This window comes from Coptis chinensis, chromosome 8 (genome assembly GCF_015680905.1).
Source record: "Coptis chinensis isolate HL-2020 chromosome 8, ASM1568090v1, whole genome shotgun sequence".
NCBI classification, from domain to species: domain Eukaryota; kingdom Viridiplantae; phylum Streptophyta; class Magnoliopsida; order Ranunculales; family Ranunculaceae; genus Coptis; species Coptis chinensis.
In genome coordinates, this window is record NC_141463.1 from 80,682,531 (window position 1) to 80,826,709 (window position 144,179).

The 144,179-nt window shown below is 39.0% G+C and overlaps 7 protein-coding genes, 2 long non-coding RNA genes and 2 pseudogenes across 9 annotated transcripts; 5 read left to right on the plus strand and 6 right to left on the minus strand.

The window, feature by feature from the left end:
* Positions 1 to 4,701: 4,701 nt before the first annotated feature.
* LOC147483429 (ubiquitin-activating enzyme E1 1-like) lies at positions 4,702 to 14,118 on the plus strand. The gene is made up of 7 exons (XM_086576132.1): positions 4,702 to 4,971; positions 5,526 to 5,899; positions 8,362 to 8,579; positions 10,519 to 11,313; positions 11,730 to 12,598; positions 12,701 to 13,133; positions 13,362 to 14,118. The coding sequence occupies exons 2-7, from the start codon at positions 5,539 to 5,541 to the stop codon at positions 13,956 to 13,958; spliced, it is 3,273 nt and encodes a 1,090-aa protein (XP_086432258.1). The 5' UTR covers positions 4,702 to 4,971; positions 5,526 to 5,538; the 3' UTR covers positions 13,959 to 14,118.
* Positions 13,384 to 15,921, minus strand: LOC147483430 (protein VAPYRIN-LIKE-like). The gene is made up of 2 exons (XM_086576134.1): positions 15,104 to 15,921; positions 13,384 to 14,941 (listed from the first exon to the last, which is right to left on the minus strand). Exons 1-2 carry the CDS (start codon positions 15,764 to 15,766, stop codon positions 14,513 to 14,515), a joined length of 1,092 nt encoding a protein of 363 aa, XP_086432260.1. The 5' UTR covers positions 15,767 to 15,921; the 3' UTR covers positions 13,384 to 14,512.
* A 17,982-nt stretch (positions 15,922 to 33,903) lies between these two features.
* On the plus strand, positions 33,904 to 45,000 carry LOC147483431 (uncharacterized). The gene is made up of 4 exons (XR_015203903.1): positions 33,904 to 34,699; positions 40,840 to 40,948; positions 41,039 to 41,192; positions 44,706 to 45,000. It is a non-coding gene; the product is annotated as an uncharacterized LOC147483431 (long non-coding RNA).
* On the plus strand, positions 37,263 to 38,373 carry LOC147483432 (PHD finger protein EHD3-like; annotated as a pseudogene).
* On the minus strand, positions 41,474 to 43,458 carry LOC147483433 (protein NODULATION SIGNALING PATHWAY 2-like). Its single transcript, XM_086576133.1, has one exon. The coding sequence runs from the start codon at positions 43,234 to 43,236 to the stop codon at positions 41,635 to 41,637; it is 1,602 nt and encodes a 533-aa protein (XP_086432259.1). The 5' UTR covers positions 43,237 to 43,458; the 3' UTR covers positions 41,474 to 41,634.
* Positions 45,001 to 55,762: 10,762 nt separating the features above from the next.
* Positions 55,763 to 56,560, minus strand: LOC147483434 (uncharacterized). The gene has a single exon (XM_086579553.1). It carries the CDS (start codon positions 56,558 to 56,560, stop codon positions 55,763 to 55,765), a length of 798 nt encoding a protein of 265 aa, XP_086435679.1.
* Positions 56,561 to 106,917: 50,357 nt separating this feature from the next.
* LOC147483435 (uncharacterized) lies at positions 106,918 to 107,304 on the plus strand. Its single transcript, XM_086579554.1, has one exon. The coding sequence runs from the start codon at positions 106,918 to 106,920 to the stop codon at positions 107,302 to 107,304; it is 387 nt and encodes a 128-aa protein (XP_086435680.1).
* A 1,352-nt stretch (positions 107,305 to 108,656) lies between these two features.
* LOC147483436 (uncharacterized) lies at positions 108,657 to 109,544 on the plus strand. The gene has a single exon (XM_086579555.1). It carries the CDS (start codon positions 108,657 to 108,659, stop codon positions 109,542 to 109,544), a length of 888 nt encoding a protein of 295 aa, XP_086435681.1.
* Positions 109,545 to 116,548: 7,004 nt separating this feature from the next.
* LOC147483437 (uncharacterized) lies at positions 116,549 to 118,806 on the minus strand. The gene is made up of 5 exons (XM_086578089.1): positions 118,751 to 118,806; positions 118,557 to 118,661; positions 118,380 to 118,449; positions 117,645 to 117,712; positions 116,549 to 117,541 (listed from the first exon to the last, which is right to left on the minus strand). The coding sequence occupies exons 1-5, from the start codon at positions 118,783 to 118,785 to the stop codon at positions 117,445 to 117,447; spliced, it is 375 nt and encodes a 124-aa protein (XP_086434215.1). The 5' UTR covers positions 118,786 to 118,806; the 3' UTR covers positions 116,549 to 117,444.
* Positions 118,807 to 121,751: 2,945 nt separating this feature from the next.
* On the minus strand, positions 121,752 to 126,670 carry LOC147483438 (uncharacterized). Its single transcript, XR_015205894.1, has 4 exons — positions 126,221 to 126,670; positions 125,929 to 126,146; positions 122,007 to 122,099; positions 121,752 to 121,869 (listed from the first exon to the last, which is right to left on the minus strand). It is a non-coding gene; the product is annotated as an uncharacterized LOC147483438 (long non-coding RNA).
* Positions 123,621 to 124,787, minus strand: LOC147483439 (heat shock 70 kDa protein 1-like; annotated as a pseudogene).
* Positions 126,671 to 144,179: the final 17,509 nt, after the last annotated feature.

The following is a 144,179-nucleotide window of genomic DNA, read 5'->3' on the forward strand; positions in this document are numbered from 1 at the left end:
TCAATTTACAAGCTAAGACAACATTTATGCACGGTTTATTAGGTTTTGACACTTGTTAGTTGATGTCTTTTTAGTCATACCCATTTTTAATTTTCAAACAATGTTAAATGGGCGCGGAAAAAATGGGAAAGGAGAGTAAAATGGGTCACCTGCCTTTCATATGTTGTTTTGAGCTGTTGTGGCATACCAAATAGTGATATGACGCCACAGTAGCAAAAAAAAATTACATGTCAACATTTTTTTATCAGAATTTAGCTCATGGTCGTTACCTGAAAGAAAACCCATTATAAAAAGTACTGCAAAACAAAAAAAAAAAAAAAAAAAAAGTATCTAAATTGCAAAAAAATGTAAAATCGTTGTACATTATAAATGTAAAGTGTACTTAACTACTACGTGGAAATAATAACCAAAAAATGAAAAAACAAAATGAAACAAGTTTAAGAAAATAAATCGATTAAAATAATAAAACATGTACTCATCTTCCCATATATCCTCTCCCATGTATGCAACCACAGTCATATTTGATGATCTACCAAAAATATAATTGTTGGCCGAAACCCTAAAAGTTTACTGAAATCTTGAAATGGGGTTTGTGAAGTTGTTCTTCAAGATTCCATAAATAACCTATACTTAAAACTTCTCCTTCAAAACTATTCATTTTTTAAACAGATTTTCACGTTAAGAAGTTCTCCAAACGAAACCAGTTTTCTAAAATTATATTTTTCATAATGAATGGGGTTTCATACTTTTTTTGGTGAAAAACGAGGTTTCATACTCAATCTCTCCCACAACACAATTTCATTCTCACGAAAAATTTAAGAGAATGTCGAAAATTGAGAAGCATAGTATTATGAAAAATTGAGAAGCATGACTAGATGTAATCAACGAACTCACACAAACAACCAAATTAATCTCCATAATTGGATTTTTTTTTGCAAAACAATAGCAAGCCAAATAATGCAACTCCCCATCAGATCGAATCAAGTTATCTTTTGCGTCACAGGAGAAATACATATTAAAACACCTTAATCCCAATTTAGGCCATTTGCCACATAACTCTTATGTAACACCATCAATAGAAAAATTCGACCCAATATGAATAGAAAAAAGTGCCGCCATTGTAGCAAAAAAAAACTCCAATCACAGTATGATCCATATAAAACTACAAAAATAATTAGACAAAATCACAAATAAAAAACACAAAAAGTGATTCATATCAAACACTCGTATGAACAATCAATGTTCATACCAAACAAGGATATAAACAATCAGTGTTCATACCACGTTAATAATATAATCTTCAAAAACATAGCAAAAAGCAAATCAAAATACTAATGTTCAATTAAGAATGAACATAACAAACAAAACATTGAAATCTAAATCTTAGATATGATTTAACTAGTGAACAAACAAAATTAAAAACTAAAATTAAATTAACGTTTTTAAACAAAATAAAAAGCATAACAACATGAAAAAAAAAATCATTATATGATATGATTTCAAATTGGTATAATGATTGAATATGCTTTTTTAGAAGGCTTGATTGAAAGTTCCATTTGAGATTTTAGTAAATCATTCGATCTTCGAGAGCGATTGAAAGCTTCAGTTGAGAAATATAGCAATCCAGAGCGCGCAATGTGACGTGGTGATTTTCTAACTTTGAAAATTAGTTTCGTTTATATACAAAACGGGGAAAGGTAAAAGTGGGATTTACAAAATAGAAAAATAGTCGGGCCAACTTATTTTGTCCTTAAGGGTTATTAAAATCAGGGAGTGACTTAATGACAAGACTGTCGAAAAAGTAATTCTCAATGACACATTTTTTTTCCCGTAACTCACAAGGACTGGGTAGATGAAAGGTCAAATATACCCTTGACGCGAAATAAACAATGGATCGGGTAGATGAAATGTTAAGTATACCCCTAACGCGAAATAATTAACGGCTCGACCCAGACAAAACGACCAGGTGTATTTAATATGATCATTGAATGGTCATAGTCCTTGGGTATAAACATTGATTGGGTATGAACACGAACATTCAATGCCCATACATAAACATTCAAACACATAAAAGTAAAGAATGACAAAGAGTATGAAAAGTAGCACATTGTGCATTCATGACAATCAAAAGAACAAGATATCAAAGATTTGCTTCCGAACTTCCCCATTAACAATTTCCCAAAATAAAAATGATATTGCTTTTACTGCTACACATCCAATGCAGAACCAAAATTCCAAAAAAAAACTATTACATCATTTTCAACATAACAAGCACTTATAGGAAGCCATGGAAAAAGTAGAAAACTTGCAGGCACTGATACGTATAAAATGAAAGTAAAAACATCTTGGAGCACTGTTGCACTGAATAACAAAAATATGAACTGTTTACATCAGCCAAAAAACTTGAACCCGAACCCTTTTACTCCATGTTTACAAAATATCCATAACTTATGTAGAAACTAGAAACAACAAAATATCCTCCCAATAATAATATAAATCCATCAAATCTATAACTGCAAAAACTATAAATGCGTAACTACAATTAATTTTAAGTCCTTCAGTCGTCTTCATTATCATTTGTACAAAACTTCTTCACCATCATCTCTATCTTCTTATTCTTCTTCGTCTTCGTCTCTATCATTTGCTATGCCATCATTCTCCTCATCAATAACAATAATTGTCAAGTAAGAAAGTTATTACATATGTCAATTTAAAAGTGAACCTTGACATAATCATATCGTAAAGGCTACAACCCGAAAAATGCAGCTCGGTCAAGAAAGAAGGCCTATTCAGCACTCGTAGAGAATTAACACTTAACATCGACATATCCACTTGATTCATCCCAAGGTACCTCAATGAAGCAAGACTACTTAACCACCGAAGAGTATCATCTCTCAAGGCTGAGAACTGTGAAGAAACATCAAGATATTGCAATTCATAAATATTTCGAAGGCTGTGAGGGACTAGATATAGGTGGGAGTGGGAGCTACTATATGTTTCAATTATACTTCCGGAGGTATGTTTCAGTTATATTTTGTGCATATCATATTGTATAGCTCAACAAGCAAACACTAGTATTTTTCAAAAGTTGCAATTTTCAAAATTCCAAAGTGATAAAAAGTTTTAACTCCAACAATATCACTACACCAAAAAGTTTTTATGAACAGGCTAAATGTAAAATCAACTTGCCACTTCGATTCTCAAAATTGGATAAGTTCAAGTTTAAGTACGTACCATCATCAATATTTTGATTGCGTCAATGTTAAAGCCCTCTAAAAGTACTCTCGCTTTTCCGAAGGAATTTCACCTCCTCTAGAAGACATACCGACTTCTAATAGACGACCAATTTCATTGACAATAGCATTATGCAAATTACACATAAATCAAAGTCACTTCTAACCTTAAAATAATCTCAAACAAAAAATAAAATCAAAATTAGTTCAACTACATTTGAACTTACCCAATCACAAGGAGGTGGTCTATATAGGGTAATGTAAGGAGCGGGATCACGAGGGTTAAAATTCACGAGGTAAGGATGACTGATCGCGTTATATCACTCCAAGTACGTATCCACACAATCCCACATGGAGTTTGAGAAAGAGGCACTCTATTATGCACTTGTATAATATAATGATGCCGACACTGCCAATATTGGTTCACAATTCCCGTATTAATTTTTCCAGTTTTGTTTTTTGAAGATGACAGAGATGGAGAATTCCAAACTAACGCAACACCCTTTCTCCAAAATACACCTCATCTATGTCAAAAAACCAAACCAACCATGATTTAACCAAACCAGCCATGATTTGCTCAACATTTCATTTACTTGTATTAAGCATAACCAATGATTATTGATGTTGAGAAAGAAAAGGTATTGAACCACGGGTCCAATGTACCATTATATAGGATAAGTTATTACGTTGAATATTTGAATTTCTATGGCAGGACAGCAGGTGATGGATCCAAGTAGACAACAAAAAGGTAAAACACCAGTACACCTTAATTAAGTAGACACTAGTTCCGGTTAATTTTTTCCAGTGTTCTAAGACTCCAAATTTTGTCCTCCTAAGAATAGTTTTTTCCAATTAACAAGTCAAAAACAAATGGGAGAGAAATTAAAAAGTAATGAAAAAAAAAAAAATAGTACACCAACCAAACACCTTTTATTTTAAATTCCACACTACAAGTTGATTATGTTGCCTTTGTTTTACAACTAAAAAAAAAACAGACAAATATAAAAGAAATAGATCGACTTGGGATTTTGAAAGACTTACCATTAGTGGAGTATTGGAGAAATATCCAACAAGTTCAGAAAAAAGAGGAAATCAGATTATTGGAGTGATGAAGATGCTGCAGATGGAGGGAAGAGGAAAGAGCTAATGAAAAAGTTGTTGGAAACCGATGAAATAACACAAAAAAACCAACATACGCGGTCACCCGGTTAACTGGAGCGTGCTCCTCTAATTTGTTTCTGGACTAGGCGGTTTTCTCTTAACCTAAACCGGTTCTGGGGTTGGAGAGTGCCCTCTTAGAAGGGGCGTGTATTTAACAGGACTCCACACGGGTTGCATCGATGTTACTCTATAAAGAAAAGCGTTGCTCAGAAACACATCTGATCAAAATTACAGTTTCTGTCATCTTCTGGGAAAAAGAAACAAAAGAACGATCCAAATATTCCCACACTCTTTATAAACCGCCCCTTTTATTCCGGCCCACACACACACAAAACACAACCCCATTTCATTTTCTCTCTCTCTCTCTCTGTACAAATATAGAGGAGAGAGATGTCACGCCATCGAAGGGTTTCATTTTTGATGCCCTAAATAAAAACCCCTTTTTATCCCCCATCCAAAAAACCCTAAAAAAAAAACTTTTTTCATCCACACTTCTTCACCTTTCCATTTTCTTCACTTTCTACCTTTTTTCACTTTCGATCGGTGTTCTGTTTTCGTTTGCTAAGTGTTCTTAGCTGTAAGTATTACTACTTTGTTCCGATTGTTACTTTATTGTTGGAATCGTAACTTGATCTGGTGGTTTTGATGTTAGTTAGATTTGGATTTGGTGGTATTTTGTTGATCTATGATGAAATAAACTAGTTAGCTGTTTTATTATTGTTTTAGTATATGAATGATTGAAAATCAGTAGATTTTGATTAGCTTTAAACATCATTGACAGTTTTCATGTTTTATATTATCTGTGGAATCGTTGCTTGTTGTACATGTTGAAAAGTGTTCTTAGCTGATATTAATGGTTTTACTTATATATCATTTTACTTAATTATTGATATATTATTATTGATGTCTGTTTCTTGTTCAGTTGTTTGAAGATATGTTTTCTCTTAGTAGTATTGGTTTACTTTGATTTCATAATTATTAAAAGTTTAAAACATGTAAAAGTGACTTGAGTTGTTGAAGTTTTGTCTCAGAATTTGGTGTTTTGTTATGAGTATAATGAGATTGATCTCTATTTACTGATTTTAATTCAATGGCTTTCAATCTAATCGTTTTTATTTGGTGCTTGTTCAGTTTATCGTACTATATGCTTCCTAGCAAGAGAGCTGTTGCAGGAGAGGTAGTGGAGGAAGATTCTACCATTAAGGGAGAAACCTTGCTGAAGAAGCCACGGATTGATAGTTTGCATTTGTGCGCAGCCGTTGAAGCAACGGATAAAAACAGTAGTGGAAATAACTATAGTAGCAACAACAAACTAAACAACAACGGTAACAACAGCGGTGAGATTGTTAAGCTATCAAACATGGCTTTAGATGATGGAAATCCTGCAGAGATTGACGAGGATCTGCACAGTCGGCAGCTTGCTGTTTATGGACGCGAGACTATGCGTAGACTTTTTGCCTCCAATATCCTTGTCTCTGGCATGCAGGGCCTTGGTGCTGAGATTGGTAAGTACTGCTACTTATCCCCTTACTTGACATGCGCTAGATAAATTCGTAAACTCTTGTTTGAATTCCTTGTTTTTAGGATTGTGTTTTCTGATTCTGTGACATGATATTGATTTCTAGGATTTGTAAAATATAAAAGTTGTCCTGTTTGAAATTGTTTTCCTATTTAAATTGTCTGTATGGGGTTTGCTTTGATTTTGCATTAATTGTTGATATTTAGTATTGCTGCCTGTAAATGTCTTATGACTGGAATGTCACTTGTCTGTTCAATTTATGGTGAATTATTGCTATAAAGGTCTGTTGCGATAACTGATAAACATCAACTTGTGAAAGGTTCGTTGTACTATTTGTATATTACTTGCTCACTACATCATTGTTTTCAAATAAGTATGTATGCATAATAGGCTCGCTACACGATTTTTTTAAAAAAAATATAATATTATTATTCTTATTTAAAGACTACATATAAAACTGTTTCAAGAAGTAAAGCAATAGTTCATTCCATAAAAATTTTTTTAACTGTTTTGTCCAAAATCTGCAATTTTCTAATATAATACGACAAATAAATGGTCATTTTTATGGGATAAAGTACACGTTAAGATTAGGCAAGTTAAAAAAAAAATCAAACAATTTGAATCCGTCTGTACATCTCTCCATGTGCATCCTCTTAAGTGATGCATTGAAGTTCTAAACGTGTTACATAAAATATTACACAGTTTACTGACATCAATGACACAACCACCACGGGTAGCAGCTTTTCAGTGACAATGCGGGGCTTTGTGGTCTGCATAGATAGCATGCTCCCTTTCTCTGTATTGGATTAGCTCAAAATCTGTAAGGTCATGATATCCTCAGCTTTTATGTCCATCATGTCGCTATCATTTGCAAATAAATAGAGGGGAAAATGAGAAGAAATATCTATAAAATGGTTGCCAAATAAAAACTAAAATAAAAGGCAAAGGTAACTTCAGGAAGAAGTGATATCTATCCAGCGTCAAACTATGTGACTGTACTATATATTTCTATATAAAATGTGTCGATCCAACTGACTTAGTCAAAGAGTCGGGGTAGGCATTCCTTTTCCCTTCGAGAATGTGCGGTTGCATTTTAGATTTCTCATTGTTTTCTATGTTTTCTATCAAGAGAGAATAAATACACATGTATTCTAGAGACAGTGTAGGTATTACGAATGTTTTCTCTAAGATGCTGCAAATCAATCAACAATGAATATGGAAAAAAGATGACGGTTGTACTCTAGAAATATACATCCACTCTAGCATATATATATATATATAACGAAACCACATGCCTTTATAAGTAGTTGATCTGATTGTGTGACCAAACATTTCCTTGGAATTCGTTTATAATCTAATTCGTTGTAATCAGTCAAACTTGGAGTAATACCTAAATCCACATGTGTTCTGACATGTCCCTCAACCCACCATCCCCAGCCCATTCATCCAATCAATGAAATCAGGGACTGAACATTAGAAGCAGGAGCTATTAGAGTAATTGGTATATTCTCCTCCATAGATATCAATATCATACGATACATGGTACGATATGTATCGAAAGTTTTATGTATCGCACGATACAGGGTTCGTATCGTATGATATGATACATTCCGTATCGAGTGATGCGCTTCAAACACATGAAATATTAAAAAACATTTATCCGAAAACGATTTTTTAAGATTTATTTAGTTTTTTCTTCTCCTTTCTAAAACTTAGAAAACCATATTAGGTTTTAGGATATGATAACAACAACTGTAATGCAAAAGCAACAGCTAGCTTACTCATATAATAGCTAGCCTATCCCTTTATAACACTAATTTGGGCCTAGTGGTTGAAAATGATGACATTTTGTACCATACACTAGTAGTATTGTGTGTGATAAACCTATTTTTGTACAAAATTTACATGCACAAACACAAACACACATAAAACTATAATCATGAGGCTTCACTCTTCAATCCTTAATACCCTTTCCTGCAAAGTATGGATTTATTGCATATATATTAAAATAACTCGTATATACATTATTTATAATTAATTTTAAAAATACCATATCTTACAATACACGATAAGATATGCAAAAAAATGGAAAACGATATATTATACGATTTGACAACTATGCTCTCCTCCATTAAGTTCGTAAGATATAAGAAAATTTGGTGTGTCGTGTGTTTTGTGCAGTCTGTCTTCTTGCTTTTCATTAAATTCACATCTTAATACATTTTTTTTTTGAGTTTTGTTTTCTCTTTGAGATATAAGTGACTTAATTTTCAAATCTAACCTCAAGAGTGCCAACTTTCGTCATAATAGAAAGTCATGACATTCCCAATTTGTGAAGGGTTCATTGTCCTATTTGTATATGATCTCTGTCTTGGTTTCGAATGTTATTTATCTCTTTCTGTTTGGTTATGGTGGACTATTCTAATAATTGACCTTTGCCTCTTGCAGCAAAGAACCTTATACTTGCTGGCGTCAAATCTGTGACATTGCATGACGAAGGAACAGTGGAATTATGGGATTTGTCCAGCAATTTCATCTTCTCTGAGGTTGATGTGGGAAAGAATCGGGCACTGGCTTCTGTGCAGAAGCTTCAGGAACTGAATAACGCTGTGTTAGTTTCCACCAATACAACCAAATTAACCAAGGAACTACTTTCCAACTTTCAGGTATTTTTTCTACGTCTTCTCCTATTCTTGTATCTCCTGATGGCTCAGGTCAGCCTTCAATATATAATAAACTTAGAGCAAGGGCTTGAGAGTTAAATGGTATACATTCTCACTTGAACCCAGAAATTTGAAGAAACTGAACTTCGAAGATGTGTTTGTCTTTCTATATAATTCATGACATTTTTCATATGCTTATCACTTGCGCAAATCCCATAAATTTTGTTATATAGTAAACTTGCAACTGAAGTGCTTGAAGTCAAATTGAATGTCTTTGTACTTGAACAATATATTAAAGGAGCCAAAATATTTCGATGCATTCTTTAGAAAAAAAATTCATAGTTAATGGATGTGCTTATCACACATAATTTCGTTACTTTAGTGCTTTGTTGGTTTTGTGTGATTTTTGCTCAGTTGCATATTGCAATGTGTTCTTTTGTCCCGGAACACTCTACACATTAGTGTTTGATAAAGATATTGATTCTTGTGGTTTTCAACTCATTGCACCTCTTTAAAGATACATTACCAATGGTGCTTGGTATGTCTCACGAATTTGTTCAGATTCTCCTACACCACTAACACTAAATCACAAGCTAACAAGTTCTCCTAGGCAGTGTTTAAAAAAGTGCATCTAAGCCTCAGAGGTGCTTGGGGCTTAAGCCTCAATTTTTAAAAAATAAAAAAAATGGATGAAAAATGGACATTGATGGTGGAAGTTTGGGATTTCTAATAGAATGAGGTGTTTTAATGCTCAAAACATAATCTAATAGCGAGTTTTTAGTCTTTAAAAAGCTATGAGGGGATAAATTTCCAAAAAAATGAAAGAAAAAAAGTAATAAGAATATGTGTGAGGCTTAAGCAGTTAACCCTGAATGCGCTAAACCTATAAAAGGCTTAAGGCACGCCTTGAGGCATAAACCTCGGTGCATTATTTAAAACCTTACTCCAAGAAATGGCTGTGTATTAAATTTATAGCAAATCATATTGATGTTATGAGTTTATTGGAACACACTGTCACTCACAATTTCATTACATTTGATTACTAGATCTGATTTTTTAGATTTATGTTCTCTGCTACGAAGGCTGGCTATAATAGCTGCAAATGCTTGTGTTTGCCTGGGTCTATTTTGAGCTCACTTTTAGATTTCCTATTCAAGGTTTTATAGAAAGTGAATTTTATGAAGTTGTGGAAAACATTACTACAGGTGTAGCACATCTATATTCCGATAAAACAATGTTTGAGTAGCTTCTTCCTCGGTCTCTAGCTTTCTTTTGATAGGCTAATTTGTTTAACTGTTTCTTGAGCTCTTTGCTCATTCTATGCTGAACTGTAGTGAATTGTATATCAGTTATGTTTCCCAGACTCTAGGTGAAATGCCAACCTGACTAGGACCTCTTCAACTCATTTATTTAATTTTTCCTTCAGCTGCACTTAATTATCTCTAGATCTGTCTATTTGTTATAGCTATACACCTATACTAACCTATACTTATAGGTGTTTTGTCTGATTTACCTATTGGTCGTTTCCTACTGGATTATATGTACTCATTCATACCTCCTCTCCTCTTTTACCTCTTAATCAATTGCTCGTGTCTTGTTAACTAGTAATTGTACTACCACTTCAACACTTTACCTTGATGACCAATTTTAACTAGTTGGTTGACAGAAAAGTTATAGCTGTTTTTCTTGCTCATGTGGAACCCCTTAAAGACAAATATTGTTTTTATGTGAAAATGTACATCTCATGAGGCCAGTGTGTGCCTGGGGAAAGTTTGCCCTAGCCACATTTGCTTTTGTATTTGGACAGAATAAGTTCTATCTGGAAAATCTATAATCTTGATATTACAGTAAGCTCTTTCTTGTGCATGCAGATCTATTATGTTTTTCACATATATTGCTACAAGCTGTCATGTCTCACCCCTATTGACCTTTGGTGTCACAGGCTGTAGTATTTACTGATATCACTATAGAGAAGGCAATTGAGTTTGATGAGTACTGCCGTAGTCACCAGCCTCCCATCTCTTTTATTAAGTCTGAAGTCCGAGGTCTTTTTGGAAGTGTTTTTTGTGACTTTGGCCCTGAGTTTACTGTTGTTGATGTTGATGGTGAGGAACCACATACGGGTATAATTGCCTCCATCAGCAATGACAATCCTGCACTTGTATCATGCGTCGATGATGAGCGGCTGGAGTTCCAGGACGGAGATCTGGTTGTGTTCTCAGAAGTCATTGGTATGACAGAACTTAATGACGGGAAGCCGAGAAAAGTGAAGAATGCAAGGCCTTACTCTTTCTCTTTTGATGAGGACACCACAAATTATGGTTTGTATGAGAGGGGTGGTATAGTTACACAGGTGAAGCAACCTAAGGTATTGAACTTTAAGTCGTTGAGAGAAGCACTGAAAGATCCTGGAGATTTTCTCTTAAGTGATTTCTCCAAGTTTGATCGCCCCCCTCTGTTGCACTTAGCATTTCAAGCTCTGGATAAGTTTGTATCTGACTTGGGTCGTTTTCCTGTCGCCGGGTCAGAAGATGATGCTCAGAAGCTGGTTTCTCTGGCCGCTAGTATTAACGAGAGCTTGGGAGATGCAAAACTTCAGGAGATTGATAACAAACTTATGCGACATTTTGCATTTGGTGCCAGGGCTGTTCTGAATCCCATGGCTGCGATGTTTGGTGGTATTGTTGGACAAGAAGTTGTGAAGGCTTGCTCGGGAAAATTCCATCCTTTATATCAGGCGAGTATTCAAGGCAACTTTGTGATATTGAGTTATTAGCCCATCATTGTTATTTTGTACTTGAAAGCCCTGCCTGTCTGATGAGTTATTTGGGATATTTTCAAGTTGACAATGCCCATGCAGTCAGTGTGTTGTTGGGGATCCTTCTGAGTGCTGACTCGCTGATTTAGTGGCCTATTTTGAGAACTTGGATAGTTGAGCACTAACTAAGTACATTCATTAGTTTTATTTATTTATTTAATTTTTTTTCCGTTTCTTTTTTGACTTCACAAATAGAATATCAGTATTTAACTCACATAGTAGATAAGCAGGGTACTCGAGTCACAGCTACAAGCTACCTCAAATTTCAGTGGCTAATTAGGTTTTCTGGTTTTTAGTTTGATTATTTAACATATTTTTTGGGTGGTTTCTGGCAGTTCTTCTACTTCGACTCAATCGAGTCCCTGCCTTCTGAGCCACTGGATCCTAATGACGTCAAACCATTAAATACTCGGTACGATGCTCAGATATCAGTATTTGGATCCAAGCTTCAAAAGAAACTTGAGGAGGCCAAAGTATTTATGGTAGGAGCTGGTGCACTTGGATGTGAGTTCTTGAAAAATCTAGCACTTATGGGAGTTTGTTGCAGTAGTGGAGGGAAACTAACTATTACGGATGACGATGTCATTGAGAAGAGTAACCTCAGCAGGCAGTTCTTGTTCCGGGATTGGAACATTGGGCAAGCGAAATCTACTGTTGCTGCTGCTGCCGCTGCTTTAATTAACCCTCACCTTCACACTGAAGCGCTTCAAAACCGTGCGAGCCCTGAAACTGAAAATGTATTCAATGACGCATTTTGGGAGAATCTGGATATCGTTGTCAATGCCCTGGATAATGTTACCGCCAGGATATACATGGACCAGAGGTGCTTATATTTTCAGAAACCTCTTCTGGAGTCTGGAACTCTTGGTACCAAATGTAACACACAGATGGTTATTCCTCACCTGACGGAGAATTATGGTGCTTCGAGAGACCCACCCGAAAAGCAGGCGCCTATGTGTACGGTTCACTCTTTCCCTCATAACATTGATCACTGCCTGACATGGGCTCGCTCTGAGTTTGAGGGCTTACTCGAGAAAACACCTGCTGAAGTGAATGCGTATCTGTCTAACACAAGTGAGTACACATCTTCCATGAAGAATGCTGGTGATGCTCAAGCCAGGGATAATTTAGAACGTGTTATTGAGTGCCTTGACAGGGAGAAATGTGAAACATTCCAGGACTGCATAACTTGGGCCCGTCTAAAGTAAGAAGTCTTAATTTTCTAAAATAGTATCCTTTTCAGAGATGTAAAATATGGTGTGTTGTATAATCTCTATGATTGATAATGTGCTTCTAATGCTAACAGGTTTGAAGACTATTTTTCTAACCGTGTGAAGCAGTTGACTTTTACATTCCCGGAGGACTCTGCAACAAGTACAGGAGCACTGTTCTGGTCAGCTCCTAAAAGGTTTCCTCGTCCGGTTGAGTTCAAGGCTGATGATTCTAGTCATCTTCAATTTCTCATGGCAGCATCAGTATTGCGAGCTGAGACATTTGGAATCTCAATTCCGGAGTGGGTGAAAAATCCCAATAAGTTGGCTGATGCAGTTAATAAAGTCCTAGTGCCTGATTTCGAACCCAGAAAAGGAGTGAAGATAGTGACAGATGAGAAGGCTACAAGCCTTGCAACTGCATCAATAGATGATGCTGCGGTCATTGATGATTTGGTCGCGAGGCTGGAAGACTGCCTCGATAAGCTTCCTAAAGGATTCAAAATGAGCCCCATACAATTTGAGAAGGTTAGAGGAAAATCTTGTGGTCTTCTGTCTATTTTTTGCGCTACATGTCAGTTGCATCTGAGGTTTTGTTACTTTGTATATTCCCCTATTTTGAGTGGTGCGTAGTGAACTAGTGATGCATGGCAATGAAGACAAGAATATCTTCTATATCTCATCAGCAAATATGTTGATGATTTTTTGGTGTAACCATTTCTTACTCTTTACTATTTTATCTTTCTGGATTTGCAGGATGACGACACGAACTATCATATGGACATGATAGCTGGGCTTGCCAACATGCGTGCAAGGAACTATAGCATACCTGAAGTTGACAAGCTAAAAGCCAAGTTCATTGCTGGAAGAATTATTCCTGCTATTGCAACCTCCACGGCTATGGCAACAGGCCTCGTCTGCCTTGAGCTATACAAGGTGGTAGACGGTGGACACAAGGTGGAAGATTACCGTAACACTTTTGCCAACTTGGCACTCCCACTTTTCTCCATGGCTGAGCCAGTCCCTCCCAAGGTGTTGAAACACAGGGATATGTCATGGACAGTTTGGGATAGGTGGATTGTCAATGACAACCCAACCCTGAGGGGATTGCTACAGTGGCTCAAGGATAAGGGCCTGAATGCTTACAGCATTTCGTGCGGATCTGCCTTGCTCTTTAACAGTATGTTCCCCAGGCACAAGGATCGAATGGACAAGAAGGTGGCTGATCTGGCCAGGGAAGTAGCTAAAGTTGAGATACCTTCATACCGGCGTCATGTGGATGTTGTGGTGGCATGCGAGGACGACGAAGACAATGATATTGATATCCCTCTAGTTTCAGTTTACTTTAGGTAAGGTTTTGACCCACTTCATGGAAGTCTGGGATTTTAGGGAGGGGTCAATTCCTTTATTATGCATTTGATTCTGGTTATTGATCCGTATCAGAGTACAGTCAGGATAATATCTTTAAAGTTAAAATTCTTACTTTAAATTGAAGGCAAGGATTATTGGCTCATATACAGGTTTAATATTTTCTTTTTCCTTGGCTGCTGTTTTTATCTTGTTAGAATAACCAATGTTACAGTTATGTCTCATTGTCAGGGCTGGTTAAGGTATCAGCCTTGAAAGGCAAAGCACCTTCTGTGGTTTGGCAAATGGGATTATTCTGAATTTCCAGATGGTTGAAAGTTGGAAGTATTGTGCTAGCTTCAACATCTTGACAAACTTTTGATCAATTGGAAGTTGGAACCATGCCATAAATGCTTATAGTACCTTTAAGAATGGTTAATGCTTATAAAATGCTCTTTAGCTGAAGCTTAGACACTGGATGATGCAGACTAATGGAATACGATAGTTACACATGAACGTTTGGTGAGGTGAAGATAAATTTCCAATTCTGTACACCCTTGTTAAGATGAAGAACAGGATGGTAGAAGGGACGAGGATGCTCCCCTACTCGAGAGGAAGCGTGATATGTGATCATATCCCATGACGTTAGCCATGTAAAGAGGGGTTGCACCCATCTTGCTAATAACATTGACATTGGCTCCCTCGTTCACCAACAGTTCAACTGTATCCAAGTTGCCCCCCTCCACCGCTAAATGCAGTGCAGTGTGGCCTTCTTTGTCATGGCATTCCAAGTCCATTCCAGCTTCAGTTAGCAGTAAGACTGCGTCTTTGTATCCTTTGATGGCTGCTGCATGGAGTGCTGTCAATCCATACTGATCTCCGTGGTTCACATTTACTCCTTTTCTCAACAGCTTCTCTAGATTCTTTACGTCGCCCCTTCTTGCTGCTGTTAGTGCTAAATCTCCTTCTGGTATCTCGAGAACCTCTTTCTGCACCACCATGAATTCTTTTAGCATAGTTTACCAACAAAGAAAAAAGCAATATAGCATACTTGGAATTTTTTATTTCAGCAAAAAAATTGAATGTTTGCCTGCATGTTTCTAAAATTTAATATGAAGTACGCATGGCTTATAGTAGTCCGCATGGCTTACATTCCCTTTACTTGCGCACACATTCAAAGCCTTGTGACCATCACTATCTTGGCAATCCACAATATCTCCTCTATCGAAATTCTCACTAGCAGTCTTGAATCCAGCTTCAGAAAGCAAACTCATCGGTTTATCCGAGTTGTCTGACTCATTAACGAGTCGAATCAGTAAATCCATTTCATGACGGGTGAGTTCAGTAACGATGTCCTTTTGTCGCTTGACTATATTCTTTACTGCTTCCACATCACTTGCATGGATTGCGTGGCGAAAAAGAAAGACACCCACGTAAGCAACTTTCAGCTTGACATCAAAGGTGACTAAATGTGGTTGTGAGTTGAACCAAGAGTTAATATACTCGGACTGAGTTGACTCACGAAACTCGGCTGTTTTGATAAGGAACCGGTCGGAGGGAGAACGAGGGAAGGAAGAAGGGAGTTGGGTTTGAGGTTTGAGAATTATTTGGAAAGTGGCGTAAGATAAAGGAGGGATGAAACCAGTGGGTGGGTTGACAAGAAATTTATGAGGAGAAGAAGTTTGGACTTTAAAGAGTACCGGGGTACAAGTACTAAGTGAAGTCACCCGCACGTTTGCACGACATTTGCAACCCAACTTAAAGTCTATATGGACTTCTTGGTCGGATAGTTCCACCAGTTTGTTCTCCATCATTTAGACCAGAAAAGAGACGATGAGAGTTTCATCAGGTACTCGTAAATTTTCATTTTGCATTTTTATTCTTTTTGTGTTGCTTGTGTTCACTGTGGACCATAAGAATATTTTTTAGCTAGAGTTTACTTCTTTTTTGTTTGTGCGTGTAAGGAGGCACATGGAGCGGGAAGTGGAACAAATTTTTGAGAGTGAAGTCGGGAAGACGGGTCGTTCTCCTGTTCTATGTCTGTTTCAAGTGGGGGGTAAACTTTTTTGTCTCTGTTATGTTATCTCCATAGATGGAGACAGGGCTCCCCCAAAGGTTTTAAAGAATCATTATGTTATATGTATTATTAGTATGAAAATTTCTGAATACATAGAGGTTCGCCCTTGTAGGGGAGTAATATCCTTATTAAGGAATATCACGCACGCGTGAAGCATAAGTGAACTCAGGACATCGACCTCCAAGACCGATCTGTGAGCAGCTCCCTTGTGAAGACATACGCGCGCAGCATAGGTGAATCCAAGACATCGACCTCCAAGACCGATCTGTGAGCAGCTCCCTTGTGAAGACATATGCGCGCAGCATAGGTGAACCCAAGACATCGACCTCCAAGACCGATCTGTGAGCAGCTCCTTTCATGTAGGTGGTACGAACAAGGATGTCTCAATCTGAACAAACGGCCGAGAGGAGGCGCCTCAGATAAAGTCACCACCAGGGGTAATCATTACCAAAATCTTACTTGTACTTCCCACCACCGGGAAATAGGGACTACCGCCAATTCCCAATCGGCAGACACAACTTATACTAAAACCAAAATTTCAACACTCATTCACAATCTCCACCTCACACGTGTGCAAGAGACACACGTGTCTCTAGGATAAACACTTCCACAAGCCTATAAATACCACCAACTTGAACTATGTGAGACCTGATTCCTCTCTCCCGTAAAAAGAAAAACCAAGAGAGGATACGTAGGCAGCTCGCTCATCAGCGAACTCGATCTCTCCAGAAAACCTCAACCCATTCCCCTCTCTTCACTACCTCTAAAGGAAAACCAAAACACCCCTTTACATTGGTGCCGTCTGTGGTTTCGATTACTTGAGAAATCACCTTAACCCAACTAAAAAACATACAATTATCAAGCCCACGAAGCATGGTCAGCCTCGAAACTCAAGTTCAAAACCTCGCAGACCAGTTGGGTTTAACAAACGAGAGCATTTCCTTGCTCAGGCAAGAAAATGCTTTGCTTTTACGAAAGCACAAGTAGACGCTTACCAACAAAGAACAACCCGTCGGTAACGCGTTCTTGAACGGCATCAACGAGGTTAATCAACGGATTAACGAATTATCGCCGCGGGATAGGCGAGAGTGCGGTCGAAAGGATGCGACCAGTTGTTCAAAAGATGCTCAAGAGACATACCGCTGCGTCTCCGGATTCGGTGATGAGGTTCTCAATAAACCCTCTCCTCAAGATTTTATCCAATACGCTTCCCGATGTATGATGGCAAAGACATGCCCCGGTCGGCATGTGGCTCGATACATTCAAAGTCCGTCCCTCATAGTTCTCCTGAGTTTGATCATCTTCACTGTCGACTATTTCCAGCCAGTCTCAAGGATGGCCCACTTGATTGGTTCTTCTCTCTTGAACCTGATTCTATTAAAACTTTTGAACAACTTACTGATCTGTTTGCTAGCCAATACGTGCACAATAGACGAAAGAAGGCGGATCTTGATTCATTGTTCCATTCTCTCATTCGGGGAAGATGAAACCATTCGCCAATTCTTAGGGCCGGTTCAAGGTCGAATCTGTTGTGTATGGAAAGCGGACTGAAAGAGTCTTTTGCCACATTGACATTTTCTAACGCCTGTCGAGTGCGTAATACCGACCCTCTCCAGTCACTCGATGAAAGAAGAGCCTTTAAACGCCGTCCCGAACCGTATGCCCGGTCGACAAGTATATCAAGTTGCAAGAAAGTTTGAAGTCCGATGGTTTTAGCCGAGGTCCGGGAGGTGGCAACGATCTCTCGATCATACCCCGCGTGCCAAAAGCGATCTGTGTCACGGCACCAAAGGCGGTAACCGACATAACAACAGAGAGTTATTTGTCTTGACACGCCCCTAGTTATATCTTGGACAAGATCCAAATGAGCCTCATACCGACCCGGATGTGAGGCAGCCCATAGATCGACTTGACAAGCCCTACTGCGCATTCCACAAAGCAAAATGCCATGAAACCAATGCGTGCTGGGGGCTTAAGCACTATCTCCAGGACCTCGTCGGGGTCATATTAAACAGTATACCAACATTCCTGACGGTGATTTGCGCCATAAACTCATGGCTCGCCGAGTATGCAGTCGATCTCCACCTCGCCATCACCACCAAGAGTTTCAAGCTCGCCCCACAGCGAGGACGCCCCAGACCGTTCTTCGCCACGAAGCGGCAGCAACAACTCCCTCGGTCGTGACAATGCTAGAACCATTCACATGATTACCTTCCTCGATGATTCCGTCACCTCATCCGAGAGAAAAAGACGCGTCGTGTCGGCTCTTCTTGAAGTGTATCATTTTACTTCCTAGCGGCACGCTTCCGCCGCAACTTCAGTCGCGGTTCGGGAGATATCATTTTCACAGAGGCCGACCTCAACAAGGTCTGCCTTCCTCACAACGACGCACTGGTCGTCCACGTCAAGATTAGCGACTGGACAGTAAAGCGCGTCCTGATCGACCCGGAGAGTTCGTGCGACATTTTATTCTATCACACTGTCCAAGAAATGAGTTTACCCAAGTCAGTTCTTATTTATCCGATTGCTCCCCTTTATGGGTTCAATGGCTCTAGGGCCGACCCTATCAGTGACATCATCCTTCCAGTATCAGTAGGGTCTAACGAGGACAAAGTCAGCTGCAATACACGCTTCAGCGTTCTGGACATCAAGTCGTCCTATAATACCATACTAGGTCGACGGTGGATCCACCAAATGCAAGCTGTATCGTCAACATTGCATCAAGTTCTCCGTTTCCCAGGCCCCAGAGGAATGATGGAGCTGAGAAGCAATCAACTGGAAGCATATCATTGTAACCAAATCTTGTCAGCAAGTAGGATCGACAGTGGCCCAGTCCACACAAGCAACGAGCCCACCAGTTATACAATGGCTAAAGACCTGATTGCCGAGGTCGAGCTAACGATCAAAACAAAGACGGTGGGGTCCGATAAGAAGATTCAGTCGTCTATTTCCACTCCAGAAGATTGTCGATCCATCAGGACGGATCCCAGAAGTCGCGTCAGTTGTTGTCAACACAGCAGTCACGACCCCAGAGGTCACCTCCACTGTTGTTGACCCACCAGTTAGCATCCCAACAGCCTCACCGCCATGTGTCGCACAACAAATCTCAATTCCGGCAGTCACTCTAGCCCCTGCTGTCATGATCACAGAGGCCATTCCAGCCCCTGTTCTCGTCACCAAAGATACCGATCCAGCTCGGGCGACTACTTTCACTCTCCCTCAGATCGCTAAAGTATCACCATATGAAGAAGCATCACCGCCCAAGACAACACCTCAACAGGCCGACAGAGAGCGAGTGAACTTAGGAATTGATGATGATCCCAAGTTTGTATATGTAGGGGCTAACCTTGACCCTACACTTAAGGCCCAACTTGTAAACTTTTTGGCCATGAATAAAGATGTTTTTGCTTGGTCGTATATCGATGTACCCGGAATAGATCCCAACGTAGCATGTCATAGATTAAATGTAAACCCCAATGCTAGACCAGTTCGCCAATGACCTCGCCGCTTATCACTGCGGTTTCAAAAAGCCATTAACGACGAGGTCGACAAACTCAAGCAGGTCGGTTTCATCAGAAAGGTCGACTATCCAGACTGGATCGCAAACATTATCGCGGTCCCCAAAAAGAATGAAACAGTTCGCCTATGTGTCGATTTCACGAATGTCAATCACGAAACCCCAAAAGATAATTTTCCCCTACCTCGTATTGACCGACTTGTCGACCAAACCTGTGGGCATGAACTTCTCTCCTTCATGGACGCGTACAACGGATACAACCAAATCCCACTCGCTGAGGAAGATCAAGAGAAGACCTCGTTCATTACCGTGCAAGGAATTTATTGCTACAATGTCCTCCCGTTTGGCCTTAAGAACGCCGGAGCGACATATCAACGTCTAGTAACTGACATGTTCCAGGACATGTTAGGTGAGACCATGGAGGTTTACATCGACGACATGGTCGTCAAAAGCAAGAAAGCAGGCGACCACATCACTCACCTTGAGCAAGCGTTCTCTAGATTGCGCCGCACTCGAATAAAGTTGAACCCAGAGAAATGCCTCTTTGGAGCGTCCTCTGGTAAGTTTCTAGGATATCAGGTGTCACAGCGAGAGATCGAAGCAAATCCAGACCAAATCCTAGCGTTCTTAGACATGCCTGATCCACAGACAAAGAAACAGATACAGAAGTTGTCAGGCATGGTCGCTGCACTCAACCGATTCATATCCAGGGCATCAGACAAGTGTCGCCCGTTCCTACAACTCCTCAAAAAAGGCGAACCGTTCTCATGGAATGCTCAATGCCACCAAGCATTCGCCACTCTCAAAGAATACCTCACCACGCCTCCCATCTTAGCCAAACCAATAGATGGAGAGACACTGGGGCTATATCTGGCAATATCAGACTTCGCCATCAGCTTAATTCTCTTCAAAGAGGAGAACAACTCAGAAAAGCCGATCTACTTTACAAGTAAGACGTTCACGCCAGCTGAAAGGAATTATTCTTTCCTTGAAAGAGCCGTACTTGCTTTGTTGTATTCGGCTAGAAAATTCAGGCCGTACTTTCAAGCACATCCGATCAAAGTCCTGACCGACCTCCCCTTGAAGAAGATCTTCCACAAAGAAAACAAGACTACTCGTATGGCAGTATGGGCCGAAGAGCTCGGCGAACACCACATGGAGTTTGTGCCTCACACTTATCAGAAAGGTCAAGTCGTCACCGATTTCCTAGCAGATTTCCCTGTTGAGGACCCACATTGGGAACTAGCAATGGAGCTCGCAGACGCAAAGGAACATGTCAAATCAATCTGCTCACTCTTTGTAGATGGCTCTAGCAACCCTGGAGGGAGTGGCATTGGGGTTGTCTTAGTGTCACTCGATGAAACTATGATTGAAAAGTCCATTCGCCTCGACTTCGCATCTTCCAACAACAAAGCGGAGTACGAAGCGTTGTGTCACAACCCGAATTTCTAAACAATTAAAAAATGAATAATTGAAATATAAATATCTCAACCATCACTTGGTTCAATTGTCTAAAAACCCAGGCTATAACGGGGGGATACAACACATGTCAAAACCTAAAATCCACATCACAACAGGATCAACTTAACAACAAAAATCTCCAAATTCCTCAACTATCACTTTATTAAAAACTTTCTTCCATCCCAATACAAACATAAACAAACTTTAAGAATAACAATTTCCAACATCGTATTCTCATGTCATATAAAAATGTAATCTACGTTATTACATCCTTCCAAAAGATCAGACCTAATAAACTAAACTCCCGGACCGCTCCAAAGAGAATCCAAATCACACGCCGTGGTTCTATCGCCTTCCACCACAGTGTTCCCAAGAACACACCCACGTTACAAAACAAAGCAAACATGGGTCAGCAAAAATGGAATTTGCTGGTATGAGTAGACTAACCACATATAAACATTATCATACTTTAATTATCCAAACAATCACGTTATATTTTCCCATAACTTAATCATTCTCAGCTTGAAAGACAGGTAGTTCCGTCATTTCAACCGGCATAGTTTCTTCCCAAGCAAAACTTCCATTATATTAACTCATTCTAATACTCGTTTTAATATCTAAATCATTTAATTAAAACTTACCGATATCCACTGCTGTATAAGGGTAGGACGCGTCCCTACACAAAATGTTTTTAAGTTCTACCCTCCTGCAAAAGAAAGTTATAACTTCTATATAATATGTGTAGATATCCTATAGGTATTCCAATGCAAGCCCAAATACACTTGCATAATCAAATCAATTTCTCTTATCAAATAATCAATTTCTTTTCTTATACACTCACCATTTAGTGCCTATATACCTTAGGTCATTCCCGTCACATTCAAGGAATACCCAACTCTACATTCCCGTACACTCAAGGAATACAACTAACCCGCAAGGCGAATACTTTAGTTCCTCTCTAGGGCAGTCCAAAGAATCTGGTCATTCATGGCACATTCAATGAATACCCGGGTCATTCATGGCACATTCAATGAATACCCATAGATAATGCTAACGGGCCATTTATGACACATTCAATAAATGCCCACCTAACCTATGACATCAACAGTCATAAAACTCAATTCTAAAACTTGAGGCGTGGAGAGTTCTAAAAGGTTGCGGTAAATTTATTTACGCATTATTGAACTTTATTGTATATATCATTTCAAAGAACGAATGAGTATCTTGATAAATGTATTTTTTTGGTTTACGCGTTATTAATTTCATGGATGTCTAAGTGTCATAACGTTGCATATCATAAAATACTGCAAAATCACATAGTAGTTAATACACGTACACATGTATATATAGAAAGGTCTTAGCCTAAAGCCAATCATGCTAATTGCCCTAGACCTATCCTAATAGACCGAATCATAATCCGAGTTAAAAGGTCAAATTGGGTCAACTGGTCAAAGTCAACCCTGGTCAACAATCAACTCTGGTCAAAGTCAACACATCATTGTCAAAGTCAACACGTCATTGTCAAAGTCAAACTGTCGTTTCCATATTCAACAGGTTCAGGGTCATAGCCATGGTTCATGGCTAAGGTCAAAAGTGCATGGCTCAGCTCATGACTAAGATAGTGGTTCGGACGCAACTAGCCAAGCCCAAACCTTAGAACCCGAAAGTCTAAAACCAACTTATTTATTCCACCTGACCCAATTGGGGACATAAGGACCAGCCCACATAAATTAGAAACCGGCCCAAAGAAAACTAATTGGAAAAGGCCCAAACAAAACTTAATTAAACTGGTCCAAAACACAAATGGGTTCGGCTCAAAAACTAAACTGAAAATGGCCCAACACTTAATCAAAACTGGCCCAACACATTAATGAAACTGGCCCAAGAAAACTAGTTAGTTTTTGGCCCAACCAACTTAATCTAAAAATGGCCCAAAACTTAAGACAAAACCTGGCCCAAGCCTCAAGCCCAAGCCCCGTGCCCAAATTCGCCAACAGCTTCACCTTCTTCCCCCGATTCTCTTCCTCCGACCACCCAAACCGACCACCACAAGCTCTCCTCCTCCTCCAACTTCATCACATCGGTTTGACTCATAAACAAAAACCCTATAACTTTAATTAAGGCATAAACCTCAATTCCTTAAATCTAAACTTCCCCAAAGCTAGATCTGGACATAAATTTCGGCTACCATTAATGGTTCTTCAAGCTCCACTCGACAGCACCACACACACAACCAATAACTACCCTTAATCCAACCACAATCCAACAAAACAATCAACAAAACAATCAAAAACAGTTAAAATCAATTTACTAGAGGACGTCTGGGCGTGCCGCCATTGATGCTCCTCTCCGAGCTTCCAACAATACCCAATCTCTAGCACGCCCTCACCTACAACCCATCCCAACAGTCCGACCACCAATTCAAACCCACCGCAACAGAAAAAGTTCAAAAAAAACAGTAAGGCAGTACGGCAGGACCATTCCCTTATTTTGGGCTCGCAACGACGCGCCGAATCCAACTTCGACAGTTAAATTACAATTCCGATATTTCACTAAAGTTTTAACAACACGACGAACACGACGCCGAATAAAACCAGATAATGAGCAGTATAAAAACAGAAACCTATATACCGATACACGAAAACTATAACTTCGATGAAATAGCAAAAATAGCTACTCACCTTTAGCGCGCTCCGACTATCAACCAGCTACCAGGAAAAATCTTCCTTTCCTTCCTTCAGTAAAACTCCCATTTTTTTCTAAAACCCTCGCTGTGTTTTTTTTCCCAAAAACTCTACGTGAGAAAACTCTCCGAAAAACAAGGACAACACTTATCCATTACTTACGGGACTTTTATCCCTAAGCTGATAGTTATCATATATTATTTTATCTATTATCTTTATTATTATTATTATTAGGAAAATAAAATAATAAAAACACGGGGTGTTATACGTTGATCATGGGACTTCGTATGACGCTACAGCTCGGGGTGCAAGAACTTCAAGTCTTTAGTGACTTGCAACTGGTCGTTCGCCAGATTGCAAAAGAGTACACTACCCATGAAGGTAACCTTTTGAAATATCTTCAGGTCGTTCATCATTTATTGCCTTATTTTAAGAAAGCTACCATACATCATTTTTTGCGTGATGAGAACCATCACGCAGACAGTTTAGCTTATTTAGCCACTCAAATACCGAGTTGCGTTCCAAGACAACTCCTCATTGAAGTGGTCGACAGACCTGCGTACCAGGTCGAGCATGCCTTAGTTATAACCGATCTGTTCCCTCTCTCTGAAGACCAGTTGAGCCAGACATGGATGCAGCCCATCATGGACTACATCCACCACGGCGCGCTCCCTGCAGAATGTGCCAAAGCCAGACAAATCCCATATCAAACACGTCGTTATTGCTTATTGCATAATAAGTTATTCAGGAAATCTGCTAGTGGACCACACTTGCGATGCATTACTCCAGAGCAGGGCCAATTGATATTTGCGGAAATCCATGAAGGAGAATGCGGAAACCATGCCGGAGGTCGCTCTTTAGCCCACAAGGCAATTTCCCAAGGATACTTTTGGCCCCTATGCAGATCGATGCCAAATCATACGTCCTCAAGTGCGTAAAATGTCAAACATTCGGCCACAACATCATCCTGCCCGCTCGCGAGCTGATCAATATAGCGAGCCCATGGCCATTTCACATGTGGGGTATGGACATCATGGGACCATTCGTTCCACAGAAGAGCACTGGTTTTCGATTCGTCTTAGTTGCAACAGACTATTTCACTAAGTGGGTCGAGACCATTCCTTTAGCACATGTCAAAGAATCACATGTTAGAAACTTCATCTGGACTCACATCATCACCAGATTTGGTTTGCCACATACACTAGTGATGGACAATGGACCCCAATTCGAAGGCAGAACAGTTAAAGAATTTCTTGCCAAGTGGAAGATAGTTCATGCATTTTCTACTCCACAATACGCTCAGAGTAATGGTCAAACAGAAGCCAGCAACAAGGCCATCTTAGAAAATTTGAAGAAAAAGATTGAAAAGAACAAGAGCTAATGGCCAAATCAGTTGGAAAACATTTTGTGGGCTCATCGTACCACAGCTCGGTCAAGTACAGGCGAATCTCCATTCTCCTTATGTTATGGTACGGAAGCCGTCATTCCCACTGAACTGACAGTCACTACGACTCGGTCCGAGCTCGTCGAGACGGGACACAATGATTCTGTTTTAGCACGAGAGGTCGATTTACTAGAAGAACGGCGTGACTTAGCCGCCATCAGAGTCGCATCTTATCAGCAAACTCTGAAGAACTCCTACAATAAACGAGTGCATCCTCGATCCTTCCAACCTGGCGATCTAAAAAAGACGCAAGACGACTCCAAATTAGCCCTTACATAGGAAGGCCCCTACATCGTAGAACGCGTTGTAGGCAACGGAGCATACTGGATAAAAACTCAAGAGGGGAAATTGTTACCTCGCCTTTGGAATACTTATCTGCTGAAAAGATTTTATCAATAAAACCATTGTTGTTGTATATTCCGTTTTTCAAGAACTGTAATTTCAAGGTTAAATTTCTTATGTTACCTAGTACAAGGTATTCCATTTACTTGCATAAAAAAGTCATACAGTTCGCATCAGAAGCACGACCAATATACTTACCTGATCCAACACGCTCAGCGAGCCATACGCTGTCATAAACATGAACGCTCTCCGTGAGCAGACAACTCTCTGGAGCTTACAGGCTCCATAACCTCTCCAATTCTTGTCACGTCGAGGACCTATATTTCTAGGATCGACCAAACGAGAACGCTCTCCGTGAGCAGACAGCTCTCTGGAGTTTACAGGCTCCACATCCTCTCCTATTCTTGTCACGTCAAGGACCTATATTCCTAGGATCGACCAAACGAGAACGCTCTCCGTGAGCAGACAACTCTCTGGAGCTTACAGGCTCCATAGCCTCTCCAATTCTTGTCACGTCGAGGACCTATATTTCTAGGATCGACCAAACGAACATGCTCTCCATGGGCGCATGACCTGCGGAGCTTACACAAGGCTATCTGACCTCCCGAACCTCGTTAAATTTAAAAACCTATACTCACGAGTCGACCATACGAGAACGTTCTCCATGAGCGTCACGCTTCTATAAGCCCACATGCTTTACCTGAACAGAGCATTCCTTTGAGTTTTACTCCTAAGCTCAGAGCAATGCACTTAGTGGCGAACTCTTAATTCTAGACTCAGATTATCAAGCATACTCCTAACGTTTCTTCTCTTATAACATGATAAACAAGGAAGAACGCGCTAATCACAGGCAAATCATGTTTCTAATCGAAGTCTCAAGCTCCTCAGTTATTTCACGCCACATGCATAATAAGTAGGATGCTAGCTATCAACAATTAAGCAGAAACATGCATTCTGAGCACAACCAGTAATAATACTCGACCACAGCCACAACACTTACATCCACCGATCTACTGGGATTACCCAGAAAATCCAGATCGGTGTCTATTACAAAGTTAACAAAGTATCGAACTGCCACTTCGTGGAAACCAGTTCTCTGTACTAAGATGGCGAACTGCTCAGGCAAGCCTGAAGACACAGCTCTATTGTTAACTCTCATATAAGAGAGGAGAACGTAAACAACACTTACAAATTTTCGCTGATATAGGTAAAGGTAGATCACATCATCAAATATCAGTTAAGACATGCTTATATTCTGGTGCCGCGCTGGTAGAAGCAGTGTGCCGCGCAGATCTCATAATCATGCGCATACCTTGTCCCTGTTCCTCGCCTGCAGTCGCTTTCTTCAGGGCGTCATACTTTTCGTCTAGAGCGGCATATACGATACAAGCTTTGGTATACGCCTCCTGTGCTTTGCGCGCCACCTTTTGACATTTTTTAGCATAAGCAGTCACTTCAGCTAATTCCCTTTCTAGCTCAGTCATATCAGTCACTAATGCAGCATTCTCAGTAGCAACATTCTGGTACTTGGTGGTCATCACTTCTAGCTTCCTCTTGTCATTTGCAGCTTCGCGATACACCCCAGCTCGACGTGAGGGTTATCATCAGTCTCGGTGTTTTGCACAACATCTTTCAATTTATCATACCCTGCAAGAAACTGCACGAACGAAGTTAAAGAACCAAACTGCCCTGGAAACAGACATAACAACTTAGCGTGTCATGAACTCACCAAACAAGCGGCCATGTCCATCGTCCCCAACAGCGTCTCCATGTCCTCATCTTTCACCTCTGCCTTGTCACCATCCAACACGATCCCCTTCAGAACGCTAGTCGCTATGGGTGCCGAGTGGAAGTTACAGTCCGATCTGAGCGTTTCACCATACGCTTCTTCCCCGTCTTCCCCATGTAGTAGAATTCGCTCCTCACATCCCCACATCGCGGGGACGAACTCTCACTAGCGACTTGGCGACCTTGCCCCAGGTCGCTACGCTCTGCAGCATGACGAGCACTCTCGCCTCCCCGCTGTGGCGACCTAAACACAATGCCGCCAGTCGGACGACCAGCTCTCCTAGGTTGTTTGTGACCCTTGGCTCCTACAGCAGTAGCCTTCCTCTTACCACGATCACCATGCACATGAGGATCAAATTCCATCTCCTCCATTATCAGAGGCGACATCTCCCTCATACTCCCTTCTCCTCTCACATATGGGCGACACCTTGCCATGGTCAAACCTAGGAATAGAGATACTACTAAATGAGTTACAGTTATACACCAAATCCTTCTCAACGGAGTAACACTCACAACGGAAAATAAACGTACCTGTAGAAGCAGCGACGAGGGTAGTGCACAGCGATAGGGCAGAGCGATAGGGCAGAGAAGAGCTAAGACAAGAAGCCAAGCAAATGCCTTTTGCAGTTCTGCGAACAATTTATTTAATATAAAACATCTTTTCCCTAAGCGCCTCATAATTACTTTGAGACGCCAAACGCCATCTGCCCGCCATCATTATGTCATTTGAACCGCTCGTTTTCTTACACGTGTCACGCACATGAGGGAATATTGCTGTTTGCGGCACTGAACACAACACAATTCGTCCTGCTCCATGTACGAGAGCCCAGCGATCTGGTGGCATCATTCCGAGCGTCACCAAATAGCTGAAGACAAGTTAACAACAAGACGCTCATACAAGCTTACCAGTTATTGGCAAAGCAGTTATTACCACAGCGCACCCGCCACGCATAGTTATAGCAGTATCATCTTTCGTAAACATAATCAAGCAAGCGGCACACACGCACAGTTGAGAAACAAACAATAAACATGGCATATAAGCATACAACGACCTATTCTAACAGACCTGAACTACCATTCGTTCTTTAACCGAGTTGCTGAGACTACTCGGGAAATCCAACCCGACTAAACAATATTCGTCATCACATGGTTACCCCAAACCAGTACGGGGTATCAGCTCGTTCACAGTAATAGCACATAAACACAAGAAGACGAACTGCCCAGGTTACCCTAGGAAACCAGCTCTATTGTATCACAGCTTATAAGCTGACAGCATAACAAAACAAATTTACAGCTCGTCCTCTCTAGGCACAACAGTTAATTCTCCAGGCACGAGCGATTCATCAATTTCAGCATCCTTCCCATCCACCACAACAGACACTTTATCAAAGTTCAAACTCATGAGCACATCAGACGCAGCAGCTTCAGCTCGCGGTACCACGACTTCTGGAATGATCACTAAAGAAGTGAGCACACTACCGACATCTCCCTGCACTTGTTCCACCTCGGTGCGAGACGTACAACGTGCATGTTCCTCCTTCAAAGCGTTATAGTCCGCTTCCAGTTCAACAAAGTCCGCATCCAGAACGTCATAGGCCTTGGTAGTGTCCTGAGCAACCTTCTTGCAGTGTAAGGTATACTCGTTCAGCCTACCAATTTCCACGCGTCGCTGCGGAACATTCTCTTCACTCCAGTAGTTTTGCCTCGCCTCTTACGCCCGGTATCTTTCAAAGATCTTGGCGGACTTCGAGCTTGATGTGCTTTCTTCAGGTCTTCCAGCTCATCACGCTCCATCTTCGCGGCCTCCTGAATATTTTTCAGCTCATCAGAGAGCTTCACCACAACTTCTCTATCTGCCTCTGCAACCTGAGCAATCTCCTTCAACTTCTGAAACCCACTTACAGCTGCAATTACACACATATGTTAACAACCAAGTCATAACAGCGTGCATAGGTGAACAGTTACGTCAAAAGAAGACAAACTCACGTACCAGACATTGCGCGACTTCCATTCGCTTCAAGTTATCAGCCAACCCTCTCTCATCCAGCTCCTTATGGTTGCCGTCCAGAGCTATATGTTCTAACAGACAGGCCGATACCTTACTCGACCTGAAGCTACAATCACTTCGCTTCACAGTTCGTTGCGCCCCATTGTCATCCAGATACACAAACTGTGCCTCTAGGTCATCAGCAACCACAACAGCTTTTCCACTTGCTTTGCGGGGAGCCTTCACTTTCGCCAGCGGACTGGGTTCACGCCCCAGTCGAGACGGACTAGACCCTCCCAAAAAAGTGGCCAAGTCCATGACCTGCTCCGGTCGCGCCCGACTCCGGCGCAACTGCAGCACCACCCCCGGCACCACCACTGCCAGCCCCAGCTGGCTGGAGCTTTCCCCAAGAGCGTGCCGCGCTACTTTGGCAACTCGGGCAATGTCTTGCTCAGAGGAGTCATGTCGTCTCTTCTCCGACCTGCTCCTTGCACGAGGATTGAAGACCACCGTCTCCAACTCCACATGAGCATCGATCGACCCCCCTTCAGGTCGGGAGCTCGACCCACCAACCCCTGAGGCACCAACTCTAGCGGGTCGTCTCAAGCCACCACGAGCCCGATTCCTATCTTCCCGCGTTACCAAGTCGCTCGTACGCGTCTCCATCACCTCTCGCCTTGTCTGACCTCGAGCTCGGTCTTTTTGAGCTTTTCTTTTTTCCCGGATCGCAGGCCCACCCCTTTCCACAAAGAAATGCGCAACATCGGGCAACTTCGCTTGTTTTTCTGCTCGAGTAGCCGCGTGAACCTCTCTATCTCCCCACGATCAGTTCGCGTCTTCACAGAAAAATCTACGGACAAAGCAAAAATATGGGCCTGTTAGAATAACTGTCAATCGTTAAGTAAAGCGACAAAAGAAAAATATTCCTACCCACCGGATATGTTACAAATCCTAGTTTGCAACCTACATCCGTTAGCACAGTAGTTGCCAACTAGCAGCAACGACCTCTTTGTCCAGGCCTCGTTGCTTACACCGTCGATCACAGCAGAACGCGTCGTCATCGTTTGCAAGCTAAAGTTCAAATTACCAGATCGCCTCACAACATAATGCTCAACTATGTCGGATACCCCTATGTCGTATTCCCCACTTGCATTCAACAGGTCAAACACCTTAAACAATTGCCAGGTGTTACCAACAAACTGACAAGGAGACTTCCAACAATGAGCCAAGAAGTCACACACCAGTTTCAAGAACGGTATTTGCATATGTGCTCTCAGTTGGCCCTCACAGATGATTACCCCCCCATTCGGCGGGTTGTACTCTTCACTACGTACATTTTCACTCAACCGTGGCTCATGTATCTCCAGGTCGGGAATGTTGATCTCATAAGCTGCCCTTAGTTCGAGGAACGAGCTCACAGCACGTCGATCTACCGCTCTAAGGGGGAACTCACTTGATGACGACATCTCCCCTCGACCTGACGTACTGGCCATGGCACCTTCTGACCCAGATCGAGTGTTACCCTCATCTACCCTAACTTCCTCATCCAACTCAGTCTGAATGCCAACACTCACCGATTCTTCGTTATTATCTTCATACTCTCCACAACTTAATGGAACTTCACGATCCTCTTCCGATCGAGTGTCATCAGAATCAGACATTATAACGTTTCCTTTTTTATCAATTACTCAAGCTTAAACCCTACAACCTAACACTGGCCTACCTACTTAACAAATCGCACTTGAGTGAGAGGAAAGCAAATTGAAAATGAAAAAGTAACAGCAGCAGAAGCACTCACCTAAGAAACCCTAGCTTGCGTTTTTGCGGAGAAGGAAACAGGAAATACCTTTTTGATTGTCCCAAATTTGATTTTGTACAAACCGCCCGTTCAGTTACCAAGAAGTTATGATTACAGCCTATGCCCTAACCCGCACACGTGTTCCAAGGACCTGTCTTTTCAAGAGTTCCGAATAACGTGGCGACACGTCTCTTTACCAATTGCTACGATTCTGTCACGTGTCAATCACGGACTACCTTCCCTTTCCCGCCAAATCAACTTGCCACATGATTCAAAATTTACGGCATCCCAGTCGGATCGTCCACCACAGCTCGCTCATGCTCCACACGTTCTTCCGTTCTTCTCTCAGCGGATCGTTTCCAGGGACATAAACAATCTACTGAGAGGGGGCTATGTAGGGGAGTAATATCCTCATTAAGGAATATCACGCACGCGTGAAGCATAGGCGAACTCAGGACATCGACCTCCAAGATCGATCTGTGAGCAGCTCCTTTGTGAAGACATACGCGCGCAGCATAGGTGAACCTAAGACATCGACCTCCAAGACCGATTTGTGAGCAGCTCCCTTGTGAAGACATACACGCACAGCATAGGTGAACCCAAGACATCGACCTCCAAGACCGATCTCTAAGCAGCTCCTTTCATGTAGGTGGTACGAACAAGGATGTCTCAGTACGAACAAACAGCTAGAGACAGAACGCCTCAGATAAAGTCACCACAAGGGGTAATCATTACCAAAATCTTACTTGTACTTCCCACCACCGGGAAATAGGGACTACTGCGCCAACTCCCAATCAGCACACGACTTATACTAAAACCAGCTCAACACTCATTCACAATCTCCACCTCACACGTGTGCAAGAGACACACGTGTCTCTAGGATAGACACTTCCACAAGCCTATAAATACCACCTACTTGAACTACGTGAGACCTGATTCCTCTCTCCCGTAAAAAGAAAAACCAAGAGAGGATACGTAGGCAGCTCGCTCATCAGCGAACTCGGTCTCTCCAGAAAACCTCAACCCATTCCCCTCTCTTCACTACCTCTAAAGGAAAACCAAAACACCCCTTTACAGCCCCCTCAAAATAAGTTCAAATATTTTACTACCGCCCTCTCAAACTTTTTGACTATATTTTTTAAACGTGAAACCACATCATAGTCTTCTTATAATAAATGTAGGAGCATCATATCAAACCCAAGTGTTTTATCATTAATCTACTCTAAGAGAATATAAAGGGACGGTACCGAGAATAGAAGTTAAGTAACACACAATTAAGTCGAGGCAGAAAATCCTTGCAAAGCTTGCAAAGTCACGGCTTACTTGCTCTCTCCAAATATAAAAAAGTAAAACTTTATTATACTATTTATTTATACCCTTTCTTTAATAAGGCCCCATTCTGTCTTCTCTATTCACTTTAATTACCTTTCTGAATTTTGAAAAAAAGGGGGGAAAATCGCTCATTTTTATCCTTCCATAACTTCTTAAACCAATTTATTTCAATTCACAACAAGGATTTGCTAATTCTGATGGAAAGAAGTCAAGAAATGATGTTAGAAGAAGATGTATGCATTTTAAAACCCTAATATTAAACTATTTTTTTTCAATTCAAACAGTCTATATAAGTGACGAAAGAGTTTAGAGTGCACGTAATATATAGAACATACCTCTTAAAACAGTCTATATAAGTGACTGTGGGGATCTAAAAGTGGCCAAGCCTTTGCTTTCTCCTAGTCTACTTTGATTATTCCTTTTTGAGATCCATGGGGTATATGGGGTATGTTCATAATTTGAATGTTTTACTTCATCTATTAATACATTTTGTTATCCCTAAACACATTTCATGCTATTTCATTTTCTGAAATGGTATAAGCACTCTCCCCTAAGTCAGAATTCTGGCTCCGTCCTGCCAACCCTGTATTTTGATTATGGGCATATAAACTCTCCCCCCCTAAGTCAGATTCCTGGCTCCGTCCCTACTTATCTCTATATCAACTTAAAAATGAAGTACCTATGTTCCGGTTAAATGGACCACTCTTGACTTTTCTTGTTTTTTCTTTTTTCTTTTGCAAATGTGTAAATGGATAAAAGAGATTACATGTACTGTCCCAAAGAATGTAGGAATTTGGCATTGAAAACAAGTATGTAACTATACCTTTTGTTTTCGTTGATAGCATCTGTAAGATACTCTTTCAGGACTTTCTAGCCTTGTAATGTAATCAGGCCATGAATCACTCGGCCTGACATGTTTCCCAGGCTAGCAACCTTTTTTGCAGCAATATCAGTTGCAAAGTTTTTGTCGCACCAAGTATTGGGTGAATAAATGTAAAGTAGCAATAAAGTGGGAGGTGGGGGGAAAAGGATTCGGTTTTGCACTTCGTATACATGGAGCGATCAATTTCTATGCTAGCCTTTGCTTTGCACACGCCATTAGAACTGCCATATAATCTGATTCAATCATGCTTTTGTGCTACTCTTTCAATTGCAATCTCCTTTGTTTTTATAATAGTGTGACATTCGGCTTCAAAATTTGTAACCACACCTAAAGATCAAGCACATGTTCCTACCACATTTGAATTATGATCAATAAAGATCAAGCTAGCACCTCTAGCTAGGTTACCGAGAGAATAGCAATAGGTATTAGGCTTGAGTTCATTGTGTTCTGTTGACCTCCACACCACTTCTTTTAGTTGAACAGATGTATCTTGTCTGCCACCAACTACCAACCTCATAAAAAAAAATAAAGATTGTGCACTACGTTATGCATGCATGATGCATCCCTTAAACACACCTGTTGCTTTATATATTTCCTTGAAGACATTTTTGTTAGTCCTCCAACTGTCAAACCTTTTGTAGCCCTTCACAATTTTATTTCTAGCTTTCCCAATCTGTTTGAGGAGATGTGTAGCAGCCACCTTTCACTACTCCTCAACTATCGAGCTATTTGTAGAGACTGTCTTTAGTAGTGCCTTGATGTTGACTTGAGTACCTAAATCTTGAAAGTCCATGGTATACATTGACAAAGCTCTTTTGACTTGCCACATCTTCAGAGAAGATGCTCTCTTGTTTCCTCCCTCTCATGATGGAAACCATATGTAGACACCATGGAAACTTTTTACTTCCTTAGTTTTTCATCTGTATGGGCTGATTTTCATATAATCTTCCTTTCCTGGGATGTATATATTGTGCTCAAACTGTGCAATATGACAACATGATAATTGTGCATTCCTCAAAACACTAATTGTTCTTTCTTATTTTCAATTTTTATTTTGGCGTGGTGCAGTACTCTTCTGCAATTATGGATATGAAGATAAGTAAGTGACACCTGTCTTGGAGTTGACATCTGATTATGATTCCAGAATGCACCACAGGAAATACAAATTATCTGGTGAGATGGCTGCCTCCTTTTGCTCATCTCGTTGTGTTTACGATTTTCTAAAATGCATGTAATCCTTACTACTAGTTTCTTATAAGTACGGACGATGTGTACCAAAGTGCTGAGATTGCTTACCACATTACCCAAGAGCTAGGAGGAAAAGTATTCCCTGTACTTGGGGACCCGCATAGGCGTCGGAATGGTTTCTATTCTGGATCCATATGGCTGGAAAATGCCGAGTCATTAAGCTGCTGTATCTTAAACTACTTAAAGGTAGCTGATTGCACTAATACCCAAAATGAAACTTGGAGCAAATAGAAGTTCTTGTTCTTTCTATCTGCCTTTTTTTTGTCAGTTATGTTTATCATAGCTTTGATTATTCTGAGCTGAATGCTGATGATATGCTTATCTTGTTCATATGAATGACCCTGAAGCATGCTAAGAACACTGTATCTGGATGAAGCTGATGTTATGGCCCCTTTCTCTGTCCACTTATATTTTGTTTGTGAGCTTCTCTTTGGTTATCCGTCCAGGATCCTCCCCCCCCCCTTCAATTTTTTGTTCTGTCGTCAGTATAGAATCACTAGAATCTGCGAGTTATAACGTTTACAGTGACTATAGATTTTGCATTTTGATGGATTAACAAAGGCTCTAAATCCACTGCATAAATTAAGTGTTCGCAATAAAAGAGTTGCTAATTAGTGTTTGCAACAAAAGTGTTCATAATTAGTGTTTGCTAATTTGGAAATTGCGTATACATGTATAACAATTGTATACATGTTTCAGGTTATTGGCTTCCATTATACTGGTAAATAATCATATCTTCCATCAGCATTAAGCCTTTAGGCTTTAGCACTTAACTGCTTCTAAATGAATTCTATGGAAATTTTATTTCCGATTTCTACTAGTTCTGTGTAAGGGTAGACTAGGAAAAAGGAAAAATCTTTTGGTTGAAATTTATGCAATATGCAAACTAAAAATGCCTCGGGAAAAATCTGTTGTGTCAGAGATTAGAAAAGCTTCAGGAAAGATGTCAGGTGCATGAGTTACGAATAATTCTATTTAGATTAACTTGTTATAATTGTACCTACATATATTGTGGTCGCTGTAATGTTAAGCTTGTATGTAATGAGGGAGAAAAGGTGATGCTCTGTATCTGCATACATTTCTCTTGTATAAGATTGCCAAAATGCCAACTATATCTCTATGTTACTTAAAACACTGCCATATGTTTCGATGTCTTGTATGCTTCACTTTGCGTGCAGACCTTGGGGTTGAAACTACTCGTGAAAAAAGCAATCCCTGATTGCTGGAGCAGGCCTTGTGTGCAGGGGTTGCATCCTATGGTGTATCGGCCAAATTCATGACTATCAGGATGACATGTCTCATGGACAGGAGGTAACATAAGGTACAAGGGAGAGAGCATAGGATCCAGTCCACGAAACATTAAATGGACGTGGACTCCATAGAGACATAGGGGTTTAGTGACTCAAGAAGATGCAAGATAGTGAAACCGGGGTCAGGTGTACATGATCCAGTCCGCGATAAGTAATGCGAGAGGTGGACAGTTAGAAAAGAAGGCGGTTACGAGAGGTAGAAGGGGGAGATGAGAAGTGAGAGAAGAGGAGAGAAAAAGAGGGAAAAAAGGAGGAGAGAACTACGGCGGCACAGCTTGATCCCCCGGAAAGTCGGGGGTACGTAGGCAGCCCTAAATGGGTTAAGCTGAAAGATTCAAAAGAGAGGGAGTCTCATCTTCGAGAAGAGACAGAGGAGATTGGAGGTGTGAGGTTAAAAGATACAAACTGGGTTCACACAATGGCGCCGTCTGTGGGGAACGAATAAAAAGTTTGTAGGTTGTGTAGGTGGTCTACAAGTTGAGGAGATGGGCGTATACAATTGCAGGGATGGGTCGAGATTACTGAAGTCATAGCTGATGTGCCATCCATAAGCGGGGAAGAGAGGGTGGTTTCTTCGTAAAAATATATTTAAGCACCTCTTGACGAGTTTAATACCTTCTAAATCTTTTGTGTCCATCAAGCAGGGCTGTGATCTTTTATGGCTTTTATATTAAGATCGTGAGCAGGGATATATAGTGTGCTTTGCATTAATAGGAAATCATCCGCAATGAGTTTTCTTTGTTTGATTTTTGGAATCTTGTGCTGCTTAGAAGAAGTCCATCATCAAAAGTCTCAGTATGTGCATCCATGGATGGACATTTGTACCGCACCCTATCCTGAATGTTTTATATCCGTCGGTTTTTATTGTTGTTTTAACTCAGAAATGAAGAAGCAAATTAATCACTGCACAAAGAGGTAGAACCAAGAATTTGCTCTTTCCTCTTTGGATATTGGAAATGATGATGCTTGAAATTGGTTGGAAGTGATCACATCTTTTCTGGTTAGAAGTGTCAGCTCCTTTTTCTCATAGGTTGCATTCTATAAGTGGACAACAGTGTTGAAATAGGGTTGATAGCTAATGTAATCATATAAGAAATAGGGGTTTTACTATCTTTTGCTTGATATCTGAGGTGAGGCAAGAGATGGTGCGCATCTAATCATGCCATATTCATCCACTGACATGTATGAGAAAGAACGAAGATCTGGGATTTCTTGTTGTTTCCTTCAGTATTAAATGGACCTTACACAAAAGGATGTCTGAGTTATGTGGAGATATTATAAGCTCTGGTCTTTTCTTTTGGGTTCTTGTCTTTTAAATTTGCACCTCTTCCCGATACGGTGGATTATAGAAGAAAATACTTTTCGTATTTTGAAGGCTGAGAAAGCAGCATCAACTACATTATAGTCTACATTTATGGGGAATGAGGACTTCTTTATACATGGAGATAAAGGAGCACGTGGATATATCAAATGGATCCTGTAACACTCTGAATGAACAAGCTAAGGATCATGCTACAAATGAGCTGTGTTAGCTTGTTTTTCATGATGTCATAGCTTCGGAGAATTTTGTTAAGCTCTGTAAACTACTCTCTAAAAATTTGCAAGGCATTAAGGTTGAAAGATTTGTGGAATTCAGTATCATCAATACAAGAATGAAAAATGGGGCTTATGGTCATTCTGCTCGACTTTTTACTGAAGACATTCATCAGCTATGGTTGAACTTTCATAAGATTGGTGCTGAAATGGTTTCTCTTACAAAGGGCCTGTCAGATGTGTCGAGGAGAGCATACTGCAAGCATGTTGGTGGTTCTGTAAATGGCACTTATTGGGAAGGAAAAAACGAGGAGTTCAATCAAGTTCACCCTGGAAACATGGACAGTTTGGGCCTGGACATTACGAAACCTTGTCCTTTACTGGAAGCTGACCGACAAAGTACACCGCACCCAACTGATTTGAAGAAGAGTAATATCTGCAATTTTTGTGGTGGCAAAACAGATGAAAGGATCTCAGATTGTATGTGATTCATGTGAGAAGATGTATCACGCCTTCGGTGTTAGGGTTTCGCTTAGTGAGAATTCCCCTAGAAGTTGGTATTGTATGAACTATGCCAAAGATTGGTTTAGAGTCATCACATGAGAATTGTGTTCTTTGTGAGAGAGCCAACAACCCATGTAATGAAACTCATATGGTGAAGGTAAAATGGATTCAATCATTAATGGGCTGCTTAGCAACAGAATGCAAATTCTAATTCGTGGATGGAAGCAGATTTATCCCAAAGATCTAGCTTAAAGCACAAAGCAAGCAATGGTTGCAAGCTGTGTAGATGTGAGTTTGAGGGTAATCAATACCGTGAATGGTTTGCCTCGTTGATCAAGATGATGAAAAGATTGTCCTTTGTGATGGTTGCGACATAGATACCACATATATTGCATGGAGCCTCCTTTGGCTTCTATACCCAAGGGTAAATGGTTTTGTAGAGTTTGTGATACACGGCTGCAGGCAATACGCAAGGCAAAATGGGTGTATGAGACTCTTGAGAAACAAATGTAACACGGAGAAATAAAAGCGTAAGCGGGATCGGTTGATACGCCGTCTTGCGATGGGTCTATCAGAATAATGAGAAACATCAGAAAGCGAGCGTGCCAGGTGGGAAGTGAACGGAGCTGTAGGATCTGTCGATATGATCTTAAATGCAGCAGAAAAGCTGAAAAATGAAGAGAGGTTGACTCAGTACAAAAAATGTAGAAAGGCATACACCGCGGCAGGTAACTCGTTTCTTTTACCGTCATGTACATAATTGACAGACGAGTAGTTACACTGGGGGCAGGCAAGCCTTGCCCCTGGCCTTGGCAGAGATGTATATGGGGACAGATTGGGATTGTCCCCAGACCTCGTGGTATTCCGCGAACCTATTCGCTGTAGGAGGTCGCGGACCATGAATGAGAAACGTGGTGGTACACCTCAGGGTAAGACGAATGGTACACAATTTGAAGCACATGATTGCTATTATATTGGTATGGAAATACGTATATTGAATTAATGTTTCTCGTTAAAACTCACGTATTATTTGTGCAATACTCGAACATGAAAGTTTCAGGTTACAGAGAAAGAGAAAGACTTGCGGTACCGTGGAACCAAGCGGAGTTTGAGCTGGTATTGAGAGATGGATCCATCTCACCTCATTTACTACCTTATTTGCATACACTATATTGTCGTCAAAAAGTTTACTGTCTCCATTAAATGTGTATTGCATGATATAACATTGAGTAAGACCAGAGTCGAGCCCCGTACTAGCTATACGGGGAACCTCGGAGTCTTTGTTTAGTTTTTCAATTAAAAGAGAGGAGGCTTGCTTTTACATATTGCTAAGTGAGCCGAGGAATGATAGTTTGTGTTGAATGTTATATCAATGAAATAGAGAGCATACTTCTTCCAATTGTTTCATGAGTATTGGGCCATGAACGAAAAAAAAGTTGGGGGCAAACTGAGCTGCCCCCATCAAGCTTCACAGCTGACCAAAGACAGCGGAGGGGATGAGCCCTTCACGGACTAGATGTCCGAATCAAACTTGCATTGGGGGCAAACTGAGCTGCCCCCATTAGGCTTCACAGCTGACCAAAGACAGCGGGGGGGATGAGCCCTTCACGGACTAGATGTCCGAATAAAACTTGGGGCAAACCGAAATGCCCAATCAGCTTCACAACCACCAAAAGACAGCCGGGGATGAGCCCTTCGTGGACTGCAGTGTCCGGTCAAGCTTGGGGCAAAATGAGATGCCTCTAAGCCAGAGAGGGGATGAGCCCTTCGTGGACCGCAGTGTCCGAATCAAGCTTGGGGCAAAATGAGATGCCTCTAAGCCAGAGAGCGGGGGGGATGAGCCCTTCGTGGACCGCAGTGTCCGAATCAAGCTTGGGGTAAAATGAGCTGCCTATAAGCCAGAGAGCGGGGGGGATGAGCCCTTCGTGGACCGCAGTGTTCGAATCAAGCTTGGGGCAAAATGAGTTGCCTCTAAGCTAGAGAGCGGGGGGGACGAAGCCCTTCGCGAACATGATGTGGAGTGTTACAGAGCGTTGAGGAGAATGGGAGGAGACCCTTATGGAGATGTTGACTGTTACGAATAAGAGTGAAGGGGTTGAGACCCTTCGCGGATATATTGTTGAGTTCTACAAAAGAGAAATGGAGGGGATGAGGCCCTTTGGGGACGTGATATCAAGTTCCATGAGTAAGTGCGAAGGGGATGAGACCCTTTGTGGACAATATGTGAGTTGGAAGAGTGAGAGCGAAGGGGATGTGACCCTTCGCAGATATTCTAATGAGTTCTATGTACGAGAACCGATTGATTGAGACACTTTGCAGAGATGATGATTGATTGTGAAGAGTGAGGGCTAAGGGGAAAAGACCCATCGCAGGCTAGAGTAAGGAATCGCGAATCAAGTAAGTAGAGGATATTTCGGACCCCTGAACAGAGTTCGTCGCGTGGTTCCGGGGGCCGAGAGGGGGCATCTGTATCGACCAAATTCATGACTATCAGGATGACATGTCTCATGGACGGAGGTAACATAAGGTACAAGGGAGAGAGAGCATAGGATCCAGTCCGCGAAACATTAAATGGACGTGGACTCCATAGAGACATAGGGGTTTAGTGACTCAAGAAGATGCAAGATAGTGAAACCGGGGTCAGGTGTACATGATCCAGTTCGTGATAAGTAATGCGAGAGGTGGACAGTTAGAAAAGAAGGCGGTTACGAGAGGTAGAAGGGGGAGATGAGAAGTGAGAGAAGAGGAGAGAAAAAGAGGGAAAAAAGGAGGAGAGAACTACGGCGGCACAGCTTGATCCCCCGGAAAGTCGGGGGTACGTAGGCAGCCCTAAATGGGTTCAGCTGAAAGATTCAAAAGAGAGGGAGTCTCATCTTCGAGAAGAGACAGAGGAGATTGGAGGTGTGAGGTTAAAAGATAGAAACTGGGTTCACACATATGGTAAATGCATTAACTGATCACTTATTTTGCACTGTACAGTACAATGCTGACAACAGTGGATTGTCAAGATGAGAATGAGACTGCTGTCATCGAGTTGACATCTGATTATGACATTTAGGAATACTCCAAAGGAAATGTAAATGTTCAGGTGAGTTAATTACCACCTTCTCAAGGCCCCTTATGCTCATCTAATCTAATTGTGTTTATGATTTTCTAATTCACGCAATTGCATTACCAGTTATTGAATAATGGACGAGAACTAGCTACAAAAGTGCCAAGCTTGTTTATTATGTTACTGAAGAGCCGGGAGGAAAGATATATCATGTATATAGTCCATATTACGCAAAGCCTCCCAAGCCATCTCTTTTCTGGAGCCAGATGGTTGGAAAATTGTGAGTTCTTTTGTTTCCATTTATTAAACTACACCAATGCAATGCTGATAATAAACTTCTATGCTTATTTTTCGTTCTTTATTCATAATTATTTTGGAGTGGATGAAAAGTTGGGAGTGATTGTGAAAGTGAGTCATTAAAGGGATACATTTTAACACATACTCCCTTTAAGTGTTAGTATGTTAAATTTTGGGAACCTATGAGGCATCATATATGTTTATCTTGATAAGTTTGTAACTGTGATAGTACGATATACTAATAACAATAATGAGTACTCCAGCTTTCAAAAAAATATCTAATAGCTTCATTAATCTTCAGGTACTTTGAATATATTCACAAAGTTGAATTAATGAAACGATAAACAAATTAATGTATGTGCAAGTATAGGGATTATACGGTAAAATATCCATCTCCCGTCCTTTCATCCTTTGTTTGTTCTTTGCTATCTCCAGGATGAAACTCTAACTATTGAAGTGCCCCTCCAGTGTAGGGACATAACGTTTTCATCCATTCCCTCAATCTTCACTGAATACATGCTATTCCCTTCTTTTACCATTTCTTTAGCTTGGAACAAGTTCTCTCTGCTGAATTTCCAGCTCTCCAACTCAGTGACTGATTTAAGAGCACTACCACCTTCTTTGATTTCCTCCCACTTGCCCAAGCAAGGAAGGGAAGATATGTAAGGTGCAAAAAAGAGGCATTCCATGGCTATTCTTGCTTCTGTCAGGTGGGAAGGAAAATGCCACTCCATTGATTGGAACAAAGCATGGAAGTGTACGAGAGATCCATCCAAGAATGACCCATACCCGGAACAGTTTCTCATTCTCTCCTCTACACCATCTCCTTCCGCTAGAGTTATAATTCCTCTTCTACTATTACTGACTTGAGAGTAAATCATGTCCTTCGCTATCTTAAGAAACTCTGTTACAACTCTCCTACTCCTTACCCTGCTCATATGAGGAAGACCTACTGTGCAATTAAAGACCAACCATTCTCGTTTTAAATTCATGGTCTTCATCTTCATCATCTCAATCACCATCTCCTCCATGTCCATTTCTTCCACTCGCAATTTTAGACCCAAAGATTGTGCATGAGTGTAAAGTCTCCTCTTTGTATCCTCAAAATTCCATTGTGGAGAATCACAATCCCCCTTCCACTTAATCGATGTAAGTCTCACTGCTAGTCCTCGTCCTAAAGCCTCAAAAAGTGAAGGCCATTGGACACCATCACCCATGTCGAAGTCAATTATATGTATACTCTCAACATCATGAGGAATCGCTTCAAGGATGGCCAAATTTGCAGTAAGGTGAGCAAACCTTCCATATGGAAGTATTTGGTAGAAGGCTCTGAATGCTTCACCGTAGATTTTGTTAGATTCTTCTTTTAGGTATTCACCTTGCTTATCTAAGGCTTGGAATAAGTAACATGCAAAGCGTTCCACAGTTGATCCCATTGGACCAACCTTTTCTTTAACACACCTTAAGATCACCTCTGCGAGCTCTGCTTGTCCATTTTCAATTGCTTCACCATAGGCCTTGAGTAGAGGAGGAATGATCAATTGGTTATCCATCTCCATGTCTTCCTTGGGTAAGACTAGCGACGGTTGAACTGATATTATCTCTGGTGCTGCATCAACAAATTTTGTTGATGAGCTTAGGCTTCCTTCATATTCTTCTTCAATGTAATTTTCTGAAGGAAGACTAGTCTCACTCCTTTCCACTCCTTGCATCCATTCAAAAACATTTTCAATCTCATCACTCGATACTTGGTCAATAGAAATAAGACCGAAATCATCAGAGTTCGGTGAATAATATTCTGAAGGTGACATAAAAGAAATTCTATCACCATAAACAGGCAAAGGAAATAAGTCATCAGCGGTCATGGTGGGAAAACTGAGGATGGAGGAAACATCAGAAGAGTCTTCTGTGGTGGTGAATGAAGAAGAGAATTCACAATCACCCATGAATACATCCATATCAAGAGGTGATTCTATGGTGTTGTAGTATTGCCAGGACTGCTGAACAAGCTTGTGTTGTTGCATCATATTGATGTGTTGAAGAGGGAAGACTTTGTGTTGGGGAGTAATGATGGCAAAACTAAATTCATATATATAGGACTAAGTATACAAAAAACTAATAGGTAAGACAAAATACTTAAGAAGGTATAGAGGTAGGGGAAATAGATAAGGAATAGTATTGTTTATCATCCATCGACCTATCTCTCTCTCAATTTCTCCAAAATTTCATTCTTCCATAGTTCCCATCAGAGTCTTCTTTGCTTATTTGGCAGCTTCTTTGTGGGGGAAATGGTGTTTAGTCTTTAGATTCATTACATAATTGTTGATGTCTTTGTCAGTCGAATCTTTCATACACCTATGAGGTACCTTTACTCGTATAGGCTGTGAAAGTTATTTGTATTGTTTACTCTTAAAGATCTCAATCATAAATTAAGTATTAATATAAGTCCTTATGTCATTAGTCTCCATAATGTTGACATATTGATTCATGACATTCTTCAAAAAGCTCACCACCTAAAACCTATTATAATAACAGTAGAGTAATCAACTTGACTCCACATTTTGACTCACAGGGTATATACTGGGTCGGAGAGTGGATTAATCAAGAGCTGAACTAGGTATATTACAGACAATTTTAAGAAGTTGAACATAATAGCTGAGATGGTTTGTAATATGAGACAACAGAAAAATAGAACTAGAAAATAGCTGAGCTGAACTAGGTTTGTAATATGCTGACACGTTTATATGGGATTAAGGCAAGGATTTAGACGATGATAATGAACATGGGGTAGTCGGCATATGCTTCCACTTATTGAAACTAGGTAATCATATTGATAACAAAATTCTTAGAAATTTTATTAGAACTTTATTTTGTCTTCATTTGTTTGAATGTAATATAGGAGTATTGAAAAGTTTGTGTAATCAGTGTGAAAATATTAGTCCTAAAGGCATCTTTCATGAAAAATACTTTTCGACCAACACGTGGGTAAGGAGTTGAAGTGTGAAGGACTCTACTAACTAATGTCTGGTTTCTGTTATTGTCGTGAATGATATCATCTAAGCCACCTCATCAACATCTGCCACGTTAGAAATTAAATAATAGGCTTCATTTTTTTGGTTTAATTTTTGTGGTGACTTGTGTTGTGGTTCTTTGCTTATTGGAAGGCTAGATCTTGGGATCTTATATATAGATGACAAACTTGCTTGGCATTTAGCTTATAAGGGATAAGACTGGAGAATAATTTGATTATGTGTTGAAGCTGTATGGTTTGTTTGCTGCTCAAGTGTTAATCCTTAACACCATTTGGTGCTTTAAACTTATTATAAACTATATTGATATGTGACTCATATTCATATCTGTATTTATCTATAATGTGCTGTTGTTGAAAGTAAGAAATCAAGTTCTTTATACATGATATATGCATAAACCAATTCAGCTCATGATCTATCAAGCGGAATCAATCTATCCATCCTAATATGCTAGTTGAGTTTACCAGGTTAATGAACAATGATAGGGAATTGGTCGTTGATCTAGCTGATCAGGAGCATTTTGGAGTTAGTATGTTAAAATAACATTTTCATTTTATTTATATTAGTACTCATTTTCACCCTATCTGGATGTTATGTTTTTATTCTGTGAGATTGATTTGAAGCTCAGAGAAGGGACAAGACACGTTATTACATGAATCTTTTTCAATGTAAAACACATTATGTAAGGAATAGAAAATTAAAGAATTTCAGAAAGTTTGGAAGAAGTATGAGACAGTATTAGGGCATTAGGGTGAATTTAAACTGGGGCATCTTAGATAATGGTGGTCAACACTTCTACCAAGTTACTTTTTCTTCATTGGACTCAGTGATGTTTTATTCATGTTTGGTCTTATACAATTTTATTATCGATTGGTTAAGAATGATTTCTGTTATAGACAATGACCTTTCTTCCATTTTTTTAGGGAGAAAATGATAAGTGTTTGTTTGTAATTGGAAGTTACACATATTGAAATGTATGAGAAGTTGCAACTTCCAGTAGTTCTTACATTTCAATATGTGTAATTTCCATAACCAACCGCTTCAGAGTTACTGCTGATTAGAAAATTTTAACAGGATCTTCGAATGACTAGAAGTTCCAATTCTGAAACTAGATTTTTGAACCTGTTCAACGAACGGGGACCGTTTTTATATAATTTTTTTTTTCACTTTATTATTATGTATCAAAAATCTTACTTTCAAACTATATTGAAACTTAGACAATAAATTAATTGATCAAAGTATCCAGCGCTAATAATTTCTTAGACTAAAAGGCTGTTTTTTTTTTGTATCAACGGGTCTTTAGATTTCATACCCCGTTCACTGAACAAATGCCATTAAATAAAATGATTTTTTGTTGTAAGAAAATTTGCAATAATTTGTAATTAAACATAGTGTGTATTATTTGATGTTAGTTTCAATGCATTTGCATTTGCATTTAGTTTTTTATTTTTTATTTTATTCTATGAGTTAGTTTGATGCATTTGTATTTAATTTCTGATTTCCCGTTAATTATTCTTTGAGGTTAGTTCGATGCATTTGAATCTAGTTTCCGATTAATCGTTAATTATTTATTTAAGTTAGTTTTTAGCATTTGAATCCAGTTTTTGATTTCTCATTGATTATTCTTTGAGGTTAGTTCGATGGAGTTGTACCTAGTTTCCAATTTTTCGTTAATTATTGATTGAGGTTAGTTCGATGCATTTGCATCTAGTTTCCGATTTTCCATTAATTCGTTGAGTTTAATGCATTTGCATCTATTTTCTGAATTCATATTAATTAGATAGTTCAATAAAATTGTATCAAGTTTCCGATTCTCGTTAATTATTTTTATGAGGTTAGTTAACTCTGAAAAACGTATAGTGCTCAATTTGTTCCATTAGCTAGAGATGCAAAGCTCAGCACAAATATACTAAGAATCCATTACATTAGTTGGTCAAACTCTCTCAAAGATTCATCCTATTGCGATAGGGAGACTTGAATTTGTGCTTCTTTCTCCGATCCTGGTTTGGTTTGCTCTTAGAATCTGAGTGATTCTTTAAAAAGAAAACTGCGCAAGGATTGCATAACGTTACACTAAGGTATAAAGATTTAATGTATTGTCAATATAAAGGCTTAACTACATAAGACAAAGCCAAATGAAATCTAAGAGTTTTCTCAGTAAAGACTCTTCATTTCATTAGGTCTGCAATTGAGTAATTTTGAATCAATGAAAAGCAATACAACAACAGATAGTTCGCTTCAAGTTCTTTTAGATTTTTTTGGCATGAATTGTCCTTGATATTTTTTACTTGATATTTTATTTTTAGCTCACGTCTTATTTTGGTCACATGTTTTAGTTAAATTTCTTTTTCAATTGAAAGAAATTTATTACAAAAAAGGAATGGAAGTTCAGTTTTGCAATTTTATGGACTGATTAATTGTCATTCAGCAATAAACTTCAAACATATATACTCCTTTAAATTAGTATGTATACAACATATTATCAAAAATATAATCAACAAAGAATTCAGACAATTAGGCGAATATTAGGGACATGCATGAACATTCCCAGTGAGCGTTTGATCCATAGTTGATGTCTACAGTGGTATACCACACTTTACTTGTATTGTAAAAAATTGAGAGTAAGCAACAAAATGAAATGTCACAATAATTTTTTTGATATATGTCGAAGTGATGGAAAACAAAGAATATCTTTTACATACCCACCTAGTTTTTCAATATTTTTTGAAATGATACAACAGAAGATGTCTTTGTGTCGTGATGTTATTAAGGAAATGAGCATTCCCAATGAAGTCGACCAAGATGACCCTAAGTTCGTACACAACTTCACAACAGCTTAAGGTGAGCAATGTGCCTAGCGCCGTCCCACACTCCCCGCTTTATGATACCTAAAAGCAACAAATCAACCTATCAGGAAAAAAAATAACAATAATAAATAAAAGTAGAGTGATCTAATAATAACTCAACAATATACAATATTACAATAAGAAGTCAAAGCAATCTAATAATAAGTGCAATGTATTAGTAATCTAAGTAAGAAAATGTTGCCTAAAAAGAATCTTATGTGCTACTTCTTACCAAAGGATTGTCAACGTGCTGATATATATATGCGAGTCTTTGAGTATGGTGAGTGTCCGGAGTCGGCTTCGAGTGTAACGGGTATCCGTATGTTTGAGGTCGAGCCATGCTGAAAGAGTTGTTGTATGTGGGCTTTGCGCACATCACATGTCACTTAGTTTAATTATTTTCTCCGGACGGGGTTGCTATATGGAGTTGTTAAAATTATTGTAAAATAGGTATGCTATTGTAATGTTCAAACATGAACTCCGGGGGTAACGATCAATTACAATTTTAAAAGGTCTCATGTCTGTACTTCGAGTAGCCATCCTAACAAAGCTTGGCAAATATTAGAAACCAACAGCGCAATTTACATGCGGCAATGAACATCCCATCCCAAAAAGTGGACATCACTATAATTCAGAGGGGAATTCGTAAATGATTTGCCTACAATTTGCACTTATTTTTTATTCTTTAGAAATCATTCACACTTTTGCTGAACGGAGTGCATGGCCAAGTTTCTATATTTTCACATTGTTGGGCCAATCGTTCTTCTCCACAATTTATTTATTTATTTTTATTTTTTGCTTATTTTATAGACCAACTTGAACAAATCAACAATAGTTTGTTCAACACTCAGCAGCAATACAAAATATAACTCCAGAAAACGGAATTGGCAACCATATTCACAATTTATTGAATTAACATGCACATGTGTTTTTAGTACGATATAGAAATAGGAAGGACAAAATTTGGTTTTCTCTTTTCATTTCTCAAATAAAAGTGGCAGAATACATTCATGCAAGATAATTATGGGTGAAGTCGAAACGCCATATCAATCCATGAACCATATTGCAAAGCAATAACGATGAAATTCAGTAACTTGTGCATTATAACATACAAAATGAACTCTTTTCACCAACCAAACTTATTCAAGAAATCCCTTGGACCCTATCTTAAAAGGGTAATAACTATTACAACCAAGGTAAGAATCCATGGAGGAAAGTGGAGACCTGGGAGCTTTAAACTCTTTAGCCAATCAAGAGTTTCCTCCCAAGCCAAGGCTATCAAAATAGTTATAACGACAATTCCAATCAGGATCTTTGTTATATGAGAATCTTGCAAGTTAGAGACGATATATGAGAATGATTTTTTTTAGAATGAAAAAATACTGTTAATTAATGAAAAAATACTCTAGATTAATGAAAAAATTAATAAAAAAAATACTATTAATTAGAATATCAAAACTCTAGATTGTCAAACAATAAGTTAAACTAAACAAAGGAAAACTTTGTATTGAGTGTCAACTAATGGCTAATATTCAGCATTGTATCTCTATCCTCTCGACATTTATCTCTACTTCATTACTATTAATTGTTCTACATAAAAGCAGCTTTCTTCCTCTTGACATTTATCTCTACCTCATTACTATTATTTGTTCTACATAAAAGCAGTTTCTTGCTATCTATTACAATGTACCAAATGTAAAATCTTCTGACATATTGTTAACCTTTATAGAACCTTAAAGAACCTATGCACCCAGAACAAAGCAATTGAGTCATGCACAATGTGCATGTTTGTCAATTATCTTCCAAGACAAAAATACAGTGGCTATAACTTAAGTAAGTTTTAATATTTAAGTCCTTTAAGTGGCTTCAACTGAACATGATTAGTTGATTACACTGTGCAACGAAAATACCGGTGTACAAACACCAAGGGCAAGAAACATCTTTTACTCCACAGGTAGAGAGGTACGACTAACTTAAGGTGTAAACTACCAATACTACAATAGTGATGTTGACAATTGAAATTAATTTATTCATCAGCTTTACCAAGCTATCCACAGAGTTAGTGAGTAGTTAGCAAATAAAAAAATAAAATAATTTGGGAATTTCATCTCGTGGGGAGAGAACTATTAAGATATCGGAAAAGTCCCTTTTGATTTTTCACTTATTTCAAACATTTTTAATCACCAGGAATCTATCTCTACAAAAATTCCTAAAGTGTTCTATGACCAAGGCCGCCAAAACCAATTCGTCCATTGCAAAGTATGTCTGTGGAATTAAAAATAGCTATAAAACGGTGCCACCTAACTTGGAAAACAATCATCAACAACCTATTAAAGTATTAATTTTTTAACCAACAAAAAGAGAAGAACATTTGAGAGTACCTCAAAGCATTGTAATATGTTGCGACTTCGAACTTGGGCGTAACCAAGGTTGAATTTAACAGACTCACAACACCAACACTATCACACTACTACAATCACCATTATAATATCCTAACACTGCCTTTTGGTCTTGAGCAATTCGAAGAAAAAATTGGATGAAATATCTGCATACAACTATAAAGGGAAAAGGCTTTCACATATCAGTTTACATACTAACCTCTCTTTTAAGAATCATCCAATCAAGAATCGTCTAAAGGGTCCTATGGAAAGCATGTTAACTCAAGAAAAAAAAAAAGCTCCATTAGATCTGAACAATCTAATAAAAATCTGAAAACCGTATGGAAAGAATTTAGTAAAATCCCAAAGCTTCTCAGAACAGTGGTAGTGGTCCATACTGTACCACTAAAAAGTTTTATAACCTTTAGGAATTTGACGTTTCCACATACCTCATAATTTTTCGGTTTGATGCCTAAATCCTTCAACTAAGACTAAGAATGGGAAGGACATGTTCTCAATCAATAGAAACCAATTGTGGATCCCTAGTAGTAGCAAAAGCATAAAATACTTCTTAATTAATTAAATTTCAAGTGTTAAAAATAGTGGCTAAGTTGTATGCTGTGACATGTTTGAGAAATATAAAATTAAATAATGAGTCAAATACTATAAACAACAATTAAAAAAAACTTAATATGACAAAGCAAGATTAGAATCATTAAGAGAAGACATATATAAAGAAAAAATCAATTGCGCGGGCACTTCACAAATATTGTTGGATGCTTAGCATATAATTGGAGGAGAAGGACTCGAGTAAAATAGCTAAAAGTATAATAGTCAATGAGCTAACTGTATGAATAGAAATTCTCACCTCTAAGATCCTAAATCTTGGTTTTTCACTCTCTTTTCCTCCCTCTCCTTTCTTTTTTTCTCCTCATCTTTTTTCTTTCTCCCTGTTCCTTTTTATATCACCACTCCTTCCCTTTCATCCTTTGATTTGCCTCCCATCCTTCGGTCCACCCTTGCACACCTATCCTCTTAGGGTTCCGCGGCCCCGCTTCTGTACCCCCCGTTCCTTCCCCTTTAAGTTGTTACTTCTTTGACGCTGACTGCACTTTTCTCACCTGCCTCTGTACGACTTGTCCCCTTTCAGGGTGCTGCGGTCACAATCTGGTGCTTCGTGCCTCTACTTTATTACTCTACTTCGGGCCAGTTGGCATGCCACCTCGGTGATCGTAAACTAGGTTGATACAGATGCCCCCTCTCGGGCCACATATATAAACGGATCCGCAGGCCGAGACTCAACAGCTGGCAGCCTATCGAGTTGTCTTGTCACCAATCAACCATTCAAACCCTTTTGACAACCACGTTACCTCCTGCCTAGACCTCTGGGCCCTTGCCATGCGTCCATTGGCACGTGCCTTGCGGTGCATGCCCAATTAGCCCTGTCTCTTTGATTCTTGCGATGCCACGCGTTTACCCCGGAATGGCCCTCTGTGCCACACGCATGCTCCCTTTTACTGCTTTGCCCTTGACTTATCAAATCCCGCCCAAACGCCCTCATTATGCACCCCTCCATCTTCACAACTCTTCACTTTTCTTTTCACACCCTGCCTTCTCATTTTCTATCACTCCCCTTTTCTTTCGTTTCCTTCCTTGCGAGCACCTTGCTTCTGTCCTGCTCTCACCAGTGAAGCTACCCTTGCATCCCACTTCCGCTCTACTTGGCGATTGCTCTCCTTATTTAGGTTTGCGTCTGCACCCCTTAGTCTCTTTTTTAGTGTAAGTTTGTTGGTCAAGTTTAAATATCTTTTCCCTTTTTTTTGTTTTTGTCTATCTCTTTTCTCTCATCTTTCATTCATTCTCCCCTTCGTTAGGTACCCATCATCACTCTTATCCCCATTCTTGTCCTGTCCATTCCATTTTAGTACCATGTCTGGTGGCTCCACCGCTTCCAGATCTGCGTCCTCGACCTCCCGATCAGCCGGCTCTTCCGTCGAATCTGGATCTTCCGGCCCCTCTGCCGACCAACCAGAGTCCCTTTCCAATGAGTCAACCCCTGCGGCCACTGCCCCGTCAACCTTTGGTAGATCCTCCGCACTACCTCCCCTTCCATCTCACTATCGCATACCAAATCTGGCCGCTGTGCAGGCTGCATACGATATCCCTGAGGACGTGGTCTTAGAACATGTGCCTGGGGTCACTCACTTTCCCCATCTAGTACCATCGCGGCCTGGGTTTTTGGTAGCAACTGTGGGGCAAATAGCGGCTGGTCTCCGCTTCCCCTTGTCTTTGTTAGATGTTGAAGTTTACAACCACTTTAACATTCCGCCGTGTCAAGGCATCGATAACTTTTGGCGAATCATGTACGCCGCCAACCATTACAATACAACGAATACCCTGCGGATTAGCCTGCATGACATTACTTCCCATTATTTTATCAAGAAAAGCACCAAGTTTGGGAGTGTGGGGTATCAATCTTTCTGTATGTGCGTCCGCAGAAGAAGTCGTTTGTTATCCGACAAGGTTTGGCATTACTATACCCTATATGTGTCTGGGAACTTCCTTTCCGTTGATCTTCCCCATGAACTGTCCCTGAGGCACTCCCATTTTCTCCGCCGCGGTGAGTGGAGTCGGTTGCTTTGTTTGCTTCATACGTGGTCCTCACCTTGACATGTCTTTTCCTTTGCTTTTCAGGTTGGAACCCAGATTCTCACTCCCAGATATACACTGGTGTTTTCTCTGAGATTTTCAACAGACTCCGCAGCCTAGGGGACAGCCAGTGTGACGTCCTCGGCATTGATCCCGACAAAGGGAGTCCGCTCCTTCGAGACCCTTCCCTCAAGGACATTGGCCAATATTGTGGCCCTCTATACCTTCTACCCCCGTCTAAAGAGAGGAAACCCAAACCATCTCCCCCCAAAAGATGGAAAGTAAAGGCCCCAGTCCATCGGTCTTTCGGGTATATCACGAAGATCTCCCATAGCCAAGCTCTCGCCCGGAAGGCTGCCGCCTCTCAGACTTGTAAGCCCTCAGTTGGCTCTTCCTCAATCCCCTTGACACAATCCCCAGGTCTTATTCTTCCATAGTTGATTGGGAAGACGATTTTCCCCCCCTGCAGGCACTTCTGGCAATATGGATGTTACCAAACTCAAGCTTTGGGAAAGTGATTCTGATGGCGAGGCACCCAACAACACAGCGGCTAAGGGCCCTCCTGCCAAGAAGGCCAAGACCGCCGCTCTTAGTGCCCCCGCTCCTACCTCCCGACTAGCATCACCGCGGCTCTCTTCCCGCCGCACCGGCAAAGAGGCGGTCCCTATTAGTCCCTTGCTCGCAGGGCCTGCAGAAATCTGGCATCCTCAGTTCAAGGCCAGAGACTGCGACATCACCACTCGCGACTCCACACTGGATAATCCAGCGGTGGCTGCGTCCCTCTTCTTCAGTTCCTATCTCCCCAGGGATCAAGTTTATGGGGATTCTGGCTCCTTCGCCTCCCACTGGGCTGCGATCTATACTGGCTAGGAAAGGGTACTCTCCCCATCCTTTTCCCTACCTTCTTTGCTGCTTACTTTTTTTTTTTTTTTTTTTTTTTTTCTAACTTTGCCTTTATCTTCAGCTGAGCCTGGACATGGGTTATGTGATTCGCGGTATAACCAACACCCTGGACGCGTTTGAATCTCTAAAAGCTGAGATCCACGGGCCGGCGGGGTGGAAAGCGAAATACTCTCAACTGGAGAAGGAAAGAGATGATGCTCGTCTCGCGGCCCTCAATCATCATAAGGAGCTCCAGCGCGCAGAGCAAGTCCATAGGGACTATGTGGCCGGCGTCACCTCACAGTTGGAGAGTCAGAGGGAGGCCGATAAGGCCGTTGCTCAGGCTGACCTGGAGCAGTTGTTGAAAGATGCCACTGAACACTTCAAGGCCCTGGCCGCCAAGAAGATCGCCCGAGAACTGAACCAACAGCTGGAAGCTCTAACTGCCGCTGAACGTCTTCTCCCTAAACGGTCTCCTGCTTTGGCTCCCACCGACTCCGTGGCCATCTCCCCTGCTCTTGAGACGGAAGCCGCTGCTACTCTTGGGGTGTCAACATCTCCCATTGATGTGGACAAATCCACCGAAGCGGTAGAGGAGGGTGGCCTGCAAGCGGACGATTCGAAATGAAGTATATTTGGATTTCTCTCTGTCTATTAGCTTAACATGCTGCACAGTTTAAATTTGATCTTTGATGATCTGACTTTTTGTTATAACCCTCGGGTCTGGATTTCTGGGTAGTCCCAGCAGACCACGGTGGGCCTCAGTTGCTTGTTCAACCCTAATTTAGTGGAAAATCATCACAATCAATACATTCATATTTTCTAATTGTGTTGCAATCCCTCCCCATTTACTTATCGCCTTGTTCTACACTGGCACTTGCACATGTCATAAGCGTCCCGCTGTCGTTCCCATAAAAGGATTGGGGACATTCAGTTTGCCCCCAAGTTTACTTTGGCGATGTTGGGGGCCGCTGAGTATGCCCGGGCCACTCAGCATGCCCTCCAGTTGACCGCGGAGATGTTGAGGGCCGCCGAGTATGCCCGGGCCACTCAGCGTGCCCCCAAGTAGACCATGGAGATGTTGAGGGCCGCTGAGTATGCCCGGGCCACTCAGCTTGCCCCCAAGTTGGCCGTGGAGATGTTGAGGGCCACTGAGTATGCCCGGGCCACTCAGCTTGCCCCCAAGTTGATCGTGGAGATGTTGAGGGCCATTGAGTATACCCGGGCCACTCAGCGTACCCCTAAGTTGACCGTGGAGATGTTGAGGGCGGTATGCCCCGCCACTCCACTTTTTGCCCCCAAGTTGGCCGTGGAGATGTTGAGGGCCGCTGAGTATGCCCAAGCCACTCAGCTTGCCCCCAAGTTGACCATGGAGATATTGAGGGCCGATGAGTATGCCCGGGCCACTCAGCTTGCCCCCAAGTTGACCGTGGAGATGTTGAGGGCCGCTGAGTATGCCCGGGCCACTCAGCTTACCCCCAAGTTGGCCGTGGAGATGTTGATGGCCGCTGAGTATGCCCAAGCCACTTAGCTTGCCCCCAAGTTGATCGTGGAGATATTGAGGGCTGCTGAGCATGCTCGGGCCATTCAGCTTGCCCCCAAGTTGGCCGTGGAGATGTTGAGGGCCGCTGAGTATGCCCGGGCCATCCAGCTTGCCCCCAAGTTGACTAAGGAGTTGCTATTGAGTTTGGAATCCCCTGTCTGCTGCCTCTGGCCTAATCCACACATGAACGAATGCACACTTATTAGATGGAGGAAATTTGCTATTGCTTTCATTAACATAGTAGCTAACTCAAAATATCATTACAAGGCTTGAATGAAGCAAATACAATTTTCTTTAATTAAAAACACTAATGACAAAGTTACTCATGGAACTCCTTCAACATCCTGATGTTCCACGGCCGCTTGATGCTCTCCCCTTGGGGCGTCTGCAACCTATAGGTCTCGGACGTTCCAGCCTCCACCACGGTGTATGGTCCCTCCTAGTTGGGTCCCAACTTCCTGTCTGTCTCTTCCTTGATGGCTAAGCACCTGATCGCCAACCTTAAACTTTTGCGGCTTCACTCGCTTGTTATACTGTCTCTGCAACCTCTGGTGGTACTCTTCTAGTCTAATGCGCGCGGCGTCTCTCCTTTCCTCTGTAAGGTTCAGTTCCCCGGCCAATATTTTCTCATTAACCCCTGTTTCCACAGCCTTGGTTCTAGTTATTGACGCCATCATTTCCACAGGGATCATTGCCTCTACCCCATAAGCCATCGCGAATGGGGATTCTCCTGTAGATGTCCGCGGTGTCGTGCGGTATGCCCATAGTACATGGTATAACTCATCTGCCCAACATCCCTTGCGTTCCTCTAGCTTTTTCTTTAGGTTATCCATGATCACTTTGTTTGAAGAATCTGCCTGTCCATTCCCCTCTAGATTGTAAGGGGCTGAAAAACCTTGCTTCACTTTGAAGGTTTGGAGGAAGGCTCTCACCTTCCCCCCTGTGAATTGGGTTCCGTTGTCCGCGATGATGGTGTGTGGTAGCTCGAATCTGCATATTATATTCTCCCACAAGAATTTTCTCACCTGTTCCTCCTTCACCTGCTGCAGAGCCACACCCTTAACCTATTTCGTAAAATAATCAGTCACGGCTAGCATAAACTTCCTTTTCCCGCTGGCCATAGGTAGAGGTCCGACGACATCTAACGCCCACATAGCAAACGACCATGGGCTAAAGACCTTGTGCAGCGGTTCTGCAGGTGCATGTATCAGCAGCGCAAAGATCTGTCATTTTTGGTATCTCTGGGCATGCTCAGTTACATCTCTCTTCATGTGGGGCCAAAAGTACCCCTGTGATAGCAGCCGGTGAGCAGTTATCCTTCCAGCCGAGTGGCTTCCACAATCTCCTTTGTGAACCTCACCCACCTCTTGCACCTTTTGCGGTCCCAGGCATTTCAGGAGTGGTCCACTGACACTCCGCCGATATAACTCACCATCCAGCAGCACGTATCTCTGTGACCTCTGTTCCATTCTCCTCCTTTCCCCTTCCTCTATTTCTATCCCCGAAAGGTAACTCTTGATGGGTTCCATCCATCCATGCTCTTGCTCCGTAGTCAGGCACACCCCCTCGTCCTCCGCGGTGCTTGGTTTGCTCAGCACCCTGACTTCAATAGATCTACCTTCTGTCCTAGGGAGTACCGCGGCAACATACGCCAAGGCGTCGGTGTGTCTATTCTCTCCCCTGCCTAGGTGAGCAAAACTGACTTTCTCGAACCCTCCTGCTTTTCTCTGTAATACCTCTAGATACTTTGCCATCCTAGGGCACTGCGCCGCAAATCCTCCATTGACTTGACATATTACCAAATTTGAATTAGAATATACTGTTAGTTCACGCACACCCAAGTCCTTGGCCAAATCCATCCCCACTATCACTGCCTCATATTCAGACTCATTGTTCGAAGCCGCAAAACCCAATTTCATTGATAACTCTAGGCGAGTATTCTCTGGGGTGACCAGCACCACCCCAATGCCATTACCCGTGTCAGTAGCGGACCCGTCTGCGAAGACTCTCCATCCATTTCGCATGTCCCAAGGGTCCAGGGGGTCGTGGTTTTAGTCCGCCTCCAGTTCCATGATCATCTCCTCCCCCCAGGTGGGGTCCTCAGCTGGAAACTCGGCCAGAAATTCCGCCATTGCCTAGGCCTTCTCCGCGGTCTTGGCTTGGTACTCAATGTCATACGAACTGAGCAGCACAGCCCATTTCAACATTCTCTCTGATTTCTCTACCTTCAGTGCTTGCTTGAGTGGCAAGTTGGTCACCACTACCACCGAATGAGCATCGAAGTAAGGTTTCAACTTGAGTGCAGAGAAGATCAGAGCCAAGGCATACTTTTCAATCCTACTATACCTTGTTTCGGCATCCAACATTGTTTTGCTCTGGAAGTACACCGACCTCTCTACCTTGCCCACTATCCTTATCAACATTGAGCTAATTGCACACTCTGACACCCCCAAGTATAAATACAGCTTCTCCCCTTGCCCTGGCTGCGACAGGATTGGGGCCTTGCCCAAATATTCTTTCAATTCTTGAAAAGCCCTCTCACATGCCTCGGTCCACTGGAAGTCAGTCGTCCTCCTTAATAGTAGGTATAAGGGTCGGCACTTATCCGAGGACTTGGATATGAACCTATTGAGTGCCGCAACTCTACCAGCCAGCCTCTGAACCTCCTTCACGTTATGCGGAGATGACATTTCCAACAAGGCTCTAATCTGGTCTGGGTTTGCCTCTATGCTGCGGTATGTGACTATATACCACAGGATCTTTCTGGATGTCACCCCAAACGTACACTTTTCTGGGTTCAACATCAGCTTGTGTCTCCGTAGTATAGAGAATGTCTCTTTCAGACCCTCCAAGTGTTCCTCTTCAGTCATACTCTTTTCTACCATGTCATCTATATAGATCTCCATCTTCTCTTTGATTATAGTGTCGAACATCTTCTCCCTCACTTGTTGAAATGTGGCCCCCGCATTCTTTAGACCAAAAGACATTCTGGTGTAACAGTACGTTCCTCCTTCCATTATGAACGCTGTCTTTTCTTGGTCCGGGTCGTACATCACCACCTGATTGTAGCCTATGGACGCGTCCATAAATGAAAAGAACTTATACTCCGCGGTCTGGTCCACCAGCTCATCTATCCGCGGCATCAGGTAGCAATCCTTCGGACATTCCTTGTTGACGTCCGTGAAATCCACGCACATTCTTACTTTCCCTTTCTTTTTCGGTACCGCTACCACGTTCGACAGCCATTCAGTAAACTTGCATTCACGGATGATTCCAACATCTTTCAACTTCTTCACCTCCTCTCGAATTCCCTATGCATACTAAGGCTTCATACTCCTCATTTTCTGCTGGATTAGGCAGGCACCTTCCCGCATATGTAGTCTGTGACATGCAAACTCTGGATCCAACCTGCCAAGTCTTCGATCGTCCATGCAAATACATTGCTATTCTTAGTTAACAAGGCAACCAATTTCCTTTTCCAATCCTTTGACAAACTTGTCCCTACGTTTACAAACTTCTCCTCCTCTGCTACCCCGATGTTCACGACCTCAATCTCGTCCATTGTCTTGCCCCCGACGAGCGGCCTCTTCTCTCCGGCCGCGGTCTGTAATTGCTATGCTAGCTTGTCCCCTGTCTCCGGCGCCTCTTTACTAGGTGTGCGGCTCAGACCCCTCGCTGTCACCTGGTGGATGTTCTGTGCCGCGACCTGATCGCCCCTTATCTCGTACATCCCTCCATTCGTCGGGAAGCGGATCACTTGGTAATAAGTAGACGGGACTACCTTCATCTCATGAATCCATTTTCTTCCCAGGATCGCATTGTATTGTGAGTTAGTATCCACTACCAGGAATCGGGTGAAACTGGTTACCGACCCCACGGTCACCGGCAGTACTAGTTCCCCTAATGGCTCAGTCATGCTGCCGTTGAACCCGAACAAGTTGGTCTGAGGGGGCTTCATCTGCTTCCTTTCTATGCCCATTTCTTCCATTGCACTTTGAAATAGCAAATCCACTAAACTCCCACAATCTATTTACACCCTTTTCACCATGTAATTCCCCATCGCTATGGTAATCACCAGCGCATCCTCATAAGGCGAGCTCACCAGCTCCAGATCCTTTAGAGTGAATTCTATCCTGTCATTCCCTTTACTACCTCCTGGAACTGGCTGCAAACTGCTCACAACTTCATTTATCTACTACAGACTGGCTGTCTTCCTCACCTTATCTCGGTGGGCGTTCCTTCCCAGCGTTTCACCACTGAAAATAACATTTATCGTGCCCAGGATTTGAGCCGTGGCAGGAACCCTTTCGACCGGCTGCACTTCCTTGACATGCTCCTTCAGCTGTCCTCTCCCAATCATTCTCTCTACTAACCATTGTAAAGCAAAGCACTAATTGGTAGCATGATTTCTGACCTGATGATACGCACAAAACGGCTTTCCCTCTATCTCCTTAGGCGAGCTCTGCGGTTCTTCATAGTGTCGCTGTCCCTTGATCAGCAGCAGGATTTCCTCCAACAGCTTGTTCAGTGGAGTTAAGTCTATTTTGCGGTAAGGCTTTCTCTCCCTGTATTCCCTTCGGGCTTGGTCTCTGCCTCTCTCCGCTCTCTGTGTCTCCCCTCTGTAAGTTCCTCCATCTCTTGCCGCGGCCCTGGCCCTGTCTCTTCTGTCCTCCACGGCCATGACGTGCATTGACTTGTCGGGTTTATTATGTTCCTTACTGTTTCTCTGCAAAATGTCATCATATCTGATGTATCTCTCTAACTTCAAGTACAAAGCGTGCAAGGTGGTAACTTCGATCTTAGATATTGATTCACACACCCGGGTTCCCTGCTTCAATCCATGCTGGAATGCTATGACCGCGGTGCGCTCATCCAAATTTTCCACCCTCAGCGTCTCTTCCTTAAATTTGCACAAGAAGTCTCTGAGTGTCTTAGCGGACTTCTGCTTGACATTAAAGAGATCCGCTACATCAACTACCCTCTTCTTCTGATGGATGAAGTGATTCACAAAAGCTTGTTCCAATTCCTCGAACCTTTGTATACTACGCGACGCCAACTGATAATACCAATCGGATGCTCCCCCTTTCAGACTGGCAGGGACATCATGCAATGGAGTCCGTCATACTTTGCCTCTTGCCACAGCGGCATTTGCTGCCTGAAGTGATGCAAGTGGTCAGCCGGATCTCCTTTTCCATCATACCTTTCAAACCGCGGTTGCGTGAACCTCTTGGGTACCTCAGAATTCCAGACCGAGTCAGCAAGTGGATTCTGATTCAGGCTATCCACCACCTTCTTGGCTGCGCCGTGTTTCTCCTTTTCCACCACGCGGTTAGCCTCTCTGTCTATTTCGATCATAGCCTGCACCATTTCCATGGTAATGCCTCCTGCATGGTTCGCCCCGGTTGCCTGAGGAAGTTCCTCGCTTTGCACTTCCACTTCACTACCCGCAGGTACTGTTGTTTCAGCTCCCCCCTGAGTGTCTTCTCTTTCTCTCCTCAACTCATCATTCTCTTCCCTAAGTCTACCTACCTCCTCCTGAAGCAACCTAGTCACCTCAGCCACCGAATCTTCAACCTCCTCTTCCCCCACCTCTATGTTTTCCACACTCGCCGTTTCATTTGGAACGACCTCCTCCCTCCTCGGTCTTCCTCTACCTCGTCCTCTCCCTTTCCCTCTTCCTCTCTTAGCTGGAGTCATGTTCCGCTATTTTCCCTTCTTCCCTAGTTGTGGACCTACCTCGTCCCCACAGATGGCACCAAATGTATGAACAGAAATTCTCACCTCTAAGATCTTAAGTCTTGGTTTTTCACTCTCTTTTCCTCCCTCTCCTTTCTTTTTTTCTTTTTTTTTCTCCTCATTTTGTTTCTTTCTCCCTGTTCCTTTTTATATCACCACTCCTTCCCTTTCATCCTTTGATCTGCCTCCCATCCTTCGGTCCACCCTTGCACACCTGTCCTCTTAGGGTTTTGCGGCCCGCTTCTGTACCCCCCGTTCCTTCCCCTTTAAGTTGCTACTTCTTTGACTCTGACCGCACTTTTCTCACCTGCCTCTGTACGGCCTGTCCCCTTTCAGGGTGCCGCGGTCACGATCTGGTGTTTCGCGCCTCTACTTTCTTACTCTACTTCGGGTCAGCTGGCATGCCACCTCGGTAGTCGTAAAATAGGCTGATACACTAACTACTAACTTTTTAAACAACCTCAGATGCAACTCGATCTTGATGCATTAAAAGAACAATTTTCAAAGGAGAAGATTCTACAAAGCAAATGGGCTATATAAAATCACTTACCAATGCGCCAAGTATTTGCAAAGTACTGTGCAACACATACCATATGTATGGAAGCAAAAGCAACACCTAAATCCTTCATGCCATTGCTGGTTCTTTTAAAGTCTTCTCACCAGCTCTTCCAATTTTTGTTCTATGGGGAGCATTTTTTTTTAACAATCAACCTAGTACACACCAAGTTAGGAAAAATTGAAGAGAGACCTCAACTAACCAAGTTTCTCAATCAAATTAATATTTGAGAATTTTTTTTTCTCAAGTTAATAATATGAATATCTTGACTATTTAGATTTGCGCTATTTTTAATATCTCAAAACACTATTGAAGAGAATACACATGAATAACTTAAATGTTCAATGACAACAAAATTATGTGCATCGAACAGAGGCTTCTTATCATTCTCAATAGCAGCATGGTATCATCTTTCTTGAGAATTAATAAAGAATCTTATAAATGTTTTCAAATTGACATACTAATAAAAGAATAGCGCTATATCATCTTTCACAACTATGAACAAGCTTTCACACATTAGGAGCAAGTGTTGGATGCGGGAATTTAAGCCACACCTCTATCTCTAACCAAATTGAGTGTTGGTCAAGTGCCTCCTCAAGTCTGAAAGCAATATCAAACAATCCCCTATTCCACTTGGCTATGGCGTATCCTTCCAGTAAAGCCCATCTACCATCAATAGTTCAATCAATGCATTATCCGCATCCCATATTCAACTCCAAGAATCCCTTGCTCCCCTTTCTCGAACCCAATCATCCCTGCACCACAATCAAGACACCGAAAAAAAAACATTCACAAACAAACACAAACAAACCCTAAATAGAGAATAATAAGATAGACCCTTCATTGTTTTTTTTTGGCATGGTAAAATTCAGATTAGGAAAAATCTAAACATTCAAATTTCTTTGTGGACCCAAATTATCACCAATTGACCGAGCTCATTTAAAAGGATTTGGCCAAAATAAAATAAAAAAAAAAAAATTTTGGATGAAATAAAAAACAAAATGCAAAAGACAACATATTATAAAACAAATTATATAGGCATTTTTTTTTCACATTAACACAAAAGAGAAATCAAAACTAAACAAAATGCAAAAAACTAAAAAATTAAATTAAATCACAAATACCTTCAAGACAGATTATCCAAACAACTCGACAATTGTAATCAGAAACAATGTTTTGCGGAGCTAGAAAAAATTCGATAACTCGGAAGCACACAACCATAACTACACTATCTAGCTTCTTGAGCAACAATAGAGAAATTCCAATTACATATTCAAGAAAATAATCATAAGAACAAAGACATGGCATATCCTCAAATGAAAAGGCATTGTTCGAATTTCCCATCAACAATAAAATGAAGCAACAATGCAAATATAATGTGATCATCCACGGCGATGTTCATCACATCCAGGAGGTCTCTTCAACTACACAACATGAAACTCATCTATTGATCCATACATAGCAATGCACCTTGTCTTGCTAGCGTATGCATCTATTGTTTTCATGTACAGGGAGAAGTACCAAGTGAGTTTCTTTTGTCATTGCTTATATATAAAATCTTAGGCAAACAATTGATAAATGTAAATTGTAATGGAAGGGGTGGTTAAGATGCATAGGGTTTGTTGAAATTATGAATAAACCAACTTACTTCCTACTTAAATGGCTCTTAATCAAACATGGAATTTTAATATTGTGATCATATATCAATTGCTAATGCGAGTCGTGATGCAGGCAAAATAGAAAGGTTTGATAGGCTTGAGTGTGTATGCTTTTTGGTGTACACCTATGACAAACTCAAATGCAGATATGGAAGCAACCCAAAGAGCCACGGATTTCTATACCAGTTGGTAAGAATAATATAAGCACATCTAGCCATCTTAGGTATATACATATCTATTAGGCCAACATTCAAACATAAGGATCTTTATTTCTACATGTCATGTGATTGTTCACTGCAATAGATGCTGAAAGCATAAGCTTGTATGTATAGCATGACTATATTACATATATAAAACTGAAACAACAATCAATTTATATCTTTCAACTCATATTATAGAAATTGATTACAGGGCTCTCAATCCTCTGGTGTTTGGAGATTATTCTAGAATCATGAAGAAGAATGTTGGGTCAAGAATTCCATCATTTACGAAAGGTGTACACTTCAATATAATGTATATTATAAGCTTTATGAGACAACTTAAAAATTTCAGTAAATGATATCAATATTGTCATTATCTTGATCGTGCATTAGAGGAAGAAAGCAATGAACACACTAACCACATATATGCGTAAAATAAGTCTAATGGTACTGCTATCATGCTATGGTCCATATGACTGACCATCACATCCAATAGTTTACTACTGGCATTGGAGTCAAATTGAATCAGTCATGATTATTATTTGTAAGCCAACAGAGACCATAATACCAGTGAGAGAGAAAATATACAATGTATATATAACTTGAAAGACATCTAGAAAAAAGAACAAACACGTGTTAGTACATTGACAACAATCATATATCCAGGCCTGAGAATACCATGTTGAAAGACATCTTAATTGAACAAATAAACCTGGCAGACCTGGAAAGTAACTAAAACTCGGTATTTAGTCAGTAGTAATGCCATCTCAACTTAGGGTTTCAAACGATGCAATTAATAGTCTTAGATTGTTAAGTTACAAAAAAAATATATATGCATCTAAACTACAATTCAGATACGTTTATCGTTTGAACTATAATAAAATCAGACTTTGCCACATCAATTTATCTGTTTGTGACTATCTAACTTTAGTAAACTCTAATGATCTTAAGCTTATGCCTGAAATAGCTCTGAAGAGACAGGCCTAAGCTTCCACGTTTGTCTAAGACAGTTGTGAAGATAGTCCTTGGGTTTCTCATTCTAATAGCCATTTAAGCTACTTTAATGTTTTCAAAAACAACTTCTCTGTATCTAGTTCTCCTACACCTCCAACAACTACATCATAATAATGTTCTCGACGACCCATGTTTGACAAACTGTTTGGTAATACACCTATTAGGAAAAAAAAAAAGTGCTCTATTTGTTGGCTATGATGTTTGGTTGATTAGCACAACCCAGTTAAAAAGGAAAACAAAAATCATGGGCAAGAAGCACAAAAGGAGGTTCAAGCAAATCAATGAGAAAACAATCATTGTCACCAAATTCGGCGTTTTTTTTGAAAAAAAAGCGTTTAAAACCCCGAGATATTGGCAAGGCGTCTTGTTCCAGTTTAAAACTCGGGTTTTTCAAAAAAAAAAATGCGTTTTAAACTTAAAAAATGTTTAAAACCCGAAATTTTGAAAATCTCCTGTTTATTTATTATTATTATTTTTTAATCTAAAAGAAAGCGCGAGAAGAAAAAGGGGTTTTGGAGTTTACCTTTTTGAAGAGTGGGCATTAGATTGACTTATTGAGACAGTTTTATTTTGCTTTGGACTATTAATAATTGAAAATTGAAAATTATTAACTTATTGTAGTACTTGATTATGCCATTATAGTTGGTAATTAGTAGTATCTTATTTAGAGTCGTGTTTTGGTACATAATTTAAAACTTATAGTATTTGGATGAGTAATGATAATTTGATACTTTCATGTATTTGAATTTTCTTTCATTTGTTTTATTATTTATTTTATTTTATGTGCCTATTCTTTTTTCCACTCTTGTAAAAAATCAAACTCATTATCTATTATATTCTTTATCATCGGTTTTTACCGTTTTTTTTACGTATTATACATTTTAAACCCGTTTTTTATGCCTCACGTTTTTTTTAAAGTTTTTATTTATTTTTTTATGTTTTTTTTCCCGAGACGTTCTGTTTAAAACACGAACTAAGTTTTTTTTTTCAAATACACCGTTTTAAACCCATACCGTACTTGGTGACAATGAAAACAATACATTTTAAAGAACAATACAATAAGGGCAATATCAATATTGAGTAACCTAAATAGATTGCATAGAACCATCATATAGTCTTGATTATCCAAAAAAAAAAGAAGGGATTTTACAGGATCAATTTTCGGTCATATAGAGAATTAAATATGATTTCAAGTTTTCAACTAACATTCACTAAATCCGTATTAATACAATAAACAATCTAATCTACAGTTCACGATAAGTTTTCATTAAAGGATATACTCGCCATCAAATTGATAAATAAAATTACTTGCGAACTTTAAATTATAGTGGCCAGCTTGGGCTTTTATTGGCATACTTATCACATTGTGGAAGACCTTGAAAGATTGAAACACTCTAGGCATTGCTATTTCATGACTCATGTACATTTTTTATTTATGCTCAGAAAGTTGAATCAATGAACCAACAGCCTAAAAGTCAAACATGAAAATCAATATTGAACAAATATGCAAAGAACAAAAATGATGAACTTATACTATACCTAAACAAGTCTACCTTAGAAGAAGGCAAACATCTTTTTCTTTGGATGTTCGCTTTCACTTGAAGCATGGAATCTAAATAATCAAACGAAAACAAAGATTAGAAAGCACCAAAATAGACTTTGATAGAAGACACAAAAATTAGAAAGAGAAATGTAAATAGAGAGACACAAACCTGAGATTCTATGCGACGAACAAAACCCCATGAAAATGGGCATTACGAACAAAACCCCAGTAGGACTCGAACCCACAATCACCTAATTAGAAATCCTTATCCAGAGATTAGCATCTCTCTAGTCCCAACCTTTTTTATTTATTTATTTATTTATTTATTTGTATTTGTAGTTTACATTTGAAAGACATGCATGGCTGATATTTTTATATAATTACCAGAGAAGTGAAAGGAAGTGGAAGTTGAGAACAAATTAAAGTACATATATCAACATAGGTTTGAATTATATAACTTGATCCTTTGTATAGGTTATTTTGTGACCAAGAACCCTGGAATGTATCGAAAACATCCTAACTATATATAAATCAAAATTTCTCATATAAAGAATAGATATAGGGAAGAAAGAAAGATAGTGTAACTTACATATCAGTGCTATGAGCTTTGAGAGAGGTGTAGTACGTGGTCGATCTGGTTAACAGTAGATAAGAGTCTTTCTACCACGAAGCACTCTAAACACCCTGTTTAACAGTGTGGAACCCCACAACAAAATCACACACAAAAAGAACTTTAAAAACAGGTTTTCAAGCCCAGTAGTTATATCAAACTGTTGCTACTTGGTAAGAAATAGTAGAAACCACACAATCACATATGTTACAAAAGATTCATTCTGGCTCAATAGGTTGTGAGTCTGTGTGTGGACTGATTTATACCATGGTTTCAAATCGCCATACCAACCAACCGATATCTCTCATCCAAACACGAATTCGTACTATTGACTTTATATTGGAAAAATACATTCATAAACAAAGAATATATATAGAAACAATTAAAATAAGATGGACTTGAATGCAAGCATGGTTGTTGCTTAAATTACAGATAATAAAGAGCGATGGAGTGTGTTGGATTCATTATTCGGGTCCAAGAATTAATTTCTCGAAGCACTGAACTTCCTCAGATCAAAAGGAACTTAAAGATATATAAATACCGGAAAATATAAACATCTTAGCTGTAGTGTGTTAAGAGTACTACAACATTTGAGTTGGTATGAGCTCGGTCCATATAAGAGCAAAAATTGTGAAAGGCTATGCATTCAAAAGCTGTTGATTCCATTATAGTTTAAATGGCCGATTATAAGAACAATGCAGTGATTAAGCTCCACATACCACAAAATGATTTTGTTTTTGTCACATTTTGTCTAAAAAAACTACATCTTTGATTGAAAGAAGTTCAAAAGTTATTGAGCTTACTTGCTAAAAAATCCCAAACTATTTGTTTTCCTCTAACTACATTACCGTAAACATAGATTAGAAACATTATTTAACATGCTAGTTGTGCTAGTAAAATAATGCAATTATTTTTCCTTAGCAATTGTGTGCTAGAGTACTAATTTTTGTTACGCAATAGATTCCTAGATTAAGTAAACTTTTTTCAGAGAAATATTCAGGGAATTGAAAAGATATCATAGAGATAATAACTAAACCGCGTAAAGTTTAGTACAACAGAGACCCCTATATTTAAGTCTAACAAAATTGTGAAAATTCTACTCGTATTGTACCCCAATAAATCATCTTATATCAAAAGTTATGAAAAACATAAGTTTGTAAAATATATTATACCAAAAATAAATATTCAACGATCTTAATGATAATATCTTTGATAAGGATTGTGTCAAGTTAACTGAAATTGTTTCATTACTCAAAAAATAAAATAAAATAAAATAAAGAAACAACCAATACAAAATATTGAATAAGCAAGAAAATAAAAATAAACGCAATGAAAAACACGATCAACAAAATGATATTGAAAAGGCAGACCATGCAAAATTAAACAACAAATTTTCAGTAGAAGTTGTAAATTTTTTGGTACCTGGTGGTGCTTCCACTGGTACTTGCTCCATTGAGTTTTTGAAAGATCGTCCTACGAACGGGTGCTGTTAAAATAAATTATTTTGAAAATATTAGCAACTATGCAAAACTATAAGATATGAATATTATATTGATCACTCATACAAATTTCTTGCAGCGTGAGAACCCCATTCTCCATAAAACCACCCTTGATAAAACCCTTCGACTTCTTTTTATAGTTTAATAATAGAAATTTGATTGAAGTTTTATGAGAATGCCGAATGAGACAAAAATCATAATGAAACCACTTGAATAGCAAGACAATCCCAATCATACGAAACTATATATGATAAACACCAATTTAAATGCACAACTATATTTGTATAGACATTCTCACTACATACTATATGAACCTAAAAACTCTATTACAAGACCCTTATCTTCTCTTCCTAGTCTTCTCTCTCTCTCTCTCTCTCTCTCTCTCTCTCTCTCTCTTTCCCCTCCTCCCCATATTTTTTTCCTCCTCCTGTTCTTTTTATATCCCTTTCCTTTTCTTCCTGTCCGTTGATCTTCTTTCTCATCTTTTGGCCACGATCTCCCCCCTGTCTCTTTAGGGCTACCATGGCCCTGTTCTAGTGCTCCCATTTCTTCTTCTCTTATCTCGCGTCCGTTCTCATTGGTCATCCTTATGACGTCACCTTCGGGATCCGCGCCTGTGATCCCCTGCATCGCGCTCCTACTTCCTTACTCTGCTCTGGGCCAAGTTGGCTGCCACCTTACTAGTTATAAAATGGGTTGATACAAATGCCCCCTCTCGGCCCTCGGATAGATATAGGTCCGCGGGCCGAGACCCAACAACTGACTAGTCGTAGAGTTGTCTTGTCTTTGACTCTTTGTTCCAATACAAATCATTATTGTCTTTGACATCCATGTTCTCCCCTCTGTCTTGATCCTTGAACCCCTGCCACGTGTCCCTAGGCACGTGCCCCTCGTCGCATGCCTGCCTGTCTCTGCCCCTTCCTATGCTATCAATATCGGATATCTCGGCCGATTAATCGCGTATCGCTTGTAAACCGATTAGTTTTTACCGATTTTTTAACTTTTTCTCACCGAACCGATTTAATCACCGAATTGACCGATTAATCGGCCGAGATGACCGATGTCTCGCTAAACCGAGAAAAAAAATTATTGAAAATATCGGTTCCCCATCCAAAAAAATAGGTAAAATTAACGAATTGGATTCTTAAACCGTATTAATAATAATATAACCCAATCAATACACAGAGCTAAGAGTTTACTTATTTTCCCATCCTTAACGAAAATTAAATATACAAATTATTATATTATCTCTCTAATAAATATTATCGCTTCTCAATCCCCTTATTCCTTTAAATATTTAATGTAATTTTTGTATTTGACATATCTGTAGTACTCCAAAATTGAGCTAGTTAGATGTGATTATGAGAATTTGATATTTTTTGTTGTATCTCAGATCACTGTTTAGAAATATTTGGTATGATTATACTATTATATATTTTGAAAACGTCAAATATATACATCTAATATAACCGATTAAATCACCGATTAACCGATTAATCGCATATCGCTCCTCGACCGATTAGTTTTGAAAACCGATTTTAACTGCTTAGGCCCCTTCGATTCTCGCGAAGACACGCATCCATATTTGGGAGGTTCGTGCCCCTACTTATGTGTTCTTCCATGCCCCTTGTCTCATCAAATCCCGCCCAAATGTCTTTTCATGCACCCCTTCATTTCTCCAACTCTTCAGTTTTCCTTTTCACTTACAACCTTTTCATTTTCCCTTTCCTTCTTCTCCCACTCTCCCAACTTTCTCAACCTTTCTCCCTACTCCTACCGGCGAAGCCTTCTCCACCTCGCTTCTGCGCATCTGTCACTCCTTGCTTGGCTACAACTCTACCCCACTCAGGTTTGTGTTTCTCCTTCTTGTTTCAATTTTGATACACATTAGTGGATCGTGCTTGTTTTTTTGTTTTCTGTGTTTGTTCCCCCTTTCCCTCACCGAGGGCCATACCCCTATCTTGCTTCTCTCCTCCTCCAACAGCTGGTTCCTATCATGTCAGATCCTGATTCTGGTGGTTCATCTGCTACCAGAGTTGTGTCCTCGACCCCCCAATCTGTGTCTTCACCCCTTAGATCTGCTTACTCCTCCCACCAATCTAGATCCTCCAGCCCCACTGCTGACCTCTCGGACTCCCCTTCTCCTGTTCCCACTCAACCGTCTGCTGCCCCTTCTACCTCTGGGAGACAATATGCTCTTCCTCCCCCACCATCCTATTATCGCCGACCTAATCTGGCTGTGGTCCAAGCGGCTTACGGCATTCCTAATGACGTGATCTTAGAACACGTGACTAGCGTCACCCAATTTCCTCACCTAGTCCCACCGCGGCCAGGCTATCTAGTCGTCACTGTGGGGCATATAGCCACCGGGTTACTCTTCCCCCTATCTTTATTAGATGTTGAGGTTTGCAATCACTTCAACATCCCACCCTGCCAGGGCATCGACAACTTCTAGCGGATCATGTATGCCGCCAACTACTACAACAAATCGCACACTCCGCAGATTCGCCTCCACGACATCACAGCCCACTACTTTCTCAAGAAAAGCACCAAGTTTGGGAGCATAGGATACCAATCCTTTAGTGTACGTCCACGGAAGAAATCTTTTGTCCTCTGCGTGACCACTTCTGATAAAGTCTGGCACCACTACCCACTGTATGTTTCAGGGAGCTTCCTGTTTGCGGACCTTCCCCTTAAAGTAACCCTGAGGCACTTTCACTTTCTTAGAAGCGGTGAGTGTGGCAGTAAGGATGGAACACGTGCCAATAAGTGAAAAGGGAGGTGACAGCTCAAAAGAAAAATGATATATAGTGAAAGGGAAAAGGGAAAGTTGGTTCTCGGTCCCATTGTCTGTCTGCGGACTATCAAGGAGACTGAGAGAGGGCATCTGTATGGGCCAAACTCATGACATGATAGGTTATTGGTAGCAAGTGGGTCGGATGCGGAGTAGTAAAGAGAAGCCATGATGCAACAGATCAAGGCCGCGGAAACCTAACTGCAAAAGGAGGACGCGACACGTGACGAGAGAGAGACTGCTAGATGAAAGAAATCAAGGAACGGCATGAGTGGGAGGTTAGAGAAAGAGAGATATAAAGAAAAGAGGAAGGAGAGAAAGAAAAGAAAAAAGAAAAAAACTGAGAGAAAAAGAGAGAGATAGAGAGATAAATACTGGCGAGCTTTTAGGGTTGTAATTTTGGAGTATACAAGCATCTCATGCACGTTGCTAACCTCTTTGCATTGGGCATCTGTGTTTCCATCTTTCTGAGTTTTTATTATTATTAGAACTCAGCAAAGTAATGTCAGATACTTCCTTTCACTACTATTCCATGACCAACTTAAACAGTGTCCACCTGAGTTATATGAGAAGATAAAATTGTACACAGCGGATAACTCTAGGTGATATATGCCTTCTAAATACTTTTGGATGCATGAGATCGACATGCAAATTGTCAAGTTATAAATCCATTGAATATTACTTACATAAAAATAATCAAAAAGTGTATGTTCAGGATAGCATTAAGGAATCCTTAATTTTGCGCCTTTCGGTAGGTCGCATGCTCTCACTAGATCCTCAATGATACTAAGACAAATTATGTCTCATTCAAATAAGATATTGATATTCGTCCCTATCCTGCTTTAGAGAAAATGTTCAGACCTAAGAATCATACTCCCTTTTAATAGTTGCATCATGACTGATAGGAAATTAACCGGCCTAAATAAATAGACTAATTAAACCCTACTTTAATAATACTAATACTCGCAAGCGCACAAGGTTTATTGTAATAGGAGTGCAAGAACGAGGTCGATCCCACATGGATTGCTATTTAGGGACAATTGAATACTAAAATATTACCTAACCTAATTCAACAATGTTGTTTGAGAAAAGTTTGAATTACTATTAACTAAAATTCTTTACTTACTACGAAGACAATTAACTAAAGAATTTGGTTCAGATGATTGGAGAGGAACTAGGACTTCAGAATCCACTCTAGACTTTTCAATAAATATTTCAGGACTGGGGTTCAATGTTTTGAGTTTAATACGAAAACACTTTCGAATGAGAATTTGGTGTTTACCCAAAGATGTTATCGTGACAAAACAATTACGTAAAAGCATCTTCCGAAATTCAGCACTAGAGATCAAGCTTAAAAGATTAATTGTCTTTTAACGGCACAACTAATATCTAAATTTGATATTGACAATAGAAATCAGGCTATGATTAGTAGTTAATCAGTTAACACTACCTAGGATGCTTGACATACAAGGTGCAAGAACATAACAACTATTGATCGAGAATGCAACGAAAGAAGACTGACAGTTAAATATAATTATAACCATAAAAACCCAATCTCAAAATAATTACATCAAAGGCTAGGGCTTCATCTTAGCCCTAGTTAAATAATTTAGCAATTCATAATAATGGAACTGAAAATAAAGAAAAGGTTAGGAGAACTCATGTCGACAGTGAAGTCTCCTTGGCCTTCCTTCGACTTGTTCTCGGTTTCCGTGCGTCTCCAATCCTCCTCCACTTTTCGATCTATTCTTAGTTCTGCTGTGTTGTGTTCTGGATTATGGAGAAGCTCCCCCAAAAACTCCCTTTTCCTCCGTATTTATCTCTTTTCTTCAGTCATGAAAGTGGTAGAATAGAATTAGGAGTTTCCCTTTCGGTCTCGAGATTTTTGGGATTCAATCCCACCAAATTGGAAAGAGACGTGCTGGGGGTTTGTTTTGGTTTTGGTTTATTAAAGGAAATACTGGAATTGGAAATGTTTATATGATCTGGTGGTTTAGTCTATATGGAAGGAATGATTGATAGGTTATGATGGTGTGGGGTTTGATTGGTTTGGTTTCATTCGGTATTCCATTTCCATCACCGGAATTATCGGGATGTTTTATTCTCTATTCGGTACTCCTGTTCGTGAGAAATGGGAGAGAAATATAAGTGTTGCTACGGTGCATCTCAGGTAGACTTGAACTGGTACAACCATTAGTTACTAACTGGTTTGGTCCAGTCTTTATGTCTCGGTTCTTGTCTTTAACCCACTTGGTCTTTAGCTAATGGGCCAACTCTTAGGCCCATATTCCACAAACAGATCCTTGGCGTGGCTCATTAACTATCTGATGGAAAGCAAGCCTCACAATTTTAACTTCGATCAACTTCCGGTCCTTTTTAGCACTTTCCCGTAATCAAGTCAATTTCTGCAAAAACCATAAAACACGCTAATCAATCGAAAAATATATAAGATAAATAGACTATCTCATACAGATTTGGGTATAAATATGTAACAATTAGACGCTTATCAAATACCCCCAAACCTATATTTTGCTAGTCCTCGAGCAAAACTAAAATTAAACTAATAAGAAAAACAAAAATCCTAACTCACTTTCGTAGGAATCACGATTACACTTAGCATGTGTAACAAGCCTTTAAACCCATAGGTTACCCCTAGTGGACGAGTTTAGTCTCGTGAGGGTTTTCAGAAACGGTACCCACAAACATTAACATAGCATAATCAATGGTGATATAATTTTCTCAGAGATAAAAGAACTTTGTCGCCCACTGATAAACAAGTTCAAAAATCAGCAGTTATCACAGTTTACATCATCATCACCAAGACTCATCACTACTTCCAAAGATAGAAAAGATTTACAACTACTCCAAACCAAAGCGTGTGTGTGTTTAGTCAAACTGATACAATCTCTTATCCAAGTAACGGAATTCCTAACTTACTATCCAAAGAATATATCAACCTCAATCCTCACCATTCATACACTCACAAGAAAGTCTCTCTCTTAGATAAGTTTCAATTTTACCTCTGTATGCAGGGAAATGAGTAAAATAATAGAACATCCCACATACTTAGCTAGAAAGATGGACATATGAAATTTCAAAAACAAATTAGTCTCATGGAAAAAATGTCAATCACATGTGAAGTGTCGGGTCCTTCACTTTAGCATCCTCTCACCTATTCTACACTTCATATCATACTTTTGTGATAAGTCTGGGTATTAAGACGGGGATTAGGATAGGCTGACAAGAAAAAGGTAAAAAAGAATAAAAAATTTCTGAGAATAAACTAAAGACCATCTTGTACTTCTTGGAAAAATTTCTTCACTTTGTAGACAACATTACTTTACTTTCTCATTACTTCGCTCAATGATTTCTTTTTCTTTTTATATATATATATATATATATATATATATATATATATATATATATATATATATATATTCTTTCTTTCTATTGAATCACTTTGAGCAAAAGGAATGATTTTCTTCATTTGATTTTGGTAAATTTTTCCTTCAGAATCTTCTTCTTCTAGCTTTCTCTTTAGTCTTTTAGAAATCCTCAGAAATATGGGTAAGGCTAATAATATGGGTTTACACTCCTTATTTGGAGTTGGGTTAAGGATAATTGGTTTAAGAAGAAAAGACTTAATATATAAGGCTCAAAAGGGTTAACATGATGATCCTACTAGGTGGTATAGATAAAGGTAATTGGTTCACTACTTGACTTATCAGTATGATATTCCGCTTCGAATAGACTACAAGACCTAATGGCTATCTCCCCAGTTGATGTCACTTCGTGATCGACCAAAACAAGAAAAAAATTGAGACTATACAACGAATTTTAGCACAGAAGAATGAATGAGTCAACTTGGACTCTGAATTTACGTAAAGACTCTCCAAGAAATTCAAAGGCTCAAGTTTCACGGGTTAAGTCTCTATATTCCTTTTCTAGTTCACTAGGAGATTAAATTACTCTTCAATTTGACGTGTATCAGTTGGCTAATAGTGCAAATTTCACTTTGGCTTAGACTTTCATCAATAAAATCTATTTCTAGAGGTAGAAAATAGTCTAAGCAACAACAACTTCAAAAGTGACTCTTAACTTCATAAATTCCTTGAAAATCAGTGGCTTTAGAAATCAATTTTTTTTTTTAAAAATTTCTCATCATAGAAAATCACCATTAATCATACCATGTTGGACATATTTATTTTTCGCTAAACAAACATTTTGTTCCCACCCCCAAACTTATTATAGACATTGTCCTCAATGTTAAAACAGATGCGTAATTTAAAAGATAACAACATGGACAAGTAAAAAGTATATAAGGAAAGAGGTTACCAAGAGCTTCCAAAAACGAAAAATAATATCTTTGAGTCACCTGTAGAAATTAGTACCTCACAAAAGATATAACAATGATAATATAAAAAAGGAACCAAGTTACTACAATGACTAAAATGTCTCACGTGTCTCATCCCATAGAGTTACACGTCTCCAAAAAGGCGGAGAAAAGGTGCTAGAGTGGAATGCATGATACATGTGCACAAAAGACTCAACAAAAATAAAAACATGGGTTGCCTCCCATAAGCTCTGATTAACGCCTCTAGCGTATCGAATCGTCATACCCAATTCTTAGATTAGCACTTTGTCTACCAACTAAACATAAAATGAATGCCCCAAAATTCAAAAATTTGACAGAGTCTCCTCTCAGATTTTCGACATTTCTTAAATATAAAACCCGTCATAACCTCAAAAATCACAATAATATGTTTCTCATTGGTTAACCCAAATGGAGACTAGGGGCTAGAATGAAATATTTGGGAACAATGCGAAGCGACTCTTACAAAAGAAAAACAAAACCTAAACTACTAAAGTACAAACATACTCATCAGATATCACTCAGATTATGACCTAATAATAATTAAATATTCCAATCTCAAACAAAAGATCATGTGAAGTTCAATTTAACTCTGTCACCCCCAAACTTGTGCAAAATAACACTTAAACATACCATGTATCACCAAATAAGATATGCCAATGCAGTGCACTATAGGCTAACATGAGACAATGCACTTAATAAATAGTGAAATGCCATGAGATCTTCGCAAATCTGACAACACTCTCAAGTCATCTTTTCTCACCCAAACGGTACGTACATTAGTTGGAAAGTGTCTAGGGTCTGTTTGTTTAAATCTTACTTTTCTTTTCTTAGTATGAGTTATAGGTAGACTATAGGCAAATTCCCAAGAGGAGTTAGGAAGTGAATTAGATGTGGCAAACTTACTAGGATGGTCATGAGGTGAAATACCTGATTGTGGAACTTGGTTCATAGAGTTACCCTGGTTTACACTAGTATTAGATTTATACCAAAACTGAAATGCTCGTTTTCTAACCTAACAGTGATACTTAATGTGCCCTTCACCACCACAATAATAACAAACAACAAGAGGCCTAGGACGTTCAATATGAGTAGTGGAAGGGGCAGTAGTTGAGACACGTTCTAAAGAAGATGGAGCTGACTTAGAACAAGTACTAAGACTATCGTGATCACTGGAACACTCCCCAACACTTGGGATTGTATCCAAAATTTCAACATCATTACACAGGTTTGGAAATGTCATATTCAAGTCGAAATTCTTCTTTAAAAGATCAAAATCAGTTTCAATATATTTTTGCCTTTCCTTGATCATGTCAAACTCACGTTCCAAAAATTTATTCATATCACTAAGAGTTTCATTCTCTATTTTCAATTTATTAGCAACATGCATAAACTCATTAGCTTTGGAACTCAAAACAATGTTTTCACTCTCAAGATATAGCATCCTGCCAGACAACTTCTCATTTTCCTCAAGTAATTGTTTATTTTTCTCTAACAACTCAAAATAATCCTTAGCAAATTTCTCATGAAAGTCATTCACAACAATAACACAGCTAGGGTCAAAACATGGAGTGGAAGTACTAGAGAGAGGGACGATGGAATTAGGACATGAAGAGTTAACTTCAAGAGTACTATCAAGAGAGAGTTCATCAGATAGAGTATGCACCACCGCTTTTAGTACATCATCATCATCACTATCAGACAACCAAAAATCATCATCCAAAATTGAACTAGCGTCATTATTAGTGCTTAATTGTTTGCTAGCAGTCCTCCGACCATATTAACCTCATATATATTCTCTAACTCTCCAAGTTGTTTGCTCACATAAAAAATTAAGCTCGACTGTCATATTACCAAAAGAAACTTTCATGACACCATTCTTACAATTTATAATGGCATTAGTCAGTAGCCGAAAATGGTCTACCAAGAATCACAGGAATATTTCCTTTAGAATTTTGGACGAGGTTGAGTATCAAGAACCACAAAGTCCAATGGAAAATAAAATTTATCTACTTGAATCAAAACATCTTCAATAACACCACGAGGGATTTTAACAGATCTATCGACCAAGTTGTAATGTTATTGGAGTGGACTTAAGCTTTCCCAATCCTAATTGCATATACACGAATAAGGGAGTAAATTCACACTCGCTCCCAAATCAACTAAAGCTTGCTCTATTCTATGACTTCCTATAACACATGAAATGGTGGGACAACCGGATCTTTAAACTTAGGTGGAGTTTTGTATTGAATGATTGAGCGTATTTTGCTCATGTGAGGAATGCTCTCTTCTGCATTATGCATCTTACGTTTCACAGTACACAAATCTTTTAAGAACTTGGCATAGGCAGGAACTTGCTTAATAGCCTCAAGAAATGGAATATTTATATGAACCTTTTTAAAAACATCTAAAATTTCATTATATTGTATTCCTTTTGTTGCTTGAACCAATCTTTGAGGAAAAGGAGCTTTTGGTATATAATGTGGCACATGACTAGACTCCACAGGAATAGAAGGTTGCCTAGAAGCTTCACTAGCATGAGGACCACTAATATCACTCTCCTCACTTTCACGTTCTCCCAAATCAGACCTAACCTCTACCCTAGGCATCTCAACCTTATTATCAACATGTTTACCACTCCCAAGTGAGTAATCAACTTTACTTGCTCATGGTGGTGCCCTTGGCTCAAGTTAGAGCCTATTTCGTACTGTCCCTTTGGATTAGCCACTGGTTGACTAGGAAACCTACCATTTTCCCTCTCATTCAAAGTATTAGCAATTTGACCCATTTGAATTTCCAAGTTCGCAATAGATTGCGCGTTTGAATGCAAACTCTGTTGGGTATCCTTTTGAAATCGTTGGGTGTCTTGATGAAATTGAAGGGTACTCTGCATGAAAAGACTAAGAGTGTCCTCAAGAGATGGTTTCTTTGATGGTGGAGGTGGTTGCTGGTATTGCTTTGGCCCGGTTGGAAGGAACTTGAGCATATGACTGGGAAGGAGGGTTCACAGGTGACACCCCTGGATCAGTTTGATGCGGCCCATTTTTCCATGAGAAATTGGGATGATTCCTCCATCCAGGGTTATATGTGTTAGAGTAAGGGTCACCAAACGGTTTCTTATTATATGTGTTGAGTGCATTAGCTTGTTCAGCTATACACTCATTGAACGCAGAGATAGAAGGACACATTTGGGCTGTGTGTGCGGGACTCTCACATAGCTGACATACTTGACTAACTGACTTGACGTGAGAACTCTCCCCTTTTAAGTTCAAGGATTCCACCTCCCTAGCAAGATCGGCTAGTTTGGCACTCATCTCAAAATCGCCTCTCACCTCATAAACACCACCCTTCTTTGGTTCAGAAGCTACTTGTACACTTCTATCATAGGCCCTCCCTGGAGATTCCCATTGCTGAGAACTTTCAGAGATTGTCTCAAGAAGTTTTCGAAATGGCCCCTCCCCAAAGAGGGATATCCGCCCCACTTCGACTCAACAAACCGACGGTGTAAAATTGACAACCCCTCAAAGAAAAACTGCACTAATTGCCATTTCACAAAATTATGGTGAGGACACCTCAAAAGAAGATCTTTAAATCTCTCCCAACATATATAAAACTCTTCACCCTCTTTTTTGAGTAAAATGCATGATCTGTCGCCACGGGCGCTAGTAGTCTTGTGCATGAGAAAGAATTTAATGAGAAACTTAATGTTCAACTCATCCCAAGTAGTGATAGACTTAGACTCTAAGGAATTCAACCACAACTTTGCCTTATCCTTCAGTGAAAAAGGAAAGAGGCGGAGTTTGATAATCTCTGGTTGGACTCTAGGGAAGTTAAGAGTACCACATATATCTAAGAACTCCTTAACGTGAAGATAAGGGTCTTCAGGATCAAGACCATGGATGAACTGGGGAAGCAAGTTTATGATGGCTACCCTTAACTCAAAATTAGCATCACACGCAGGCAAATCTATGCAAGAAGGATTAGAATTAAGGACTGGATAATAGTAGTCCTTAAGGGTTTTAACTTCGGGTTCTACTGCCATTTCTAACAAATGTTTTTCTAACTCGCCTTGGTTTAGATTAGTAGGTCCTTTATGAAATGTTCTTTCGATTTCCGGATCAAAAGGTGCTATATCAGGATTTTCAGAACAGGTTTCTACCATACACAACCTCTGACTCTAGATGATGAAAACCTAACTCTATAATGAAAGACAACAGACGTAAAATGAAAGACAACGGACGATGCACAATCACAGAAAATAGGCAACAAATCTCAAACCGAATTGAATTTTTAATTAACGTTTAAAATAAGCGCTCCTAAACCCGGATAACACGATTCCCAGTTCTTGTGCTAAAAGCACCGTCACTCTATCCACGTGTCAAACGAGCTTTCCTAGTGAGCGGGCAAAAACCTGTCCTAATGCAATATGCCTAAGATTGGTCAAAGGTGACTTAACCAATCCTAAATGCAAGAAAAAATACGAAAACAAACAAACACACAAGTTCAACCCCACAAAGTTAAAAGCGTACCTCCGGCGTGAGCCTTCAAGGACCACTTGCGACGCCGGGTGACGACAAGCAAGCTCCTTTGATTCTTCTCTATTAAGCTTCGAACCTGTATGCTCTAATATATTTTTTTTCTTTTCCTAAACCTGTAAAAATCAAAAGCAAACACTTAGACTACGGAATAAAACTAAACTACGACTAAACCTAAACTATGAATTACGTTAAGTAAGACCCTAAAACTCGATTGCACCACTACAATCTTCGGCAGCGGTGCTAAAAACTTGATAGGAAATTAACCGGCCTAAATAAATAGACTAATTAAACCCTACTTTAATAATACTAATACTCGCAAGCGCACAAGGTCTATTGTAATAGGAGTGCAAGAACGAGGTCGATCCCACAGGGATTGCTATTTAGGGACAATTGAATACTAAAATATTACCTAACCTAATTTGACAATGTTGTTTGAGAAAAGTTTGAATTACTATTAACTAAAATTCTTTACTTACTACGAAGGCAATTAACTAAAGAATTTGGTTTAGATGATTGGAGAGGAACTAGGACTTCAGAATCCACTCTAGACTTTTCAATAAATATTTCAGGACTGGGGTTCAATGTTTCAGTTTAATACGAGAAACACTCGAATGAGAATTCGGTGTTTACCCAAAGATGTTATCGTGACAAAACAATTACGTAAAAGCATCTTTCGACATATTAATGCATGAACAGTGGGTCTATGTTAGTGACTTAGTTCTAGAAAATGAGATAGTTAGTGGGATTATTGTAAACGTTTCACACAACATGCAAATTTCCAGAGATTGACATTGAAAATATGACGTACTTATCCATATTGTTTTTTAAAAAATCAGTGACATAATTTGGAGTCTGGTAAATAATGGTGTGAACTAGAAGTGATTAATTAATTAAATAATTTGTTTATTTTGTTCGTTAGTTGGTTTGTGCAGGTAATGGATTATGGTGTTCATAAGCTATGGGAGCACAACAATATCGGGGTATGAATTCTACTATCCTAATTTAGTCTGTTTGTTTATCAAATCATATAGCTCACACTTTTAAGAACAATTTAACCATAATACCCTCGACCATCCAAACTTAAGTTTGCAAGCAATTACTTGCAAATGAGTAAGAATGTATGTTCTTCTATTCAGTAAGACTTACTAGGAGTACCTTATAATGTGAAGTTATGATGATTTTTTGCACTTAGTTGGAAGCAATAGAAAAGTAAATACTAATAATAATAGATCTCTTGAATGGAGAAACTAATATTAACCCCTACAAAATCTTTTTCATAGTTAATTTGTTTAACAGAGTATCCCTTGCGACCTTGCTCCCCAACCCTCTTTCAAGACCACAATTCTCCATCCTTAAACATGGTATTACTATACTATGAGTTATTATTATATTGCTCAAAGATCGTAAAGTTTTCTGCTCTGGCCTGACAGGTGAAGAAAAGTTAAGTAGACAACTAATTAGATATTGTTATTACTTAAGTATGTTTTGTTTTCTAATACATGTATTGATCTTCATAATATGATTCTATTCTCTTATGTTATTTCGTTCATGCTTAAGATTTATGTCTATTGGCCCCTTTATAATTGAATGCCAGGTTCCATGTGTTGTGTTACATTGTTCCTTTCTTTTTCCAAAGATATGACTTTCAGTTGAAATTAAACGAAACCTCTCTAGCATGCTACACTATGTTAAATATATTTTTTTGGATACTTTACTGAATAAATAGTATTTGCATTTCTTTACTACTCTATGAGAGCTCATATCCTACTTTGTTATCCCAACATCATTTTCAGCTTCTACAATCTCATGTCCTTCACCAATGACAGTTTTAGAATGGATACTTGGTCTTTGGTTTTTTTCCTTCATAAAAGGTAGAGATGCAGCAACCATGTTTGCATTCAGGTCCATCTTCTTTTAATTGTTTCTATATATATATTCTTTGTTTATGAATGTATTTTTCCAATATAAAGTCAATAGTACGAATTCGTGTTTGGATGAGAGATATTGGTTGGTATGGCGATTTTAAACCATAGTATAAATAAGTCCACACACAGACTCACAACTTATTGAGCCAGAATGAATCTTTTGTAGCATATGTGATTGTGTGGTTTCTACTATTTCTTACTAAGTAGCAGTAGTTCGATAAAATTACCGGGCTTGAAAACCTGTTTTTAAATATCTTTTTGTGTGTGATTTTGTTAAACAGGGTGTTAGAGTGGTTCGAGATAGAAAGACTCTTCTCTATTGTTAACCAGACCACTACTATACGCCTCTCTCAAAGCTCATAACACTAATATGTAAGTCACACTATCTTTCTCTCTTCCCTATATCTATTCTTTGTATGAGGAAATTTGATTTATATATAGCTAAGATGTTTTCGATACATTCCAGGGTTCTTGGTCACAAAATAACCTACACAAAGGATCAAGATATATAATTCAAATCTATGTTGATATCTGTACTTTACTTTGTTCTCAACATCCACTTCCTTTCACTTCTCTGGTAATTATATAAAAAATCAGCTATGCATGTCTTCCAAATGTCTCTCTGTTGGGATAAGTAGACGAGTCAAACTCATTATGTCATGTACTATTGTTCTTCTAACTCATTATGTCAAGCTTCTGATAGATTTTCTTTTTTCCATCTCATCAAAGGCTTAATAAGTAATTTTTTTAATCCCTTTTGTGTATATGTGCAAATGAATTTTTAAGCAGTTTCTATAAACCTCCAAAATTGGTTTTTGGTCTCCAAATAATATTATATTATTATGTAACAAAGTGGGTTTTTTGTGTATAGAATTCTGGGACGGTGGTTTTCTAACTTTAATTTTTCTCTGTCCAAATTATATATATTCCACGCGTTGTCTTCTTAATTAGCCTATTCAGTTGGATTTTTTTTTTTTTTTTTTTATATTTTTTAATCTTTGAGATACACACCTAATCTTTAGCCAATATCATTTATCAGGAAGTGAGACGCTTGCTCAACAGACTAAACTCTGGAAAACAACTTGAATCAGTTGGTCTCTATGATTATGTAATCGATCTATTTTCAAGTTATGACTCTGACATGCAGGTAAAATGTGACTCTTAAATACTTCAATTTGTAGCTTAAAGTAGCTTTTTTGTCGCATATGATAAAGTAGATGGTAAGACACACATGGTCCAGTTATAGCTTAACCACATTAACGGTATAAGAAAGTATCATGTTAGGGCTTAGATCTTTATGAAACTCGGGTAAAAAGAGGTGTCTCATGGGTAAGAAAGTTGTAATTTTTTTGTCTAGCTGCTCCAGCTGGTATTTTTTCTAGAATCATCAGAGAAACGATAAAATAGGCTAATATTGGGTCCATACTGCTGTATAAGAAAGTATCCTGTTAGAAGCGCCAATCAAGCGTTTAATCAACCTCCAATAGGTATAATTCAACGACTTTTTTATATTACCTTAGTAAAAAGTAAGGATTAGCATGCCCAAAAGAAGTGCATAAAGTTGTAGGCTATGGGGTCTAGCAGTGGGCACTTCATGTGGTTTGTAGCTATTCCGTTGTTGTTAAGGTCCTCTACTATATTTTAAGGGTATAATAACTGTTAGGTAAGGTTCTTTCTATTTTCCTCCACTGCTCAAAGAACTTTGTACACCGCCATTTTTAAGTAGGCACATATAACTTTTGTAGTGGGTTGACAGTGGGCATGGATTAACTCTATACCCATCGGTGCTACGTGCTTAAACACGGGGATTTACAGCAGGTAAAACTTGATGCATTTTGAGTTGAGTTTAACTTTAAATTGGAATTGGATGGGAATTAAAATATGAAATGGATCCCATTTAGATAGGTATACATAACTCCATATCTTCCCCCAAATGTCTTTGGCCAAATATCAAGTGTGCCCCATGGCCAACTATTGCTCATAAAATCAGGTCCCACTCTATTAGCCTACCAAGATGCAAGATGGATTTCTCCTTTGAATGGTGTACCATGCTAGGAAGGATTTTCTTCACCATCTACTAATAAAATAACTTGAACATATCAGAACTTTTGGCTTAAAATAATAAAGAGGGCCATTAAATCCTACTACTACTAATTATACGTTCTTGGAAACGATAGTCACTTATTAAAATTCTAAACACCTATCTAGATTTGTGAGTTTCTCATTCTTTTAATATTTAATTACCATGCCCTCCTCAAATTAATAAACAAAAGTGAAAACCTTTCGCTGTTCGCTTGCCCTCCCTAACTATCACTCCATCTTATTCAACAATAACTCTACGTCCTTTTCCTTCTCAAAAATTTATTAGCATCAACAATAAAAGTAGAAAACAAAATCTAATTTTTTGGCTTTGCAGAAAACTTGGTGTGTTGGTAAGCCTTCATTTGATCAAATAGGTCTATAGACAAACATAGACTATGTGCGCGGCTCTCAGGTATTTGATTTCCATAAAGCACGATTTAGATGGTCTGGTGATTAATCGGTTAATGAGTAGTACACTATTATTATTTTTAGTTCATAATGATTTTTATTTTCTCATGTTACCCCATATTTTGAAACATTCGAAATACTTGAATCATCAACATTAATATGGATTACACTGAATATACCCCATTTACTTTGTGTACTATATCAGGTTGATTGTAGCATTGTTCTGAAAGTTGGTTGCATGCTACACACCAAACACTGTCTTAAACCATGCTTCCATAGCCATGAACCTTTACTACCAGTCTAAGGGAAGAAATAAGTGGAAATGTTCAACAATACTGGTCTAATTGCTGTAACTGATCCAAATAAGTCCTTTTCACAAAGTTTAGGATAATAATTAATACATATGATGTTAATTTAGAAGAACTAGATTATTGAAAGGGTTGCACATTTTTTTGGGGCGGTTATGATGCGGGAAATGGTGTATGCAACTGTGCATGAGTGGAATTGATCAAATGAAGAAGATCGTCTTCCTCTAGAATACACTATGTTTTAGTTTTTTTTTTTCTTCAAATGAGATGAACTCATCTCCTTGGTATATTCAGGGATGCCTTTGTTCATAACCAAAAACAGAAAGAGTCGAGGGATATAGGCCTTTTGTTTTTTGGGATTATTTATGTAGAAAACAATTAGATGGGAATCTATTTGTCTCACTCTCACTCATGTATTTATCCTTTGTTCTATTTTATGTGCTCTCTACTAATTAATCTTAATTTTGTCCACGATCTAACCTTTACTATCATATAAGACTTCAACTAGGTTTACTCTGAACTAAATTTTACTATCACAAGACATAGGTTTACTTGGCTTCTAAAATAGGTTTGAGTTTTCAAATTTCAAGTACAACCTTGACTAATTGCAAAAGAGAATTACTCTATATCGTGGATCTAGGACACCTGCTTTTTGACGATGCAAGGCTAAAGCCATACTCAGTTTTACACCAGATGATGTAAAATTTATTTTTCACTTCTTCTTTACTTCCAACTAACCTCAGATAATATTTGAATACATAAGTAAACTATTTGTTAGTTAGTACTGAAATCAACACTAGGTCACTCCCCAATAGATAGCTTGATGATGGATCATTGTGTATCATGGTAGCATGTGGATGGGAAAGTAGATATAAACACGTACTTCTCCGACTGTTGAATAATGTGAGAAAACTGTGAAAGGGTAGTAACTTGCAGAAATGGTAGTTCTCTCAAGGTGTCCACATCAATAGGACCATAGGAGACAAAAAAAAAAAGAAGTTTACCAGTTTTGAGCTCTTGAAAAAAGAAAAAACCTTCGTTAAACCCCTCCATCCGAATTAGAGTTTTAACACTTATTTTTTACCTGATAAAGCAACTGCAATGAATATGCTGCAATTATCTTTTGAGTTTTCATAATTAAAGACAAACAACACATAAACAAATCTAGGAGAACAATTTTCCCAACAAGAACAGGTTGTTCTCATTTCTTTGACTTTAATTGGCTTCACTCTCTTCATAAATCAGTCTCTAATCGATATCAACTCCTACATATATTATGTTTATTTTAGCTATATTAGTTAGTTTTAGTTTTATTATAACTATTGTATAGGTGAGGCAAGTGATTATGCCTTTTCCCTATCGAACTACCACATTTACATATGTATATATATATTTTTAGAAGGAATGACAAGTATTATGCTTATTGTAATGATCATTGTATAGGTATTGTTATTGGCTGATTTAGAAAAGTTTCTTTTACTGATTATTCTGATTGCTGTGTCAAATCGTATTGTCACATATTTATGATTGAACGATTCCAATAACGAGGAGTATTTTTAATTATGATGTCTTCACTTTCCTTTATCTATTCATTTTTTCAAAGACAAAATTCTTAATTGGTTGTTGAATATGCACGAGTGTATTGTTGCTCCAAACTAACTCAAATTAGGGATTTAATTTGTGATCAATGTCGCATTCTAAAAAAACGACCTAGGTGGTGGCTAGATGCTAGGCAGTGCCTAGCTAGCTGACTTGCCTAGGCCTAAGACACGGTTAAAAAAACGGTGGCCTATTAGTCGACTTCTAGGCGAACTAATCTTTCTCCCTTATCGCAATTTGTTTTTCACTTATTACATTTTGAATCCTTCCTCTCCAACATTATATGTTGCTGAGAACCTACGTGATTGTAATCTTTGTAAAACAGGCCATCCAAAAAACATTATTTCTTTGTGAACATGTTTTCTCTGAGTAATGCTTTTGGGAGTTGGGACAAGGTAAACAATTTCTAAAATAACCATATTCGTTTCTTCAAATTTCTACTGCAATTATCCATTAGTAATTCTACTCTATTTTTTTTGAGCTTATAAGTTATAACTTAGTTTTGGCTCTTTGGCGCTTTTTTGGTGATATTGAGGTTTGGATACGTAGTTACTTAATTATTATCAACTCCATGATGTACGTTGTCACTTATTTATATAAAAGCTCGTGCACATTCTCTCTCCTCACCATATCGCTCCATTTTGCACCTCGAGCAATATGATTGGCTCCTAAAAAATCGGATGGAATAATAATTAGTGACACCTCCCAGATTTGTTTAAATCTCCTTAATCTATCAAGTTAAAAAATCAACGAACGGGGACTATTTTTAAATGATTTTTTCCATTTTATTATTATGTATAAAAAATGTTACTTCCAAACTATATTAAAATGTGGGTTGTATACAAATGTGGACTTAAGTCATAAGCCCATTTGGTAATCTGTAATACGAACTAAATTGACGCATACAATCCAATTTTATCGCTTAGGCCCATAGTGCATTTCTTAGGGCTATAATGCATCTTAGACATAGCCCATAATAAAGTCTATTAACCTATTTAATTGTGGTTGAGTTTAATTTTTTAATGAAAATATATCCTTGGTTAGAATATTATTTATTAAGAACTTTTTGTTGATGTATAAACTTGCACTTACTGAATCGTTAAGTTGTGATGGAAGAAGAATAAAAGAATTGGAATGGTAAAATTCGTATTAACTGAACTATTATTTATCTGCTACTATTTATCAACGTATGTGGAATTTATAGTTAAAATATTACAAACATGTCTGCAACTTTGCATAATGTTGTTTGAATATGCTGTAACATTGTTTGAACAAAGCGTTAGAGTATATTTTGTATGTATGAATAGTGTATCCAGCCAAAAATATGTACGAACAACGTCAAAAGCCCAAAGTCATCTAAATATGTATGTATTAATTTGTTGGAGTTAGTTTTGTGATGTGTAGTCGTCTAAACATCGAGTTGTCCATAAAATCGTTTTGGCCTCATTGTTTATTTAAAAAAAAAACCCAATGCATTTATATAAAGTTTTCGATTTCCCGTTAATTATTTGTTGAGTTAAGTTAAGTATAGTTGTTGCATCCAGTTTAATTAACTTTTTAGGTTAGTTCAATGTATTTGATCCAGTTTTAGGTTATCTTGGCTATTTCTTGTAGTTGGTATAAATGGTGGAACTACCATGATGGTTTCCAAGTTTAAAGGATATTAATGATCCAATTTTTATTAGCATTGACGACGACTGTCCGACCAAAAAGAAAACAGTCAAAGGATCAAAGATCAGCTATTTTTTTGCGTTAATGTTTTTGCATCTGAGTCTTTTTTAATGTAGCTATTTTTTGTTTGATTTATTTGTTTTTTTTATTTAAGGTCACGACATCATTTCACATGTAAAGTCGAATTTCTATGAAAACAGAAAGAGTAATCTAAACAATGGAACCCAGCATGAAAATTAAATACCTATGTTATATGAACGGGTTATCAGTTATGTTGTTTTAGAATCTAAGAGAATCTAATAGTAATTTGTAAAAAATAACAATAAAGAGAATCTACGTTTGCATCTTATGTTCTGAACCATGTTATAACTATGATAGCTTTTCTGGGGAGTTATATGCCTAAACACAGTGGGCATCCTATCAAAGCTTAACGGAATGCTATGTCATCCCTCCTTACCCAACCCATCAACCACAATGGGATAAGAAATTACATCTAAACTGGTATCACAATAATTTTATTTGCATCTAAGGCTCTACCAAAGCTTTTCCATGTATAACATGAAATACATGGCAATTATTCCACTATTGCATAAGATATTCTTCTAGGTCGTAATTAACAGTTTTAGTATGTATATGTATTGTTTTTTTTTGCTTATAATTTTCTTAACCTTAACAACTTTCAAGAAACGAAGAGCATTCAAGAACTTTATGATGAAGGAAGTTCAAGTGGTCGGAATGTGAATACCAAAAAAAGACAAAGAAGAATTTAGCAGTCAAAGTTGTTGATAGGTAATTGTTTTTTATCATATAATTTTTTTTTTGCTTTGTTTATAGTATAATCAATATCCATTGTTTTATATTTTAGATATCTATTTTGATTAACTTCTTGAAGATGGTTAGAGTAATTCTTCAAGTGATCCTTGGGTGGTGTTTTGATATGTGTGCATGATCTTGATTAGCCGAAGGTTATTTATTTTTGTTTGTTGTTTAACTCATTAGCTCTAGCTAGCTAGTACAATATATCATATTTGATTGTAAGGTAATGAGCCTGGGTGTTGACGCAGCCCCGCCTGCCAGTTCTGTTAGAGTGTTGGTTCGTTTTCAGCCTGATAATTGTAGTAGGACCCTTGTTCAGGAGGCACGTACAAATTACTTTTTGATTCCCAATTGCATACCTCATCAGTTGAACTCGATGACACCAGATATGATGTTGATCCTATTCAAGAGTTACTTTCTCATTGCTTCCACCAATAAGAAGAAGAAATGGAATCTGATGATGATTGGAGATGGAATGGACGCAACCATTATTTCTGGCAACCAGAATTTCATTAATGGTTGGACCACATTTAGGTTTGCTACCTTTGGTAAGTTAGGAATGACTTCTTTTCCCCTGTTTTATAGAAATTAAGTAGTAATTATGTAATATAGGTATTATAGTCAAATTGCTACATGATTTTGGCTGAGAGACGTCCAAAGCAATTTTGAAAGAGACAAAAAGAAAGTAACTAAATATTTGCTTACAGCTGTATCCGCAAAGGGATTCATAGCTAGAGATATATCATTTGAGAACATGGCAGGACCGGAGAAACACCAACCAGTTACAGTTAGATCAAATTTAGACCTATCTACCTTCTATCGTTGTGGATTCCGTGGTTATCAAGACACATTATACGCACGCTTGCTCTGTCAATTCTATAGAGAATGTAGAATCACTGGAACGATTGACTACATATTTGGCAATGCTGTAGTAGTATTTCAGAACTGCCAAATCCTAGCTAAAAAAGGTCTCCCTAATAAAAAAAACACAATAACAGCTCAAGGGTTCATTCATTTTAGGCATGAACTTTAGCTTTATATTTGACTGCATGGAGAAATGGACATTATTTTTACAGTATACACCACTATTATCTGTCATAAAAATGCTATAATATCCATAAAAATGCTACAGTTCAAATAGCGCATTAATAAGACATAAATGCAAGTCTATATCTATATATACATTCTTCTTTCAAAAGTTCAGACTACATTCTTCTTTCAAAACAACATTATTTTGCTACAAATGAAGTAAATAAATGAAATTAATGCATATTAAAGTTTAAAATAAGCGTTCAACAGGAAAAATACTATTTGATCAACATAATAAAATTTTAGCAATCAAGAACAGTGTTGCTATATTTTAGAATACCAACATAATAAAATTTTTCCTGTGAATTATACCCCAACATAACTGAAGTTCTTTAGCAATCAACTTGTGTGACCAATTCTCTCACATAATGATAATCCACTTCAATGTATTTAGTACGAGCATGAAAGATAGGATTATTAGAAAGAGAGATAGCATTGATATTGTCACACCAGAGAAGAGGAGGTTGTCTTAGATGAATACCAAGATCTTTCAAAATAATATATAGTCAGTATATTTCTGCTGCTGTATAAGCTAAACTTATGTATTCTAATTTAGTTCTTGACCTGGAGACTGTAGTCTGTTTCTTTGCACACCATGAGATTAGATTACTACCAAAATATATACAAAAACCTCATTTGTACTTCTTCTTCAAGACAGGACACCACCTTGATTAGCATCCGAAAAGGTCATGATAGATGTTGAACCTTTTGTGAAATATATACCTTTCCCAACTGTGCCTTTAAGATATCTCAGAACTCTTTTAACAACTATAAGATGATTCGATGTTGGAGCATGCATGTATTGACATATCTGATTGATAGAGAAGGATATGTATGGGCTTGTCCATGTTAAATATTGGAGTGCTCCAACAATGGACCTGTATTCACTGGGATTAGATAAAGGTTCACCACTATAAGGATCATTGTAGTAGAAGATAGTGTTGACCAAGGTTTTGCACCAATCATCTTTGACTTCTCCATAAGATCACAAGTGTACTTGTTTTAAGACAAGAATAGACCATTTGCATTTCTCTTAACTTCCATTCCCAAGAAATAGCTTACTGAACCCAAATCCTTCATTGCAAAAGTTGCACTGAGTTGTTGAATGAGAGAAGACGAGTATTTTGCAGAGCTGCTTGTCAATAAGATGTCATTAACATAGACTAAGAGAAATGTAACAGAGTCTTGAGATTTTCTGACAAAGAGTGAAGGATCAGCTTTTGCAGTTTCAAAACCAAAGGAAAGGAGAGCTTTAACCAACTCTTCATACCACACTTGAGGTGCTTATTTCAGACCATAGAGAGATTTTAATAGTTTACACACATAAATTGGTTTCTTTGGATCAACAAATCCTTGTGGTTGTGTCATATACACAGTTTCTTTGAGATGACTATGCAGAAAAGTATTAGTAACATCTAGTTGCTTTATATCCCAATCATTTTGAACTGCTAGAGATAAGATCACCCTTATGGTTGCAGGCTTTGCTACAGGACTGAATGTTTCAGAAAAGTCTAATCCTTTTTGTTGATGAACGCCTTTGGCAACTAATCTTGCTTTGTATTTGTCTATAAAACCATCTGTGTTTAATTATGAAAACCCATTTATGGTCAACTACATTTTAAGTTTCATCTGGAGGAACTAATATCCATGTTTTAGTTCTTAAGAGAGCATTAAACTCTGTGGCCATGGCTGACCTCCAGTGTAGGTGGCAGACTCTGTAGAGAAGTTGAAATAGCAATTGGCAGAGGATGTTTAGTGGCATAGAATGTTTTTGGTTTATTGATTCCATTTTTGGATCTAGTTGTCATGTTGTGAGTATTGAGAGCATCAGAAGATGTGTCAGACACTGGAGGTGAAGTTTTATTCAAAGAAGAATTGATGGAATTTTTATTGAAAGAGTGAGAGGATGATGGTAAAACAGATGAAGGTGGTGTAGTTATGTTATGATGAATATGAGATGATTTTTGAAAAATGTTAAGAAGTTGAGATTCATAAAGGTTGTCAGAAATATTGTCAGAATTTGAGGTTGTTGATTTGAAAGGAAAATCAAATTCATTGAAGACTACATGTCTAGAGATAAAGACTCTTCCAGTTAGAAGATCAAGACATTTGTATCCTTTACGAGATAAACTATAACCAATGAATACACAGTGTGTGCTTCTAAAATCAAATTTGTGTTGTGTGTAGGGTCGAAGCCATGGGAAACAACTGCATCCATATGTTTTGAGAAATGAGTAATCAGGTTTTTGGTTAAACAATTTTTGCCAAGGAGAGTTATGTTGAAGAGATGGAGATGGAAGTCTGTTGATAAGAAAAGCTGAAGTATATACAATCTCAAGCCAACACTTGGTGGGCAAGTTTGATTGAGATAATAAGGTTCTGGTCATGTCAAGAAGATGTCTATGTTTACGCTTTACTACTCCATTTTGTTCTGGAGTGTAGGCACAAGAAAATTGGTGAGAGATTCCAAAATGAGTAAGAAAATTTTGAAAGTTATGACTAGTAAATTCTCCACCACATCTATTCTTACACTCTTGATTTTCAAGTCAAGTTGATTTTGAATATGAGATTTGAAAGAAACAAAGACAGTATAGAAATCAGATTTAGACATGAGAGGAATAATCCAACAATATCTACTAAAGTCATCAACAATAGTTGTAAAATACTTGAAGCCACTAATAGAACAAATAGGAGATGGACCCCACAAATCTATATGCAAGAGTTGTAAAGGATGTGTAGATTTACAAACAGATGAATGAAAAGGAAGTCTATGACTCTTTCCTAGCTAACAATCATTACAAAATGGTGATGCTTTATTAGAATGTTGAACAGTCAACTTATTGTTGCTCAACTTAACACTTGATGGAGCACTTGAGATGAAGGATGTCCAAGTCGCTGATGCCAAATGGAAAAGGGTGCTTTGTCACTCATGAAAGCTGAAGGAGATGATGATGATGATGAGATGAATTTGAGAGGATAGAGTCCTTTTTCAGTATGGCCTCTAAAAAGGATCATCTGAGTAGAGCATTGTCTTTGACATTGAAACCAACAAAATCAAATGTAAGGGAGCAATTATTGTCAAAAACAAACTTATGAACTGATAGAAGATTATGTTTCAATTGTGGAACATGTAATATATTGTGCATGTTAAAACATGATTTGGATTTAACAGGATAGAGTTGAGTTGAACATGTATTAAGAATGTTGAGACCTTGGCCACTGCCTACTAAGACTTTATCTTTCCCTTTGTATGTAGCAGGAGCAGAGATATTTGAAATGTCAGGTGTAATGTGATGAGAAGAACATGTGTCTGCATACCAGCTGAATGTAGAACTTGAAGCATGATCATGTGGAGCAAAGTCATTTGTAGGAGGAAAAAATTTGCTATAGGAACAAAGTCCGATGTATAGTTATGAGCAATCATGTCGATCCATATTGAGGGTGAGAATAGCTGCTGGAGTCACCATCAATAAATGGATTTGAAGAATTGTCTGACGGAGGCATGGAATCATTGAATGTAGCCAGCATAGACAAAGTTGCTGGAGGAATCCTTCCCGCATATGAATGAGTCATTCTATGATGGCAATCAATGGCCAAATGACCAGTTTTTCCACAAACTTGACAGATAGACCTATTCCCTTGAGTATTGTAGGTGATATTTGAATGGGATCCTCCACAGTTGTTATTCCTTCCTTGATTATTGTTATTTGAATAGTTGTTATTGGTGTAGCCTTTATAGTTGCTGATGTTGCCTCTGTAATTGTTATCATTGTCCCTTCCATTTTGATTGTATAAGCCAGTATTGTAAGACCTTACATTGTTGTTATATCCATTTCCTCCATTGTTGTGAAAGTTCCTTCTGTAATTCTGATAATTGCCTCTGTAATTCTGATAATTTCCTATTGTTGCAGCAAATGCATGTGAGTCATTAACTTGCATTGATATGTTCAAATCCTCTAAAGATAACTCTTCACTTAACAAGAGTCCATGAAGTTCATCTGAAGTAACCTATCCTTTTCTGACTCTAATAGAGGTTGCGAACAGTTTGTAATCAATGGAGAGACCTTGAAGTGTTTAAAATACTAAATCTCTATCTTCAACAGGAGAACCAACTTCAGCAGGAGAATCTGCAATTTGTTTAATATTCTGAAGATATGCAGCCATAGATAAATCTCCCTTTTTCTGTGCTTGTAGTCTTGTCTTCAGTTGAGCAACATGAGCTTGTGAAATAGTTGCAAACCTCTTTTCAAGAGTAAACCATAGAGCTTTTCGGGAGAAAGAGTGGCATTTAGCCATATCAATAAAATTTGATCTCTTCTATTCCATTCTAAATAAGTAGGATTAATTTGATTGTTTCCGCTTGCATCATGGAAAAATTGGGATGGACAAGAATCAGAACCTTCAATGATACCAACAAGATTGAATATCTTGAGAAAAGGGATGAATACTGACTTCCATAGGATATAATTTTCTCTGTTTAACTTTACTGTAACAAAGTTTGAGATATTTTGAATAACTAATTGTAGTGGCCTAATAAAGAGAAGTAGACTAGGTCAATGGGACACAGAACAATATGTAACATAATAAGAGGATTCGGGGAGCAGCGAATTATGACCGCGGAACCCTAGACCACGGACATGGCATTTGTATGGCGAGAAGGAGAGCCGCGAGATGAGGAGACAGATGGACGATCCAGATGCAGGATAGAAGGGGTATAAAAAGAAGAGGATGGGGAGAAAATGAGGAGGCCGCATTGAGAAAAGAGAGGAGAAAGAGGAAGAGAGGAAAGAAAAATAGAGGAGTCTTGTGAGTAGATATTTTAGGTGAAAAAATGCATAGATGGGTAACGAACTATACCCTTAATCAAACATTGGGGTTCAAACTTTTTTTTTTGAGCAAGTTTGGGTATCCATGTCTGATAAGTGTTCAAAAGTAATGATTTATAACCCCAATTATGTGTATGTTAGTCTGCATTTTATATTTAAATATTCTAATATGATGCAATTTGAGTTTTTGTAGGTCAAAGAACCTAAATGTGAAATATGGAGGGAAAAGAAGTCAAACAAGTCAAAAAGGAGTCATTGGGAATTACAGCTAAAGGCCTAGGGCAAAAATGTCATATTTGTCTCCATAAGTGCCAAGCCTAATGGGACTCTAAAAGAGGATAATAATTGAGTTAGAAGAGTCTTCAATCTGATCTCAAAGCCTTAATTTCGACTTCATAGGAAGATGAGATCAACATGGAAAAGAAGTCAGACTTTCACAAGAATTAGGAAACCGAAGTCAGCCGAGAAGGCTGCGGCTTGGAAAATAGCTGCTTGAGGGCAAAAGTAGGCCACGTCCAACTTTGGTCCAACCGAATTTAACTTTTCCAGGATTTCTTCTAGAAAGATTACAGAGAGTTTGACACCAAATAAAGATAGGATTAGGATCTCTCATCCGAGCATGTGTAAGCATGTATATAAATATATAAGGCACAAAAACCTCAGTTTACAATCATCTAGGAAATTTAGTTTTGCATCTTAGATCTAGAATTAAGAGAGAAGAAAGTTCAGACCTTTTCACCATTAATAGCTATAAAGATTATTCCTTTTCATATTGTGTTCATAGCATAGTATGAGGGGCTAATCTCCCTTCTCTTGGGAGGGAGATGGAGCTTTTTGTATGTTTTAGTTTAGTTCTTCTTCTATCATGTTTTAGTTTAAATCCCTCATTGAGTTTCTTCTTTTATTAGTCCATTGATCTAACGCCTCCTGTGGAGGTTAGGAGGTCTTAGGGTAATTCAAGATTGTGTAGAGCCAAATACCACAAACCCTAGATTCTTTTCTTCTAGTTTTTAGTGTTATAGTGTGATGATTGGATTATTTATGGCACCTCAATTAGTTGTATGGTTAATGCCACATGTGGATTTTCCATGGCACCTAGAGTTGTATATTGAATGCCACTTAAAGCACAATTTGGTTAGATAGAAGATATCATTGGAGATTGAAGAAGTATTTGATGGAAAGATAGAAAGCACGTTGAAAGTCACATATTATCATCATGGTTATGAGCATAAGGTTTGTAGGTATGGTGAGTTTCTATTGGTGATTTATATTAAACATGATAGGTAGATCTGTTAGACTAATTCTATGATTTTGGTGGATTCATCTCTCCCAAGATATTCTCTCTCTTGATTCATATTCATATATTTAATTTAGTTTATTTTATATATAGTTTAAATCTCAAATCAAATCAACCATATATTACTTATTACTTAGCCACATCTTTTACTTGCATCTATTAGAGTAATTTAGATTAGGAATTTCTATTATCATCACTTAGTTATTTAGAGTAGGATTGATACCTTGCTAGCCACTATACTAATCAATATATATTAGGCTAAGTAAGATTTGCAAAAGATACGTAACACAAACAACGACATATAAATAATTACGTGTTGCGTGCTTTTTCAATGGCGCCGCTGCCCGCTCTAAATTGATTAGGTGATAGAATATTTAGTTTAGATTACTTTAATTTAGGAATTCATATAGTATAAATTGCATATTTAGCATAATTAGATTAATTTAGCATAATTCAATTAGATTTCATAGTAAAAAGTATTTCCATAAAGTTTAGTGTTTGTTTAACAGAAAAGAACAGTACAGAAAACGTATTTATAAATTTCAAAAAATTTTGAAATTTTACAGAGTTGATCTGTATAGTATCGGTAATTTATTGAATTTTTTTCGAATTTTTAGTACTTGTCTTACTTGGGTAACTAACATCATCTTTGCAGTACCCCGTTTTCAGTTTTCAGGACACAAGCATCTGTAAAAACAGTCGAGCAGAGCTAATTGCACATTATCAAAAATTCTAAATTTTTTTACAGGAGGAACCTCGATTAGTCAGGAGCTTCCAGTAAAAATTTGAGTATTGTTTGACCTGTTTTGACCACTTAACTAGTTGCTTGTTTTCAGTGTGTTTCTGCAGCTTTTCAGGACCAAGGTCTCTGGAAGAACAGTCGAGAAGAAGGATCTATAAAATTCTAAATAATCCAAACTTTTTACAGGATCATCCTTGACACATCAGGAGACTTCAGTAAAAATTTCGTGATTTTTAGTGCTCTTTTACTTATTTATTCAATCAATTGTTTACAGTGTGTGCAGAAAACTTCTCACTGGACTCTGCAGGATTGAACAGTAAAGAAGAGGGACTTACCAAGCTCCGATTGCTCTGAAATTTTACAGACTACTTTCTGGACATATCAGGTAGCTTCTATAAAAATATCAAAATTTTTGGACTTGTTTTGCTTTCTGTAACAGTAAGTGCTTCTCTTCCACCGTGAATCCCCTGTTAGCAGTTTCATAATTAGCATTAATAGTTAGCATCATATAGTTTGATAATATAATTTAGTTAATTAAGTGCATATTATATTATTTTACATAGCTTTATTACTTAGTGCATGAAAACTTGGTTTCGTGATTCACCTCGTAAACGTTTAATCAGAAGAGTTAATTCTTGTAACAATCTTCCAATTCTGGTTTTGGAAGAGACCACACCATCAAACTCAGGATCTGATTCTGATTCTGAAACACACACACCACTAGTAGACTTAGAAGATACACCAGAGAGAGTACCATTAGACACCATGGCTGATCAAAGAACTCTTAGCACCTTGTTTCAACCTATCGCGGTTCAACCACCGAACTGCATAGTGATGCCCGACAATAACAATAACTATGAGATTAAGCCCACTATTCTTAATATGTTGCCAAGATATTATGGAAAAACAAATGAAGAACCATATAATCATCTGAGTAAATTCTTGAGCATATTAAGTACTTTTAAAGCACCTCATCTTTCCCCTGAAGAGACTAGATTAAGGTTGTTCCCATTGACTTTTGAGGATGCCGCACTACATTGGTATAGATCCCTACCCTCTAATTCTATAACTACTTGGGAGCAACTATCACAAAAGTTTATGAAACAATATTACCCTTTACGTAAAACTGAAGCCATGCAATTGGCTATTTCAACCTTCAAAGGAAAACCTAATGAAGAGTTTCATACAACATGGGATAGATTTAATGATTTACTTGTCTGTTGCCCACATCATGGTTTTGACATACTTAATATTGTACATTACTTTATAAAAGGTCTTTCACCTATGAACCGTCAGTTAATTAAATCAATGAATGGAGGAAGATTTACTAGTCTTACTCCTGATGAAGCCTACACTTTTTTGCAAAACTTTTCTGAGAGTTCTAAGGATTGGGCCAATAGTAGTGACCATGAGGACATGGCACGGGTAGATGGGGGGATGAGTTTTAATAAACCAGGTATGTATGAAGTTAGAAACGATAGTGATCAAGAATTAAAAGCCACACTAGTTAGTTTAACCACAGGAATCGAAAACTTAAACAAGAAATTTGATTCATTCACTTTGAACCCTCCAATGAATAATCAACCTCAACAAGCAATGAGTGCTAATCAATTTTGTGAAAGTTGTTTCGCCACAGACCATGATACACTAATTTGTCCAGTATTTGTTGCCCATAACTTTAGTAATAACTATAACCAAGATCCACGAAATAATTATCAATGGAGACAGAACATATCTCCACAGCAAAACCAATATGGTTTTCAGGGTTATCAAGGGAACAATAGGCAACAATACATGAATAATAGAGGCGCAGTAGTACCTTCTCCACAGTATTACCCACAACAACAACAACAACAACAAACAAACATGAACAGAGAACTAGCCATAGATCCTATGGCTAATTACCAAACCCAACCCAACACCGCAGATGAAACCATGAAAGCTTTAGCCACCAAAACCGAGAATGAATTCAAAAGAATTGACCAAAAAATTGATATTATGGCTCAACAAATAACTCAACAGATAAGCCAACAATTCAATCAAATACTAGCTAGTCTAGCAGACAGACCCAAGGGAACTCTACCAAGTCAACCTGAACAAAACCCTAAAGGTAGAAATGTTTATCAAGTTGAAACCACCCCTCATCTGCACCCACGAGGAGGAGTTAACTTCGATATCTACCCTTAGGTTAGGAAAGAAAGTAGATAACAAAGTTGACATACCTGATTCGATGAAGTTGTTATAACAAAAGATAAGGAAAAGCCGGTTAAAACCGAAAAAACCAAAGAGCGGTAACTGAAAAAAATTCCACCCGCACCATTCCCCTCTAGGTTAAAAGATAACAAAAAGGAAGCACAATATAATGAGATCATGAATATTTTTAAAAATCTACATATCAATATTCCTTTTCTAAGTGCAATTAAACAAATACCTTCATATGCAAAATTTATAAAAGACCTAGTAAAGAAGAAAACAAATATTCCTAAGGACGCTTTTATTGTACAAAGTTGTTCATCCTTTCTACAGAACAAAGCCGTGAAAAAAACATAAGGACCCCGGTAGTCTTACAGTTACGTGTAGAATAGGAGATGACTACACTGATCAAGCATTATTGGATTTAGGTGCTAGTGTGAATTTATTACCTTACTCAGTTTATAAACAGCTAGGGTTAAAAGACTTGAAACCAACAAATGTTAGACTACAGTTAGCTGATAGATCTATTAAGATTCCACGAGGAGTAATAGAGGATGTGATTATCAAGGTCTCTGATTTTTATTACCCCGTTGATTTTATAGTTCTTGACACTTTACCTACAAATGGAAACCAAATTCCTATCATCTTGGGTAGACCATTCTTAGCTACAGCAGAAGCTTTAATTAATTGTAGGAATGGGAACATGTCTATCACTTTCGGGAATATGAGAGTAGATGTAAACATATTTACACTATTTAGAAACCCTGACGATGATACGGAAAAGATGGATGATCTATGTGTAGTACACACAATAGCTAATAAAAGTTTTAGGAACATTCACTATAAAGATCCATTTTTATCATATGTATCACAATTAGGCATGAATTATAACAATGATAGTGTTATACATCATATTAATACATTGCTAGACACTGGTCAACCTCATACAAAAATAGAAGACATTCGAGCATCTTTATGTCAAGCTACTTTTAATCGTAGATTTATCAAAGATTTAATTAAGATGACTCGCCCTCTACTAAAATGTATAGGCCACGCATGGAAAAGAAGAAAGATAAAAAGAGCAAAAATTGGATTACAAACAAGTTTTAAGTCTAGGGAATCTGACTATAAAAGACCCACAAATTAAAAAAAAAAAAAAAAAAAAAAAAAAAAAGATGCGTACCTGACCCTGTGCTGAAAATTCACAGCAAAATCCCATGTTTACAAGGTTAAATTGGACATCAAATACGGAAGAGAGTTGTTGTCGAGGTGTTATTGGAGTAATGAAGATATTTACAAAAATTGTACCGACAAGGAAGTTTGGAAGATAATTTTTGAGCACATTGATAGCAATGACAAGGTTCGGGAAGGAGCTTGAAGTATCGAGAGTACGGAGAATTAATCTATTTTTACTTGTTAGGGTATAGTATTTGGAAGAGTTTACGTAGAAGTTAATTTTATTTTCTACTGTCATGGGATTAGTTGTTTTTAATTTCTTAAAATATCAATAGTTTATGGAGTGAGTGATTAGTTTTTATGAATAAGAATGAAATTGATATGAGCTTTGAAGTGTATCGCGACACATATATATATGTTAAGTTGTTGTGCTTTAGTAAGGTGGAATTCTTCTCCATTCTGATCTAGATCTCTATTCCCCCGGTAAGTTAGAATCCCACTTTGTTTTAAATCCCAACCCTAGTAAAACTCTCTAAAATCGATTTTGGGCCTTAAAACTCAAAAAAGCCCAACAACCAAAAAAAAAAAAAAACGACTTCTTCTTCTTCTTCCAGCCGCACCCACACTCCTTCTTCCTCTTCCGGACACACTTCCAGCCCCCCACCACAAGTCGATACTTCCAAAATTCTTTCAAGTCACAAATAACAACCACCTCATCACAATTTAACTCCACCCACCACAACCCGCAACTTCCAGCCGATCAGACGCACTTATCGTCGTGTTCAACACTTGCTCACCGGCAAGATCGACCGCCGGTCAAGCATAATGGGATTTGAATTATGGGTGGCTCAAGATTCGACCGCCGTGTTCAACACTTGTATCACCGCTCAGTTTCGATTATGGGTGGCTGAAATTCGCGATTTGAATTAATTTTTCAGTTTGTTTTCTTTTTTTTTTTTTGGCTGTTGATTGAGGAGAATGGGAAAAACATGAAGGTAGTAATGGGTGTTGAATTGTGAAGAAGGAAGGGTGCTGTAGTTAGGCTTGAAAAATTCCAGAGAAACAAGTTTTTTTTGGTGTACAGGACAATTTTTTTGGTTTACTGAGCAACTGTTTGCAGTATTGTTCTAGTAGTGTTGTTGTGTTAGTTTACCTTTTGTATGGCCATCTACATTACGACAGCTCGAGGATAAGTTCGCAAACGGTTGAACATGACGACCGAACGAAAAATTCACGCCGAACTTTGTTATGGAGAGTTGTTTGATAACAATGCCATAAATGGATTTTTTTTTAAACAAGAATGCGAAAATCGGGGTTGGGACTGTCTCTTGTATTCTAAGGGTGACAAATGTCCTGAAGATATATTGTTTGATGTTTTTATGATTGTCGAATCGATTATGAGAAGGCGAGCTGCCTTGGAAAATGGAGTTGTATTGGGATAATCCGAGCTTATTATCATAACTGATTTTCTGGTAGAAAAATTTGGACTCAGCTCACAGTTCCACATTTTCTTAAAAACTATTTTTGATCACTCATGTACTTGATTGTCTATTATGGTTTTATCTCTTTTATTTTTAGGCAGAGACAAATCTGGTATTCCGTGCAACAATGAAACTATTGATTTAACTTATTATTATTATTATTATTACTATTATTTATTATTTAATTTTTAATTTTTATTTTTCAGTCATGTCATTTGTACATGTGACTCTTACATTCCACTCTAGCACCTTTTCTCTGTCTTTTTAGAGACGTATCACTCTACAGATTGAGCACATGACAAATATTTAGTCGTTGTAGTAATTATTGATCCTTATAAATCATCACTCTTATTTGTTTTGTTAAGGATATAAATTCTACAGATTTTAGTTGATGTAATTTTGCACGCATTTAAGGTAATATCCCTCATTTTCTCTGATTATTTCAATTATGGTAAGCTTTTAGTTATTTTATTTAGTCATTGAGGACAATGGCTAATTTAGTTAGGGGGTGAGAATTAAAATTTTGCAATATTTTAATTACAATATTTGGAAAGTTTATATGTGAATTATGGTGATTCTAGGTGAAAAGTATATTTTTATCATTTAAACTGGCTAATGAAATAGGAAATTATAATAAGTCATGACCGGGATTAGTAAGACTTTTAGACTAAGTTTCTATTACTAGAAATAGATCTCAATCGATAAAAAGTCTTAGTCTAGAGTAAGTTCATATAATACACCACTAGAGGAATTTCAAATGAAAAAGCAACTTAAACTTCTACCAAACTAGAGGATTAGTATAGAGACTTGACTTTGAGACTTGAGCCTTTCAATTTTAATTTCTTGGAGAGTCTTTATGTAAATCTGAGTCCAAGTTGACTCAACCATTTTTCGGTGCTTAAATTAGTTGTGTAGTCTCATTTATTCTTGATTTGGTCAATCACGAGGTGGCATCAACTGGGAGATAGCCATTAGGTCTTGTAGTCTATTCAAAGCGAATATCATCTTTGATAAGTCAAGTAGTGAACCAATCACCTTTTATCCCACCTAGTAGGATTATCATATTAACCACTTTTGAGCCTTATATATTAAACCTTTTATTCTTAAACCAATCATCTTAAACCCAACTCCAGATAAGGAGTATATCCCATATTATTAGCCTTATCCATATTTAGGATTTCTAAAGACTAAAGAGAAAGCTAGAACGAAGAAGATTTTTGAAGGAAATTTTACTAAAGTCAAATGAAGAAAATCATTCCTTTTGCTAAAAAAAAAAAAAAAAAAAAAGAAAAAGAAAAAGAAATATAAATAATTGAGCAAAAAAGTAGTGATAGAGGTCAAGTGTTGCGGTCTACAAGTGAAGAAAATTTCCAAGAAGGTCAAAAGCACAAAGTCTTTAGTATATTCTCGAAATTTTTGAATCCTTTTTACCCTTTTTTTGTTAACTTTGTCCCTAAGCCCCGTTTTAATACCCAGACTTATCACTAAAGTATGATATGAAGTGTAGAATAGTTGAGAGGATGCTAAAGTGAAGGACCCGACACTTCAAATGTGATTGACATTCTTTCCATGAGACTTTATTTATATATTTGCAAATTTCCGTCTTTCAGACTAAATATGTGGGATGCTCTACTTTTTACTCATTTCCCTGCATATGGAGGCAAAATATAAAACTTATCTGAGAGAGATTTTCTTGTGAGTGAATGAAATGAAATGAGATTTGAAGTCGAAATACTAATCCAAAGGTGAGGTAGAAATTCCGTTGCTTGGAAAAGAGAAAGGAATCAAAATGGTTAAAAATGAATAAGCTCTAGTTAGGATGATTAGTCAGTCTTTTCTATCTTTAAGAATAGAACCTTAGCCTAATGTTTTATGATCATGGGTATGATAAGTAATAACTTTTTGATTTAGACATTTTAACCTAAAAAGTTGTTTTCTCTAGATTTCACCATAGTTCATATGTAAAATTGATTTTGTGGGTATATCAACTCAAAACCCTCACGAGGTTATAACTTCGTCCTTTAAAGGGTAACTTAAAGGTTTAAGGCCTTGTTGCATATGGTAAATGCAACTCGCGATGCCTCTTGAAAGTGAGTCAGTTTATTATTTAATTAGTATTGTTAGCTTTGAACACTTCTCTAGTATAACATATATTTGCTAAGAGACTAGCAAAATGCTAGTTGGGGGTTGTGATAAGTGTTCAAAAGTAATGATTTATAACCCCAATTATGTGTATGTTAGTCTCCATTTTATATTTAAATATTCTAATATGATGCAATTTGAGTTTTTGCAGGTCAAAGAACCTAAATGTGAAATATGGAGGGAAAAGAAGTCAAACAAGTCAAAAAGGAGTCATTGGGAATTACAGCTAAAGGCCTAGGGCAAAAATGTCATATTTGTCTCCATAAGTGCCAAGCCTAATGGGACTCTAAAAGAGGATAATAATTGAGTTAGAAGAGTCTTCAATCTGAACTCAAAGCCTTAATTTCGACTTCATAGGAAGATGAGATCAACATGGAAAAGAAGTCAAACTTTCACAAGAATTAGGAAACCGAAAAGTCGGAAGGCTGTAAGCCGCAAATTGGAAAATAGTTCTGGCAAAGCAAAGTAGGCCACGTCCAACTTTGGTCCAACCGAATTTAACTTTTCCGTGATTTCTTCTAGAAAGATTACTGAGAGTTTGACACCTCAAATAAAGATAGGATTCGGATCTCTATCCGCATTGAGCATGTAAGCCAATATATAAGGCACAAAAACCTCAGTTTACAATCATCTAGGAAATTTAGTTTTTGCATCTTAGATCTAGAATTAAGAGAGAAGAAAGTTCAGACCTTTTCACCATTAATAGCTATAAAGATTATTCCTTTTCATATTGTGTTCATAGCATAGTATGAGGGGCTAATCTCCCTTCTCTTGGGAGGGGAGATGAAGCTTTTTTTGTATGTTTTAGTTTAGTTCTTCTTCTATCATGTTTTAGTTTAAATCCCTCATTGAGTTTCTTCTTATTCGTCCATTGATCTAACGCTCCTGTGGAGGTTAGGAGGTCTTAGGGTAATTCAAGATTGTGTAGAGCCAAATACCACAAACCCTAGATTCTTTTCTTCTAGTTTTTAGTGTTCTAGTGTGATGATTGGATTCTTTATGGCACCTCAATTAGTTGTATGGTTAATGCCACATGTGGATTTTCTATGGCACCTAGAGTTGTATATTGAATGCCACTTAAAACACAATTTGGTTAGATAGAAGATATCATTGGAGATTGAAGAAGTATTTGATGGAAAGATAGAAAGCACGTTGAAAGCCACATATTATCATCATGGTTATGAGCATAAGGTTTGTAGGTATGGTGAGTTTCTATTGGTGATTTATATTAAGCATGATAGGTAGATCTGTTAGACTAATTCTATGATTTTGGTGGATTCATCTCTCCCAAGATATTCTCTCTCTTGATTCATATTCATATATTTAATTTAGTTTATTTTATACATAGTTTAAATCTCAAATCAAATCAACCATATATTACTTATTACTTAGCCACATCTTTTACTTGCATCCATTAGAGTAATTTAGATTAGGAATTTCTATTATCATCACTTAGTTATTTAGAGTAGGATTGATACCTTGCTAGCCACTATACTAATCAATATATATTAGGCTAAGTAAGATTTGCAAAAGATACGTAACACAAACAACGACATATAAATAATTACGTGTTGCGTGCTTTTTCAATGTCTACCACGTTTTGCAACGTTTGGTTCTGTTTCACTTCCGTCCCTTTTTTTCACATGTGGAATACCTTTTTTTTTTATCAAATTATTTTCCTATGCGGCAATGTAAAAGTTGCCCTGTGGTATGCTGACATATAGAATCCTCCAAAATCGACATATATCGATTATTCGGCAGATATCGCCATAGCAACCTAGTGAATATTTCGAGAAGAAAAAACATTATTTCGATCCTTCAAGCTTCTCTAATGGCAGAAAGAGAACTGGCGGCAGTTTAAGGTGGCGGCTTCATTGTTTGAACTGCCCCACCATCTTTGGCTTTCAATTTATTACTTTCCGAAAAAACATGCGATACACTATCAAAAAAAGAAAAAACATGGCGATAACAAAAGTTGATTAGTTTAGATAAAGCTATCACTACCCACAATAAATCATCAACTCAAAACTTTTCCGATTTCGATTAGAGATTTGGGTTTTCAATTTTCATTTTCCGATTCCAAAGTCCAAACTATAAGTTTGAAAGGAGGAATCAAGAAAGAAATAACTTTTAAGTGTTTGGGATTTGGATCTATTTTTATTGGCAAATGTTTGGGGTTTAGATCTTGAATAACTATTTAAGCTGCCACCTTCTTCTCAGATCTTTTTTTTTGGGTCTTGAAGAACCAGGTTTTAATTGGGCTACCCAAAACTGAAACCGATAGAGTGCCCGACCCGAATGAACACCCCTGCCGTGTGGCAACGATGTGGCAAGTTTTACATAGCCACATAGGAAAGTACTTAGAGAAAATGAAAAATAGCATGCACATGTAAAAAAAAATGGACGGAAATGAAACAGAACCAAACGTTGCAAAACGTGGTAGACATGGATACCCAAACTTGCTCAAAAAAAAGTTTGAACCCCAATGTTCGATTAAGGGTATAGTTCATTACCCAGCTATGCATTTTTTTCTATTTTAGGTTCATACATTTGGCACCGTCTGTGGGGATGTCAGGGTAAGTCAGAAATGACACCAAGAGCGAAGAGAGGGGTAGGCAGACCAAGGAGGGCAGTGGTGCAAGAGCCAACACCGGAGGCGGTGATTGATGAGGAGGGAGATCAAGAAGAGGAGCACGAAACAGAAGAGACCCGGCTTATGCGAGAGGAGATTGTGAGGCTGAGAGAGGAGAACGACGAACTGAGAAGAGAAAAAGAAAGAGCGAAGGAAGAAGAAGGGGAAGAAGCAGAGGAGGAGTCCAATGATGAGGAAGGTGGGCTGAGTCTTGTTGAAAACCCGATGGCTGGCTTGACCATGGAGCAAGTACAGGAGATGATAGATAATGATAGAGAGGCGAATCAGTAGCGAGCGAAGGATTGGGGGGGGGGGGAGCGGCTAGTCAAGTGGTGGCCGGACTGAACCGCAATCTATTAGCAGATGCCATTTGGGCTTTAGAGGTCCTGAAGCATTTCAATCAGTCGAGGTTCGAAAGATATGAGGGCAAGGGAGACCCGGCGGATCACATCCATCATTTCCGACAACAGATGCCTCTTTGGCAAGAGGCTCGTATGATGGGCTGCGGTGTATGATGTTTTCGGCCAGTCTCAAAGGAGGGGCATTGGATTGGTACTACAGGCTGCCGGCGGGAAACATAAGTAATTTCCAGGAGTTGGAACAGGCATTCATAGACCACTTTATACACCAGAAAAGGCGAGTGGTGGATATCGTGGCATTGTTCAACGTGCGACAGAGATCTGCGGAGTCAGTCAGAGAGTACTTGTGTCGGTTCAAGGCTAAGAAATTGAAGGTTGAGAATCTGGATGAGAGAACCGCGGTGATCGCATTTGAAAGAGGACTGCGACCAGGGACAGGAGTGCATCAGTCCGTGGCGAAGAATGAGATCGTGACCTTGCACGAATTATATCCGTGGGTGGAAAAATATATAAGATATGAGGATACTATGCACAAGGATTCCAGGAGGTCAGGGAAGGCAGTGTTAGCATTAGAGAAAGACAAGGAGTACCAAAGAACAGAGACTTCCAGAAAAGAAAGCGGGGGGTATCGCGGATACCCCCCACGGGCGGAAAGGAACCGGGAGGGGATTCGAATGGAGAACAGGGAGAGGAAGCCATACCGCGAGATATAGGTGACTCCATTAAATAGACCCCTCGGTGAGATTTTACCCCTGATTAAGAACATGCAGGGATATGAAGGTCCGCAGAGCACATCGACGAAAATACCGGATAAACCTTTCTGCGCATATTACCAGATACGAAATCATGAGACGAACGACTGTTACGCGCTAAAGTGGTTGGTCCAGAGATTGGTGGAAAAAGGGAGGATGAGGGAGTTCGTGAGGGGCGCACATAATGAGGAGTGGTTGCCACGCCAGGACCGAATACTGGGAACTATTAATGTGATTTTTAGTAGGGAGGTTTTAAGTCATAATTCCCATAGGGACAAGGTAAGGAGAACCACGAGCATCTAGCAAATCAACGAAGGGGTAGATAGGTTGCGACCAAGGTTAGGGGCAGCTGAGGAAAAAGACATGATTGTCTTTAGCAGTGCGGATCTACGGGATGTGGATTCCCCCCATGAAGACGCGTTGGTCATCACGGTAGCGATGGGCAACTATATGGTGAAGAGGGCGTTGATTGATTGTGGCAGTGCAGTGGATTTGCTGTTCAAAGGAGCTTTGGAAGAAATGGGAATTGATCCTAGGCAGCTGAGTCCGCTGCGAACCAATTTATACGGCTTCAACGAAAGTATGACGGAATCCATGGGGGAGCTTTTATTGCCAGTGACCATGGGTCTAGTGACAGTCTTCGCCCGGTTTATGGTGGTGGATTCTACATCTCAATACAATGCAATTTTAGGAAGGCGGTGGATTCATGAGATGAAGTCTGTCCCATCGACGTATTACCAAGTGATATGATTTCCCACACCGATTGGCATGTATGAAGTTCGTGGCGATCAGGTGACGGCCAAGAACAGTCATTGGGGTATAGTGAAATGATTGATCCGCGGACTAGAATGAGAGACTTCACACCCTCGGAAGAGGCAAGCATAGCAATTATAGTGTGCCTCTGTAGAGGGGGAGGAGTCGATGGTGGGCCCGAAGACACTTGATGAGATTGAAGTAGTGAATATTGGTGAGGGGGAAGAAGAGAGGTTCTCGTCGGTAGGATCTAGCTTGCCGGAGGAGTGGAAGGGTAAGTTGGTACAGTTCTTGTCTGAAAATAAAGATGTCTTTGCTTGTGTAATTGAGGATGTCACGGGATTAGATCCAGAGTTCGCATATCATCGGTTACACATGAAGGAAGACACCAAGCCAGTAAGGCAAAGGATGCGAAGCATTAGGCCGAAGTATGCTGAGGGAATTCGTGAAGAGGTTGCGAGGTTAAAAGGAGCTGGAATAATACGAGAAGTGGAATTCACAGATTGGTTGTCCAATATCGTTGCGGTACCAAAAAAGAATGGCAAGGTTTGTATGTGTATTGTTTTTACAGATGTGAATGTAGAGTGTCCCAAGGATAGTTATCCAATGCCGTGGGTGGATGAGTTGGTGGATAGAACAGCAGGATTCAAAATATTTTCATTCATAGATGCATCGATGGGGTATAACCAGGTCGCGATGTACGGACCGGATCAGGAGAAGACAACATTTATGGTAGAAGGCGGCACGTATTGCTACACTAGGATGCCATTTGGACTTAAGAATGCCGGAGCTACTTTCCAGTGGTTGGGAGAGAAAATGTTTGAAAGTAAGATTCGGAAGGGGATCAAAATATACATAGATGACATGGTAGAAAAGAGCATGTCAGAGGAAGAGCATCTAGAGGGTTTAAGAGAGACATTCGGTATCCTACGGAAGTACAACTTGAAGTTGAATCATGAGAAATGCACATTCGGGGTGACCACAGGAAAGTTCCTGGGCTACATTGTTACTTATAGGGGAATAGAGGCTAACCCTGAGCAAATAAGATCCTTAGTGGAGATGCCATCACCACAGAATGTCAAGGAAGTGCAGCGGTTGGCCGGTATGGTCGCGACTTTGAATAGGTTTATTTCTAAGTCATCAGACAAATGTAGACCGCTGTATCGATTACTAAGAAGCACACCAGATTTCTTGTGGACATCAGAATGCGAGGAGGCATTTCAAGAGTTGAAGAGGTATTTGGGCAAGGCTCCTCTGTTGTCACGACCAGAGCAGGGGAGAAATTATACTTGTATTTAGGGGCCACCAAATATGTAGTTAGTTCGGTTCTCGTCCGGCTCATTGACAGAATGGAGAAGCCGGCGTATTTTCAAAGCAAAACATTGATGGACGCAGAGACGCGGTATAATAGAATTGAGAAATATGCCCTGGCATTAATCTTCTCGGCCCTAAAGCTGAAACCCTACTTCGAATCACACTCAGTGGTAGTGGTGACGAATCTGCCTCTAAAACAAGCATTAAGGGCAGAAAAATCAGGCAGAATATTGAAATGGACAGTGATGCTTAGTTCATACGAGATACAATATCAGATAAGAACTGCGGAGAAAGCACAGGCGATGGCAGAGTTTCTGGCAGAGTTCCCCGCGGAAGATCCCACTTGGGGAGAAGATATGGTCATGGAACCAGAGAAGGATGTAGAGCCCGATCTCCTAGACCCTTGGGATAAAAGGAATGGGTGGAGAGTATTCGCAGATAGATCTGCTACTGATGCATGCAGTGACATAGGGGTTGTATTGGTTACACCTAACAATAACAGAATAGAACTGACTAGGAAGCTAGGGTTTGCGACAACAAGTAATGAAGTAGAATATGAGGCCGCAATGATAGCGGGGTTGAGAATGGCCAAAGACTTGGGGGTGAAGGAACTGACCGTGTATTCAGATTCAAACTTAGTGGTGTGTCAAACAAATGGAGGGTTCACTGCCCGTTGTCCGTGGATAGTAAAGTATTTAGAGGTGTTACACAAAAGGTCCACCAAGTTTGCGAAGCTCAGATTTGTACATTTGGGTCGTGGTGAGAATAGGCATGCGGACGCCCTTGCGTACATGGCTGCAGCCATACCTGGGTCAGAGGAAAGGAGAATACGGGGTAGGAAGATTGGAGAAACCAAGCATAGAGGAGGTAATGGAGGTGTGTCAGATCACAGAAGAAGAAGGGGGATGGATGGATCCCATTAAGTGCTTCTTGGAGGGCAAGGAGGTGACAGATAAGAAAGAAAGAAGAAAGTTGGAACAAAATTCTCAGAGATACGTACTGCTTGTAGGCGAACTATATCGAAAGAACTTCAATGGGCCATTGTTAAAATGCTTGGGACTGCGGTTAGCCTTAGAGGTACTGGCAGAGATGCATGAAGGGGACTGCGGGAGCCATTCTGCCATGAGGACTACGACACACTGACTCTTAACGCAGGGCTATTTCTGGCCCCACATGAAAAGGGATGTAGTGGAGTTCGCTAGGAAGTGTGACAAGTGCCAGAGATTTTCACAGCTGATATTCTCCCTCACAGAACCCCTACATAATGTCTCAAGTCCGTGGCCTTTTGCTATGTGCGCGATGGATATTGTAGGACCATTGCCCATGGCTAGCAGAAAAAGGAGGTATATGCTAGAAGCTACGGACTACTTCACTAAATGGATAGAAGCTGTACCCTTGCAGTAGGTGAAGGAGACGCAGGTGATTAAGTTTTTATAGGAGAACATCATATGTCGGTTTGGACTGCCATATTGCATCATTGCGGACAATGGAACACAGTTCACGGGAGTTAAGGTGATTGAGTTTCTGCAGGCATACAAGGTGAAACAGGGGTTCTCGGCCCCCTACAACCCTGAGGGCAATGGACAGGCTGAATCTTCCAATAAAATGATAATGAACAACCTTAATAAGAGGAAGTTGGAAGATAAGAAAGGGGCGTGGGCAGATGAGTTGAACCATGTTCTGTGGGCATATTGAATTACTCCTCGGATGACCACCAAAGAGACCCCATTTGCCTTAGCCTATGACGTCGAGGCTATGATTCCTTCAGAGATGGTGGCAGCTACAATGTGAACCAAGGCCATGGAGGAGGGTTCTAATTGGAGCATCTTGGTCATGGATTTGAATTTGGCGGAAGAAAGAAGAGACTCAGCCCGCATTCAACTAGAGGAGTATCACAGGCACTTACAGAGGCAATATAACAAGAGGGTCAAACCGCGGCAGTTTCAGATAGGAGATTTTGTGCTTCAGCAGGGTGACCCCTAGTACGAAGAAGGAGAGAGATGGGAAGCTGGGTCCAAATTGGGAAGGACCCTACACCGTGATGGAGGTAGGAGGAGTTGGAACCTACAAGTTAAGAACAATGAAAGGCAAACTGATAGAAAAGCCATGGAACGTGAGAATGCTGAATTTTTTTTACAATTGAATGTAACAAAGGTACAAAGCAATCTAACGGAGGTCCAGAGTAAAGGACTATAGCTGTTTGTAAATATATAATACAACGACCCTTTTATGAAAAGAAATTTGCCTACTATGTATGGTTCCTAAATCAGATCTAGATAGCGATATAGAGGAGTCCCTTGCAGAGAGGTATAAGCCCTTCACGGGCGGGAAATACCAAATGACACATGGGGCAAAGAGAGTGGTCCCCATCTGGCTACTCAGCCCATCGAAAAGAGAGACAACAGAAGGGACGACCCTTTCGCTGACAGTAACGCCCAAAGGAGCCTAGAGCAAGACGAGTTATTCTAGCAGGTTACATGGCATGGCTAAACCCAAGGAGTGGGATGAACCCTTCGTGGATGAGAATTGCGAGAGACACCTGGGGCAAAGAGAGTGGCCCCCATCAGGTTGCTCGGCCCATCTAAAAGAGAGACAGCGGAGGGGATGAGTGATAAGAGCCCAAAACTGTAGTTTTAACCCCTTAATAATCATACTGTTAGACCAATTATGTGAATAATAAGTAAGAGTTAACACTGATTACGCGTTTTCATGCATTTCAGGCTTCAAAGTCCATTATGTGCGAGAAATGTGCCACTTTAGCGAGATAAAAGGAGCAAAAGTCGTGAGAACTTCGAATGCCATATCTTTGGACTCGGACCTGGATTGAGGCCTACCTTATGTCAAAACGACCGTCTCGGAAAGAGCTTTGCAATGGTCCAAGCCTTGACCCAATCAGAGGAGCAGAAGTGGACGAAAAGTCTGTGGAAGTCAACTGCAACTGAAGAGGCCTTTTGAATTTGAAAGACTTGGGTTTTGGGCCCGATTCTCGCCCAAAACATGGCTCCAAGCCCATGCACGATTTTTGATCTGAATGTATAAAACAAAAGCTTTTAGCTCTTTGTTAATGGTAGATAGATAATGGTAGATTAATTAGTAGAGAATTAGGGTTCATAGCTTAGAATAGAAAGTAGCCATTAAAATAGCTTCTAGATCTAGATTTAATTGTTTTCTTTAATTAGTTTCAAATCCCTTTATAGATTAAACCTTTGAATCTTGTTCTTCATTTTGATTAGATCAATAAAGTAGTATTCTTTATCCATTTCGATTTTGTCAATTCCAATTCTAGATCTAATTTCAATTCATGTCCTTAGTTCAATTTAGTCATTAAATTAGATTTCATTATTGTTTAATTAAATAAATTTCAATGCTTTATATTATGTTTAGTTTTAATATAAATGGAAATGATTATGAATGATTCAAGGCTAAACCTCCATTAGAGGGGTTGTGAAGCCTGATGAAAGCTTGATTCCGATTATCGTAGAGTCGTCAGATTTTCTATTCCACTCTAGAAATGATTAGTTCACCATGAGAATGAGTTTAATTGTTCACATGCTAGTTATGAATTGGTAGAAATGCCATGTATAATTAGGGATTAGGAATAACCAATTGTTTCTCGGCGCCATTCAATTCGATTATTAACGATTCGCCGTTAGTGGATTAAGTTGAGTTAAGGTGGAATCAATCCCCCTCTAACTCCTTATCATAGAATCAACGTAGCATTCCCCTTAGTATTCTGATAACCGACTAGTTGCATCTTGTGGGTAGTTGCATCGTAGTATAATTCCCTTCGTAAAACTCTCATTGACTTAAGAGTGACTAGTTAGACTATGAAAACAATCCATGCTAGAGAACTAGGAGTGGAACGAACTTCGTACTCCATTTAGTGCAATTCGCATCGAGAGTAGAAGCTTTGATAATAAATCACGTAAAAGAAAAGTTTAGTTTACTTACGATTTGAGTTTAATCGTTCATTTCATAGGTCACTACAAGAAAAAAGGCTTTATATCACTGTTAAAAACAGTGACAAAAAGTCTTTTGTGACGGTTTTTTTTTTTTCCAAAACCGTGACGGAGTGAGAGTCATTTATTTTTTCCCAAAACCGTCACAAATATTTGTTCCAGACTAGCCTCTCTACCATAAAAAACGGTAACAACTACTCAAAAACCGTCACAACAAATCATATCATTTGTGACGGTTTTAAATAAACGGTTATGCATTCATCCTTTTAACGGTCACAAAATCATAAAAAACGGTAACAACTGCCCAAAAACCGTCACAACAAATCATATCATTTGTGACAGTTTCAAATAAACAGTTATTCATTCATCTTTTTTAACAGTCATAAAAAGTATCATTAGTCATGACTGTTTGGGTAAAACAGTGATATGTATATATAAATATATTTTTTTTATTAAAAATAATAATAAAACGTGAATATATATAAAAACCCCCAAAATTGGGGACCTACAATAAACTACACACACCAATAAACTACATATCCTAATATGATCCATTAAATTTCAAATAACACTCATATATATTGCTAATTTCATTGAAACATTCCAATCCCATTAGATAACCAATATATATTTGTACTTAATCGTAAAACGTAATGAAATAAATAACACATTTCCAATCTAATTCATATAAATATAATCAGCCTAATCCAAATCCAAATCCAAATGAAAAATAATCTAATCTCACAAATTCGATCACCCATATATATGTCTCTTCAGCCTTATGGTCCATCTTCATCTTGAGGATAGTTCATAATACATTCTTGGATGAACATAACAAAATCCATTCGAACTTCATTTATTTCCTTGTCGGTGAAGGCCTTTTTATTGCTAAGATTTTTATCCGAAATATAAGAAACAAGTTTAATATTTTGCAAAATAGAGAATAAAAAAAGTTAAAAACACAGCTTGCTAAAGATATCAAAAGCATAAATTAAGTTAAAATGTGAGAGGTATTTTATTTACTTTCAATGACAAAGGAGAAGGATCGCCATTATGTCTCGCATAAAGCGCATTGAGTGAATACCACATTGTTTACCGTCCGTTGCGAGGGGCCCTCGCAAAAATATCAAATTATGAAATTGAATCAGGGGGCAAATTACTTATTAGGGGCAAAATTGTATTTTCAGAACAAATTAGTTCTAAATAGAAAAAATGCAATCGGAGGCAAGGGTTGAGCAATAAGAATTGCAGCGCCTGTATCAACCAGTTGTTTGTAACTGTATATTAGGGTCCTACGCATCGATGTCAAAATATTGTCATTGTTAAAATGATAACCACACAGGATAGGAACATTGTTAAATTAGTTTCCAGAGTACAAAAGTTACATTAATTATTCAAATGGAAAAGCTAATGGTAAAAGAAAAGAAACGAGGTGATGCTGCTTCACTTCACTTAACCCTGGAAAGAACAGATGACAGAGAGACTACGCACCAAATATATTGTTAGCAATACAGTTGCATCAAGTAATAAAACTACGAACTATAGCAGTATTAGGCTGATACACCAATCGTATTAGTAGTCATATATTAGGCTGATACAGTTACACTACAACTAAACAAACACAACTAAACAATCTATTCACTTCCAAACAAGTCTCCAAACCTTCAACATCACCATTTCCAACACACAAAACCAACAAGGTACCACGACTTGCACTGGGGACACACAGCATACACCACCTGCACCACACCCCAGCCAACACACACAAGCACCAAGATGGCTTTCTAGCATTGGTCTATTCTTGGTCTTTGCAATGTTGACTTGATCTGTTATAGCACAAGGTCCAACCACCAACTGCTACACCCCCATTGGCTTCACCACCAGCAAGTGAACCTGCTCCAGTAACAACTATTGTACCCACACCATCATCTGCTCCTTCAATGGTTCTAGTCAGTTCTCTACATCACCCTACTGCTCCTGTTGAGCGATACTGCATTGCAGTGGAGCGTGGCGTAGTATATCATTTATTTGGCTCAACGAACTGTCTAACTCTAAACATCATAATACTCATGAGCAGATTATATGCATGTCTTGTCAAATCTAATGAGAAATACTATACTGATTCTGCTGAAGATAACCAACTTTTATAGAAGTAAAATATGCATGCAGCAGAATTAAAACTCTCACCTATGCAACTCAATAACTTTGAGGGTTCTTATTTGAATTTTTTTTATGGGAAATGGTTCCTGGGCAGTGATGGTGATTACAAGCCATGAACTGTTCTCAGTTCTCACTACTGCAGAAGGAATCACTTAACAAACTGGAAAGAACCGATTCTGCAGATTTAGCCGCTCTACAGAAAGTTTTCATTTTATGGGCCTGATTTTTATTGATCATGCAGAGGCGCTTCAGACCTTCAGGGCCGATAGTTTGAGAACTGATACTTAAATAAAGTGCCAGTGATTTCCTTTGATGTGAGACTTTGAGTTTGGAGATGCACTTGTCATTCATATTTGCCTCTCAAATTGCATTCGCTTCCCCTCCAAATTGCATTTCGCTTTCCTCAAGACACAAGAAAAACTGTACATAGCCTAACCCATTCAATACAGCATTATATAAATAAGAACTGTTCTTAAGGTACAGAAGATACCCTCTTAACTATGGCATGGGAGGGAAGCAAGGGATTTCCACACTCGTGAACAGCTGAACTTAATTAACTAGTGAGGTTGGCATATGCTTCTACAATCCCCCTCCCCCATGTCGCTTTTAACTTCTCCGCTTTGAAAAAGAATTTTTTGAAGAATACTTTTGATTGAACAACCTTCATTCCAGTCTTTCATAAAGTTGATGAGCAGGAAGCAACACTCCCTCTTGTCTGCCGTGGTATTGTAGGAGTTGCAGCTTAGACAGAAAGGCAAAGGGAGTTGTCCGCTGGTTTGTCTTTGGCGATTGCACCATAGATAGAGCGGTGGTCGATCCGGATTCTACTGCCCTACCCTTCCGATACGTCCGCTCATCCACAGCTCTCTCTTCGAGCCCACTATGTTGTAAGGCTGCATCCCTTCGGCCCAATACCGGCTGCGTTTAAGATCAAGGAGGGGCTGGAGCTTGTTTAGAATCGGAGTTCACCCGCTTTAGCTGCAGCAGACTTAGCAAGCTTTAAGGAGGGTTTTTCAGAACCAGCTCTGCCTATCAAGCTTGTTGAGGATCCACTTGAGACAAGAAGGCAGCGTTGGAATTGAGCGCCGCCTCGCCTACTTCTACTCCGAAAATGGGCAGAACAGAGTGCTGTCACTAATACAAATACGGCACCCCATATTAACCTACTTCGTGAGGTTACGATAAAGAAAAATCACTCTTTCTTCAGAAATCGTATCCGTAGCTCAGTCGCTAGTACGGAGACTGCCCGCCCAACTCTTGAAGGCAGCTAAGCAGCACGAAGCTCCGTGAGTCCGTGCTCAATACATCGATTCTATTGCTGCTTTTGGTGCTTCTATCGTCATAAAATGAGATCCCATCGACGATAACTATCGTCAGAGTCCTAAAACGTTGGAAAAGTCTAAGTATAAATGGGCTTATAGCTCGTAAAGTGCTTTTCTAAGGCTGCCTTGAGTTGACTTTGATAGACATATTTCGGTTATTTCCGCGTTGCAAACTAATTGAAATCTTGTTTGATTAAAGCTATAAAGCTAGTAGAACAAAGATAGCCGGCTTGAAAGTAAGGAATAAGTGCAGAGGAATCAACAGCTGGGGAGGACTCGAGATAGATAGATAAATAGCGGTAAATCTCTTCCAGCACCTTACCTAAGGGTACAGCTGCTAAGCAAATATGCGTTGTTATCTACAACAAGCCTTCATTCTAACTTGCTATAGACCACCCTGGGGTTCGCACTACTTCCACAATACCAGATACCGTTACAAAAGTTCGCACTGACCCAGCTTGTTGCTATAGACAATTTAGACTGACTTGTGCTTGGGCGAGGGTTATGCCAGCTTTGAAAGCATTGATGATGCAGAGACAGCTATCCAGGGTCTGAAACAAAACTATGGTTCGTCCATTAAAGGCCTGTTTGATGCCAATTTATTAATCCACTGCTTCTTGCTAATATGTTTGTTTGTAAGTGATAATATAGAGATGTTCAGGCCTTCAGGGTCCGATAATTGACAACTGAAACTTACAGTGTGAATGACTATCTTTGATGTGAGACGAGGCTTAGAGATGCACTTGAAATTTATTATTGCACTTCTACTACTCGTTCCTCTAAATTGTTTTCCTTTCCTTGCACACAATCCTTCTTATCCGGATTTTGGATGTACTTCTTTATACAAATACTTTGAGGGTTCTCATTGCAAAAAAATTGAAGCAAATGGGAAACTGTATAGATGTGTTGTGCAGAATCAGTAGTTCTACAGAGAAGTTTATGGGAGGGTTATGTATATACAGACTCTTAAACGATAAGACTCAGTGTCAAATAAGGATGGTTTGTTATGGAAAGTAGGAGATGGTTCTAACTTCTTGCCTGTGTTTTTATGCTGAACCTTGGATAACCTATCGACCTATCTCAACAAAACAACCTGTCTAAAAAGCCTTCTCGATTCTATCCTAAATACAAACACAAATCTCAACAGGGTCCCAACAAGTCCAAGTTACTCAAAACCTCACTTGGAAGTTGGAACCAAAGTAGGATAGGAGAGGTGTTTCCTCAGGCTCTCACTAGTAGTAAACTAGTGAAAATTCATCCAGAAATCTCTGATAAAATCATTTGGGTTGCTAACAAAAGTGGTGAGCTTACAGTCAAGTCAGCTTACAAACACATAAACACGGAGGGAGACACATATAGCTGGTGGTTCTTGCCCTCTTGGATCAGTACAAAAGTGTCAAAGACTGTTTTGACAATAGAAGTTGTGAAGGTGATGTAGGGTGTATCCGTTGGTGCTTGTGGTTTGGGTCTGATTTGAACCTAAGAGGTAGAGGAAAACAGGGACAAAACCCTCAGAGACTGACTTGAGGAGGCAATACTATGGAACAACAATGAAAAGAGGAGACGCCAGATATGTACTTACCTATTTCTCGCTGATGATGTATGAGATATGTAGCTGTAGAAACAAGCTGGGATTTGGAAACATAGAACCTGAGATAATGTAAAGGGTGATGTCTTTCAAGTGAAGTAAGCGGAACTAGGTATATCCGAGTACATTATCCAAATTCAGAACTGCAGTCCCACGTATCAATATAAGAGGGACCAACGCAGACTAGAGACTGAAGCACATACAAAAATCCTGTTCATAGATGTGAGCCAGATCACCTAATTGACCTAATCTATTATTTAGAATTAGTCATACAGTTAGTAAAACAGAACCTGTCATCACTTTGAACAAAGACCAACTATTTAAAAATAGAGGGGAGAATTCACTTCTGTTGGTCAGGTAACAATCTTCTGACATGTTAACTGTTAATATCCTGATGACATGGAAAGGGTCCTACGCATCGATTTTGACCGGTGGTCTATGTAATGTAGATCGGATGGATTAGTTTCCTCTCGTTTTGAGAGGTGTATTCCACAGGCGTCAAAGTGCGTTGATCGGATATTGGTTTGACGCTTAGGCAGGAACTCTTGTCATCATTTTGGTAAGCTAATTTTCTGTGGATATAAAGAAAATAGTCTATGATGATGCTATGGGGAATGTGTATGTTAGGATGTAATACAATTTTTACAATTATTAATGAAAAGGGGTAGGGGACCTCTCAAACAACCTCGCTTGCTTATAAAAAAAAAAATAGTAACTGTAATCGTTTACCTTGATATGGTGCCAACATGGTTTTTGAGAACTTCTATTCACTTGGATCCCTTTTAAAGCTATCAACGCACTACAAGTTAAAAATTTAAGCAATTAATGTCAATATAAGAAATAAAAAAGTCTACATATATAATACAAAAAGTATACCAATAAATGCGTATGGAAATAGTTACGTACGTGTTGATAATGATTTCCATGTCACCGGTGCATTTACCATGTAATGAATCCAACCAATAAACATCCATACTAGACAAGTCGATGACAATCACAATCCAATGGAAGCTAAAACCAAACAAGTTATTAACTAGCATTTAATATGTATTTGTAACCAAATATGAGTTCAACAAAACCAATATAATATATGTCCATACCTTGGGTTGTAAGGAATGAAAACAATTTCATTCATGTTTGCTTCCCTCGGTCTATCAAGAACAAGTTTAGTTTTTCTTTTGAATCCACAACACCGAAGACAGTACGGGGTTGACAAACAAATATCCATCTCTAGAACAAACAAATTTCTCATACAAGCATCCGAAATGTGAAAACACAACTCATTTTATAAGCAAAGAAACATTCAATAAAATAGTTAGTAACAACGTAAGTTTTATCACCTCATATATGCAACCATACAAGGAGACTCGACAGATTCAAGATTACAAACATCCTTCACGCCATTTGTCTCTATGTATGAAAAACTCTATGTTATCTCCTAATAATTCTTGTCCATATGGAAACTTAAGTTAGACCACTTTTGAATAATTGTACCAATCATGGCACCAAAGGAAGTGCATAGATCGCTTCCTTTGTTGTGGCCGGTGACTTAGTTTTTAAGCTTTACTTTTACTTTCGGTTGCCCTATTTTATCCCCGATTCAAAACCGAAAAATAAAAGATAAGCATAAAAAATTATAATGTCATGTCTAGCAAGGGTGGCCGTAACATGGTCTATGTGTAATGGACTGGAAGTGGTCCAGTAGGTATCCGGCGCGGCTTGAAGTGTCCCGCAGTGGGCTGTGTTATGGCCTATGTGTATGTGGAGCGGAAGTGCGGATGCACATCTACACAAATTGGAGGTGGAATGTTTACTTGTGTAAGGATCATGAGGTGGATTAGAAGGAAGAAATGTATAAATAGAGGGAGCTAGACGAAAAAAGGGAGAGGTCCGATCCTAAAGTGGGATTCTTATAAATTTACAATCATCGATATTTTTACCGGTTGGCTTTCACCACTAATTCCCCGGCCAAGCAACGTGTGATCCAATAGCGTCTTCCACAAATTTCAACTTATCACCAACCGGTACAGAAGAAGAGCTTGTTCTTTACCTTCCAAAATCTTCCCAACTCGCTACATGTGAGTTGTATTGCCCTAAGGGAACATTGTGCAACTTAGTTTCCGGTCCAAGCTCCTCGTAGACTATACCCTTTAGCAACAACATTGGATTTGAAATCCACGGCCAAACCTAACTCCGCCCTAAGATGAATTGTAAAGTCATAATGGGTTAATTGCAAATACAACATAAAACAGGGGATTCAAGCACTAGTATTCACCTTTCCAAGATCCCATGTATGATTTCAGACTTCGGTGCACGACTTGTTACTTCAAAGATTTTCCTTTTTAGAAGTTTTTGGTGGTATAGAGAATTAGCCTTTTGGTCTTCAACAAATTTTAGGTGAGAATATTTAGAACTAAAAAAAAAAAAAAACTAGACACACACAAAAAATATTTTAAAGTACTTCAAAATAAATTAAAACTTAATGAAATTACCTCAATGCCTTTCAATACTAAGTGCTTTGGCCAAGCAACTTGTGATCCAAGAGCATCTTTCAAAATTACCATCTCGAACTGGTATAGGAAGAAGAGCAACATGATCTTTACCTTCCAAAATCTTATCAACCCGATACGCGTGCATTGTTTGGCCCTAAGGAACATTGTGCAACTTAGTCTCTCGGTCCAAGCTCCACGAACCTTACCCTTAGCAACAATATTGGACTTGGAACCCACACCAAACCGCAACTCAGTCCTAATTGTATACTGAGTTTTTAGTAATTAACAATATGAAAATAACGGCGGATTAGAAGACTGTGTGTTAATCAGATTCAGAACCTATCTATTATATTAAGTAAAATGTGATACTGCAAGGATTGTGACAACGATACCTTTCCAAGAGGAAGCATAGGATTTGGAAGTGGGGAATGACTTGTTCCCTTAGCATGTACCTTCCTAAAATCAGGTTCAGAGTTTTTTCCCACATCTCTCTTCTCTTCCTTGTTCTTCGGCTATATATGTTAGAGAATATTTACAAAATAAAAACGAAATAGGAAACAAAAAACACCCAATTCTAAAGTAGTGTAAACAATATTTAAAAGCTTACTTTACGCTTGCTATGTGCACCACCTAAAGGGGGGATATGGTCTCTATTGTCACTTTTGTGGCTATTCGAAGCAATTTTTTCCGAAGCAGGAGAAGTGAGACGATCATTAAATTTTGCTTCTAACTCCTTGTATTTATTCTTCAATTCTTTTCTTTTTTTCCGTTCTTCCTTTCCCTTTCTTTCCTCGGCTTTTTTCTTTTTTGTTCTTCCTTTTTTCTTTTTTCCTCTTCCTCGCGAGCTTTCGACTCCAATGCACGCATATGTTTCTTAGATCCACGCTTTATTAGGCGAAAGTACTGTGTGGGGGTGACTCCATCTCCTACCTCTAACACGACCACCGTGTTCGAAGTACCCAATGCCGAGTCGATCGCCTCTTTAGTACCCTCAACCTCTAAAGTTCCTTCCTTGACTGCGTTTGATAATCATCCTACAAGATAATGAGTGTGGATGTAGACTTATCACTCACCCAAAACCACAAAAGCAGAAAACAGTGCAAGATTTGAATTAATAAGAGGGTTGGTCACAACCATAATCTACACCTTGTTTATTGTTTCTAAGCAAGTATCTCGAAAGCAACCCATCAAAAGTTTCTCAAAAGTGTTGTCACCCTCTCGGTTGAACTTTGATTCATACAGATGGACTTAATAATCACACAAATGTTTCTCAAAATAAAAAGGAGTTTTATGACACCCTCATGAAGTGATTTTGAACCCTCCCCACCCCCTCAGATATCCATTCTAGTTGTGCACGTGCATGGGGGCAAAGATGAAAAGGAGTGCAAGTGGGTAACTTATATTCTTAAAATTTTCCATGTACCATTCAAGAACTGCCCCTTAGTATGATAAGCTAAGCAACATGATCAAATATAGAAAGTAAAACAAGAGAAGCAAATCATCACCTTGGTCAATGTGGCACCTTTCTACCCTTCTATATTGTAACCTTATTATTACTATTAATATAACATTCACACTATACTAGGAAGTATACTAGACTGAAACGTGCTATTCTCTCTCAAAACTTCCTTGGTAGCATCATTTGCATAGTTACCATCTTTGCCTTGGAGGAAAAGTTGCCACCCATAAGACTGTCCCTTCCAATAAATGATGCCCTCCTCTTGTCTCTGTTTTTGAAGTATATAGCACATCAAATAATAACAAATTAGAGGAATGCAATATTACATAAATAAAAACAAATTAAAGGAATGCTATATTACATATCAAATAACAAATTAGAGGAATGCTATATACATTTACTTACCTTTTTCTCCACGCGATTAGCAATACTCATCCTGCCTGTTCGGTGGTTAAACTTCTTTTGCTTTCGCCGCGTTGATTGCACTTCGCTAAGATTCTTACAAATTAAAAAATAAAAATAAATACGTGTTATGTACTAGAGCTGTTTAAACCATTTCTTGAAATAATACTTTAGCTGGAAGTAGTTTTGAATGAGAAAAACATTCCTATACGCCCTTAAAGTGATTAACTCAAGAAGATAACTCGTACGTCTATAGGAACAATTACTGATATGGGATTGTAAAATGGCAGTGGGTTATACACTCAGAAAACCTCAATATCCAGCAGACATCCCAGAAAACCTCAAGGTAATAGCATAGTGAGATACGTGAATGCGGTATATAGCAAATAAAGAGAACAAGCATAACAGCCTAACGTGAATGTGGACGATAGCTTTCTTGTTCTCTCTCGTCCCCTAGTAGCTAGTTTTGAGTTCCCTTCCTCTAGTAGCTAGGCTGCTTCTAGTAGCTAGATTGTTTTGGTTTGGAGTGGGGTGGGACGATGTGATACTCAAGTATTCCCCTGTACTGGTACTCTTTCCCCGATCGAACAGGGGAGCAGGACCAGCAATGACAAATATGAAGATAGAGGGAAAGAGTACCGTCAATAAGGTACTGCTTCAGGGGGTCCATCCAGCTCGGCTGCTGCTTAGGCCGAATGGGGGCCACAGTCAGCCTCTGGAGACTGATGCTGGGTAGCTCCTTATATTGGGTATACTCCGAGCTTCATGAGTTGTCAAGGTGGGTAGCCATTCGTTGTCATTCGGGGTGCCTATTGTCAAGTCGGGGAAGCTGGAATATCCTGAACTGTTGGAAGTGGGTAGAGAGCCCCTTAATCTGGTCAAGGTGGGTAGCCATTCGTTCGTCCTTGTACCTATATCAAATTTCAAGCACTTATGAAACCCACTGCTAGTCGACCATTTCATTTTGGCCTCATATTTTCATGCACTAGTAGTAACCCCTATTCAAGTATTCAACCAAAAAAATTCCAGCTGCAAACACAGAAAATTCCAGCTGCAAACACAGAAAACACAGAAAATTCCAGCTGCAAACACAGAAAATTCCAGGATAAGATGACTATGGAGTTTGAAAACCTTTATCAAGGGAAGATGACTGTAGCACAATATGAAGCACGATTCGCAGAGTTATCTCGGTTTGCTACTCACTTAGTGGCAGACGAGGCACGAAAGGCAAAGAGGTTTGAAAGAGGGTTGAATCCTTCTATTCGAGGCAAGCTTGCAGTACTAAAGATCCGTACTTATTCAGAGATTATTGAACGAGCACTACTGGCAGAGCAAGAAATGGAAGACAGCCAGAAAATTAAGGAGAAGAATATCAATCGAGTGCAAACTACCAATCCGAACTCTAACAATCAACATCTAATGCAAAACAAGAAGCAAAGGACTTATGGGAATTCGTATTATAATAACAACAATAATGGGAATGGGAAAAACTATAGTAGCAGTTCTGGGAATAAGTCAGATGTTCCGTTTGCATGTTACAAGTGTGGTGATCCTAATCATATGAAGAGAAATTGTCCCATTCTTGCAGCAGAGAGAGAAAAACAGCAAGTACCACAACAACAACAACAAAAGTCACAGGGTGGGCAGTACAGAAACAATAATAGCAATGGACCGAAAACTCAAGGACGAGTATATGCATTGACTAGTGATGCTAATGCCTCGAATGCAGTTCTGGTTCTCAAATTTACCCAGCATGTTGTTGTCCCTGGTTCTGGTTCTCTCACCCTCGAATACCTGGATCAACACACCTGGCTGGTTGTCAGAGTATGTAGAGAAGACCTGTTCCTTCTTGGTGGGGATGGTTGTGTTCCTTGGGATCAAGGTAGTCATGACACCTCCGGCAGTTTCCAACCCAAGGGAAAGTGGAGTGACATCCAGTAGCAAAAGGTCTTGGACCTTCTCGTTACCCTCACCACTAAGAATAGCAGCTTGAACAGCGGCACCATAAGCAACAGCCTCATCAGGATTGATGCTCTTGCAGAGCTCCTTTCCATTAAAGAAATCCTGTAGAAGCTGCTGAACCTTGGGAATTCTAGTGGAACCACCAACAAGTACAGCATCATGGACAGTACTCTTGTCCATCTTAGCATCTCTCAAGCACTTCTCAACAGGCTCCATACACTTTCTGAACAAATCCATGTTGAGTTCCTCAAATCTGGCTCGGGTAATGGTGGTATAAAAGTCGATACCCTCAAACAAGGAGTCAATTTCAATTGTGGTTTGAGCAGTGGATGAAAGAGTCCTCTTTGCCCTCTCACATGATGTCCTCAACCTCCTAAGAGCTCTAGGATTTCCACTGATGTCTTTCTTGTGCTTTCTCTTGAACTCTTGCACAAAGTGATTCACCATTCTGTTGTCAAAATCCTCCCTCCAAGATGGGTGTCACCAGCAGTTGCCTTAACCTCAAAAAAACCCTCTTCAATAGTAAGAAGAGAGACATCAAAAGTACCACCACCGAGATCAAAGATAAGCACATTCTTCTCACCAACACTTGTAGCCTTCTTATCAAGACCATAAGCAATAGCAGCAGCAGTTGGCTCATTAATGATATGCTAAGACATTAAGTCCAGCAATAACCCCAGCATCCTTAGTAGCTTGACGCTGGGAATCATTGAAGTAAGCTGGGACAGTAACAACTGCATTCTTAACTGTAGAACCAAGATAAGCCTCTGCAATCTCCCTCATCTTAATAAGAACCATTGAAGAAATTTCTTGGGTAGTAATTCAATGTATTGTCAGAAACCATATAAAACAGCATAAAACATTATCAGCATAAAACAACACTACCATTTGGAGGGAGGGAAACTTCAGTGCTGATGCTTTGGCTAAGGCAGGAGCATCTCTACAACCGCATGAAGCTACCTGGACAAATGGCAGACCTACATGGTTGGTCGCAGAAGTAGGAAGCACCTTTGATAGGCTTTTTAGATTTGATTAATTGTATCCTACCCCAAGTTTGTTGACAATGAGCTGGGAGTCACTGAAGACAGTTAGACTCGAGATGCCGAGCTCCCGAGCCATGTTAAGCCCAGAAGACTTTGTAATTATTCTGATCGTGTGTGCGTAGAAGTAAGGCCTAAGCTTCTTAACTGAGAACACTAATGAAAGGGTAGACAAGTCGATCTAGGAGTACCTCGTCTCTGCGTCGAAAGCAGAGTTCAGCTGACGAAGTACACCTGATGTTGTGAATACAAACTCCCACAGAATTCTAATCATCTAGACATAGATTTATTTATTATAAATTTAGACGAATATCATTTTGTCACATTCTCGCACACAATTTCAGTCGCGCAGCCCTTGAACTCGGTAAGCATGATTAAACAATGGCAGACTTGAGCGTGAATACAAAGGGCGGCAGCAGAGAAACTCTGACAAGGAATACAAAGGGCAGCAGCAGCAATGAAGACGAACCGAAACCAAATGACAAATCTAAAGTAGAAGCATAGAGAGATAAAGCGAGACTTTTACTGTTGCAGTATGGAGATAACAGGTTTAAACACTTAGTCATGCCAACTGATAACTCGGAAGGGGAGACTACAACAGCTAAGGATGACATGCAACCAAGAATAGATGATGCAAGGGAATCCACCTAGAATCTTACAAGATAAATTCTCGCAAGCTCTCTTGTATAATCAACCCTACTGGAATCTAAAAAAAAAAGGAAACCACAAATCAACAAAATCCACTCAAACTAAACTTGGCCTTCTGCCACAAGTCCAACCTCCCCAGGCACAGCCTCTTTGCTTGGAATCCACCAGTACATGGATACTAGCTTCTTTAGGACTTTCAAGAAACTAAGACGGTAAAACAATAGCTTGCATGCATGTACAAACAAAAGCAAAATAAAATTAAGAGAAATACGTACCAGAAATTCAGGTGTAAGTCTACTTTTTACAAAAGTATCCCAATCTTCTTGACTGATTACTTTTCTATACAACTTTGGTATTTTCTTGAGTCTCTTCGGTTTATTCTTAAAAGGTAAGATGTACCGTCTAGTAAGACGAGACTTGAATGCTTTCCACAACCCCGCCCATCGCGACTTGTACGAATAGATCTTTCGTTTGTGTCCAACTTAAATTTTTCCTATTTGTAGGTAGCATATTAGTTAATCATGTAAACAAAATGAAATTAGCTTATAAAGCATTAGATTAATGTACCTTCAAAGAGATCCACAAATTTTTCTTCAATGTTGGTGATACATCTTTCCAATTAGTTATTGTAATCCTTACTCTTGCCCTCACCAAGTAGCCTCCATAACTACCGATGTCAGTTCCACCTTGACCAATTGGTTGCCCAGATTCATTATAAACAACTCCTTGATATTCACCCTTTTTCAATTTTTTTATTTTTACACACTTTGCCGCTCTTCTGACTTTCCGTTTTTTGCTTGAACCTTTTGCTACTGCCTCGTCAACTTCCATATCTTTTGAGCCCAACCGCTTCTCTGAGTCTGAATGGTCTTCAAAGCCATCTTCCGAGTTTGAATGCCCTTGTGAACCATCTTTGGAGTTCGAATGATCTTCTCGAGCCATCTTCCGAAGTCCGAATTCTCTTCGAATTTGAATACTCTTGTGATTCTCAATGCTCTTACGGATCCATGAGTGTACCTGAAAGACCATTTTGTTTTGCAAGGTTTGTCAATATATATATATGTATATATATAAAAAGCTTCCATATATAAAGCTTCCACCAAGTAGGTCTTTAATTGTTTAGAAATGTAAACATGCAAATGTAAACAAAGACTAGTCATCTCAGCTTTAGTCGTAAGTTTAACACAAAAACTTGAAACATTCTTAAAACCCGATAAAAAAACAACAAAAAAAAAGAAAAGAAAAGAAAAGTCCCATAATGACTAGTAAAGAAGTCTTATTTAACTTAAAGAAAAAACTCATTCGGCTCGACCCAAATCCCTTCACAATTTTCACGAGCATAAGGCAATGGCAATTCATTAGCTAAATCAAAGGAGTCAATAGTTGGCGGTATGCTTTGTCTCAATGGAATCATCATCGAACCCAAAGATCATCGTTCTTATTGCGATAGTCTCTTTCGGGAGTTGCAAGGACAACCCACCATCCCATATTTAGTTGGTCACTCACATAAAAACTTGCTTGGCTTGGGACGCTTAAAATAAAAGGGTCGAACTTGTGGCCAACTTTACCAAGTTGCACGGATGTGAAACCCAATTCATCAACCTTAATGCCTCTCTTTGCTGTCAACCCAATCACACTTGAAAATAGGAATCTCGAAGGTCAAGTAATCCAACACCCATACTTCATTAGAAGCACACCATAAAAGCACATATCCTAAATTACGAGATTCTTGTCCTTGGCACTAGAAATCTGCATTCTTTGAGAGGCCACTACACCGACTCCACTGTTTTGGTTGACTAGTTTAGCTTCTCGGTCCTTTGTGTGATAGCGAAAACCCTTAACTTCATATCCGAATATTTTAGCACATCTAGACTAGGTCCCATGGCCAAAAACTGCAACGTTTGGAGACTTTGTTATTTGGTATGTCTTGCTCTTCCTCAACCCGTTCTCAAACAATATTAAGAACAGTGTTTTAATTTTTTAAGTAACAATAGAGTGTTAACAAAACATACCTTTTGGCTAAGCCAATTAATAAAGGTGCGATTATGCTCGCCTTTTATCCATTTTACACCCTTGCGATGATTTTGAAGCCTTAGGTAGTCCATATGCTCCCTTTTATGTTAATAATTAAAAGAATACAAGTATTAACTACCAGCTCCCTTATAGAAACGTTGGAGATAAACATCTAGTTAAATTGAACTATTGTGCGTTTATCTACTTACTTGATATAAGGTGAACTTCTTTCATGTTTTCCAACACATAAAGATGTGCTTGTTGCCGGGACTTCTCATCAACTTCAACAACATGCGAACCCCCAATCGGTCTTCCACTTTACAAATTGTATCTCCATCTTCCAAATCATTGTCTGCATCATGTTTCTTGTGGAAGGAACTCCAATTGCATCTACTTCACTCAAGAATTCAGCACAAAACTCAACAACTTCTTCTCGCATATAATTCTCCGCCATACATCCTTTCCTCGATCGGGTTTCGATTCCTAACATATCCCTTTAACACCATCATGTACCTAGAAAGTTTTTTAAAGCTTTAAACCTTTGATACGTGCATTGTGAGACATTTAATAAATAAATTAAAAAATCATTAACTTACCTCTCAAAGGGATACATCCATCGAAAAAACTGGACCACATAGCTCGACCTCCCTTACAAGATGAACTATCAAATGCACCATGATGTCGAAGAATGATGGTGGGAAAAACTTTCTAACAAACACAAAGTTACCACCAAATCTTTCTCAATATTATCCAATTTCGACACATCCACTATTTTTGTGCAAAGAGCATTAAAGAAGAAGCATAACCGAATAATGGTATACCTCACATGCTTTGGCAACACCGATCGTGATCGCCACGGAAGAAGTTGTTGCATTAGTCGGTGGCAATCATGAGATTTAAGACCATATAATTTCAAATCTTTCATTGAAACACAAGATTTGAAATTAGAACAATATCCATCCGGGACCTTCGGTTCAAAACGATTGGTTGTTTGCAAACTTCCTCTTTCTCTTCTCTAGATAATGTATAACATCTTTGGCGGTAGGTAGAATCTTGTCCCTCTCTTCTCTGGGTGCTAGTTCTTCCCTTAAGTGCATCTCTACAAGGTCAAGTCGGCTTTGAAGTGAATCCTTTGTTTTCAATGGAATATTAAGCAAAGTCCCAATGATGCTATCACACACATTTTTCTCAATATGCATGACATCCAAGTTATGTCTCAAAAGCAAATGTCTCCAAAGAAGGCAACTCAAAAATATAGATCTCTTTTTCCAAATGACCTTCCTCATGATTTTTTTTGTACACCATCGGTTTTCCTCCGCTTTGGTGTTTTACGTATCCTTAGAACTTATTTGCTCCTTTCCCCTTTTTCTTTTCTTTGAACCTTTGGACCTAATTCGCCTCCCTTCTTTGATTTTTTGACTTTCTAGCACTTTCTCTCGGTGGCTTTCCCATGAGTTTTGAAATGCTCAACTTTTGTGAAGATTTGCACCCCATTCAATGATTCCGGACTTGATCGCAGCTCTTGCTTACCATTAAATGGTCTTTTCTCCTTTCGGCACGGATGGTTTTCTCGAAGCCATCTCCCCGTGGTGCTGGTATACATTCTTCTTGCCGTGTTTCAATCTAATAGAATCTGTATTTTCCCATCTTGGACACAAGCAAGATACCCCTTGACAAGCATAACCAAACTAAAGTTTCCAAAGGCGGAAAATCACCGATTGTCCACAATAGCACAATGCCTAAGTATAAAGGATTCTTGCTTATAGGCATCATATACCTCAACACCGGGCTGCCATAACAACCAAGATCTTCAATCAAAGGTGCAAGATAAACATCAATGTTGTTACCAGGTTGGTGCGGACTGATATCAACAATGTTAACATTAAGAACTTTCTCTTCATGCACAGCCATGGTGGCAGGTTGTAAGTCGCCAATATAACAGCCAACAACTATGTCTCACGCTAAGAGAATCGTGGGATTAAAGCCATCGGTTGAAAGTGCAAACCGAAGACTTCTCGAATCACCGCAAACTCGGCCAAGATTGATCGACGTGTCTCCATGCTTGGGAATCACCGGGTGACTCATTTGACCATCAACTACCTCTCTTTCATTCGCATGCCATACCAAATTCTTCGCCGTTTCAACAGATTGAAACATTTTTTTAAGTCTAGGGATTATTGGGAAATACCATAGTACTTTTGCTGGAACACTATAATTTTGGTCAGGATTATTCTTTTTCACCTTATACCTTGACGCTCCACATGTAGGACAAGTAGTTCTATCCTTGTTTATTAAACCTCTATAGAGAATACAATCATTGGGACATGCGTGAATCTTCTCATGCTTTATTCCAAAAATAGACAAAGTTTCCTTCGCCTCTCTCATGGTCAAAGGCAGCTCATTGCAATCTGGGAGCATATCCTTAAACAGAGCCAACACCATAGAGAAGCTTTTATCAGACCACCCACTCATTGCCTTCACATTGAAAAGCTTAACCAGAGATGATAACTTGGTGTATTTGTTACACCCGTCGTAAAAAAGGTAAATCAGCTTCTTCAATCGGTTCACAAAGTTTTTCGGGGTTCCCCATGAAAGTCTCCCGAGTGGCCTCAAACATTTTTTTGCGATGTTTGCGGCCTCATCTAGTCCACCCTCATCAAAACCTTCCTCGACTCCTACTGATGCTGACTCCTTTGGAGCATCTTCCCCATGCCACACCCATGTGCAATACGCTTGTTCAATCCCTTTCGTTCTCGATGACGCCCCACCTCCACTATATCAAATTGCATACATATTCCCACATTCAATGCATGGATTGGGTATACAATTCTTACGTTTTGCATTATCAAAAGCAAATGTAAGAAACTCGATTAACTTTTCTACATATTCAGTTAGAAAATATATATCTCGACATCCATGACTTGTCCATCTCAAGCTACCAAAACAAAATACGATAAGTCCTTATTGTCGACAAACAAGCAAATACTGAAAATAGAGTTAACTCGAAAAATATAGTCTAGTTTAAAATTAAAAAACAAAAAATCATGTTAGATAACCATTTGTGAAACCTTCGTTTATAGCCCCTAAAGTAAACCTTCGTTTCATAAACCTTCGTTTATAGCCCCTAAAGTAAACCTTCGTTTATAGCCCCTAAAGTAAACCTTCGTTTCATAAACCAAAAAAATAAAACACTAACGACCACCTCAAATCAGGAATAAAGCACAAATTGTAAAAAAAAATCCAAATCAAATGAAAACCCATACCTTACTTTTACATTACTTTTACATTTTTTAGAAGACATCATATACTCATTTTTTTTCATATACTCATTGACTGATCCAGGTAGGGAACGGGAAAAGCAATGGTAGTTTGAGACTTATTCCCTTTCTTGTAGTTGGAAAGATCGTGCCATGCAGTAGTCATTCTTATACATAGCTAGGTACAAAATGCGATATTCTTATTTATGCAAAGAACTGTTATACAAAATTGTTCCTATTGAAAAAATATAGGACCGTGCCTAGTATTTTTGTGAAAGATTATCTGTATATAGTAGTTAAAAATGAACAAGAAAGCACCCATTTGGAAAGGGTTGACGGAACTATGTAAAACTCAAAGAACTTCACAAAAGCATGGGACAACGAATAATTTTGTACCTTCGTTGTACCTTATGCAATTATAAATGAAAATTGAAGTTCTCTTATTTCCCCATCCATTGATCCATGTAGACATGTAGTGATTGTCTCGAATGAGAGTAGTATGAGACAGCAAATCAATTTCGTATAATTATGTATCTTAGTTAAAAGTAAACAAACTTAGACGTTATATCAATTTTTCCAGTAAATTTTTTCGATCTACAGAGTTAACTTAAACATAAAGCTTAAATATTAGGTTATTGCAGTTTCTGTTCATTATGTATTTATGCTGTGTAAAATTTCAAAGTGAAGTAATTCTATTTTATTTCTTAAAAAAACAAGATTCAACAGCAAGGATCTGTGCAGACTGGACTTGTCACAAAAAACAAAATTATACCCCAATTCAGATCCAAACACCGGCATGGAGTGATATCTTCACCGCGACGTCCTGAATATATTTTTTCCATTGATTTCATGTTTTCATTCACAAATTTTACAGAGAATTCCTACATAAGTAAAAGACCTTACGTAAAAGACCTTACTTCTCCCTCCAAACCCAGTACGTTCAGACAGGAACTTCTGTACAAGTTCTTCAAGGATTCCCAATAAAAACTAAATCCTACTCTATTGTATGCACTTCCTACCACATCTCTCTATGCTTTCAACCTGAGCTTACCGTATACTCTTCTTCCAACTCACAAACATCTCTCCACAATTCTAAGTACCAAACCGACTTAGTTGATTTTTGCCAGGGACCAACGACCGTTGTTACTTTTCAATACACCAATATGTTTAAAACTGTGAAGATGAGCTCTGAAATTCAAATAGTCCTACCTAAGTTTCACTCTCAACTCTGAACTTGTTTGCCTCAAAGTTTCTTACTCTAAGGAGCATAAAACATCAATTAGAACTTACAAAACATATAAACATGCAGACCAAACTTGATGTGTATCAAATACTTGTCATAAAAACAAGATTTACAGAGAATTCCTACATAAGTAAAAGACCTTACTTCTCCCTCCAAACCCAGTAAGTTCTTCAAGGATTCCCAATAAAAAATAAAACACTAACGACCACCTCAAATCAGGAATAAAGCACAAATTGTAAAAAAAAATCCAAATCAAATGAAAACCCATACCTTACTTGATTTAACTGGATATTGTTGTTCGAGAGAGCTGTGAACACGTAGAAATCCTAACCACAATCAATTGAAATTCCCCTGTTCCAAAAAAAAATATTGGTATAGAACTCAAAAACCAAAACTTTTTACTGCAACAAATTCAAAATCGAATAGAGATAAAGAACTAACCTTGTCTGTCTTCAATTACCGAACTGAATTTTGGAGAGGTAATAAATTTTAGATGGAGAATGAGTGAAGAGAGAGTCGTGAGGAATTGATTTAGGTTGAGAGAGTGAATTGAAGATAGAGTCGCGAAGTCGTGAGGAATTGAAGGAATAAATTTAGGTTGAGAGAGTGAATTGAACGAAGCTCGCGAAGGTTAGCAAAAAAAAACGAAGCTCGCGAAAGTGTTTCTGAAGATAGAATTTGAAGAGTTTCAACTCAAGCGGGAACTGATGAGCGAACGTGGTTACGTGGGTGTGTCGTGTTTTTTTGTTTTTAGTTGAGCTGTGGTCTTAGACAAAAAACTACCTAGGTCATATAATGGGTCAAACGGTCACTTAAGAGTCTGATAATACGTAACTATTTTTTAGAAAATAGTCACAAATAGTTCTCCACACATATACACCTTTTTTAGAAAAAACCATTTGTGACCGTTTCGAAAACGCACGTCACTAAAAACTTTATAAAACAGTCACAAAAACCCTTTTATGCCATTTGTGACCGTTTCGAACAGAACAGTCACAAATACTATTTTAAAACAGTCACAAAAAGCCTTTTTTCTACTAGTGGGTAGACTATACATTTTACATTTTATCAAATGGCGCCCACTGCCATCTTAGTTGCACTTTTAGCATTGTTTTCTTTGTAGAAGTAGTCATTTTAAGTCCCATTAAACCCACCCACCCTTGTTTGATTCATACCGTGGTTATTCGCTTCGTCGAAAAATTTCGAAAAAATACACCTGCGCCAGCGAGAGAGCCAGCGACCGCTAAGTTACCGGAATTTTCTTCTTACACCGAAATACCAGCGCAAGCAAAGAGAGCGACCACCGCTTTAAGTTATCGGAACTTCAATTTACACCGAAGCGCCGCGCTTAGTCGAAGCGCCGCCACCTTTAGTCAAACTTTCGATTTCCCGGTTTGATTCAACTTCGAGTTGTCAAGTTTTTCAGTGTTCTAATCTCTTATATACACCGAACACGCCAGAAACAAGACGCTTATTCAAACGCTGCAGAGCAAGGAGGCATTCAGTACTCCTTCCACTCCTCATCTTCGTCGGAGGAGTTTTAATTCTAGTATAATCGGGCTTGTTTTTCAGAGAAATAAATACAACACGCCTATCTAGAATTTCACACTACACCTGATATTATGGCTGAAGAAAGAGACTCCTCTCTCGACTTTACAAAGCTTTGAGCGATAGCCCTAAGTCTTGCATCGCTCTAGCGTAATCTAAATGGGGATTTTCAATTCCCCAAACATATTTAATTGTTACCCGCTTTCCATGGTCTAGACCATGAAAAACCTTACCAACACATGCTGGGATTGAACAAGTCCTTACAACATTCCATCATCCCACCGTTGGTACGGAATGCATTAAACTAAGGGTATTTCCCTTCACCTTAAATTTGATAAAGGCGGCGTCTTGTTAACCGCCCAAGCTAATTCTAATGGACTCGTGGGCCAAACTTGTTCAAATTGTTTATGGAACATTTTACCCACCCCTAAAGACGGATGAAATGCTTTCCAAGATTCACTTCTTTCACGTAATCCTCATGAATCATTTTCGAGGCTTGGAATCGGTTCACCGATCCGCTTATAGAGTGTCCACACCATAATCCTAGCAAAAGACACGTTAGTTCGCGTGCCTTTTCAAAGGACTTCAACATCATCATAAAGAAGTCCTTGACATAATGAATGGGGTAGTTTCCTAAGTAAAGGAGCCAATGAGGCTTACAAATTTTTAGAGGATCAAACTAAGCGAAATAACAACCGGGGTAGTGACGATTACTCCCGCCCCGCTAGTTCTTCTTCCACGCTTAAGCTACCAAGATGTTTGAGGTTAAACCCGATCTAGAACTTAAAAATTTAATCAATCTCTAACTAAAAGGTTGAGGCCATTTCTGTACAACAAAAGCCTATCCCCGCCATGAATGTAAATTCAAATCCATGTAGTTTCATTGAGTCCCGAGCATCCCGACTCCCATCGGCCCTATAAAATTATGAACATTCTTGTTCCATTAATAGTGAACCTAACGCCCCCGAGACAAAATCCCAACTTCGGTTGGAGAAATAACCAACAAGTCACACCTTCGTGGTACAATAATCAACATGTTAAAGCCAACACACGCTTATAACCATGCTCCTCCGTGACAAGGGATTGTCGGGGTAATTATAATAATTATAACAACCAAGCACAACCTCGACAAGGTCAAGCACAAGGTCAATATAGTTATAATAATTATAATGCTAATAGAGGTATCGTTCCCAGTAAATAATAACTATCACAATCCGCCTATAAATAATCAACGCGACATAGTTCCAAATCCACACCACCCGACTATTACACCCACACAACCGATCGTCTTTGACACCTTCATACAAGTGAGCCAACAACTTTTCCAAACCATGGCTCAATCTAACCAACACATTCTACAATCTGTTAATAATTTAAACCAACAGTTAGCCCAAGAGAAAGCCCAACCAAAAGGCGTTTCCGTGCCAAGATACCCAACCCTGAACAAAAACACAAAATTTGAGGTAAACGGTAATACTAGTACTGAAACTACAAACGTAGGGTGAAGCTAAATGCCATCACCACTCTCCGCTCGGGAAGAGTGGTTGATAACAAAGTAACTATGCCTATAGTTACCCCATCAAGATTCCTACAACGGATATCGAACTAGATAATCAAATAGAAACTCAAGAGCCTACAACCGTAGAGGTACCGGTTAAACCACAACCTAAGAAACAAAAGCCAAGGTTAAACATCCTGTTGATCCATATGCTAATTATAGAGAGAAAACACCGCTTTCCCAAAATTAGCCATGTTAACTAGGGATACAAATTATGAGGAGATTAGGAACGCGTTTTCAAAATCTAACTATAAACCTTCCTTTCTCGGCTATAAAAAAGCTACCTAACCATGCTAAGTTTCTTAAGGAGTTGTGCACTACTAGGCGTAAGACCAACATACCTAAAGACGCTTTCTAACCGAACAGTTCCCAACTTTATCCGAAAATAATGGAATTGTTAAGTACAAGGACCACCGGTCGCCCCATCTTGTCTAATGCACCTTAGGAGATTCTCACACGACGACCGGCTTACTAGACACGGGGGCTAGTGTTAACTTACTCCGTTTTATTTGTATAAACAAATAGGTCTAGAGGAGATGCAATCTACTAAAATGACATTGCAATTAGTCGATCGGGTCTATTAAGTATCCTAAGGGTGTGGTTGAAAACGCTGGATTAAAGTCCAAAATTTTACTACCCAAATTTTACTTCGTTGTCCTAGAACCACGAACTCACTAACGACTCTGTACCTATCATTTTAGGGCCCCTTCTTAGCAGCTACGCCAACGCGGCCATAAACCGCCGATGGTTCGATGTCCTTGTCCTTTGGCCATCTTTCTGTTGAGGTAAATGTTTTCAAAACTAGGACACAGTATCCTGATTCATCTACAAATGGAGAGGTTAGCATGATCGAGAGCTTAGCTCAAGATTACTTCAAAAACATGTTTCCAGAGAAACAGATTAACAAATTCCTTTCCTTCGGAAATTCCGACTTTAACAATGACTCCCTGGTAGTAGACGAAATAGAAGAAGAATTCCTGCAACTCTTTTGCACCGCTTCTTTACCACTTCGCGAGTCCCCCCTTGCCAACAACCATTCATCCCTTGATGCTATGACGGAAGATGAATTTTTCAATCTTTATCCCAGTGATCCTTTTGACCCAACTATTGAGGAATGTCTTGCACATTTCAAGATTTCGATGATATGGACTTGAGAGCTCTAGCCGAGAATCATTCACCTTCCTCACCAATATTCCCCACCCTCCACCTTTTCAAAGGAACCTCGAAGTTTGCACTCGATCCTTTAGTTTCTCCCCCGCGGCTTCATGATTTTTAAATCCACCTATTAAACAAATACTTCAAGGATAAACCACTTGACACCTTCATTTTCAGACTTGAGAGCCGGTCCCCTAACTACACCATGAATGAGTTTTGTGCTAAACCCACATCCTCATTTTTCCATGCTCTCCTCTAAAACTTATCCCAATCCACCATATCTTCCACAACCATTCACTTTTCCACATTTATTCACTAGGACACCCTCTCGCTCAAAGATGAAACCTAAGGTGTATGCTTTCGGTTATGTTATAGGTCTATCCGCTTCTTTTCATTCCACTAGGTCGTGGTCCCTAGGAAATCTTGGTGCTTGTTTGTGTTTGGATATGTTTGCTGTGATATTTATTTATGGAAGGATCCACAACTATTTCGGTTGTTGATATATGATAAACTGCATGTTCATACATATGTTTAGATAAAGTCTCGAGTATCCGACTATAAACGACTCAATTTCTGTGTTTGGTGCACTTCCTTTCATTTCAATATATTATTGAGTGCACCATTCAGTAACCGGCCCTCCCTATGGAGTGTGTGGCTGTAAGTACGGATCCTAAGTCCACGCTTCACATAATTCACGTTTTCCACTCTTGCATGTTTTCTCGGTTTTGAGTCATGTTTCTATGGTGTGAATTATGTCTTTATCGCTTATTGTTTTCCTTTATATTAAACCTAATTCATAAAAAGTAAAAAGTTTAAAGATATATAAAAATAGTAATCTAGCAAGTCTCGAATCGACTTTAAAAGACCCATTTTTTAAAACAAATTTTTACAAACCTGTTTTCAAAATTTGTTTGGGGTGGGTGTTTGGTTTTTCCATTCTTGATCACTCAAATTCCTATTCTTACCCCCACCTCGCCCCTTGAAGAGTAGCTAGATTTCTACTTGTTTGTTGTTTTGATGTTGTCTTTTATTATTTTTAGTAGATAGGATGTTACGTTGTTAAATTCCGTAGTTAATTTTGACTTTTGTAGTGAAATGTTGTTTGAATGACAATATGAATATAATGTCGTTATTTTCATTGTCGCGATTAGTTAATGTTGATCCCACCTTCCCAAACTGTTTGGGGTGGTGTTATCTATTCCAAAGATGATTTTATATAAACTTCATTCATTCTACACTCACAACCCACACTACACCTAATTTCCATCACTCACCTTTCACTCCCACGTTTAATGCTCTCATTTTTCAATTTTCAAGAACTCGAAGCGCTCAAGGCGCTCAGATATTTTTTTTCACATTTTTGTCGAAAGGCCAGCAAGCTTCAGTTGAGCGCGACCAGCCAAACACTGGAATTCTAAAACTTCAGAAGCGCCCACGCTTCAAGTCAAGCGACCAGCCAAACACTGGAATTCCAAAATACAAAGAGCGACTTCAGCCTCTAGTTGGCCTTCCAGCGCCGACTCCGTGGACCCGAAAAATTCCAGTTTTCCCGAAGTTGTGCCCGGTTGTTTTGCAGTCGCTTCGGAGCGTAGTTTTGAGATGACATCTCCTATAATAATACCGTAACGCTTTTCAAAGATTTGTTCCAAAGCACTACTTATGGTGCTTGGTTTCATGAGGTGATCACACACGTAGGCTAGAACCGCTTATGGGTCTTGCTAGCAATTGTTCTTGGACTTGCCATGCCCGCTGAAATACAAGACCCATGATGCTATTGGGTAGATAATATGCATGTCCGGAGTGGAGGTAAGTTTTAGTTTACGTTGAGTGTGTCCGCTATGTCCCAAGCAATTTAATTAGGTTAACCCCATAATGGGTGAAACTCTTATAGAGTTCGCGTCGGTTTTATTTCCTATATTAGTGCGTTCTAACATTGTTTTGAGATGTTTCTGAATTTCCACGCTTCAATGGTATTTTTCCTACCCTCTTTATTTACAATGCTTTGAGGACAAAGCATGTTTCTTGTTTTGGGGGCATAGAATCACGTGTAATTAAGACATCCTGTTAGGATATAGATATATATAATATGCATTTGTTTTCTAGTTAAAATTTCAAAAATTTAAAAATATAAATAAATAAGTTTATGCTATACACTTAGGAATATTGGTATTGTTTTCTTTCTCCATGCTCTTAACAATCTAGAAGTCTCACATAGTTGTTGCATCGTAATAATTGTTAGAAACTTAGGTTAATAATAGGTAATAATCTTTGCATCTATCTATAAATATATTACATGAGTATCTATGATTGTTAGCGAGTAAGTTTCTCAAATCTAGGCTAGAGTACTTATTCTACAAATCCTGTGAGAATATAGCCTAAAGCCTTATATGAGCTAAAACATTTGAGAAATGACACAAGGGAGAAGTAAAATCCGGATAGAGAAATCACACGTCCACTTGCTTGATCACTAAACCATATCCTAAGTGAGAATTTAGGCGCTCTTTGGATCGATATAGCCGGAAATTCAAACCTATGAATTATTTTCCGCTAGTCGCCACTCTGAGCCTTTTCTTTAGCCTTCCATAAACCACAATTCCTTTTACCCCTGCTTACAAAACAAACAAAATAAAAAAAAAAAAAGAGAATAAATCAACCTACCCAATTTAGAATAAGTCCGAGAATAGAATGAGTGAAGAAAGAAGAAGAGAAAAACACGTAAACAAACAAAAATTGTTAGTTGCTTCAGAAAATAAAGAAAAGAAGTTTCCATCCAAAGAAAAGAAAAATAGAAATAAAATAAAAACTCCAAAAAATAGAATAAAAGGGAGTCAAAAGCCAAAGAAAAGAAAAAGAAAAATATGGCTAAGGATGGAAACAAAGTATAGAAGCAAAAGAAAATAACAAGGTTTTCTCTAAGTTACATAATACGAAGACTCTATTATCTCAGACTTGTCCTTTTGAATATCCATTTCCTTCCTTCTTAAACCATCTCCTAATCCCCGTAACACCTAATAAAGACCTCTAGCTCAATTAGGAATAGGTTAGTGTGATAGTAAGTGGCGATGTGTTTGATTGACCCCGACTTCCTTGTTGTCATTGAGATTGTAAGGTAAAGTGTGCCCAATCGCATTAATCGGAGTAGCGAAACTTGAGTGGAAAAATTAGAGTATTGTTTCTTGACTATTATTGTGAGAACCTACTTAAGGACGCTATTCCGAGTTCTCAGAAACAAACCTGCTAAACATTTTATAGTACTACTCATTGTGTATATGTTTATTGTAGATGATAGATTATTATGCATATATTAACTTAGGTTTCTGACTTGGTTATTCTTATGTAATTGCTAGAGAGATGTATAGATAGTTGAGCATGAATAAGGAAACAATAGTTTTATTTTCTTAGTCGTTGTAGTATAGATGAAGTTTGTGAGTACCTTCACTGGAAAACTCTCACGAGGCTATAACTCGTCCCACTAGGGAATTCCTAGTGGTTTAAGGCCTTGTTGCATATGGTCAATGCAATCGCACTCAGTAAAACGAGATTAGGTAGAACTCCATTTTTGGTCACTTATTCTAATTTTCTCATCTTTGCTTGAGGACAAGCAAAATGTTTGTTTAGGGGTTTTGATAAGAGCCCAAAACTGTAGTTTTAACCCCTTAATAATCATACTTGTTAGACCAATTATGTGAATAATAAGTAAGAGTTAACACCGATTACGCGTTTTCATGCATTTCGGGCTTCAAAGTCCATTATGTGCAAAATGTGCCACTTTAGCGAGATAAAGGAGCAAAGTCGCCAGAACTTCCTCAATGCCATATCTTTGGACTCAGACCTCGGATTGAGGCCTACCTTATGTCAAAACGACCGTCTCGGAAAGAGCTTTGCAATGGTCCAAGCCTTGACCCAATCAGAGGAGCAGAAGTGGACGAAAAGTCTGTGGAAGTCAACTGCAGCTGAAGAGGCCTTTTGGATTTGAAGAATTGGGTTTTGGGCACGATTCTTCCGCCCAAAACATGGCTCCAAGCCCATGCACGATTTTTGGATCTGAATGTATAAAAACAAAAGCTTAGCTCTTTGTTAATGGTAGATAGATAATGGTAGATTAATTAGTAGAGAATTAGGGTTCATAGCTTAGAATAGAAAGTAGCCATTAAAATAGCTTCTAGATCTAGATTTAATTGTTTTCTTTAATTAGTTTCAAATCCCTTATTAGATTAAACCTTTGAATCTTGTTCTTCATTTTGATTAGATCAATAAAGTAGTATTCTTTATCCATTTCGATTTTTGTCAATTCCAATTCTAGATCTAATTTCAATTCATGTCCTTAGTTCAATTTAGTCATTAAATTAGATTTCATTATTGTTTAATTAAATAAATTTCAATGCTTTATATTATGTTTAGTTTTAATATAAATGGAAATGATTAGCGAATGATTCAAGGCTAAACCTCCATTAGAGGGGGTTGTGAAGCCTTGATGAAAGCTTGATTCCGATTATCGTAGAGTCGTCGTATTTTCTATTCCACTCTAGAAATGATTAGTTCACCATGAGAATGGGTTTAATTGTTCACATGCTAGTTATGAATTGGTAGAAATGCCATGTATAATTAGGGATTAGGAATAACCAATTGTCCTCCGAAGGGCGATTCAATTCGATTACGACGATTAAATCGTTAGTGGATTAAGTTGAGTTAAGGTGGAATCAATCCCCTCTAACTCCTTATCATAGAATCAACGTAGCATTCCCCTTAGTATTCTGATAACCGACTAGTTGCATCTTGTGGGTAGTTGCATCGTAGTATAATTCCCTTCGTAAAACTCTCATTGACTTAAGAGTGACTAGTTAGACTATGAAAACAATCCATGCTAGAGAACTAGGAGTGGAACGAACTTCGTACTCCATTTAGTGCAATTCGCATCGAGAGTAGAAGCTTTGATAATAAATCACGTAAAAGAAAAGTTTAGTTTACTTACGTTGTGGATTCGTAGTTCATTTCGTAGGTAGACTATTCATTTTACATTTTATCAATGAGCCCTTCGTTGACGCCAATACCAGAGGGAGCCTGGAGCGAGACCAATTACTCCAGCAAGCTGTAGGGTCTGTTTGAACCCGGGGAGTGGGATGAGCCCTTCGCGGATGAGAAATGCGAGAGACACCTGGGGCAAAGAGAGCTGCCTACACTTGGCTGTGCAACCCATCAAAGAGAGTGACAGTGGAGGGGGCGAGCCTTTCACTGACACGAGGCCCAAGCTGAGTTGCCTCAACAGGCTTTCTGAGGTAATAGGTCCAGCAGAGTAGGATGAACCCTTTGCAACCAAGAGATGCAAATGACACATGGGGCAAAGATAGTTGCCTACACCAGGCTGCGCAGCCCATCAAAGAGAGTGACAGCGGAGGGGCCAAGCCCTTTGCTAACACGAGGCCCAAGCTGAACCTGGGGCAAGCTGAGTTGCCCCAACAGGCTTTCTGAGGCAATAGGTCCAACGGAGTAGGATGAGCCCTTCGCGACCAAGAGATGCAAATGACACATAGGGCAAAGAGAGCCGCCTACATCATGCTGTGCAACCCATCAAAGAGAGGGACAATGGAGGGGGTGATCCCTTCGCTAACACAATGCCAAAAGGGGGTCTGGGGCAAGATGAGTTGCTCCAATCGGCGCTCTAAGGCCATGAGCCCTTCGCGGACAAGGTATACACATAATACTAGGGGCAAATAGAGCCGCCTTCATCAAGCTGCATTGCCAACCCAGGCATGCTGCATGACCCAGCAGAGGCAGCAGAGTGCCCTAATGAGGTGTAGAAAGCTTCATGGGTGTAAACTTCAAGAGTGCACTAAAGAGAGGGCAAGGGATTGACCAGAGACATGAAAATCTATATGGGGAGATACTTTGCAATTTAAACAAGTAGATAGAGTCAAAAGATAAAAGATAACATTCACATTGGGCAAAATCAAACATCATAGTCGCAAATGAAATGGTAGCAAAATAGTCGCTAAACAAGGAGTGAAACAAATCACGAGTTTGTAACAGTGTCTTAATACAAAAAGATTTCTAGAGCATTTCCGAGGTGAGTTCATCAACGGTCATATCATCAGTAGCTTCCTCAATGGCTGTAGCGGTGGTCTCATCTGTGGCCGCCGCCTTGGTGGGGGTTTCTTCTATCATAGGGTGTTCTGGAATGACCTCAGTGGTCGACACTTCTTCCATTGCACCCTCAGGGGATTTGATCACCGGGGTGGCAGGCCTTTCGGGGAGAAGCCGACCTTCCTGTATGAGCCGCGCATGCTCCTCTTGAATTTTCTTGGCCACCCTCTTGTCAGCCAGGAGCTTGAAGCGGTTGCGAAGTATAGTCATGTCTGTTTGGTGCTGTTGCAGTAATGCGACAGTAGCCTCTTGATGCTTCTGGTTGAGGGCGTCTGCAGCTTCCTTGTGTTGTTGAGTGGGGGCACCCAGATTGAGCTGGTGTTGTTGGAGGAGCACTTCCCTTTGATGGCTCAGGCGTTCGTTGACCTTATCCATGTATTGTTCGTGAGATGACTCCGCAGACTTGAGTTCATCCTGGGCCTGGAGTTTAGCCAAATTAGCAGCTTCTAGATCCGATTGGAGGCCGGTATAGGTAGCTCTTAGGCCAGCAGGGCCGTTAAGTTCTTTCTCCAGGGATGCCACCATGGTCTTGGCATTGAAAAGGCCACATATCATGAAGGAGATATCCGGGATCACCTAGGATCAAAGAGGAAGATAGATTAAAAAAAAAAAGTTGTACCTTTTCCCAGTTGGTATACAAAGAAGTACGATGCTGATGAAACGAACCCCCGTCCGCATATGCTATGTCTTTGGGTAAGTGAGCATTATAAAATAAAGAGGAAGCTACAGCCACATTGTCCAGAGCGGAGTCTGCAGTGTTCACCCTGCGATTGCGCACCTTGAAAATAAGACATAAGTCCTTTACAGTTGCAAGCTCAGATGTCGGGCAGTAGGTGAAATTGATTCTTTGCCAGATCGATGTGGGCGGGGGGAAGAGACAGCAGGATGAAGGGGTGAAGTGATAGGGGCAAGTTCTTCGGATGCGGAGGTCTGCTGAGTGGTAGGGGTAGGTTCTTCAGAGGCTGAGGTCCGCTGCCTCTTGGATGGAGGCTTGTCAACAGGAGCCCGCACCTCTGTGGAGGGAACCTCCTTCACCTCATCATCATTGGAATCATTGTCGAACATTTTTTGTTTGTGGATATCTGATAAGCACCCAAAACTGTAATATTAAACCCTGAGAGACATAGCATTTTGATCGATTATATGTTTAATAATCATGTAATAATTATATTTTCGTACTTTTGCAGATTTCCGCAGTTAACATGAATATAATGATAAAACATGCATCGAAGTACGGGAATACTGGAATATTTGAAGTTCCCCACTCAACCCCAGTGAAGCTCAACAAAGCCTGACTAGGGCCGAAGTTTCCAAAAGAACAAAACCAGTGCAGAATGGGTCCACATATAAAGAAGCAGCAAACTTCCGAAGCTCACATATGATAAATCTAGATGCCGATGTTGGCTAGTGAACTGCCAGAGCGACCAGGGCGACCAACTCTACGCAAAGACATAAAGTTGTAAAATTGTCAATATCAGCGCCGCCACTGGACACACTAAGTAGACCCATTCGGCGGGCCCAAAAGGCATGACGAGTCAGCATAGGCAGGTGGCAAGAGATGGTCACAAATTTGTGCCACCTTGCAATATGAGAAGACACGTACCAATTCAA

Coding starts and splice junctions, on each gene's coding strand:
- LOC147483429 (XM_086576132.1), top strand. CDS start 5,539: ATGCTTCCTAGCAAGAGAGCTGTTGCAGGAGAGGTAGTGGAGGAAGAT. Junction 5,900..8,361: donor GGGCCTTGGTGCTGAGATTG/GTAAGTACTGCT, acceptor TGCCTCTTGCAG/CAAAGAACCTTATACTTGCT. Junction 12,599..12,700: donor ATAACTTGGGCCCGTCTAAA/GTAAGAAGTCTT, acceptor TAATGCTAACAG/GTTTGAAGACTATTTTTCTA.
- LOC147483430 (XM_086576134.1), bottom strand. CDS start 15,766: ATGATGGAGAACAAACTGGTGGAACTATCCGACCAAGAAGTCCATATA. Junction 14,942..15,103: donor TGTGCGCAAGTAAAGGGAAT/GTAAGCCATGCG, acceptor ATGGTGGTGCAG/AAAGAGGTTCTCGAGATACC.
- LOC147483433 (XM_086576133.1), bottom strand. CDS start 43,236: ATGATGCAACAACACAAGCTTGTTCAGCAGTCCTGGCAATACTACAAC.
- LOC147483434 (XM_086579553.1), bottom strand. CDS start 56,560: ATGCGAAATGGATGGAGAGTCTTCGCAGACGGGTCCGCTACTGACACG.
- LOC147483435 (XM_086579554.1), top strand. CDS start 106,918: ATGATTGTCTTTAGCAGTGCGGATCTACGGGATGTGGATTCCCCCCAT.
- LOC147483436 (XM_086579555.1), top strand. CDS start 108,657: ATGGAGAAGCCGGCGTATTTTCAAAGCAAAACATTGATGGACGCAGAG.
- LOC147483437 (XM_086578089.1), bottom strand. CDS start 118,785: ATGAATGAAATTGTTTTCATTCCTTACAACCCAAG. Junction 118,662..118,750: donor TTCATTCCTTACAACCCAAG/GTATGGACATAT, acceptor GTTTGGTTTTAG/CTTCCATTGGATTGTGATTG. Junction 118,450..118,556: donor ATGGAAATCATTATCAACAC/GTACGTAACTAT, acceptor TTTAACTTGTAG/TGCGTTGATAGCTTTAAAAG.